Source organism: Podarcis tiliguerta, assembly GCF_965153285.1.
Source record: "Podarcis tiliguerta genome assembly, chromosome: 5".
Taxonomy (NCBI): Eukaryota; Metazoa; Chordata; class Lepidosauria; order Squamata; family Lacertidae; genus Podarcis; species Podarcis tiliguerta.
This window is the reverse complement of record NC_139538.1, coordinates 82,053,875-82,197,535: the sequence shown is the minus strand read 5'-3', so window position 1 is coordinate 82,197,535 and position 143,661 is coordinate 82,053,875. Positions and strand designations below refer to the sequence as shown.

General features: G+C 43.8%; 2 protein-coding genes and 3 long non-coding RNA genes across 9 annotated transcripts; 3 read left to right on the top strand and 2 right to left on the bottom strand.

Moving 5' to 3' along the window:
- Positions 1-42,705: 42,705 nt before the first annotated feature.
- On the top strand, positions 42,706-58,836 carry VDAC2 (voltage dependent anion channel 2). Of its 2 annotated transcripts, XM_083440569.1 has the most exons (10): positions 42,706-43,184; positions 44,430-44,488; positions 46,894-46,965; positions 49,093-49,142; positions 50,543-50,695; positions 50,784-50,836; positions 51,878-52,105; positions 54,677-54,827; positions 56,845-56,902; positions 58,270-58,836. In XM_083440569.1, exons 2-10 carry the CDS (start codon positions 44,455-44,457, stop codon positions 58,359-58,361), a joined length of 891 nt encoding a protein of 296 aa, XP_083296695.1. In that variant the 5' UTR covers positions 42,706-43,184; positions 44,430-44,454; the 3' UTR covers positions 58,362-58,836. The 2 variants fall into 2 exon arrangements, with proteins under 2 accessions (XP_083296695.1, XP_083296696.1); XM_083440570.1 differs by lacking the exon at positions 44,430-44,488 and having other exon boundaries at positions 42,762-43,184.
- LOC310677516 lies at positions 49,528-67,528 on the bottom strand. 4 transcript variants are annotated; one of them, XR_014511208.1, is made up of 3 exons: positions 67,380-67,528; positions 62,113-62,509; positions 49,528-50,432 (listed from the first exon to the last, which is right to left on the bottom strand). It is a non-coding gene; the product is annotated as an uncharacterized lncRNA (long non-coding RNA). The 4 variants fall into 4 exon arrangements; XR_014511209.1 differs by lacking the exon at positions 49,528-50,432 and adding an exon at positions 53,072-53,579; XR_014511210.1 differs by lacking the exon at positions 49,528-50,432 and adding an exon at positions 61,313-61,469.
- Positions 67,529-73,717: 6,189 nt separating this feature from the next.
- Positions 73,718-85,596, bottom strand: COMTD1 (catechol-O-methyltransferase domain containing 1). The gene is made up of 7 exons (XM_083440602.1): positions 85,418-85,596; positions 82,905-83,032; positions 80,729-80,834; positions 78,853-78,971; positions 75,997-76,051; positions 75,541-75,674; positions 73,718-73,984 (listed from the first exon to the last, which is right to left on the bottom strand). Exons 1-7 carry the CDS (start codon positions 85,497-85,499, stop codon positions 73,832-73,834), a joined length of 777 nt encoding a protein of 258 aa, XP_083296728.1. The 5' UTR covers positions 85,500-85,596; the 3' UTR covers positions 73,718-73,831.
- Positions 76,058-80,536, top strand: LOC310677572. The gene is made up of 2 exons (XR_014511289.1): positions 76,058-76,339; positions 79,813-80,536. It is a non-coding gene; the product is annotated as an uncharacterized lncRNA (long non-coding RNA).
- A 46,097-nt stretch (positions 85,597-131,693) lies between the features above and the next one.
- Positions 131,694-135,799, top strand: LOC310678245. The gene is made up of 3 exons (XR_014511713.1): positions 131,694-131,930; positions 134,468-134,526; positions 135,691-135,799. It is a non-coding gene; the product is annotated as an uncharacterized lncRNA (long non-coding RNA).
- The last annotated feature ends 7,862 nt before the right edge of the window (positions 135,800-143,661 follow it).

Here is a 143,661-nt window from a genome sequence, read left to right as displayed (position 1 = left end):
AAAATGCTCCCCTGAAAGCTTTGGCGGTCGAAACAGGAGGCTTTTTATCACAGGAAAAGAAATCAGCCCTCGCCAACTTAACAGGCAGAAAAATGTTTTTTTGAAAAAATCCCTAAGCCCCGGGGTCACAATTTCATCAATTATCTGACTTTCGGCAATTCAGTAAAAAAGGGATCCAAACGTTTGCAAATGCTCCCCTGAAAGGTTTGGCGGTAGAAACAGGAGGCTTTTAATCACAGGAATAGAAATCAGCCCTCGACAACCTAACCGGCAGAAAAATGTTTTTTTGAAAAAATCCTTAAGCCCCGGGGTCACAATTTCATCAAATATCTGACTTTCAGCCATTCGCTCAAAAATGGTGCCAAAAGTTTGCAATTGCTCCCCTGAAAGGTTTGGCGGTCGAAACAGAAGATTTTTTATCACAGGAAAAGAAATTATCCCTCGACAACTTAACCGGCAGAAAAAAGTTTTTTTGAAAAAAACCTTAAGCCCCGTGGTCACAATTTCATAAAAAATCTGACTTTCGGATATTCACTCAAAAATGGTGCCAAACGTTTGCAAATGCTTCCCTGAAAGATTTGGCGGTCGAAACAGGAGGCTTTTTATCACAGGAAAAGAAATAAGCCCTCAACAACTTAACAGGCAGAAAAATGTTTTTTTGAAAAAATCCCTAAGCCCCGGGGTCACAATTTCATCAAATATCTGACTTTCGGCCATTCACTCAAAAATGGTGCCAAACGTTTGCAAATGCTCCCCTGAAAGCTTTGGCGGTCGAAACAGGAGGCTTTTTTTCACAGGAAAAGAAATTAGCCCTCGACAACCTAACCGGCAGAAAAATGTTTTTTTGAAAAAATCCGTAAGCCCCGGGGTCACAATTTCATCAAATATCCGACTTTCGGTCATTCGCTCAAAAATGGTGCCAAAAGTTTGCAATTGCTCCCCTGAAAGGTTTGGCGGTCGAAACAGAAGGTTTTTTATCACAGGAAACGAAATTAGCCCTCGACAACTTAACCGGCAGAAAAAAGTTTTTTTGAAAAAATCCTTAAGCCCCGGGGTCACAATTTCATAAAAAATCTGACTTTCAGCAATTCACTCAAAAATGGTGCCAAACGTTTGCAAATGCTCCCCTGAAAGGTTTGGCGGTCGAAACAGGAGGCTTTTTATCACAGGAAAAGAAATCAGCCCTCGCCAATTTAACAGGCAGAAAAATGTTTTTTTGAAAAAATCCTCAAGCCCCGGGGTCACAATTTCATCAAATATCTGACTTTCGGCAATTCACTCAAAAATGGTGCCAAACGTTTGCAAATGCTCCCCTGAAAGGTTTGGCGGTCGAAACAGGAGGCTTTTTATCACAGGAAAAGAAATCAGCCCTCGCCAACTTAACAGGCAGAAAAAAGATTTTTGAAAAAATCCCTAAGCCCCGGGGTCACAATTTCATCAAATATCTGACATTCGGCAATTCACTCAAAAATGGTGCCAAACGTTTGCAAATGCTCCCCTGAAAGGTTTGGCGGTCAAAACAGGAGGCTTTTTATCACAGGAAAAGAAATCAGCCCTCGCCAACTTAACAGGCAGAAAAAAGATTTTTGAAAAAATCCCTAAGCCCCGGGGTCACAATTTCATCAAATATCTGACTTTCGGCAATTCACTCAAATATGCTGCCAAACGTTTGCAAATGCTCCCCTGAAAGCTTTGGCGGTCGAAACAGGAGGCTTTTTATCACAGGAAAAGAAATCAGCCCTCAACAACTTAACCGGCAGAAAAATGTTTTTTTGGAAAAATCCCTAAGCCCCGGGGTCACAATTTCATCAAATATCCGACTTTCGGTCATTCGCTCAAAAATGGTGCCAAAAGTTTGCAATTGCTCCCCTGAAAGGTTTGGCGGTCGAAACAGAAGGTTTTTTATCACAGGAAACGAAATTAGCCCTCGACAACTTAACCGGCAGAAAAAAGTTTTTTTGAAAAAATCCTTAAGCCCCGGGGTCACAATTTCATAAAAAATCTGACTTTCAGCAATTCACTCAAAAATGGTGCCAAACGTTTGCAAATGCTCCCCTGAAAGGTTTGGCGGTCGAAACAGGAGGCTTTTTATCACAGGAAAAGAAATCAGCCCTCGCCAACTTAACAGGCAGAAAAAAGATTTTTGAAAAAATACCTAAGCCCCGGGGTCACAATTTCATCAAATATCTGACATTCGGCAATTCACTCAAAAATGGTGCCAAACGTTTGCAAATGCTCCCCTGAAAGGTTTGGCGGTCGAAACAGGAGGCTTTTTATCACAGGAAAAGAAATCAGCCCTCGCCAACTTAACAGGCAGAAAAAAGATTTTTGAAAAAATCCCTAAGCCCCGGGGTCACAATTTCATCAAATATCTAACTTTTGGCATTTCACTCAAAAATGGTGCCAAATGGTTGCAAATGCTCCCCTGAAAGGTTTAGCGGTCGAAACAGGAGGCTTTTTATCAAAGGAAAAGAAATTAGCCCTCCACAACTTAACCGGCAGAAAAAAGTTTTTTTGAAAAAATCCTTAAGCCCCGGGGTCACAATTTCATCAAATATCTGACTTTCGGCAATTCACTCAAAAATGCTGCCAAACGTTTGCAAATGCTCCCCTGAAAGCTTTGGCGGTCGAAACAGGAGGCTTTTTATCACAGGAAAAGAAATCAGCCCTCAACAACTTAACCGGCAGAAAAATGTTTTTTTGAAAAAATCCCTAAGCCCCGGGGTCACAATTTCATCAAATATCTGACTTTCGGCCATTCACTCAAAAATGGTGCCAAACGTTTGCAAATGCTCCCCTGAAAGCTTTGGCGGTCGAAACAGGAGGCTTTTTTTCACAGGAAAAGAAATTAGCCCTCGACAACTTAACCGGTAGAAAAAAGTTTTTTTGAAAAAATCCTTAAGCCCTGGGGTCACAATTTCATCAAATATCTGACTTTCAGCAATTCACTCAAAAATGGTGCCAAACGGTTGCAAATGGTCCCCTGAAAGCTTTGGCGGTCGAAACAGGAGGCTTTTTTTCACAGGAAAAGAAATTAGCCCTCGACAACCTAACCGGCAGAAAAATGTTTTTTTGAAAAAATCCGTAAGCCCCGGGGTCACAATTTCATCGAATATCCGACTTTCGGCCATTCGCTCAAAAATGGTGCCAAAAGTTTGCAATTGCTCCCCGGAAAGGTTTGGCGGTCGAAACAGGAGGCTTTTTATCACAGGAAAAGAAATCAGCCCTCGCCAACTTAACCGGCAGAAAAAAGATTTTTGAAAAAATCCCTAAGCCCCGGGGTCACAATTTCATCAAATATCTGACATTCGGCAATTCACTCAAAAATGGTGCCAAACGTTTGCAAATGCTCCCCTGAAAGGTTTGGCGGTCGAAACAGGAGGCTTTTTATCACAGGAAAAGAAATCAGCCCTCCCCAACTTAACAGGCAGAAAAAAGATTTTTGAAAAAATCCCTAAGCCCCGGGGTCACAATTTCATCAAATATCTAACTTTTGGCATTTCACTCAAAAATGGTGCCAAATGGTTGCAAATGCTCCCCTGAAAGGTTTGGCGGTCGAAACAGGAGGCTTTTTATCACAGGAATAGAAATTAGCCCTCGACAACTTAACCGGCAGAAAAAAGTTTTTTTGAAAAAATCCCTAAGACCCCGGGTCACAATTTCATCAAATATCTGACTTTCGGCAATTCAGTAAAAAATGGATCCAAACGTTTGCAAATGCTCCCCTGAAAGCTTTGGCTGTCGAAACAGGAGGGTTTTTATCACAGGAATAGAAATCAGCCCTCGACAACCTAACCGGCAGAAAAAAGTTTTTTTGAAAAAATCCTTAAGCCCCGGGGTCACAATTTCATAAAAAATCTGACTTTCGGCAATTCACTCAAAAATGGTGCCAAACGTTTGCAAATGCTCCCCTGAAAGGTTTGGCGGTCGAAACAGGAGGCTATTTATCACAGGAAAAGAAATCAGCCCTCGATAACTTAACCGGCAGAAAAAAATTTTTTTGAAAAAAACCCTAAGCCCCGGGGTCACAATTTCATCAAATATCTGACTTTCAGCAATTCACTCAAAAATGCTGAGAAACGTTTGCAAATGCTCCCCTGAAAGCTTTGGCGGTCGAAACAGGAGGCTTTTTATCACAGGAAAAGAAATTAGCCCTCGACAACTTAACCGGCAGAAAAAAGTTTTTTTGAAAATATCCTTAAGCCCCGGGGTCACAATTTCATAAAAAATCTGACTTTCGGCAATTCACTCAAAAATGCTGCCAAACGTTTGCAAATGCTCCCCTGAAAGCTTTGGCGGTCGAAACAGGAGGGTTTTTATCACAGGAATAGAAATCAGCCCTCGACAACCTAACCGGCAGAAAAATGTTTTTTTGAAAAAATCCCTAAGTCCCGGGGTCACAATTTCATCAAATATCTGACTTTCGGCAATTCAGTAAAAAATGGTGCCAAACGTTTACAAATGCTCCCCTGAAAGGTTTGGAGGTCGAAACAGGAGGCTTTTTATCACAGGAAAAGAAATCAGCCCTCGATAACTTAACCGGCAGAAAAATGTTTTTTTGAAAAAATCCCTAAGCCCCGGGGTCACAATTTCATCAAATATCTGACTTTCAGCAATTCACTAAAAAATGGTGCCAATCGGTTGCAAATGCTCCCCTGAAAGCTTTGGCGGTCAAACAGGAGGCTTTTTATCACAGGAAAAGAAATCAGCCCTCGCCAACTTAACAGGCAGAAAAATGTTTTTTTGAAAAAATCCCTAAGCCCCGGGGTCACAATTTCATCAAATATATGACTTTAGGCATTTCACTCAAAAATGGTGCCAAATGGTTGCAAATGCTCCCCTGAAAGGTTTGGCCGTCGAAACAGGAGGCTTTTTATCACAGGAAAAGAAATTAGCCCTCCACAACTTAACCGACAGAAAAAAGTTTTTTTGAAAAAATCCTTAAGCCCCGGAGTCACAATTTCATCAAATATCTGACTTTCGGCAATTCACTCAAAAATGCTGCCAAACGTTTGCAAATGCTCCCCTGAAAGCTATGGCGGTCGAAACAGGAGGCTTTTTATCACAGGAAAAGAAATCAGCCCTCGATAACTTAACCGGCAGAAAAATGTTTTTTTGAAAAAATCCCTAAGCCCCGGGGTCACAATTTCATCAAATATCTGACTTCCGGCAATTCAGTAAAAAATGGATCCAAACGTTTGCAAATGCTCCCCTGAAAGGTTTGGCGGTCGAAACAGGAGGCTTTTTATCACAGGAAAAGAAATTAGCCCTCGACAACTTAACCGGCAGAAAAATGTTTTTTTGAAAAAATCCCTAAGCCCCGGGGTCACAATTTCATCAAATATCCGACTTTCGGCCATTCACTCAAAAATGGTGCCAAACGTTTGCAAATGCTCCCCTGAAAGCTTTGGCGGTCGAAACAGGAGGCTTTTTTTCACAGGAAAAGAAATTAGGCCTCGACAACTTAACCGGTAGAAAAAAGTTTTTTTGAAAAAATCCTTAAGCCCTGGGGTCACAATTTCATCAAATATATGACTTTTAGCAATTCACTCAAAAATGGTGCCAAAAGGTTGCAAATGGTCCCCTGAAAGGTTTGGCGGTCGAAACAGAAGGTTTTTTATCACAAGAAAAGAAATTAGCCCTCGACAACTTAACCGGCAGAAAAAAGTTTTTTTGAAAAAATCCTTAAGCCCCGGGGTCACAATTTCATAAAAAATCTGACTTTTGGCATTTCATTCAAAAATGGTGCCAAATGGTTGCAAATGCTCCCCTGAAATGTTTGGCGGTCGAAACAGGAGGCTTTTTATCACAGGAAAAGAAATCAGCCCTCAACAACTTAACAGGCAGAAAAATGTTTTTTTGAAAAAATCCCTAAGCCCCGGGGTCACAATTTCATCAAATATCTGACTTTCGGCCATTCACTCAAAAATGGTGCCAAACGGTTGCAAATGCTCCCCTGAAAGCTTTGGCGGTCGAAACAGGAGGCTTTTTCTCACAGGAAAAGAAATCAGCCCTCGATAACTTAACTGGCAGAAAAATGTTTTCTTGAAAAAATCCGTAAGCCCCGGGGTCACAATTTCATCAAATATCCGACTTTCGGCCATTCACTCAAAAATGGTGCCAAACGTTTGCAATTGCTCCCCTGAAAGGTTCGGCGGTCGAAACAGAAGGTTTTTTATCACAGGAAAAGAAATTAGCCCTCGACAACTTAACCGGCAGAAAAAAGTTTTTTTGAAAAAATCCTTAAGCCCTGGGATCACAATTTCATAAAAAAATCTGACTTTTGGCATTTCATTCAAAAATGGTGCCAAATGGTTGCAAATGCTCCCCTGAAAGGTTTGGCGGTCGAAACAGGAGGCTTTTTATCACAGGAAAAGAAATTAGCCCTCCACAACTTAACCGGCAGAAAAAAGTTTTTTTGAAAAAATCCTTAAGCCCCGGGGTCACAATTTCATCAAATATCTGACTTTCGGCAATTCACTCAAAAATGCTGCCAAACGTTTGCAAATGCTCCCCTGAAAGCTATGGCGGTCGAAACAGGAGGCTTTTTATCACAGGAAAAGAAATCAGCCCTCGATAACTTAACCGGCAGAAAAATGTTTTTTTGAAAAAATCCCTAAGCCCCGGGGTCACAATTTCATCAAATATCTGACTTCCGGCCATTCACCCAAAAATGGTGCCAAACGTTTGCAATTGCTCCCCGGAAAGGTTTGGCGGTCGAAACAGGAGGCTTTTTATCACAGGAAAAGAAATCAGCCCTCGCCAACTTAACAGGCAGAAAAAAGATTTTTGAAAAAATCCCTAAGCCCCGGGGTCACAATTTCATCAAATATCTGACATTCGGCAATTCACTCAAAAATGGTGCCAAACGTTTGCAAATGCTCCCCTGAAAGGTTTGGCGGTCGAAACAGGAGGCTTTTTATCACAGGAAAAGAAATCAGCCCTCCCCAACTTAACAGGCAGAAAAAAGATTTTTGAAAAAATCCCTAAGCCCCGGGGTCACAATTTCATCAAATATCTAACTTTTGGCATTTCACTCAAAAATGGTGCCAAATGGTTGCAAATGCTCCCCTGAAAGGTTTGGCGGTCGAAACAGGAGGCTTTTTATCACAGGAATAGAAATCAGCCCTCGACAACCTAACCGGCAGAAAATTGTTTTTTTGAAAAAATCCTTAAGCCCCGGGGTCACAATTTCATCAAATATCCGACCTTCGGCCATTCGCTCAAAAATGGTGCCAAAAGTTTGCAAATGCTCCCCTGAAAGCTTTGTCGGTCGAAACAGGAGGGTTTTTATCACAGAAATAGAAATCAGCCCTCGACAACCTAACCGGCAGAAAAATGTTTTTTTGAAAAAATCCGTAAGCCCCGGGGTCACAATTTCATCAAATATCCGACTTTCGGCCATTCGCTCAAAAATGGTGCCAAAAGTTTGCAATTGCTCCCCTGAAAGGTTTGGTGGTCGAAACAGAAGGTTTTTTATCACAGGAAAAGAAATTAGCCCTCGACAACTTAACCGGCAGAAAAAAGTTTTTTTGAAAAAATCCCTAAGACCCCGGGTCACAATTTCATCAAATATTTGACTTTCGGCAATTCAGTAAAAAATGGATCCAAACGTTTGCAAATGCTCCCCTGAAAGCTTTGGCTGTCGAAACAGGAGGGTTTTTATCACAGGAATAGAAATCAGCCCTCGACAACCTAACCGGCAGAAAAAAGTTTTTTTGAAAAAATCCTTAAGCCCCGGGGTCACAATTTCATAAAAAATCTGACTTTCGGCAATTCACTCAAAAATGGTGCCAAACGTTTGCAAATGCTCCCCTGAAAGGTTTGGCGGTCGAAACAGGAGGCTTTTTATCACAGGAAAAGAAATCAGCCCTCGATAACTTAACCGGCAGAAAAAAAATTTTTAGAAAAAAACCCTAAGCCCCGGGGTCACAATTTCATCAAATATCTGACTTTCAGCAATTCACTCAAAAATGCTGAGAAACGTTTGCAAATGCTCCCCTGAAAGCTTTGGCGGTCGAAACAGGAGGCTTTTTATCACAGGAAAAGAAATTAGCCCTCGACAACTTAACCGGCAGAAAAAAGTTTTTTTGAAAAAATCCTTAAGCCCCGGGGTCACAATTTCATAAAAAATCTGACTTTCGGCAATTCACTCAAAAATGCTGCCAAACGTTTGCAAATGCTCCCCTGAAAGCTTTGGCGGTCGAAACAGGAGGGTTTTTATCACAGGAATAGAAATCAGCCCTCGACAACCTAACCGGCAGAAAAATGTTTTTTTGAAAAAATCCCTAAGTCCCGGGGTCACAATTTCATCAAATATCTGACTTTCGGCAATTCAGTAAAAAATGGTGCCAAACGTTTGCAAATGCTCCCCTGAAAGGTTTGGAGGTTGAAACAGGAGGCTTTTTATCACAGGAAAAGAAATCAGCCCTCGATAACTTAACCGGCAGAAAAATGTTTTTTTGAAAAAATCCCTAAGCCCCGGGGTCACAATTTCATCAAATATCTGACTTTCAGCAATTCACTAAAAAATGGTGCCAATCGGTTGCAAATGCTCCCCTGAAAGCTTTGGCGGTCAAACAGGAGGCTTTTTATCACAGGAAAAGAAATCAGCCCTCGCCAACTTAACAGGCAGAAAAATGTTTTTTTGAAAAAATCCCTAAGCCCCGGGGTCACAATTTCATCAAATATATGACTTTAGGCATTTCACTCAAAATTGGTGCCAAATGCTTGCAAATGCTCCTCTGAAAGCTTTGGCGGTCGAAACAGGAGGGTTTTTATCACAGGAATAGAAATCAGCCCTCGACAACTTAACCGGCAGAAAAAAGTTTTTTTGAAAAAATCCTTAAGCCCCGGGGTCACAATTTCATAAAAAATCTGACTTTTGGCATTTCACTCAAAAATGGTGCCAAATGGTTGCAAATGCTCCCCTGAAAGGTTTGGCCGTCGAAACAGGAGGCTTTTTATCACAGGAAAAGAAATTAGCCCTCCACAACTTAACCGACAGAAAAAAGTTTTTTTGAAAAAATCCTTAAGCCCCGGAGTCACAATTTCATCAAATATCTGACTTTCGGCAATTCACTCAAAAATGCTGCCAAACGTTTGCAAATGCTCCCCTGAAAGCTATGGCGGTCGAAACAGGAGGCTTTTTATCACAGGAAAAGAAATCAGCCCTCGATAACTTAACCGGCAGAAAAATGTTTTTTTGAAAAAATCCCTAAGCCCCGGGGTCACAATTTCATCAAATATCTGACTTCCGGCAATTCAGTAAAAAATGGATCCAAACGTTTGCAAATGCTCCCCTGAAAGGTTTGGCGGTCGAAACAGGAGGCTTTTTATCACAGGAAAAGAAATTAGCCCTCGACAACTTAACCGGCAGAAAAATGTTTTTTTGAAAAAATCCCTAAGCCCCGGGGTCACAATTTCATCAAATATCCGACTTTCGGCCATTCACTCAAAAATGGTGCCAAACGTTTGCAAATGCTCCCCTGAAAGCTTTGGCGGTCGAAACAGGAGGCTTTTTTTCACAGGAAAAGAAATTAGGCCTCGACAACTTAACCGGTAGAAAAAAGTTTTTTTGAAAAAATCCTTAAGCCCTGGGGTCACAATTTCATCAAATATATGACTTTCAGCAATTCACTCAAAAATGGTGCCAAAAGGTTGCAAATGGTCCCCTGAAAGGTTTGGCGGTCGAAACAGAAGGTTTTTTATCACAGGAAAAGAAATTAGCCCTCGACAACTTAACCGGCAGAAAAAAGTTTTTTTGAAAAAATCCTTAAGCCCCGGGGTCACAATTTCATAAAAAATCTGACTTTTGGCATTTCATTCAAAAATGGTGCCAAATTGTTGCAAATGCTCCCCTGAAAGGTTTGGCGGTCGAAACAGGAGGCTTTTTATCACAGGAAAAGAAATTAGCCCTCGACAACTTAACCGGTAGAAAAAAGTTTTTTTGAAAAAATCCTTAAGCCATGGGGTCACAATTTCATCAAATATATGACTTTCAGCAATTCACTCAAAAATGGTGCCAAAAGGTTGCAAATGGTCCCCTGAAAGCTTTGGCGGTCGAAACAGGAGGCTTTTTTTAACAGGAAAAGAAATTAGCCCTCGACAACCTAACCGGCAGAAAAATGTTTTTTTGAAAAAATCCGTAAGCCCCGGGGTCACAATTTCATCAAATATCCGACTTTCGGCCATTCGCTCAAAAATGGTGCCAAAAGTTTGCAATTGCTCCCCTGAAAGGTTTGGCGGTCGAAACAGAAGGTTTTTTATCACAGGAAAAGAAATTAGCCCTCGACAACTTAACCGGCAGAAAAAAGTTTTTTTGAAAAAATCCTTAAGCCCCGGGGTCACAATTTCATAAAAAATCTGACTTTCAGCAATTCACTCAAAAATGGTGCCAAACGTTTGCAAATGCTCCCCTGAAAGGTTTGGCGGTCGAAACAGGAGGCTTTTTATCACAGGAAAAGAAATCAGCCCTCGATAACTTAACCGGCAGAAAAATGTTTTTTTGAAAAAATCCCTAAGCCCAGGGGTCACAATTTCATCAAATATCTGACTTTCGGCATTTCACTCAAAAATGGTGCCAAACGTTTGCAAATGCTCCCCTGAAAGGTTTGGCGGTCGAAACAGGAGGCTTTTTATCACAGGAAAAGAAATCAGCCCTCGTCAACTTAACAGGCAGAAAAAAGATTTTTGAAAAAATCCCTAAGCCCCGGGGTCACAATTTCATCAAATATCTGACATTCGGCAATTCACTCATAAATGCTGCCAAACGGTTCAAAATGCTCCCCTGAAAGCTTTGGCGGTCGAAACAGGAGGCTTTTTATCACAGGAAAAGAAATCATCCCTCGCCAACTTAACAGGCAGAAAAATGTTTTTTTGAAAAAATCCCTAAGCCCCGGGGTCACAATTTCATCAAATATCTGACTTTTGGCATTTCACTCAAAAATGGTGGCAAATGGTTGCAAATGCTCCCCTGAAAGGTTTGGCGGTCGAAACAGGCGGCTTTTTATCACAGGAAAAGAAATTTGCCCTAGACAACTTAACCGGCAGAAAAAAGTTTTTTTGAAAAAATCCTTAAGCCCCGGGGTCACAATTTCATCAAATATCTGACTTTCAGCAATTCACTCAAAAATGGTGCCAAACGGTTGCAAATGGTCCCCTGAAAGCTTTGGCGGTCGAAACAGGATGCTTTTTATCACAGGAAAAGAAATTAGCCCTCGACAACTTAACCGGCAGAAAAAAGTTTTTTTGAAAAAATCCTTAAGCCCCGGGGTCACAATTTCATAAAAAATCTGACTTTTGGCATTTCACTCAAAAATGGTGCCAAATGGTTGCAAATGCTCCCCTGAAAGGTTTGGCCGTCGAAACAGGAGGCTTTTTATCACAGGAAAAGAAATTAGCCCTCCACAACTTAACCGACAGAAAAAAGTTTTTTTGAAAAAATCCCTAAGCCCCGGGGTCACAATTTCATCAAATATCCGACTTTCGGCCATTCACTCAAAAATGGTGCCAAACGTTTGCAAATGCTCCCCTGAAAGCTTTGGCGGTCGAAACAGGAGGCTTTTTTTCACAGGAAAAGAAATTAGGCCTCGACAACTTAACCGGTAGAAAAAAGTTTTTTTGAAAAAATCCTTAAGCCCTGGGGTCACAATTTCATCAAATATATGACTTTCAGCAATTCACTCAAAAATGGTGCCAAAAGGTTGCAAATGGTCCCCTGAAAGGTTTGGCGGTCGAAACAGAAGGTTTTTTATCACAGGAAAAGAAATTAGCCCTCGACAACTTAACCGGCAGAAAAAAGTTTTTTTGAAAAGATCCTTAAGCCCCGGGGTCACAATTTCATAAAAAATCTGACTTTTGGCATTTCATTCAAAAATGGTGCCAAATGGTTGCAAATGCTCCCCTGAAAGGTTTGGCGGTCGAAACAGGAGGCTTTTTATCACAGGAAAAGAAATCAGCCCTCAACAACTTAACAGGCAGAAAAATGTTTTTTTGAAAAAATCCCTAAGCCCCGGGGTCACAATTTCATCAAATATCTGACTTTCGGCCATTCACTCAAAAATGGTGCCAAACGGTTGCAAATGCTCCCCTGAAAGCTTTTGCGGCCGAAACAGGAGGCTTTTTCTCACAGGAAAAGAAATCAGCCCTCGATAACTTAACTGGCAGAAAAATGTTTTCTTGAAAAAATCCGTAAGCCCCGGAGTCACAATTTCATCAAATATCTGACTTTCGGCCATTCACTCAAAAATGCTGCCAAACGTTTGCAAATGCTCCCCTGAAAGCTATGGCGGTCGAAACAGGAGGCTTTTTATCACAGGAAAAGAAATCAGCCCTCGATAACTTAACCGGCAGAAAAATGTTTTTTTGAAAAAATCCCTAAGCCCCGGGGTCACAATTTCATCAAATATCTGACTTCCGGCAATTCAGTAAAAAATGGATCCAAACGTTTGCAAATGCTCCCCTGAAAGGTTTGGCGGTCGAAACAGGAGGCTTTTTATCACAGGAAAAGAAATTAGCCCTCGACAACTTAACCGGCAGAAAAATGTTTTTTTGAAAAAATCCCTAAGCCCCGGGGTCACAATTTCATCAAATATCCGACTTTCGGCCATTCACTCAAAAATGGTGCCAAACGTTTGCAAATGCTCCCCTGAAAGCTTTGGCGGTCGAAACAGGAGGCTTTTTTTCACAGGAAAAGAAATTAGGCCTCGACAACTTAACCGGTAGAAAAAAGTTTTTTTGAAAAAATCCTTAAGCCCTGGGGTCACAATTTCATCAAATATATGACTTTCAGCAATTCACTCAAAAATGGTGCCAAAAGGTTGCAAATGGTCCCCTGAAAGGTTTGGCGGTCGAAACAGAAGGTTTTTTATCACAGGAAAAGAAATTAGCCCTCGACAACTTAACCGGCAGAAAAAAGTTTTTTTGAAAAAATCCTTAAGCCCCGGGGTCACAATTTCATAAAAAATCTGACTTTTGGCATTTCATTCAAAAATGGTGCCAAATGGTTGCAAATGCTCCCCTGAAAGGTTTGGCGGTCGAAACAGGAGGCTTTTTATCACAGGAAAAGAAATCAGCCCTCAACAACTTAACAGGCAGAAAAATGTTTTTTTGAAAAAATCCCTAAGCCCCGGGGTCACAATTTCATCAAATATCTGACTTTCGGCCATTCACTCAAAAATGGTTCCAAACGGTTGCAAATGCTCCCCTGAAAGCTTTGGCGGTCGAAACAGGAGGCTTTTTCTCACAGGAAAAGAAATCAGCCCTCGATAACTTAACTGGCAGAAAAATGTTTTCTTGAAAAAATCCGTAAGCCCCGGGGTCACAATTTCATCAAATATCCGACTTTCGGCCATTCACTCAAAAATGGTGCCAAACGTTTGCAATTGCTCCCCTGAAAGGTTCGGCGGTCGAAACAGAAGGTTTTTTATCACAGGAAAAGAAATTAGCCCTCGACAACTTAACCGGCAGAAAAAAGTTTTTTTGAAAAAATCCTTAAGCCCTGGGATCACAATTTCATAAAAAAATCTGACTTGTGGCATTTCATTCAAAAATGGTGCCAAATGGTTGCAAATGCTCCCCTGAAAGGTTTGGCGGTCGAAACAGGAGGCTTTTTATCACAGGAAAAGAAATTAGCCCTCCACAACTTAACCGGCAGAAAAAAGTTTTTTTGAAAAAATCCTTAAGCCCCGGGGTCACAATTTCATCAAATATCTGACTTTCGGCAATTCACTCAAAAATGCTGCCAAACGTTTGCAAATGCTCCCCTGAAAGCTATGGCGGTCGAAACAGGAGGCTTTTTATCACAGGAAAAGAAATCAGCCCTCGATAACTTAACCGGCAGAAAAATGTTTTTTTGAAAAAATCCCTAAGCCCCGGGGTCACAATTTCATCAAATATCTGACTTCCGGCCATTCACTCAAAAATGGTGCCAAACGTTTGCAAATGCTCCCCTGAAAGGTTTGGCGGTCGAAACAGGAGGCTTTTTATCACAGGAAAAGAAATTAGCCCTCGACAACTTAACCGGTAGAAAAAAGTTTTTTTGAAAAAATCCTTAAGCCCTGGGGTCACAATTTCATCAAATATATGACTTTCAGCAATTCACTCAAAAATGGTGCCAAAAGGTTGCAAATGGTCCCCTGAAAGCTTTGGCGGTCGAAACAGGAGGCTTTTTTTCACAGGAAAAGAAATTAGCCCTCGACAACCTAACCGGCAGAAAAATGTTTTTTTGAAAAAATCCGTAAGCCCCGGGGTCACAATTTCATCAAATATCCGACTTTCGGCCATTCGCTCAAAAATGGTGCCAAAAGTTTGCAATTGCTCCCCTGAAAGGTTTGGCGGTCGAAACAGAAGGTTTTTTATCACAGGAAAAGAAATTAGCCCTCGACAACTTAACCGGCAGAAAAAAGTTTTTTTGAAAAAATCCTTAAGCCCCGGGGTCACAATTTCATAAAAAATCTGACTTTCGGCAATTCACTCAAAAATGGTGCCAAACGTTTGCAAATGCTCCCCTGAAAGGTTTGGCGGTCGAAACAGGAGGCTTTTTATCACAGGAAAAGAAATCAGCCCTCGATAACTTAACAGGCAGAAAAATGTTTTTTTGAAAAAATCCCTAAGCCCAGGGGTCACAATTTCATCAAATATCTGACTTTCGGCAATTCACTCAAAAATGGTGCCAAACGTTTGCAAATGCTCCCCTGAAAGGTTTGGCGGTCGAAACAGGAGGCTTTTTATCACAGGAAAAGAAATCAGCCCTCGTCAACTTAACAGGCAGAAAAAAGATTTTTGAAAAAATCCCTAAGCCCCGGGGTCACAATTTCATCAAATATCTGACATTCGGCAATTCACTCATAAATGCTGCCAAACGGTTCAAAATGCTCCCCTGAAAGCTTTGGCGGTCGAAACAGGAGGCTTTTTATCACAGGAAAAGAAATCATCCCTCGCCAACTTAACAGGCAGAAAAATGTTTTTTTGAAAAAATCCCTAAGCCCCGGGGTCACAATTTCATCAAATATCTGACTTTTGGCATTTCACTCAAAAATGGTGGCAAATGGTTGCAAATGCTCCCCTGAAAGGTTTGGCGGTCGAAACAGGCGGCTTTTTATCACAGGAAAAGAAATTTGCCCTAGACAACTTAACCGGCAGAAAAAAGTTTTTTTGAAAAAATCCTTAAGCCCCGGGGTCACAATTTCATCAAATATCTGACTTTCAGCAATTCACTCAAAAATGGTGCCAAACGGTTGCAAATGGTCCCCTGAAAGCTTTGGCGGTCGAAACAGGATGCTTTTTATCACAGGAAAAGAAATTAGCCCTCGACAACTTAACCGGCAGAAAAAAGTTTTTTTGAAAAAATCCTTAAGCCCCGGGGTCACAATTTCATAAAAAATCTGACTTTTGGCATTTCACTCAAAAATGGTGCCAAATGGTTGCAAATGCTCCCCTGAAAGGTTTGGCGGTCGAAACAGGAGGCTTTTTATCACACGAAAAGAAATTAGCCCTCCACAACTTAACCGACAGAAAAAGTTTTTTTGAAAAAATCCTTAAGCCCCGGAGTCACAATTTCATCAAATATCTGACTTTCGGCAATTCACTCAAAAATGCTGCCAAACGTTTGCAAATCCTCCCCTGAAAGCTATGGCGTCGAAACAGGAGGCTTTTTATCACAGGAAAAGAAATCAGCCCTCGATAACTTAACCGGCAGAAAAATGTTTTTTTGAAAAAATCCCTAAGCCCCGGGGTCACAATTTCATCAAATATCTGACTTCCGGCAATTCAGTAAAAAATGGATCCAAACGTTTGCAAATGCTCCCCTGAAAGGTTTGGCGGTCGAAACAGGAGGCTTTTTATCACAGGAAAAGAAATTAGCCCTCGACAACTTAACCGGCAGAAAAATGTTTTTTTGAAAAAATCCCTAAGCCCCGGGGTCACAATTTCATCAAATATCCGACTTTCGGCCATTCACTCAAAAATGGTGCCAAACGTTTGCAAATGCTCCCCTGAAAGCTTTGGCGGTCGAAACAGGAGGCTTTTTTTCACAGGAAAAGAAATTAGGCCTCGACAACTTAACCGGTAGAAAAAAGTTTTTTTGAAAAAATCCTTAAGCCCTGGGGTCACAATTTCATCAAATATATGACTTTCAGCAATTCACTCAAAAATGGTGCCAAAAGGTTGCAAATGGTCCCCTGAAAGGTTTGGCGGTCGAAACAGAAGGTTTTTTATCACAGGAAAAGAAATTAGCCCTCGACAACTTAACCGGCAGAAAAAAGTTTTTTTGAAAAAATCCTTAAACCCCGGGGTCACAATTTCATAAAAAATCTGACTTTTGGCATTTCATTCAAAAATGGTGCCAAATGGTTGCAAATGCTCCCCTGAAAGGTTTGGCGGTCGAAACAGGAGGCTTTTTATCACAGGAAAAGAAATCAGCCCTCAACAACTTAACAGGCAGAAAAATGTTTTTTTGAAAAAATCCCTAAGCCCCGGGGTCACAATTTCATCAAATATCTGACTTTCGGCCATTCCCTCAAAAATGGTGCCAAACGGTTCCAAATGCTCCCCTGAAAGCTTTGGCGGTCGAAACAGGAGGCTTTTTCTCACAGGAAAAGAAATCAGCCCTCGATAACTTAACTGGCAGAAAAATGTTTTCTTGAAAAAATCCGTAAGCCCCGGGGTCACAATTTCATCAAATATCCGACTTTCGGCCATTCGCTCAAAAATGGTGCCAAACGTTTGCAAATGCTCCCCTGAAAGGTTTGGCGGTCGAAACAGGAGGCTTTTTATCACAGGAAAAGAAATCAGCCCTCGTCAACTTAACAGGCAGAAAAAAGATTTTTGAAAAAATCCCTAAGCCCCGGGGTCACAATTTCATCAAATATCTAACTTTTGGCATTTCACTCAAAAATGGTGCCAAATGGTTGCAAATGCTCCCCTGAAAGGTTTGGCGGTCGAAACAGGAGGCTTTTTATCACAGGAAAAGAAATTAGCCCTCCACAACTGAACCGGCAGAAAAAAGGTTTTTTGGAAAAATCCTTAAGCCCCGGGGTCACAATTTCATCAAATATCTGACTTTCGGCAATTCACTCAAAAATGCTGCCAAACGTTTGCAAATGCTCCCCTGAAAGCTTTAGCGGTCGAAACAGGAGGCTTTTTATCACAGGAAAAGAAATCAGCCCTCGATAACTTAACCGGCAGAAAAATGTTTTTTTGAAAAAATCCTTAAGCCCCGGGGTCACAATTTTATCAAATATCTGACTTCCGGCAATTCAGTAAAAAATTGATCCAAACGTTTGAAAATGCTCCCCTGAAAGGTTTCGCGGTCGAAACAGGAGGCTTTTTATCACAGGAAAAGAAATTAGCCCTCGACAACTTAACCGGCAGAAAAATGTTTTTTTGAAAAAATCCTTAAGCCCCCGGGTCACAATTTCATCAAATATCCGACTTTCGGCCATTCGCTCAAAAATGGTGCCAAAAGTTTGCAAATGCTCCCCTGAACGCTTTGGCGGTCGAAACAGGAGGGTTTTTATCACAGGAATAGAAATCAGCCCTCGACAACCTAACCGGCAGAAAAATGTTTTTTTGAAAAAATCCTTAAACCCCGGGGTCACAATTTCATCAAATATCCGACTTTCGGCCATTCGCTCAAAAATGGTGCCAAAAGTTTGCAATTGCTCCCCTGAAAGGTTTGGCGGTCGAAACAGAAGGTTTTTTATCACAGGAAAAGAAATTAGCCCTCGACAACTTAACCGGCAGAAAAAAGTTTTTTTGAAAAAATCCTTAAGCCCCGGGGTCACAATTTCATAAAAAATCTGACTTTCGGCAATTCACTCAAAAATGGTGCCAAACGTTTGCAAATGCTCCCCTGAAAGGTTTGGCGGTCGAAACAGGAGGCTTTTTATCACAGGAAAAGAACTCAGCCCTCGCCAATTTAACAGGCAGAAAAATGTTTTTTTAAAAAAATCCCTAAGCCCCGGGGTCACAATTTCATCAAATATCTGACTTTCGGCAATTCACTCAAAAATGGTGCCAAACGTTTGCAAATGCTCCCCTGAAAGCTTTGGCGGTCGAAACAGGAGGCTTTTTATCACAGGAAAAGAAATCAGCCCTCGATAACTTAACCGGCAAAAAAATGTTTTTTGAAAAAATCCCTAAGCCCCGGGGTCACAATTTCATCAAATATCTGACTTTCGGCAATTCACTCAAAAATGGTGCCAAACGTTTGCAAATGCTCCCCTGAAAGGTTTGGCGTTCGAAACAGGAGGCTTTTTATCACAGGAAAAGAAATCAGCCCTCGCCAACTTAACAGGCAGAAAAAAGATTTTTGAAAAAATCCCTAAGCCCCGGGGTCACAATTTCATCAAATATCTGACATTCGGCAATTCACTCATAAATGCTGCCAAACGGTTGAAAATGCTCCCCTGAAAGCTTTGGCGGTCGAAACAGGAGGCTTTTTATCACAGGAAAAGAAATCATCCCTCGCCAACTTAACAGGCAGAAAAATGTTTTTTTGAAAAAAATCCCTAAGCCCCGGGGTCACAATTTCATCAAATATCTGACTTTTGGCATTTCACTCAAAAATGGTGCCAAATGGTTGCAAATGCTCCCCTGAAAGGTTTGGCGGTCGAAACAGGCGGCTTTTTATCACAGGAAAAGAAATTTGCCCTAGACAACTTAACCGGCAGAAAAAAGTTTTTTTGAAAAAATCCTTAAGCCCCGGGGTCACAATTTCATCAAATATCTGACTTTCGGCCATTCGCTCAAAAATGGTGCCAAAAGTTTGCAATTGCTCCCCTGAAAGGTTTGGCGGTCGAAACAGAAGATTTTTTATCACAGGAAAAGAAATTAGCCCTCGACAACTTAACCGGCAGAAAAAATTTTTTTTGAAAAAATCCTTAAGCCCCGGGGTCACAATTTCATAAAAAATCTGACTTTCGGCAATTCACTCAAAAATGGTGCCAAACGTTTGCAAATGCTCCCCTGAAAGGTTTGGCGGTCGAAACATGAGGCTTTTTATCACAGGAAAAGAAATCAGCCCTCGCCAACTTAACAGGCAGAAAAAAGTTTTTTGAAAAAATCCCTAAGCCCCGGGGTCACAATTTCATCAAATATCTGACTTTCGGCAATTCACTCAAAAATGGTGCCAAACGTTAGCAAATGCTCCCCTGAAAGGTTTGGCGGTCGAAACAGGAGGCTTTTTATCACAGGAAAAGAAATCAGCCCTCGCCAACTTAACAGGCAGAAAAATGTTTTTTTGAAAAAATCCCTAAGCCCCGGGGTCACAATTTCATCAAATATCTGACTTTCGGCAATTCACTCAAAAATGGTGCCAAACGTTTGCAAATGCTCCCCTGAAAGGTTTGGCGGTCGAAACAGGAGGCTTTTTATCACAGGAAAAGAAATCAGCCCTCGACAACTTAACTGGCAGAAAAAGATATTTTTAGAAAAAATCCTAAGCCCCTGGGTCACAATTTCATCAAATATCTGATTTCCGGCAATTCAGTAAAAAAATGGTGCGAAACGTTTGCAATGCTCCCCTGAAAGGTTTAGCGGTCGAAACAGGAGGCTTTTTATCACAGGAAAAGAAATCAGCCCTCGCCAACTTAACAGGCAGAAAAAAGATTTTTGAAAAAATCCCTAAGCCCCGGGGTCACAATTTCATCAAATATCTGACATTCGGCAATTCACTCATAAATGCTGCCAAACGGTTGAAAATGCTCCCCTGAAAGCTTTGGCGGTCGAAACAGGAGGCTTTTTATCACAGGAAAAGAAATCATCCCTCGCCAACTTAACAGGCAGAAAAATGTTTTTTTGAAAAAATCCCTAAGCCCCGGGGTCACAATTTCATCAAATATCTGACTTTTGGCATTTCACTCAAAAATGGTGCCAAATGGTTGCAAATGCTCCCCTGAAAGGTTTGGCGGTCGAAACAGGCGGCTTTTTATCACAGGAAAAGAAATTTGCCCTAGACAACTTAACCGGCAGAAAAAAGTTTTTTTGAAAAAATCCTTAAGCCCCGGGGTCACAATTTCATCAAATATCTGACTTTCGGCCATTCGCTCAAAAATGGTGCCAAAAGTTTGCAATTGCTCCCCTGAAAGGTTTGGCGGTCGAAACAGAAGATTTTTTATCACAAGAAAAGAAATTAGCCCTCGACAACTTAACCGGCAGAAAAAAATTTTTTTGAAAAAATCCTTAAGCCCCGGGGTCACAATTTCATAAAAAATCTGACTTTCGGCAATTCACTCAAAAATGGTGCCAAACGTTTGCAAATGCTCCCCTGAAAGGTTTGGCGGTCGAAACAGGAGGCTTTTTATCACAGGAAAAGAAATCAGCCCTCGCCAACTTAACAGGCAGAAAAAAGTTTTTTTGAAAAAATCCCTAAGCCCCGGGGTCACAATTTCATCAAATATCTGACTTTCGGCAATTCACTCAAAAATGGTGCCAAACGTTAGCAAATGCTCCCCTGAAAGGTTTGGCGGTCGAAACAGGAGGCTTTTTATCACAGGAAAAGAAATCAGCCCTAGACAACGTAACTGGCAGAAAAATGTTTTTTTGAAAAAATCCCTAAGCCCCGGAGTCACAATTTCATAAGAAATCTCACTTTCAGGAATTCACTCAAAAATGGTGCCAAACGTTTGCAAATGCTCCCCTGAAAGGTTTGGTGGTCGACACAGGAGGATTTTTATCACAGGAAAAGAAATCAGCCCTTGACAACTTAACCGGCAGAAAAAGATTTTTTTGGAAAAAATCCCTAAGCCCCGGGGATCACAATTTCATAAAAAATCTGACTTCAGGCAATTCAGTAAAAACATGGGGCCAAACGGTTGCAAATGCTCCCCTGAAAGGTTTGGCGGTCAAAACAGAAGGCTATTTATCATAGGACAGGAAATCAGACCTTGACAACTTAACCGGCAGAAAAAGGTTTTTTTGAAAAAATCCCTAAGCCCCGGGGTCACAATTTCATCAAAAATCTGACTTTCGGCAATTCACTCAAAAATGGTGCCAAACGTTTGCAAATGCTCCCCTGAAAGGTTTGCCGGTCGAAACAGAAGGGTTTTTATCATAGGAAAAGAAATCAGCCCTCGACAACTTAACCGGCAGAAAAAGATTATTTTGAAAAAATCCCTAAGCCCAGGGATCACAATTTCATCAAAAACCTGACTTTCGGCAATTCGCTCAAGAATGGTGCCAAATGTTTGCAAATGCTCCCCTGAAAGGTTTGCCGGTCGAAACAGGAGGCTTATTATCACAGGAAAAGAAATCAGTCCTTGACAACTTAACCAGCAGAAACAGAATTTTTTGACAAAATCCCTAAGCCCCGGGGTCACAATTTCATCAAAAATCTCACTTTCGGGAATTCACGCAAAAAGGGTGCCAAACGTTTGCAAATGCTCCCCTGAATGGTTTGGCGGTCAAAACAGAAGGCTATTTATCGCAGGAAAAGAAATCAGCCGTCGACAACTTAACCGGCAGAAAAAAGTTTTTTTGAAAAAATCCCTAATCCCCGAGGTCACAATTTCATCCAAAATCTGACTTTCAGCAATTCACTCAAAAATGGTGCCAAACGGTTGCAAATGCGCTACTGAGAGGTTTGGCAGTCGAAACAGAAGGCTTTTTACCACAGGACAAGAAATTAGCCCTCGATAACTTAACTGGCAGAAAAAGATTTTTTTTGAAAAAATACCTAAGCCCCAGGGTTACAATTTCAGGAAAAAATGTGACTTTCGGAAATTCACTCAAAAATGGTGCCAAACGGTTGCAAATGCGCTACTGAGAGGTTTGGCAGTCGAAACAGAAGGCTTTTTACCACAGGACAAGAAATCAGCCCTCGACAACTTAACCGGCAGAAAAAACTTTTTTTGAAAAAATCCCTAAGCCCCAAGGTCACAATTTCATCAAAAATCTGACTTCCGGTAATCCAGTAAAAAATGGTGCCAAACGTTTGCAAATGCTCCCCTGAAAGGTTTGGTGGTCAAAACAGAAGGCTTTTTATCACAGGACAAGAAATCTGCCCTTGACAACTTAACCGGCAGAAATATATATATATATTTTGAAAAAATCCCTAAGCCCCAAGGTCACAATTTCATCAAATATCTGACTTCCGGTAATTCAGTAAAAAATGGTGCCAAACCGTTGAAAATGCTCCCCTGAAAGGTTTGGCGGTCGAAACAGGAGGCTTTTTATCACAGGAAAAGAAATCAGCCCTCGACAACGTAACTGGCAGAAAAATGTTTTTTTGAAAAAATCCCTAAGCCCCGGGGTCACAATTTCATAAGAAATCTCACTTTCAGGATTACACTCAAAAATGGTGCCAAACGATTTCAAATGCTCCCCTGAAAGGTTTGCCAGTTGAAAAAGAAGGGTTTTTATCATAGGAAAAGAAATCAGCCCTCGACAACTTAACCGGCAGAAAAAGATTTTTTTGAAAAAATCCTTAAGCCTCGGGGTCACAATTTCATCAAATATCTGACTTTCAGCAATTCAATCAAAAATGGTGCCAATCGGTTGCACATGCTCCACTGAGAGGTTTGGCGGTCGAAACAGAAGGCTTTTTACCACAGAACAAGAAATCAGCCCTTGACAATTTAACCGGCAGAAAAAGATTTTTTTGAAAAAATCCCTAAGCCCCGGGGTCACAATTTCATCAACCATCTGACTTTCGGCAATTCACTCAAAAATGGTGCCAAATGGTTGCAAATGGTCCCCTGAAAGGTTTGGTGGTCGAAACAGGAGGCTTTTTATCACAGGAAAAGAAATCAGCCCTTGACAACTTAACCGGCATAAAAAGATTTTTTTGAAATATCCCTATGCCCCGGGGTCACAATTTCATCAAAAATCTGACTTTCAGCAATTCACTCAAAAATGGGGCCAAACGTTTGGAAATGCTCCCCTGAAAGGTTTGGCGGTCGAAAAAGAGGGGGGTTTATCATAGGAAAAGAAATCAGCCCTTGACAACTTAACCGGCAGAAAAAGATTTTTTTGAAAAAATCCCTAAGCCCCGGGGTCACAATTTCATCGAAAATCTGACTTTCAGCAATTCACTCAAAAATGGTGCCAAACGGTTGCAAATGCTCCCCTGAAAGGTTTGCCGGTCGAAACAGGAGGCTTATTATCACAGGAAAAGAAATCAGTCCTTGACAACTTAACCAGCAGAAACAGAATTTTTTGACAAAATCCCTAAGCCCCGGGGTCACAATTTCATCAAAAATCTCACTTTCGGGAATTCACGCAAAAAGGGTGCCAAACGTTTGCAAATGCTCCCCTGAATGGTTTGGCGGTCAAAACAGAAGGCTATTTATCGCAGGAAAAGAAATCAGCCGTCGACAACTTAACTGGCAGAAAAATGTTTTTTTTGAAAAAATCCCTAATCCCCGAGGTCACAATTTCATCAAAAATCTGACTTTCAGCAATTCACTAAAAAATGGTGCCAAACGGTTGCAAATGCGCTACTGAGAGGTTTGGCAGTCGAAACAGAAGGCTTTTTACCACAGGACAAGAAATTAGCCCTCGATAACTTAACTGGCAGAAAAAGATTTTTTTTGAAAAAATACCTAAGCCCCAGGGTTACAATTTCAGGAATAAATGTGACTTTCGGAAATTCACTCAAAAATGGTGCCAAACGTTTGCAAATGCTCCCCTGAAAGGTTTGCAGGTCGAAACATAAGGGTTTTTATCATAGGAGAAGAAATCAGCCCTCGACAACTTAACCGGCAGAAAAAGATTTTTTTGAAAAAATCCCTAAGCCCCGGGGTCACAATTTCATCAAAAATCAGACTTTCAGCAATTCACTCAAAAATGGTGCCAAACGGTTGCAAATGCGCTACTGAGAGGTTTGGCAGTCGAAACAGAAGGCTTTTTACCACAGGACAAGAAATCAGCCCTCGACAACTTAACCGGCAGAAAAAACTTTTTTTGAAAAAATCCCTAAGCCCCAAGGTCACAATTTCATCAAAAATCTGACTTCCGGTAATCCAGTAAAAAATGGTGCCAAACGTTTGCAAATGCTCCCCTGAAAGGTTTGGTGGTCAAAACAGAAGGCTTTTTATCACAGGACAAGAAATCTGCCCTTGACAACTTAACCGGCAGAAATATATATATATATTTTGAAAAAATCCCTAAGCCCCAAGGTCACAATTTCATCAAATATCTGACTTCCGGTAATTCAGTAAAAAATGGTGCCAAACCGTTGAAAATGCTCCCCTGAAAGGTTTGGCGGTCGAAACAGGAGGCTTTTTATCACAGGAAAAGAAATCAGCCCTCGACAACGTAACTGGCAGAAAAATGTTTTTTTGAAAAAATCCCTAAGCCCCGGGGTCACAATTTCATAAGAAATCTCACTTTCAGGATTACACTCAAAAATGGTGCCAAACGATTTCAAATGCTCCCCTGAAAGGTTTGCCAGTTGAAAAAGAAGGGTTTTTATCATAGGAAAAGAAATCAGCCCTCGACAACTTAACCGGCAGAAAAAGATTTTTTTGAAAAAATCCTTAAGCCTCGGGGTCACAATTTCATCAAATATCTGACTTTCAGCAATTCAATCAAAAATGGTGCCAATCGGTTGCACATGCTCCACTGAGAGGTTTGGCGGTCGAAACAGAAGGCTTTTTACCACAGAACAAGAAATCAGCCCTTGACAATTTAACCGGCAGAAAAAGATTTTTTTGAAAAAATCCCTAAGCCCCGGGGTCACAATTTCATCAACCATCTGACTTTCGGCAATTCACTCAAAAATGGTGCCAAATGGTTGCAAATGGTCCCCTGAAAGGTTTGGTGGTCGAAACAGGAGGCTTTTTATCACAGGAAAAGAAATCAGCCCTTGACAACTTAACCGGCATAAAAAGATTTTTTTGAAATATCCCTATGCCCCGGGGTCACAATTTCATCAAAAATCTGACTTTCAGCAATTCACTCAAAAATGGGGCCAAACGTTTGGAAATGCTCCCCTGAAAGGTTTGGCGGTCGAAAAAGAGGGGGGTTTATCATAGGAAAAGAAATCAGCCCTTGACAACTTAACCGGCAGAAAAAGATTTTTTTGAAAAAATCCCTAAGCCCCGGGGTCACAATTTCATCGAAAATCTGACTTTCAGCAATTCACTCAAAAATGGGGCCAAACGGTTGCAAATGCTCCCCTGAAAGGTTTGCCGGTCGAATGAAATTCACTGCATGCACTACAATAAAAGAAAACGTAATGAAAATGCTGCATAGATGGTATGTAACACCAGTGATACTTGGTGAGATGTATAAAATTTGTAACAAATGTTGGAAATGCAAAGAAAAAGGGGGAACATTTTACCATATGTGGTGGGAATGTAAAAAAGTGAAATGCTTCTGGGAAATGATTTATAATGAGATGAAGAAAATGTTGAAATATACATTTATTAAGAAACCAGAATCTTTTCTACTTGGGATAGTAGGGAATGAAATTAGCAGGAATGATGTGAAATTGTTTAGATATGCAGTGACAGCAGCAAGAATTTTGATGGCCCAGGAATGGAAGCAGGAAGAAATGCCGACCAAGGAAGAATCGAGAATGAAATTGATGGAGTATGCAGAGATGGACAAATTGACTGGAAAAATAAGGAACCAACGCGATGAGAGATTTTCCGAGGACTGGAGTAAATTTACAGAATATATCAAAAATGAATGTGAGGAGCAACTAACTCTTGTTGGCTTTCAAGAAGCTTTGTGAAAAAGATTGATAGAAATGTTGTTTAAAAGAAAGGTTAAGACTAAGAGAGATAAAGTGCAATATAAATGTAAGAAATGTGAGATGTAGTGAGATTATGGAGAATTGTCAGATAGGCTGATGGAAGTCCAAAAGATGTTTATGTTAAAGCAAATGTTAAATTTGGATAAAACACTAATTGGAAATTGAATAAAAATTATTTATATAAAAAAGAAAGGTTTGCCGGTCGAAACAGAAGGGTTTTTAGCATAGGAAAAGAAATCAGCCCTCGACAACTTAACCGGCAGAAGAAGATTTTTTTGAAAAAATCACTAAGCCCCGGGGTCACAATTTCATCAAAAATCTGACTTCCGGCATTTCAGTAAAAAATGGTGCCAAACGGTTGCAAATGCTCCCCTGAAAGGTTTGCAGGTCGAAACATAAGGGTTTTTATCATAGGAAAAGAAATCAGCCCTCGACAACTTAACCGGCAGAAAAAGATTTTTTTGAAAAAATCCCTAAGCCCCGGGGTCACAATTTCATCAAAAATCATCCTTTTTGCAATTCACTCAAAAATGGTGCCAAGTGGTTGCAAATGCTCCCCTGATAGGTTTGGCGGTCAATAGAGAAGGCTATTTATCACAGGACAAGAAATCAGCCCTTGACAACTTAATTGGCAGAATTTATTTTTTTTTAAAAAAATCCCTAAGCCCTGGGGTCACAATTTCATCAAAAATCATCCTTTTTGCAATTCACTCAAAAATGGTGCCTAACGGTTGCAAATGCTCCCCTGATATGTTTGGCGGTCGAAACAGAAGGCTTTTTATCACAGGAAAAGAAATCAGCCCTTGACAATTTAATCGGCAATTTTTTATTTATTTTTTTTGAAAAAATCTCTAAGCCACAATTTCATCAAAAGTCTGACTTTCGGCAATTCACTCAAAAATGGTGCCAAACGATTGCAAATGCTTCCCTGAAAGGTTTGCCGGTCGAAACAGAAGCGTTTTTATCATAGGAAAAGAAATCAGCCCTCGACAACTTAACCGGCAGGAAAAGATTTTTTTTGAAAAAATCCCTAAGCCCCGGGGTCACAATTTCATCAAAAACCTGACTTCCAGCAATTCTCTCAAAAATGGTGCTAAACGGTTTCTAATGCTGCCCTGAAAGGTTTGCAGGTCGAAACATAAGGGTATTTATCATAGGAAAAGAAATCAGCCCTCGACAACTTAACCGGCAGAAAAAGATTTTTTTGAAAAAATCCCTACGCCCTGGGGTCACAATTTCATCAAAAATCTGACTTTCGGCAATTCACTCAAAAATAGTGCCTAATGGTTGGAAATGCTCCCCTGAGAAGTTTGGCGGTCGAAACAGGAGGCTTTTAATCATAGAAAAAGAAATCAGCCCTTGACAACTTAACCGGCAGAAAAATGTTTTTTTGAAAAAATCTCTAAGCCCCGGGGTCACAATTTCATAAAAAATCTGACTTCTGGCAATTCAGTAAAAAATGGTGCCAAATGGTTGCAAATGCTCCACTGAGAGGTTCGGCGGTTGAAACAGAAGGCTTTTTACCACAGGACAAGAAATCAGCCCTCGACAACTTAACCGGCAGAAAAAGATTTTTTTGAAAAAATCCCTAAGCCCCGGGGTCACAATTTCATAAAAAATCTCACTTTCGGCAATTCACTCAAACATGGTGCCAAATGTTTGCAAATGCTGCCCTGAAAGTTTTGCCGGTCGAAACAGTAGGGTTTTTATCATAGGAAAAGAAATCAGCCCTCGAAAACTTAACCGGCAGAGAAGATTTTATTTAAAAAATCCCCAAGCCCCGGGGTCACAATTTCATCAAATATCTGACTTCCGGCAATTCACTCAAAAATGGTGCCAAATGGTTGAAATGCTCCACTGATTGGTTTGAAGGTAGAAACAGAAGGCTTTTTATCACAGGACAAGAAATCAGCCGTTTACAAATTAACCGGCAGAATTTTTTTTTGGGGGGGGGGGGAAATCCCTAAGCCCCGGGGTCACAATTTCATCAAATATCTGACTTTCGGCAATTCACTCAAAAATGGTGCCAAACGGTTGCAAATGCTCCCCTGAAAGGTTTGGCGGTCGAAACAAGGCTTTTTATCACAGGACAAGAAATCCGCCCTCAACAACTTAACCGGCGGAGATAGATTTTTTTGAAAAAAGTCCCTAAGCCGCGCGGTCACATTTTCAGCAAAATTCTGACGTTCTGTAATTCACTCAAAAATGGTGCCAAACTGTTGCAAACGCTCCTCTGAAAGGTTTCTCGGTGGAAACAGATGGGTTTTTATCAGTGTAAACCGAATTAGCCCTCGGTGTCTGAACTTACGGGAAATTTTTTTAAAAAAAAAAATCCCTAAGACGCGCAGTCACAATTTCACAAAAATCTGACGTTCCGCAATTCACTCAAAAATGCTGCCAAACTGTTGCAAATGCTCCCCTAAAAGTTTTTGGTTTTTCCATGCCGTTTGGAACCAGACGAAGCTGATTGCAATAGGTCGAAGCCGGTTGGAACCGCTTTAGGCCAGTTTCAACCGGTCAAAGCAGGTTGGAGCATATCCAAACTGGATGGAACCGGTTTAGGCCACCTGGAACCGGTTTAGGCTAGTTTGAACCGCTCAAAGCTGCTTGGGACCAGTCCAGATCAGTTGGAACTGGTCCAGACCAGTTTGCATTGGTTCAAGCCGGTTGGACCTGGTCCAGCCCAGTTGGAACTGGTTTAGGCCAGTTTGAACCGGTGTAAGCCAGTTGGAACCGTTTCAAATTGGTTGGAACCGGTTTAGGCCAGTTTGAACTGGTCCAAACCGGTTTGAACAACTTTAGGCCAGTTTGAACTGGTTTAGGCTAGTTTGAACTGGTCAAAGCCTATTGGAACAGGTTTAGGCCAGTTTGAAATGGCAAAAGCCTGTTGGAACCGGTTTAGGCCAGTTTAAACCTTCAAAGCTTGTTGGGATCGGTTTAGGCCCGTTTGAATCGTTCCAAGCCAGTTGGAACTGGTTCATACCAGTTGCAACCAGTTTAAGCCAGTTTGAACTGGTCCCAGCCGGTTGGAACCGGTCCAAACCGGTTTGAACCAGTTTACACAAGTTTGAACTGGTGAAAGCCAGTTTGAACCAGTTGAAGCCGATTTGAACCGGTTTTGGCTAGTTTGAACCGGTCAAACTGGTTGGGACCGGTCTTGATCAGTTGGAACTGGTCCAGACCAGATTGCACTGGTCCAAGCCGGTTGGAACAGGTTTAGGCCAGTTTGAACTCTTCCAAGCCGGATGGAACCACTTCAGGCCAGTTTGAACCAGTTTAGGCCAGTTTGAAACAGTCAAAGCCGGTTGGAACCGGTCCAGACCGGTTTGAACCGGTTTAGGCCAGTTTTTACCGGTCCAAGCCAGATGGAACTGGTTTAGTCCAAGTTGAACCTCTATAGGCCAGTTTGAACCGTTTTAGGCTAGTTTGAACCAGTCAAAGCCAGTTTGAACCGGTTGAGGCTTGTTTGAACCAGTTTAGGCTAGTTTGAAGCGGTCAAAGCTGCTTGGGAAGGGTCTAGACCGGTTTGAAATGCTTTAGGCCTGTTTGAACACGTCCAAGCCGGTTGGAACTGGTTCAGACCATTTTTGAACCGGTTTAGGGCAGTTTGAACTGGTTTAGGCTAGTTTGAACCGGTCCAAGCTGGTTTGAAATGCTTTAGGCCAGTTTGAACCGGTCGAAGCCGGTTGGAACAGGTTTAGGGCAGTTTGAACTGGTCCAAGCCGGTTGGAACCGGTTCAGACCGGTTGGAACCAGTTCAGACCGGACTTCCGGGTTGGCGCCTCTGGCAATGGCGGGTTTCCTCTGATTGGGAGGAATCCGCTCCTTGGAAATTAGGGTCTTACTGCCACGGCGAGGCGGAGACCCGTTAGAAACCATGGGCGGCAGGTACCTTTTTCGCCTCCCCTACTAGCGGGGAGACCCGGTTTCGGGGCTCCGGAGCGACGTGAGGTGAGCGGCGCGGTACATCGAATCAACCGCTTCTTTCAAGGAGTGAAGCCGCATTGCTGTTGCCAGAAAGCGTCGACTTTTCCTGTGGACATTTGGACTCTAAGTAACTACTTGTAAGTAAAACAGAAAATTGGATTTTTTAAACATCGTAATTTGGCATTGAAACGGGAAGGTCTAAACAGGAAGTCCGCCTTCCGTTTTGTAAACAGATCAAAGCAAAGACGTCGCAAGCTAAAGCCTGGGGAAAGTATTTTGTAAAACATTAAACTTTCACCATTTAAGATATCGAACCCCCCCCCCCTTGGAAGCAGGAGAAGAGGGGGGAATTCTTTGTGGACTGTTTAAACCTGCAGGAGAGTGAGCGAGACGAGATAATTTACCACTGTTTCGAGCCTCGGATCAGGCTGTCAAAAAGATAGACGATCTGAGAAAATCAATAACTGGGAATGGAATACATCCTGATGGACAGTCGAATAAGAGATATATATCCTTTTTATTGTTCTCTTGGCATTTAAAAAGGAGAAAAGTTGAATAGTAACTTTGTTATTGGATTTGGACTTGGAATAATAAGGACAGATACAAATAGAAATTGTTTCCTATAGAGGGAGCCTTTGAAACTGTTGCAACAGCGAAGTGGAACTTTCCACTAAGAACTAAGGACTGTGAAATAAGTGACCCTGGATAAGAATGGCAAAACAAGAAGCTCTAGTGAATGCATTTTACAAAATAAATGCTCTGTTGGAACAACTACATGAGAAGACGGACTTGACGGCAAAGAAAATTGACAATTTGGGACAAAATGTAACTGATTTGGAACAAAAAGTGAACATTTTTACAGGAACTACTCGGGATGTGACTCAGGAACCCATTTTGAAATGGCAAGCTCTGGAGAAGATGATGGAACTAACTGCTTCTGTATCTCAAGAAACTCAAGTGGAGGTTTTGGCCCCACAGAAACAAATTGATGGGCATAAACTGAACTCAGAGGTGATGGAGCTTGAGAGTCAGAATTGGAGAGACGGTGCCCTGCTTGGTCTGAAGAAGGGAAGATGGGCAGATTTCCCTATGGAGGGAGGCACTGAGGGAGAGATTGGAAATGCGGAGCTCTTTAGCCTCAAAGGGTCTTTGGAGTATGTCCTGGAACATCTTTTGGATTACAGCTTCGAATATGGAGTATGGGCAAACTTGGCGAGATGGAATCAAGGAGCTGCTAAGATGGAAACCCTTTGGGACTTAATCTTCGGCATCAAAAGAAATCTGCAGACAGGACAGGGAGAAGTGTTAAGAGCCTCGGATAGAAGAGCACCAGGTTGATGGACTATATGGAACTGATAGGAAGGACTGACAAAATCCGAGACCAGGGAGAAGAGACGGTGGAAGAAGATTGGAAATTTTAAAAAAATTATTTAGAGTAATATAGCATAATTAAGGAATGTTGGGAAATGGTGGAATGAAATTATATGACTTTAGTAGAAATATGATAAGGATTTAAGTATAGATAAATTTTAAGATTTTGATGGTAAGATAAGGTTAAAATGAATTAAGACAACTAAACGACAGAAAGCAGTGAAAGATGGAAAGGATTTGCTGATTTAACTATTAACTGGAATACAAAAATGGGAGGTGGGAGGAGGTCGAGGAAATAAGTCATTGAAAGATAAAGATATGGAAAATGGATGTGTTTTTAAATGTTTTTGCTTTTTCTTGTGGTGTTGATGTATTGTTTTTTTCTTTTATTTTTTATGTATTATCTCTTAATTTTTTTTATACCGTCTTTTTCTTTTCTTTTCTTCTGTAACTATAAAATCTTTAATAAATATTTTTTTTTTTTTTAAAAAAAGGAACCTAACCGGTTTAGGTTAATTTGAACCGGTCAAAGCTGGTTGGGACCGGTCCAGATCAGTTGGAACTGGTCCATGCCATTTGGAACCGTATGAAGCTGGTTGGAATGGGTCGAAGCCTCTTGGAACCGGTTTAGGCCAGTTTGCACTGGTCCAAGCCGGTTGGAAGAAGTCCAGACCAGTTTGAACCGGTTTAGAACAGTTTCAACTGGTCCAAGCCTGTTGGAACCGGTTCAGACCGGTTGGAACCGGTTTAGGCCAGTTTGAACTGGTTTAGACCAGTTTGAACCGGTCCAAGCTCGTTGGGACTGGTCCAGATCATTTGGAACTGGTCCAGACCAATTTTCAATGGTTCAAGCCGGTTGGACCCGATCCAGACTAGTTGGAACCGATTTAGGCTAGTTTGAACCAGTCCAAGCCGGTTGGAACCGGTTCAGACCGCTTTGAACCAGTTTAGGTCAGTTTGAACTGGTTTAGGCTAGTTTGAACCGGCCAAAGCTGGTTGGAACCTGTCCAGAACGGTTGGAACAGGTCCATGCTGTTTGGAACCGGACGAAGCCTGTTGGAATGGGTTGAAGCTGGTTGGAACCGGTTTAGGCCACTTTGAACCAGTCTAAGCCGGTTGTAACCGGTCCAGACCAGTTTGAACAGTTCCAGACCAGTTTGCACTGGTCCAAGCCGGTTGGAACAGGTCCAGACCAATTTGAACCGCTTTAGGCCAGTTTGAACTGTTTTAGGCTAGTTTGAACCGGTCGGAACCGGTTTAGGCCAGTTTGAAATGGTCTAAGCCAGTTGGAACCAGTTCAGAATGGTTGGACCCGGTTTGGGCCAGTTTGCACTGGTCCAAGCCGGTTGGAACAGGTCCAGACCAATTTGAACCGCTTTAGGCCAGTTTGAACTGTTTTAGGCTAGTTTCAACCGGTCAAAGCCGGTTGGAACCGGTTTAGGGCAGTTTGAAATGGTCTAAGCCGGTTGGAACCAGTTCAGAATGGTTGGACCCGGTTTAGGCCAGTTTGAAACGGTCGAAGCCGGTTGGAACTGGTTCAGACCAGTTTGCACTGGACCAAGCCGGTTGGAACCGGTCCAGACCGGTTGGAACCTGTCGAAGCTCGTTGGAACTGGTTTAGGCCAGTTTGAACCGGTCCAAGCCGGTTGGAACTGGTTCAGACTGGTTGGAACTGGTTTAGGCCAGTTTGAAATGGTCCAAGCCAGTTGGAACCAGTTCAGACCGGTTTGAACCGGTTTAGGCTAGTTTAAACTGGTTAAATCTGGTTGGAATGGGTTCAGACCGGTTTGAACCGGTTTAGGCCACTTTGAACCAGTCCAAGGCGGTTGGAAGTGGTTCAGACTGGTTTGAACCGATCCAAGCTGGTTGGAAATGGTTCAGACCGGTTTGAACCGGTTGAAGCCGATTTGAACCAGTTTAGGCCAGTTTGAACAGGTACAATCCAATTTGAACCGCTTTAGGCCAGTTTAAACCAGTCAAAGCCGGTTGGAACCGGTTCAGACCGGTTTGCACCCATTTAGGCCAGTTTGAACCGGTCCAAGCTGGTTGGAACCAGTTTAGGCCAATTTGAACCGCTTTAGGCTAGTTTGAACCGGTCCAAGCCGGTTGGAACCAGTTTAGGGCCCTTTGAACTGGTCCAAGCTGGTTGGAACCGGTTCAGACCTGTTGGAACCGGTTTAGACAAGTTTGAACCAGTTCAAGCCGGTTGGAACAAGTTCAGACCAGTTGGAAGTGGTTTAGGCCAGTTTGATCCGGTTGAAGCCGGTTGAAACTGGTTCAGACCGGTTCCAACTGATTTAGGCCAGTTTGAACCGATTCAAGCTGGTTTGAACCGGTTCAGACCGGTTTGAACCAGTTTCGGCTAGTTTGAACCGGTTGAAGCCGGTTTGAACCAGTTAGGGCTAGTTTGAACTGGTGAAAGCCGGTTGGAACCGGTCAAAGCCGGTTGGATCCGATTTAGGCCAGTTTGGAACTGGTTCAGACTGGTTTGAACCGGTTTAGGCCAGTTTTAACCGGTCCAAGATGGTTGGAACTGGTTCAGACTGGTTGGAACCGGTCGAAGCCAGTTGGAACCAGTCTAGACCGGTTGGAACCAGTCCAAGCTGATTGGAACAAGTCTTGACTGGTAGGAACCGGTCTAAGTTGGTTGGAACCGGTCTAGATTGGTTTGAACTGGTTCAAGTTGGTTGGAACTGGTCCAGACCGGTTTGAACCAGTTGAAGCCAGTTAGAACCGGTTGAAGCTGGTTTGAACCGCTCCGACTTAGTTGGAACCTGTCCAAGCCGGTTTGAACCAGTCCAGGCTGGTTGGAACCAGTCTAGACTATTTGGAACCGGTTCAGACGGTCTGAACCGGTCCAAGCTGTTTGGAACCTGTCCAAGCCGTTTTCAACCGGTCTAAACAGGTTGAATCTGGTCTAGACTAGTTGGAACTGGTCTAGACTGGTTTGAACCGGTTGAACCCGGATTCAACTGGTCGAAGCCGCTTTGAACTGGTCCAAGCTGGTTGGAGCCGGTCTACACCGGTTGGAATCAGTCTAGACCGGTTTGAACCGGTTGAAGCCGTTTTGAACCAGTTTGAACCAGTTGAAGTCGGTTTGAACCGGTTTAGTCTGGTCCAAGCTGTTTGGAAGCCGTCTAGACTGGTTGGAACTGGTTCAAGCTGGTTGGAACTAGTCCAGACCAGTTTGAACCAGTTGAAGCCACTTTGAACCGGTCCAAGCTGGTTTGAACCGGTCTAGACCAGTTGGAACTGTTTGAAGCCGGTTTGAACCGGTCCGAGCTGGTTGGAACGGTCTAGACCTATTGGAAGGGGTTCAGACGCGATTTTTAGCCTTGGGGCTTCCCCGACCCCAGCCCCCAGAATGGGTCCTGCTGCCCGAACCCCGCCGGGCTCGCAAGGCTTGCGGACATCTGCCCGAACCCCGGGGTGTGCTCCGGAGCGCCTGTGCTTCAGGCTGCAGGCTGCTGCAGGTATAAAACAGCAGGTATAAAACAGCATGCCCTGGCCTGCGCTCAGGCCGCCCAATTTCTCTCTCTCTTTTCCCTCTTGATTTGGCTTTTCTTCTTCTCTCTCCCCCCCCCCACCTATTCTCATGTTTTTTGTTTTCTTTAATTCCTTTACCACTCTTTCCTTCTTTCACTCTCTTCCAGATTGTGCAAAGTTTCCTCTTTCCTTCCAGCTCCTTTTGTCTCATGCTTTTACACTGGTCAGCCCAAAATGAGGAGGAGGATTTCTATATGGTAAATGCTTCAAAGTAGGGACTTCATCTGTGGTATGTCACAAATGGGACCTGCAACCAAATGTTGCAGTGCGTTCTGCTGCTTCTGTTTAGAGTTCCAGCCAGCTCTTCCCTCCAAGTGCATTACACACACACGCGCGCGCACACACACACACACGAAACACAAGTTCCTCCAAGTATAGTAATATTTCTCAGTACCCTCCTTTGGCTGCAATTGAGGTGCCCCCATCATCTTGAGTTCACGGTTAGGAGGAACAATAACATTGATGGGGTAGATGAGATTGGGCTTGTGGCCCAAGGTCACCCAGACGTCCAGATCTCCTCTGGATTGTTGTGTAATGTGGATAGCAAGCTCTTCTTGCCCTTCTCCTCCAAATCAGTTCAGTGCGTTCCCACACGTTACCTTCTCCCAATCCAGAGCTTTTCATACCCTTTCCTTTTTGAAATATACCAAGCATGCCGCCCAATATTTCTCTGATGAAAAGAGGGACGCCCCATTCCATAATGATAATTTTATTCTTTATACCCCGCACAACTGACTGGGTTGCCCCAGCCACTCTGGGCGGCATCCAACATGTATAAAAACATAATAAAACACTAGACTTTTTTTAAAAAAACCTTTGTACAGGATTGCCTTCAGACGGCTCGGGAGTCAGAGAACTCCATACCCCCCAACATTTCTCCATTGAAAACAGGGACACCCTAAGGAAAAGAGATTAACAGTAATCCTTCAAGTGGGTTGATTGGTTTGGCTATGCGTTGGTTAATTGGTTAATTGGTGAGCTATGAGTGAAGGGGAGGGTCAGATGCCTTGTCAATCAAAGAATGCCTTGTCAACCAATCAGAGGCAGCTTTGTCAATCCCAGCAGCCTCGGTACTATTTCTGGGTTAGTGGAGTCTGTAACCTGAAGCGTCTGTAACCCGAGGTACCACTGTACAATTCTAAAGCATAATTCACACCTAGCAGCAACAGCTTAAACAAGTGTGTGCATGCAGAAAATTGGCAGCAGGGCATCTAAAATACAAAAACAGGGCAACTGTACAACAGTCTTCCCTTTATGCAAAAGCAGCTCTTAACTCCAGCCTGAACAGAAAATGGAGCTTTCATTTCCTCTCTCAGTCTCCCACTCTGGGGGATTTTCACTTTCCTGCTTTTGGGGGGGATGCCATGACTATTAACATGGTATAAGACTGCTTTAAATGTATGATATGCATGTGATCTAAGTTTTCTGGAAGCACTATTTATTTGGCGAGCATCTTTTGGCTGACGATGACCAGAATGAATGGTCTGCATTTTGTTTTGATTCAGAGTCGTGTGTTTTTTTCTACAACATTCTAGGCCCTTTACTAGCTAGACTGATCAATAGAGATACAGATATGTAAGTGTTGTGATTATCGGTTGCTATTTGTTGCCCACCCCAAGGACAGGATCAGCTAAATCGTGTAAACAGTTATGTTTTCTATTTTATTTTGCCTGGTGCTTCCTTCGTTTCTGTAGGAATTCCATGAGAATGACTCAACATCCTTTAGCCTGAAGCGGCATGGAAATTCAGGACAGATGGAAATTCCTGACGACTGGAAGGAAGTTGTTAACTCGGCCTCCAACTTGGGTTTGCTGAATTGAAGTAGGCAAAAGAGTAAATCTAGACTGAAGGAAAAGTCTTGAGCGAAAGATGATCTTGATTTTAAATAAAAAAACAACTTCAACACATATTGGGGATGACAGTAAGCCAGGAGACCCTGCTGCTGGTCTCTTCCCACCCTGGTTCCTGAAGAAGATCTTTATTCCCCCTTGTTACTGAGGTAGATCGTCATTCACCACTTCTTCCCTGGTAGGGCATGGGGGGGACGCCATTTTTGTGATTTGCCTCAGGTGCCCAAATCTATTGAGCTAGCTCTGTCTGGAAGGCCCCTGCAGACCAAGTGGATGAACTAGAAGGGGCAACCTGTCTCCTCCCGTCTCTACAGGCTCTGATGGTGATGCCGATTTCACCGCCATTGCTGACCGAGTAATTAAAATGAAGCAGTACAATGCTTGGGGAATGGAAAGAGGCAAGGAAAAGGGGTTGATTTTTCTGGTCCTTAGAATGACTAAGAAAAGGGTCCAAGTTCCTGAGTAGGTTGGCTAAGATTTATAAAATAATCAGATGCGTGTTGGAAGTGTAAAGAAGCAGAGGGAACATTCATCCACATGTGGTGGACATGTAAAAAGGTAAAAGGGTATTGGGAAATGACTTGTAATGAATAAAAAAAAAATGTTTTAAACTACTTTCCCCCAAAAACCAGAGTCCTTTTTCTTGGGGATAACCCAGACTGAAATTCCTAGGTGTCAGAAAAGGTTATTTATGTATGCAACAACTGTGGTCCGTGTTTTGTTAGCCCTAAAATGGTAAGTGAGTGAGGACCCAGCTAAAGAGGATTGACAACTTAAATTGACAGAATAGGCAGAACTTGCAGATTTAACAAATAGAATAAGAGAGCAAGAAGAACACACATTTGAAGAAGACTGGAAAACATTTGTTGAATATATGGAAAATAACTGTATACAGCTGAAAACGGTGGCATAAAATTGATAAATTCAACAGAGTAAATAATAGTTGATGGATGTAAAAGTGGAAAACAGATTTGAATGGTTATAGTAAAATATGCAGGGATGTACGATATGTAAAATGAACCATGGAAAGAGAAGCAGGGAAGTCATTGGATATTTTAAAGTTTGTAAAAAGTTTATTTGGAAATGTTAAATGTAAAATGGAATAAAAAATATTATATATAAAAAAGAAAATGGTTCAAGTTCTTTCTGATTCATCTTGGAAACAACTCTGATAATTCCTGAGTCAGTCTGGGGCAGGTGGCAGACACTCCCATCTCTAGTCCATAATGCGGCGTCCATAATATGGAGCAAGTTTGGCTCTTTCACAGACATCTGAGGAAAATCCAGCATGAAATGAGAGCAAGCCAGAGTGTATCCCCATGTCGGGGATTGCTATATAAATAGAAGTGGGGGCATGACTCTCTGCATCTAAATCAAACTCAGCATGCCACATTGGTGGCAGGTTGTTGTTTAGTCATTTAGTCGTGTCTGACTCTTCGTGACCCCATGGACCAGAGCACCCCAGGCACTCCTGTCTTCCACTGCCTCCCACAGTTTGTTCATAGCTTCGAGAACACTGTCCAACCATCTTGTCCTCTGTCGTCCCCTTCTCCTTGTGCCCTCCATCTTTCCCAACATCAGGGTCTTTTCCAGGGAGTCTTCTCTTCTCATGAGGTGGCCAAAGTATTGGAGCCTCAGCTTCAGGATCTGTCCTTCCAGTGAGCACTCACGGCTGATTTCCTTCAGAATGGATAGGTTTGATCTTCTTGCAGTCCGTGGGACTCTCAAGAGTCTCCTCCAGCACCATAATTCAAAAGCATAAATTCTTTGACGATCAGCCTTCTTTATGGTCCAGCTCTCGCTTCCATACATCACTACTGGGAAAACCATAGCTTTAACTATACGGACCTTTGTTGGCAAGGTGATGTCTCTGCTTTTTAAGATGCTGTCTAGGTTTGTCATCGCTTTTCTCCCAAGAAGTAGGCATCTTTTAATTTCGTGACTGCTATCACTCGGTGGCGGGTAGATTTGACTAAACAGTTCTCAAGTCAAAATGAATGTGGCTCTTAATTTCAAATGACAGATTTCAAACAGCAACTTTGAGGTGCATTTGCTGGAAGGTTGAGACAAACACAGAATAAGAAAATTCTTAATAGCCGGTGCATGTCTGCTAGCAAGAAACACAATGGCCTAACATTTAAGGGTGAAAGGATTACCTTCCAGGGGAAAAAAATTAGTTTGTTTAGCATTCTGCATTTTCATACTCCAGCCCAGTGCTCCCCCCCCCAAAAAAAATGTTTAGGGGTACTCTCATTTTGACTCAAGAAAATCACCATTTTATAGTTCAGATTGAGAAAAGTAAATACAATAAATGGACAAAAGTACAAAGATTCACAAAATGTTTAGGGGTGTACAGACCCCTGCGTCTCCCCAGAAAAAAAAAGCTCTGCTCCAGCCACATTTCTTAAAGGAAGAAAGAAACAAAACCGCAGCCCTTCACAATGTGTGACTGCAACAAACAGGTGTTTGCTAACTCTACAGGTAGAGTGATCAGGGAGCTGCAATAGCTGTAGCCCCTTTTGAGTGTATGTTCAGTGGCGTCCCGGGCTGGCAGCACATCATAGGGTCTTGGCAAAGGCGAAAGTAGCTTCGCTGTGAGTCAGCTAGGGGAGTTTTTTGCCACGTGGGGGCAGTATTGTGAAGCTGCTCAGACTCAGAAAATAAAATATTACAGTCGGATGTGAGAAATAAGGACGTGAATTTCACAGCATGCTTGCATTTTACTACGGACAGGTCTTTCTGTAGGAGATTAATTTCTTTATACCATTTTACAGTGCCCATTAACACACAAAAAAGAGAGAGACACTCATGCAATCTGGAACAGTTAAAACAGCATTAGCATAAAAGCAGTCGCAGAAAACAACCACCGTTCAAACCACTTAAAGGCACTGAAATGAAAAAGTTTGTGAGACAACAGAAATGTGTGTTTTTTTAAAAAAATTATTTGGTTTTTCAAATTACAGTTTTACAATCACATATCCATCATACAATATGAAAACAAGATTCAAATGAATCTCCTGGACTTCCCTCCTCCCCTTTCCTCCTGCATCGTTTATACTAATTGAGAGCTTTTACATCTCCATTATATCCAAAATTCACCATTAAACTACAAGTGTTATTCCAATCTTACTAAGAATTATAACGGTTTACAATGGTTTTTAAGATAAATTATAAATTTTCCTCATTTTTGCCATTTTGGAATAATCCATCAACTTAATCTGCTACTCTTCTCTGGTCGGGACTTTATCTTCTTTCCATCTCTGGGCCAATAACATCCGTGCAACTGTGGTCACCTACATAAATAGTCTTTTCTGCTCCGTTGGGATTAGAATTCCTAAAAGAAAGGCTTCATGGGTGTGTTTTTTTAGAAAAAAGTTATTTTAGACATTTTTTTCAGTTCGTTATATATCATTTCCCAAAATTCTTTTAATGCCTTACATGTCCACCAGATATGATAGAAGGTGTCATCGAGACAACAGAAATGTTTTCACCTGGTGCTAAAGAGGCCACAATGAAGGTGCCAGGCAAATCTTTGTAGGAAAGGCATTGCACCAACTAGGGTGCCACCACAGGAAAGACCTTCCACCTAGACAATAAAGTGGAACCAAACTATATCACATGTTTTGTGCATGTTTGCTCTGAAGGAAGTCTTACTAGGTTCAATAGGTAAGTGGGTTGGGATTGCAGCTTTGAAAATACACCCCTCCCACTGATATATAAGTGGCAGGAAGTGATTATTTAGTCTTCCTTCATTTACAAGAGGTCCCTACAGCCCCTTTAAAGACAGAGATCCTTCTCCCTAGAAAGAGGCAATGACAAAAGTAGTTTCGCCCCAGTGCTAAAGTCCACATCTTCTGCAAACAGAGTCTTGGATCGAGTCAGACTGCCTTGAAGGAAGCAAAACGCTGAGACGGTTTTCAGTTATGGTTGAAGAACCGCCTTTCTCTGTGCTGCAGGGGGAAATGGGGGAAATGAAGAAAGAGGAAAAGGTTGACAAGAAAGAGAAGAAAAAGAAAGGACATAAACGGTCACATAAAGAGAAGCACAAATGTGAGTACAATCGTGGCCATCCTCCTCCTCATGGTTCAGGATTGATTCAGGGTGAAGATGTAGCAATCAGGCGTTTTGGGGGCCCTAAGACTGGGAGGGGCTGGCCTCCCCACCGCTCTGTGGGGAGCAGAAAGCCAGGTGGAAATTCTTGTTTAGCACACACTATTGACTCTTCCAGTTTAAAGGAGAGTCTTCCTAGGAATCTCCATGATCCTCAAAACGGTAGTGCAGCTATAAACCTCCTTGTATCTCTTGTAGATCAGAAATGAACTAATTAGGGTTGTATGAAGATTACCTGTATACAATGTGCAAGCAGCCTGCAGGGGAAGGTGTACGAAGGTTAGTCTGTAATTAGGGTGTATTTTGGCTATAAGATTCTAAGGCCTGCTCTTGGATATATTCAATATTCAGTTGCAAACAATCCCCCCATGTAGTCTTAGAATACTGATTGTGATTTGTCTCGTTGTGTATCTCATAATAACCAGAGGGAATAGCATCAGCAAAAGGATTTGGCATGTGTGCCTGTTACTAGGGCTGTTGTAACTGGCCGGCTGGATCTTACCTGGATTCTATCCATGTTACTTTTTATTTTATTTTTTGTCTGGATCTGGACCATTTTCAAGCAATCTAGAACCAAAGATAGGAGACAAAAATGTCTTTCTGATCATGCCTGCTCCTACCTTTCATTGTTCTAGGTCCATGTTAGATGCCGTCCCTAAAGATAAAAAAAGTTTGAGTGACACACCCATTGACTGAAGAAAGGGCTTTCTGGTTATTTTGAATCCAGTTGTTTGTCTTCCTTTACAACACTATCCATAGGGGATAGAGGGGAAATACCTAATTTTATTGTAGCTGTAAGAATGTAGTATTGCATGCACTCCTAAACAAAAGGCAGTTTCCATTTGCTTTCATACTTTATAATGTACTTTTACTGTATGCAAATATTAAAGATTGATCGGAGGGGGGTGGGCTAAGAAACACATATTTTGCACATCTTAGCTGTTTGCCCCAGAACACAGGCAAACGGTGCTTTCTTCCCCAGTATGAACATTGCTGTAACCCACCCTGGGACCAAACAAACAAAGAATGAGAAATTTGGGATAGTTCTGTTCTTACTAGAACTAAATCCATTTTCAAATTCTCCTCTGCTGTGCACTGATTAGGTGATCTTAGGCAAACAATTTCCTAATTCCTGAATTCAGCATGGATTCAATTGTTGGACTAACCAGGACAGCCTGGGAACAGCCCGCTAAGGCGGAACCTACATACGTATAAAAAAGAACGCTGTGAAAATGCTATTTTAAAAAATGTTTTGAAAAATACTCGCCCCAAAATGGAAAGAAGCAGAAGTCCCAGCAAAGGAAGAATGGATACAAAAACTTATGGAATATGCAGAAATGGCAAAACTTAACAGAAGAATAAGAAAGCAAGGCAATAAACCTTTTTTTATAAAAGAATGGAAATGATTTATTGAATATTTACAGATAAATTGTAAACAGATAAGAACATTGGCAGGATCATTGCAATAACCTGCAGTTTTATAAGAGTATATATTTAAAGCAGATGAATAAATGAGCAAATTAATTTGGATATGCAGAAGACATTAAAAATAAATTTAAGTAACCGCAGAAAGAGGGGGATGGAAGTCAAGTTTTGAAATGTTAAAATGATTGCAAAATCAGGGAAATGTATACATCTGAAAAGCATAAATTATATATATAGAGAGAGAGAGGAAAAACCAAATACTGTAATCTATATGTTGCATTATATGCAATTGCATTTACCATATATCCCCTCAGCCAGCAGACCATGAGGTGTTTCATCTCACAGCCCCTTTCAACATTGCTGTGATTTTATATCTATAAAATATATCGTAAAAAAAATACTTTGTGTGTTTGTTTATAGATCTCTCCTTATCTATATCTAAACATATGTATATATTATAAACCGGGAATACTTTTTTTCCACTGCAACAAATGCTATATTCAGACACACAACCCACTAGCAAACGGATTTGCTAGTAGGCTGTGTGTCTGGATACTGCATCTGTTGCAGTGAAAAAAACGGAATTGCTAGTAGAATAAACTTAAGCGCTTCTACTCTTGTTCGGAAGGCGCGGTTCAGGCTCCAGTACCGCGCATGCTCAGCTCAAAAGCAACTCCGCCCTGAGCTCCCCGCGGCTTCTTGCCCGGCAAAGCGCAGGCGCGGCCTCCCAGCACCATCGAAACCCGCGATTCTCGTTCGCTCGCACTGCGCATGTCTGCTCGGCTGCCCCGTAGCAGCCCGCCCTTCTTCTCCTCCCTCCGGAGCCCCGCCCCATCCTCCTCGAGCCGAGGACCCCGCCGGCCCGCGGAATCTCCTCGGTAGGGCTGTCTACTCCAGCGCCTGCGTGGGCCGCGAGACTCCCCGCGCCAGTCCCCGCTCTCTCTGCATCCCTCCCTCTGCATTTTGCCGCAAAGGGTCTCCTCGGCGCTCGCTCGCTCGCCGCCGGCCCGTCTCCGTAAGCGTCCCCGGGGCCGCTCCAACTTAGGCGCCCGGCTCGGGCAGCCCGTCTGTCGTTGCGCGCCCGAGTCGCGGAGGGGGTCCTTGCGCGCAGGCGGGCGGCGAGCGCGAGGTGTCTCCTTCACTTCGCCCTCCAGCGCGGCCTTCACGCGGGTAGAAGAGGGAGGGGCGGAGGCGCGCGCGTGTCTCGCTGGGTCTCGGAAAGAAGCACGTCCCTTTCCCCCCCGACTGGGCAGGTAAGGGCCGTGGCGGAGTTACCATGACAACGCGGGGTGGGGTGGGGGGCTCCTTTTGCCCGGGGGTGATGGCGCGGGAGAGGAAAGGAGTTGAAAAGGAAGCATCTCTCCCCGCTCTCGTTTCCCCGCAACAACAGCCCGGCGAGGTTGGCTCGGCCTGAAATCCCTCCTGCGGGGCTTAATAGGGAATTTATTCTATTCGGGGTGTTTCTCCACGCGCTCTTTTCGTCAAGGTTTTCCGTGGGTGGGTGGGGGGGATCCCGAGTGGGGTATTTCCCCCTCGCTCCCCCTTTTCCTTACTCCTCCCTTTCCCCTTTGTGAGGTATCTGGCGCAGGGCCTCCTCTCCCCAGTTTCCTGTTGGGGCTTTCCTCTTGGCTTGCTTTTTCAATCAATCAGTCAGTCAGTCAATCAATCAATCAATCATTTTGTTTGTATGCCGCCTTTCCGTATTAAAACTATGCTGAAGGCGGCTTACAATGTATGTAAGAAAATCACATAACTACAAACATAAAAGCAATTATAAATAATAAACAAAACTTCAGAAAGTACACAAGCAAATCGGACAATTTCCACATAATTCCAAAATAAAGGTTCGAACATGTCACTTGCTTTATTGTTTGGGGGTCAAGTACCCTTGGCGTCTAGTTAAGTTGAGCATCAAGGTGGCTCCCTCTCCCTTTCCTCTGCAGTTTCTGGATGGTTCACCCTTGCAAGTTTTTGGCTTGGCTCCCGTTTGCAAACTCTCCCTTTTGCAAAAAAGGAGCTGGCATTCTCCTATAATCCCCTTTTCGATCCTAGTTTTCGGGTTCAGATCTGCTTCTTCCTTTATTTGTAGCTTTGTGACGTTTGCAAAGAGGAGAGGAGGATGTGCTTTTCTGGTGGGCTGTACTTAGGCTGGCGACGCAGGGAAGGGGTCAGGACTTGCTCCCTAAGATGGCCGCAAGGAAGAATTCACATTGCAGTAGCAGGGGAAAAGTTATTTTATCTTCTCTCTCACCACCACCACCCCTCCTTTATCCCCAATAGCTGCCACACCCAAAGTCGTCTCCTTTATGTGGGACAGAGGCAGCCTCCATGAGTAAAGGGACACTTCCGTTCAGAAGGGAAACTGCAGAAATTTTCTGTTATCTTTGTGTGCAGCATCCCTCCCGAAAGTCATGAGATGAGAGTTATCTGAATACCACGAGAGTTCTTAATTCTAAAATCTGTGTAATTTATTTTTAATGTAATTTTCCATTTTATAGATTCTCTAAATTGGACTAGATAGCTATGTCTTTTAATCCAGCATGTCAGCGTCCAAGACGTAAGTAGGGAGATGAAGTAAGGATGTTGAAGTAACCTAACTAACAGATTTATAAGTTACAGTAAGAGTGAGCTTTGACGATGAGACTAATACCTAACCCACCATATAATCCACAGTCAGAAAAAGTCAAAATAAGTATTTGAAATCTAGGGGGCTAAGCTGCTTAAATATGTGTTTAAATGAAATATTTCTTCTGTCTGTTACGGGTGTGTCTGCCTGGACTGCTTAATATGTTAATATGTTGGGAGTTGCAGATATTTGCAAAGCCTTGGGGATGTGCTTTGTGATAAGGGTGTGGAGGTGTTTGAAATAATAACTTGAAGGAAAGGTGCAGCATAATTATGTAATCTTCATAACTTGTGGTTTAATCATCATACATTGGGCTGCTCTTAGCAAGGGTTTTGCAAATATTTTCTCTCCTTGAACGTCTGTCCCTAGGGCTCAGTACATAACTGGAATTAGGAAGTGCAATTACTTGCTGAAATTCATTATTAAGAAGTTGTTACATGGCTAGCACCTTATTTTTAATGGTATTGACTTGGAATCCCCCCCCCATTGGTTTCAATGGGGCTTAAACACTTAACTGTTCAAATTGGCAGGCCTTGTGCTGTTTCTTTGCAAATGTATGTTCTGATAAAATTGTCAACATTTTTTGAAATTGGGAGAAAGTGATATTTAAAATGCCTATTAAAACTTTGCTTCGTGCTCTACCGATTGAGCTACCCAGAAGTGCCCCATTGAGAGTGCAGGGTAGTGGACCTTGCCTATCCCCCAAAGTGAGTTGCTTCAGCTACCACCAGCTGAATTGGCAGCTGAGGAGAGGTGAAGAAATGGGTGGTCTGGGGTGGGGGTTCAATTTGCTGATCCTATTGGATAGGAAAGGAGAAGCTGGCTTTCATTGAGCCCACGCTATCCCAGTTGACAAAACTAGATAGTACAAACCCACACAACTGCATTTCTCTAATATGCAAGTGAAACATAATTACTATTGCATTCTTGTCATATTTTTATACTCAGTACAGCAGAGAGATGGAAACACAGGCCTTTGTTGTAGGATAAACATTTTTTTATACATTAGTACATGCGGAAATGTACTAATGTTATCCTTCATGCCTCAAATGTGCACTAATACATTTTGACTTGGAAATATTACATATTGATGTTTGGTTCAAACCACTCATTGAATTCTAACTCTCCCAAAATGAAAGATCCATCATCTAAGCAGGAGTTCATCAGATTGTGACTAGGATTGCCAAGTGACCAAAAATAATGGGTTTGGCCTGCTTTTGTGCTTTAACATCAGCATAGTGTGCAGAAATTTGAAACCGAAGCTCTTCACAACATTATATCTGCCTGTCAATATTTTGAACATATTAATAACAAATACTGTTAACCAAGTTTTAACAAGTATTTTGTTCAGTGATATGCAAGTTAAATGTGGTGTCTGATTCATGGTACACGTTTTGCCGATTGGAAAGTTGGTGGTTCGAATCCATGCATTGTGGCAAGCTCCTGTTGCTCTGTCCCAGCTTCTGCCAACCTAGCAGTTCTAAAGCACACCAGTGTGAGTAAATAGGTACCACTGTGGCGGGAAGGTAAACGGTGTTTCCGTGTGCTCTCGCTTCCATCACAGTCCTCCATGCGCCAGTAGCAGTTTAGTCATGCTGGCCACATGACCCGGAAAGCTGTCTGTGGACAAACGCCAGCTCCCTTGGCCTGAAGGGAGATGAGCACTGCAACCCCAGAGTCGCCTTTGGCTGGACTTAACCGTCCAGGGGTCCTTTACCTTTTTTACATGTTTCATGCAGTTTGTGTTATATGGGGTGTGCGTGTGTCTGTCCTCAGTTGCCACAGGATTCTCCATATTCTGCATGAGCAAAGCTGTATTACAGATTAAAACAGATTTGTGGCGAAACAGTTTAATAAGTAAAGAGGATATTGGGTTTTACTTCCACTATGTGAATAGATTTGCAGCTGTTACTGAGTGGCTCCTGGCATTATTGGATGTGAACATCTGCTTTGTAGGACTTTCATGCATGGAATGGGGGAGGAGGCATTTTGTAAAATGCACCAACAATTGTTTGCATGTTATAATGTATTTTAAATATTGGTATATATTTGAAATATTTGCCCTTGCTGTTGTAAAAGTGCACCCGGATCCCCCCTAAAAACATTTAGAGGTATGTTAGTCTGTCATCTTAACTTTGCAATTCCTTTTAGTACAGTACTGTATTGCCAGACTAAATATATAACCTTTTGTCAAATTACTTAAAAAAAAAATTACGTAGCAGTACTGACTAACCACCTCATTATGAATTGTTATTTGACTTCACAGCAGACAGGACTAATTACTTCTTACGTTTTGTTCTTGCAGTACTAACACTCCCATTATTTTGTCTTCCTAGCTCCAATGGCTATCCCGCCACCATATGCGGACCTTGGCAAGTCTGCCAGAGACGTCTTCAACAAAGGATTTGGTATGAAAACATTTGTAAAGAATATAGTATTGTTTGGAGGCGGACACAACATTTACTGCTGCTCTCAGCAAACCCAAACCATGCTACATAGTTGCTGTCTTCCACCTTTCCCCCACTTTATTGAGCAAATTATTGCTAGAAGTGGAATGTTTATCACCAGAATGTTTGGTGTGTCATTAGACATAACTGTAACTTGCTGCTGAATATTTTCACTGTTTAGTTTCTCTTTGGACATATAAGGATTGGCACTGCCAAGTACAGTGGAGCCTACTGTATCGGGAGACTAATAAAAGTATTAAATATACTGCTTAGGGAACACTTGGAAGGTAGCTCAGATCAAAAGTTTCTTACGATAGGCCTTAGCACTTCGATTTTCAAACAGGCGTAGATGTCGCAAAGGGAATTTACTATGGTTATAGCAAAGTGAGAACTCACCCGTCTACCCTGGGTGCTGTTTTGTTTTTTTCTGACAGGAGCAAGAGGTGGGAGTTGAATTAACAATATTCCCCCCTACTAGTGCTGGTAGCTGATTTCCAGCGAGGCAAACCTTAGTTTTCAAACTGTGGGATGGTTCTTTCTTGGGGGTTTCAGGGCACCAGGAGCAGGGTGGGAGTTTATGAGGTTATTAGGAGGGATAAGGTCCTGAGGCAGTTAAAAATTTCACTCACCAGCAGCTGAGAACCTGATGGGTTGAATGCCCCTGAACAGAAAGCACTGATTGATGCATTTTTGCGTTTGTGGAAATAAACAATGTACTGGGAAAAGGGGGATTCTGAAAGAGCTGCTGCTTTTTTCCTTGTGTTAATTTGTGTACCGTTTTATAACGGTGTCAAAGATTCTGCTCTGTTTCTCTTCTAATGTCAGCGCAGAATTGCATGTTCACTGACATTAGAAGAAACACTTAAAACCACTTTGAGGTTGCTGGTTTTACTTTGTTTTGTTATAATCAAGCTGTACAGTAAGTTTTATTAACCAAATGAATGAATGAACCATTTGAAACAGTTAGGGATTCCCCAAAGAATCCTGGGTACAGTCGGATAATCCCAGTCTTCTCAAGGAGCTACAGTTCCCAGCGGGGCTTAACTATCGTCCCCTTCCCATAGAACTCTGTGTATACTTCCTCAGAAGAGGAATGGGGACTCCTATCAGCTCTTAGCACACTTAACTATTTAAAGTGCTGTGATACTGCTTTAAATGTATAATGCAAATGGGGCATACACCCCCCCCCCAGGGCAAAACAGCTTGCTAGGAGAGAGCCTTGCTGGGGGAATGCAAGGAGAATTGATTTATTGTTTCTGGGTTCTAAACTGAGCAATGACTGCTTTCATGAAACCATTTACATATTCATATTCCATACTAACTACTGTGGGGTGCATCTAAGTAAATATCTCCCAGGTAAATATTGGGTTCTGCTCTGCTGAGCTTTGGCAAAGAACAAAATGATTTCATTCCGCATTTCCAAAACTTCAAGGGGATCATGGAAGCCATAAATGGATTTTTAGATTGCTTTTGGTCTAGCAAAGGTCTGTTGAGTTTTCTTTGGTCCAACAGTGAATCTTTCAGAAGGGTGTGGGGTGAGATAGATACAGTCCCTGGCTCCCTAAGGTAGGCAAAGACGCTTTAGAGTTGGTTAGGAACCCATCGGAAAGTAGCATGTCCTGGGCCTCCTCTGTAAAATGCTTTTGCTCCCACTAAAAGCTTGGTGTGAATTCTTTTGGGGGTGGGTCCTTGTTCTAATATTTCCGTTTTTAAAAGCCTTTCCCCCATCTGTTCTGGGAACTAGCATGTGCAGTATATGCAAGAAATGAACTTTTTCCTTGATGTTGCTAGAGAAATTGATTAGATCCATGTAGATGGTCATTTCAGTTGTAGAATGCTTTACTATCACTGTAGTTAAATAAAAGCAATGCTTTAGTGAAAGAGCCCTTGCTCATTCATCAGAGATGTAGATGTCCTAAGATCAGAATTTTGTTACAGTTACAGCGATGCAACCAGGAAGAGAGCAGCGTAATGTTTTTTTTATGACTCTGCCTGGAATTGTATTCAAGCTTGGCTATAGTGTTAACTTCTTGAAAAACTGGCATGTTGTATAAAAGGGCAGTAGTAATTCCAGTTTTGTCTGTCAAGGTTTTGGTCTGGTGAAATTGGATGTGAAAACGAAATCTGCAAGTGGCGTGGTAAGTGCATTTTGGTGTAATATTAAACAGTAGCTCATAACCTCTGAAATGTGGTGGTGAGGGCTCCAGACCCTTCTCAGCCTTCTCACACTCCCTTTCTCCCCTCCCCAGGTAGTAGTAGTAGTAGTAATCTGCCCTTCATCACATGGTGCCAAGGTGACAAGAATATTAAAATCATTGAAAACATCTTAACAAGCAAAAGGCCATGGGTTAAACTTGTCTCCATGAGGCATTATTATTATTTACCCTCCCTTCATCTTAAGGTCCCAGGGAAGGTCTCAGCAATTTAAAATGCAACATTAAAAACAGTTCAAAACAAATTCAATTCCAAATTGTTATGTTGCAAGCTCCCCCCCCCCCCCGTAAGATTTCAAGCACATAGAAATGAAGGAGAAAGTGATTTTATTTCCTTTCCTCTTTCTCTTTTCTTTTAAGGGAATCTTTCTAGTCTAATTGCAAACTAAGTTGACTTTGTTTAACATGCAGTGTTCTGATGTGACAGATGAATGGGGAATCTGCCATGGACTCATTTCTCTTCCTTCCCTTGCAAGCTCCTTGCCTCTCCCTTTTCTCATCTGTAATAATCATAGTTTGTTCTGAAGTCCAAGCTGGGCAAACTAATGCTAATCTCAAAGCTATAGTTTCAGATGGGTTTCCAAGCCACAATTTCAGTATTAACAGTATTAGCATAGGTGCTCAATTTGGATCCCTGTAATGAAGGAGGGAGCATTTTTTCTGATCTTCCAAATCATGGTTTGTACGATTGCCTGAACTGAGAAATTACATTTCTTTTTGGTCATTGTGTGATTCCTTTTAAAGTACAGGTTAATAATACCTCAGGCCCCATAATTAAGTAGCTTGATCACCAGGGTCTTTCAGGCATAACGTGTTAAACAAGAATGACCAGGTTTGTGTACTTTGTTCTCGCCCTTCCTCTTCTCTGTATTCATAGTAAAATTTGGAACTTGTGGTGCTTTCTTCAAATTTTGCCCAAAGAAGTAACATATAGTTTGCTACAGACCAGTTTGTCAGAAATGGACCAGGAGTTTCTGGTTGCTCTGAGTGTTGTTTGAGGTTTTTATAACACAAGTTGCAGTGACACTTTGAGCATAATCGCAGTTGTAGCAGAGATAATACAGATTGTCCGATTCTTCAGAATTTCAGTAAGTCATTGTCAATGGCATTGAAACTCAAAGGTCCGTCCAATTAGTTACGTCAGAAACTTACAGAAAGCTGCAGGGTTTTTTGGTAAATCAAGTTCTTATTTTTATCTGTAAGCTGCCTTGAGTCCTGTCAAGAAAAAAGAAGGGATATTATAATAGTCGTAGTAGTAATTACTCCTCTCTGTATTCCCCTTCGGTTTGTTAAACCTTTTCTTCACACCTGCATTGTCCTGCTAGGAGTTTGCAACAGCTGGTTCATCAAACACAGACACAGGAAAAGTGAATGGGAGCTTGGAGACAAAATACAAGTGGTCTGAGTATGGTGTCACTTTCACAGAAAAATGGAACACGGATAACACTCTGGGAACAGAAATGGCAATTGAAGATCAGGTAATTGAATTTCGATTTGCTGAAAAGTTAAGTGGAAGTCACTTTTTACATCTGCTAATTCATAACTTTCCCCCCCTCTCTAAACTAGCTTGCCAAAGGTTTGAAGTTGACATTTGACACAACTTTCTCACCAAACACCGGGTAAGTTCTTTCCCTCTTAAGTCTTGGCGCGTTCCACGTTGATTACACTGAAAGTGAGAGATGGGTTAATGAATGCTACTGAAGAAGACTTCAGTGGCTGGACACATACTGCAGTCTTTAAAAACAAAAAAACACAAATGTACAAAATGAATTCACACCACACATAATACTTTAATTTGTCTTAATTTTATAATACATCTCAGGCAGATACATGGTGCCTCGTGCCCATGGTTCAAGGAATAATTCTATAAAATCTCAGTGAATTCAAGCAGATGATCCCAAAAACATGTGACAGAGGAAAAGCAGCCAAACGTACAGTAATGGCTATTCATCTGACCTGGCAAAAGACACTTTACTGTCTCCAAATGGCAGTTATAACCAGAGCAGACAGTATGAAGCTGTTTTTTAGTTGGTGTCACAGAATCCAGACTTCTCTTCATAAAATGTAGTAGCAGATAGTAGTAAGTGGGGAAAGCCTCCATTAACTTGTGTTTGAACTGCCTCAGTTCCTAAATTCTGAATAAAACAACTTAAACTGCTGAATCAGTTTATCTGCTCTGCAAGGGCAAGAGTGACTGATTGTCTTAGGCTTGGCTTCTGCCTGACTCATGGGGAAGAATGATAGGCAAATATTTCTATACATGAGTGGCATATAATAAACTTACTGATTTCCTTTTACCCCATGATATGCTTCTAGTTAACCACTTAACACCAAGTGAGGCCATAGGTCCGATTCCCAGCAGCTCCCCATGATTTTCCTGCCCTACCTAGAGGTGCCAGGAATTTGATGCTGAACAAGTTTCCTACTGTAGAGTTGAATTACTAATTTCAAGTAAAGTCATTCTACAAACTCTGTTGCCCCTTAAACATACAGATCTCCTTCTTGTAACCACAGGTCAGCTCTGTGGCTCTAGATCTAGTGAATACTCCCATTTTGGACTACGTGGACATCTTTAATTTATCTGCTTAAGATGAGAATCAGTATAACTTGTGCATTCCAGGGGAAGAGCGGGGTTTTTTCTTACATATTTCTTTTTCCAGAAAGAAAAGTGGAAAAATCAAATCTGCTTATAAGCGTGAATGTATAAACCTCGGTTGTGATGTTGACTTTGATTTTGCTGGACCTGCCATCCATGGTACAGTTGTCTTGGGTTATGAGGGCTGGCTTGCCGGCTACCAAATGACCTTTGATAGTGCCAAATCCAAGTTGACAAGGAATAACTTCTCTGTGGGATACAAGACTGGAGACTTCCAGTTGCACACCAATGTGTAAGTATCAGAAGCTAACACGATTGCAGTTAATGAAGGTATCCAGAAATCTTGAAAACTAGGTGAAATAATTTCATTGTTGGAGCTGTAGTAGCACTGAATATGCCTACATTCTGAATAGTTTTTTTGCTGGGTGATTAATTATCAAAATAAATTTTGAAGGTCTAGAATAGCAGAAGTACTTTTTAAGTAATGTTCTAAAGTATATTAGTTGTTTTAAAAAAGTATTTTTAAAAAGTTCATGCATGCATTTTTTTTTTAAAAAAATGGGCTACCTTCCCAACTTAGGTTTCATGCTCCAGTGAGTAGTTTCATTTCACACAACTTCAACTGGATACGATCTAGTACAAATTGGTATGACAACTTGCAGTTTCTCATTGATAAATACTGCATTAGAGTGTGTTGGAGTTTTCAACTTCCGATTTCAAAAAATGAGGGGTGCTAAAAAAAATTGTAACATGCCTTGTAAATTCAAAATATATTTTGGTTAAATTAATATAATTTAGTTTTGTTAGGTAAGTAAAATGTGTAAAATTGCATAGGAATCATTAAAAATCATTGTCAAGTACTTGCAGTTATGTTATATATTAATAGTGTTTAGTTAATTGAATATTATTATTATTATTATTATTATTATTATTATTATTATTAAATTAAGTTTCGCCCCTAAAACTGCATGGAACATCTTGATTAGTTGGAAGACTACAGTACCTTTTTAACTAGGCAAGTTGAATTAACAGAGACAAGGCAACCTGAGTTGCATTGAAAGCCCAACAGAAAATTGAGGTTTCAGTTACTGAAAGAAATGGTGGTTTGCAATTGTAGTGTGATATGGAAGGCTTTCTGAGAGGCTGTATTCTAAACTGTTAGCTTTAACAAGAAGCTATAATCTAAACTAAAGAACTGTAAAATAAGCAAGGAAGTACAGGCGTTTGAGAAAAATGTATTTCATACCTTTTAGTACTGTGTGTGCGTTCTGAAGTTTCCAACTACATGGCATCAGTTTGTATGACTCTTTTTGAGGGCCAGAAAACAAGTGTTTGCAGAGCTATATCCCTTTTTCCAGCCCCTGAGAAACCTTGGGCTGGATTGGACAATACTTCTCCCTTATGATGTCTGCCCTGCCCCCATTCCTGGATGCCTGTTTGAATACTGCCTCTAAGCGCACGCCTGTTTTGTGCAGTTAAATTTTCCAGCCCTAATCCAGCAAGTGTACTTTGTTCAATCTGGGCCTCCAAATGACAATCTTACATGTGCATTCTCCCATTTTTGAATATTGTGCTGCCATTGTGCCCCCATCCCATCGTGGACATCCTGGGGACATTGGAGATGGGGCAAGCGAAGAACAGGTGTACTCTTGCACCCCTCCATATAACTAGAGAGATATGGTTGTGCTTTTGTTGGAGGCAGATGTTGGGTCTTCTCTGCCATTCTTGGGAACCTGGGAAGCTACCTTATGCTGAGGCAAGATAGCCTGCAAAAGAGAACCATAAAACAAACATAAAACAGATCAAAAACACCAGAAACAAAAGCAATCATCCTAGCAACTGTAAAAATACAAGAAAGCAGTAGATATCAAATCAGTTCTGCATTTCCTGAGCTCCAGCTTCTTCTCTTAAGTGGCAGCAGGAGGGAGTGCCTTGCGGGAATCTTCCTACTTGAGAAGTTACTGGTGGGCCTGCTGCTGTAGTTCAGCTGGGATGCGGGTGGCGCTGTGGCCTAAACCACTGAACCTCTTGGGCTTGCCAATCAGAAGGTCGGCGGTTTGAATCCCTGCAACAGGGTGAGCTCCTGTTGCTCTGTCCCAGCTCCTGCCAACCTAGCAGTTTGAAAGCACGTCAGAGTGCAAGTAGATAAATAGGTACCGCTCTGGCGGGAAGGTAAACTGCATTTCTACGCGCTCTAGCACTCGTTGCAGTGTCCCATTGCGCCAGAAGCGGTTTAGTCATGCTGGCCACATGACCCGGAAAGCTGTCTGTGGACAAATGCCGGCTCCCTTGGCCTGAAAGCGAGATGAGCGCCGCAACCCCATAGTCGCCTGTGAGTGGACTTAACCATCGAGGGGTCCTTTACCTTTTTTACCTTTTAGTTCAGTTGGCAATTAGTGCATAGATCAATCGGGCCTGGAACCCTAATGTACTACAGGGTATTTGGTGAGGTGGAGGAGAACTGAATATTCATGAACAGAGCAAAAGAATCTGTTGTGGCTTACCATCGTTGTAGCCTTTTGCTTACCAGCAGTGTCTTAAGCCACTTCTCACAGCACTTTCATAAACATAACGACTGCAAAGGAAAAACCTGATGAAATCATCTATTATTCTTGCCAGTGTGACTTCAGGATCAAAAGTTACTATAATGCCTTTCAAAGGGAAATGGAAGACTGCCTAAATGTTTGCATTTTGTATTATGTTTGCACTTTCTGTAGGGTGAGCCAGGGTTTTTATCTCCCACCACCACCCTCAAATGCAGTCACTTCCTATGTCATGGGGAACCCTCAATGCTCTTCTTCATTTGAATCTTTTCTTTATTTTATCACTTGAATAAAAAAACCATTTCAAAAATATTTTTCAGCAACGATGGGTCGGAGTTCGGTGGCTCAATTTACCAAAAAGTCAGCGACAACCTTGAGACTGCTGTAAACCTTAACTGGGCAGCGGGCAGCAATAGCACTCGTTTTGGAATTGCAGCAAAGTACCTGTTGGATCCTACCGCTTCTATTTCCGTAAGTCGAACTATAGAAAAAAATGCCATAGCTATCTTGCTCCACAAAACTATACATAGAAAACTTCTATATCCCTTACATGAGAAGCCCCGCTCCCCATCATAGCTTGAATGAGCACCTCCCAATTGGCCTTTGTCCGTGCCTGAGTTTACCTTTGTGAGCTGCCTAACTCCAACTTTGGCATGGACAACTTTTCTTAATGGCTTCATAGTCTGAATGAAACAGCGTGGGCTCTCAGTAGCACCATTTTCTCCAAGTGAGAACTAGCCCGGCAAAATGATTAAGAACATAACAGAAGCCGCCTTGTGCAAGGACAGATAATTTGTATACCTCAGTATCATCCACATTGATGGGCAGCATCTATTTGGAGTTTCTGAGGGGCAGGGTCATTCCCACCCCTGTTTCGTAAGTTTACACAGATGAATTGCTTTGTGTGTAGCAGAAAATGCTGTGTACAGTCGTACCTCAGCTCCTGAACGCCTTGGGAGTCGAATGTTCTGGCTCCCGAACGATCGAAACCCAGAAATGAATGTTATCGTTTTCGAATGTTCTTTTGGACGCCAAGTCCAATGGAGCTTCCGTAGCTTCCGACTGGCTGCAGGAGCTTCCTGCAGCCAATCAGAAGCTGCGCTTTGGAAGTTGAATGTTTCAGAAGTCAAACAGACTTGCAGAACGGATTCTGTTTGACTTCCAAGGTATGACTGCATGTTCTAAGAATTCTGGTAAGGTTCACTCATGAATGGAAATGAGGTCTAATTACATAGCAGGGACTTGATTGCATTGGGGCAAGGTTTCCCACAGCTGTGCTTTGACCTGTAAATTTAACTGTAGGTGTGCCATTATCTTTTATCCCCATCAGTAAAATTAGGAATAAACGACCTGAAGGGAACAGTTGTAAAGTTAAGATAAAATAGTATAAAGCATCCTACTGCATGTTTAAAGTGCTTTACAGATATTTGATGGAGATTATAGCAGTCCAATATTGTAGTGAATAGCACTGCTTCTGAGGCTTTTGCCTGGTATGGCGGTAATGGGTTCTTTGACCTGTGGCCTCATTCTTTGCTAAGACTCACGTACACAGATGGCAGTATAGAAATACTAACCCATCTCTTATTTCCATTGCGCATGACAAGATAGGAAGCTGTGTCATAGCAGAAACAGGCTTTAAAGCAAAAGAAAAGGGAAGAAAACCCAAGTTGCATAGATCTCCTGATTGGAACAGTCCTGAGGACTAGTGATTATCTTCTACCTACAAATTCTGGGAGCCCTTGGTAGCCAACAAAAAATGTTTGGTTGTCAGGACATACTCCTGCTCCCGTGGGTCATGTCCCTGGTCTCATGATAACATCACTGAAAAGCAGAAGAAGGTCAGGGACAAGCAGAAGTGTGAATCTGTCACCCAGTTCTGAGCTAGAGAAGGCTGCAGAAGCACACTGCCTCTCTTCCTTTGTACCTGCGGGACAGCGGACGTTTTAACCACTTGGCAGAAACAGAGACGATGCAACACGACTTCTTCATTCTCCTCTGGAGAGGGGCAGCAGGGGTGTGTCTCTGCCGCGACTGGGCTGTTACAACTCCAGCAGCCCAGCTGTGTACAAAGACAAGGCTCTGTGCTCTTGTGCTCTCCCTCCAGCTTGAGGGAGAGTGGGGAAGCGGAGTTCCATTCATCATTACTTGCACACGGGAACTTCATTGCTAAAGCCAATTTGTGAGCTTCTGGGGCTGGTACTCATCCTCCCTAACCTAGCTCATCCTTTAGGCGGAAGCCCCGGGTTTGGTGTTGCCATGGCGAGGGGATGAGAGAGAGATTATTTGAAGCCTGGTCATCATAAGTTGAAAAAGCAGTTTGAAGAAAGCTTATCCTAGATTACACTCCGGTTGCGAGTGCTGCCTTCTTGCTCTAGGTGGGCGCTATATTCTTTGGAGCAGGGCAAAGGGATGTTAAAATTAGGGCACAACATATTGTGACACACAAAGGATTGATAAAAATGTCATCTTGCTTCTCGTTGTTTTGCAGGCAAAAGTGAACAACTCTAGTCTAGTTGGAGTTGGGTACACCCAGACCCTGAGGCCAGGTAAATAATTTTGATAAGAATGTAAGAGATATTGAAGCTTTTGATTAATATGTAGGTTAATGGTGGCTGGAGTCTGTTGTTAACATGTTCTCAGAAGTTGGTAGTTCTCCATTCAAGGTTCGAAAGAGACTTAATATATAACGATGAGAAAACACTGTCCAAAATGTATAAAATCTTATTAGAATGGTCAGTGAAGGACAAGGAGGTAAAATCAGCCATGGTAAAATGGGCAGGAGATCTAGGTCATAACATACAACTCTCAGAATGGCAAAAATTCACAGCATGTGTTATTCTATTAAGGAAAATTACATGAAGGCTATCTATCGTTGGTATATAACACCAAGGAAATTAGCGATAATGTACAAAAATAATTCAGACCGATGTTGGAAATGTAAGGAGGCGGTGGGATCAATGTACCATGTGTGTTGGACTTGTAAAAGAATGAGGGAATTTTGGGATTCAGTCTATAACGAGTTGAAAAAGATGTTCAAAATTTCATTTCCCCAAAACCCTGAGGCATTTCTTTTAGGGATTATCGGGAGGGAGATTCCTAGAAATTTAAAGAAATTATGTATGCCACCACGGCAGCGAGAGTTTTGATTGCACAGAATTGGAAAAGTGAGATGATACCATCAAAAAAAGATTGGCTGATTAAACTAATGGAATGCACCAAGATGGATAAACTGACAGGACAGATAAGGGATCAAGTGAAACAAAAATTTAATAAAGACTGGAATATATTTAAACAATACCTGAAAGACCACTGTGGAGAATTAAATTTTTTGACTGGTTTAGATTAACTCTTGTAATGAGAATTATCAAAAAGTAGTGAAAAAATTGTTACCAATAAACTAGATTTATTATGATACGCATTCAACCAAGAACTCTAAAGGACCCAAGTAAGAAGGGGAGGGAAGTCAGAAGTAATTAGAATATTAATGTGTTGCATGAGTAAGAATATATCTTTGTTTTTCTTTATTATGATTTAGAAACACATGCACATTAACAGGAAACTGAAACTTTATACAGTACTGTGATTTTACGTTAAGAAAGCATTTCTGTTAAAAACAATAAAGATGAATTGCAAAAAAAAAAAAAAGTTGACAGTTCTCAGAGTAGCAGAACTTGCCTCTTCAAAAAGGATTTACTTTGAAAGTTTGAAACATTCCTTTTTAAGTGTCTCTGCAACTTAACTGGTACGTAGGCACCTTTGTGTGAAGCATGATGCTTCTAATCCCACTGGCGTCGGCATCCATGTGTGTTTCAATATAATTTACTACCTTTGAGCACTGAAAAATGTTAGCAGCAATTGATATGTTCAGTGGACCTTACTTTCTCTAAAACCCTTTGGTTCTATTGATCTGCAGGTGTGAAGCTCACTCTGTCTGCCCTAATCGATGGGAAGAACATCAATGCTGGTGGACACAAACTTGGTCTTGGCCTAGAATTGGAGGCTTAAGAAGTGTGAAGAAAGCTGCCGCAGGAAATGGGATATCAGAAGAATATGGCCTTAAAAATGTATTTCCAGTGTGACCCGGGGGGCTTTTTTTCCTACTCAGACGGATGGCCTAGAACAAGAGCTGTATTCAGAGTATTTAGGCAGTTACTTGTTAGCTGGTTTTTAGTTAAATTGGTTACCTATCTAGTTCTCAATTCTGCATTAGTGCAGTCACTACATAATACATTATTTAAATGTATTTAACTGTTGAATGCGCTACCCACAAATAATGAAATAGACTTTATGAAAACCTGTACACATGTGTGCATGTTATGTTTCTTTTAACACGTGATAATAGCCATTGAAATAACAGAATGGATCAGTGGATGTTCTGAAAAGTAAGGTCAACGGTTTTGTTAAAATCACCTTAACTAGAAATACTTTTGGTATCCCAAGGCAATTCGAAAATTATGAATAAAACAAATACACACACATACTTGTGCCTCCAGATATGTTGAAGTTATTGATAGGGAGGGCTGAGGTCCGCCTTAATTTTGCTTTAAAAAAAGCTGCCTGTTGTTCCAGGTGCCCTTTCTCTTCGGCGTTCTGGAGCATTTGCTATGACTCCAGTTTGCCCAAGCAGTTAAATGTCCAATCTGGGGATTTCTTGAGTTTGGCCATGGCTTAGCGAGATCTTTTGAGTGGAGTACTACTCTTGGGGCAGTCATTTAGTGCTGCCACAGAGCCTAGGACTTGCCGATCAGAAGGTCGGTGGTTTGAATCCGCTCAATGGGGTGAGCTCCCGTTGCTTGGTCCCTGCTCCTGCCAACCTAGCAGTTCGAAAGCACGTCAGAGTGCAAGTAGATAAATAGGTACCACTCCGGTGGGAAGGTAAACGGCGTTTCCGTGCGCTGCTCTGGTTCGCCAGAAGCGGCTTAGTCATGCTGGTCACATGACCTGGAAGCTGTACGCAGGCTCCCTTGGCCAATAAAGCGAGATGATTGCCGCAACCCCAGAGTCGGCCACGACTGGACCTAATGGTCAGGGGTCCCTTTTCCTTTAAGGGATCATAGAATTGTAGTTGGAAGGGACCTCGAAGGTCTTCCAAGCCGCTGAAATGCAGGAATCATGCCCTCAGCTGTCCATGGGTGGGCTCGAACCACCAACCTTCTGGTTAGCAGCCATGTGCATGGACCTGTTGAACCACCCAAGGGCTGCTTCTCTTCTTGCCTATTAACAAAATATGCCAGCAATATGAAATGGAAGCGGCTTTGGGAGGAAGAGGTACAGAGATTGCCCCCTCGCTTGCCCTCCTTAGGTGCTGTGCCCCTCAACATGGAGATTGGAAGAGTGGAGATGTATTAGCTCTGTCCCTGCCCCCCTCTACATGTTGGAGGGCAAACGTTTGTCGTGGGGAGTCTGCTCTACTTGCATAGGCTCCCCACAAAATTTAGAAACCCCGAGACAATGAAAGTAGCAGAGCTAGCGTGCTTGCTTGCACCCTGCCTCATACAGTCCTAATTACATGAGGGAAAGACATTCCTGAATAGTGTTTCATAGCTGCATTGGGTACATACATTTATTTTGACACATTGTAGAATGCGCCCATGCTTGGTTCATGCGTGAAACTGTTCTCGGTGCCTGCTGGCTTCGGGAGCTATCGGTTGCAGTGTCTGGGGTTTTTTAAAGCTTTCTCCCAGATGTTGAGAATAGCTTGCTACACATCCTAGCCCTGTATTACCCCTAAATGGTGGATCTACAAGAGATAGTAAAAGGTCTGTTCCTCTGCGTTTTTTAAAAAAATATGGTTATTTATTAAATTTGTGTACTGCTCTTCATCCATAGATCTCAGGGCGGTTCACAACATAAAAATAAGAGGTAAAAAAAAATACAACAAGAAAAACAAACCAATAGCCCCCCTACCTCCCACAAACACATTTAAAAGGATATTGGATGTTAACCAGGCAAAGGCCTGGTTGAAGAGAAACCTTTTTGCCTAGTGCCTAAAGGTGTATAATGAAGGCACCAGCCAAACCTCCCTGGGGAAAGCATTCCACAGATGGAGCCACTGCAGAACAGGCCCATTCTCATATTGCTACTCTCCAGACCTGGAGGGGCAATGGATGCCCCCGTCCTGATTTAGATCATTGGGATTATTGAAAAGGGGCAAATAGGGCTTGTCAACCTGGGAAGGCAGCCCATCTGGGAGAAGGAGCATTCTGATCCTAAAGCTCCACTGCCTTGCAGATATCTTCAGGAGAAGAAAAGGATAAGGAGTTAAGCCCTACACAGATCTGGAGTGGAGTCCCTAAGGTGGTTGGATGCTTCCTTGTCCGCCTCCTGGCAACTCCTGCAACCCAGCTGGTGCCAAACTTAGAATCATAGAATCATAGAGCTGGAAGAGACCACAAGGGCCATCGAGTCCAACCCCCTGCCAAGCAGGAAACACCATCAGAGCACCACTCCTGACATATGGTTGTCAAGCCTCTGCTTAAAGACCTCCAAAGAAGGAGACTCCACCACACTCCTTGGCAGCAAATTCCACTGTCGAACGGCTCTTACTGTCAGGAAGTTCCTCCTAATGTTTAGGTAGAATCTTCTTTCTTGTAGTTTGGATCCATTGCTCCGTGTCCGCTTCTCTGGAGCAGCAGTAAACAACCTTTCTCCCTCCTCTATGTGACATCCTTTTCTATATTTGAACATGGCTATCATATCACCCCTTAACCTCCTCTTCTCCAGGCTAAACATGCCCAGCTCCCTTGTCGTTCCTCATAAGGCATCGTTTCCAGGCCTTTGACCATTTTGGTTGCCCTCCTCTGGACACGTTCCAGTTTGTCAGTGTCCTTCTTGAACTGTGGTGCCCAGAACTGGACACGGTACTCCAGGTGAGGTCTGACCAGAGCAGAATACAGTGGCACTATTACTTCCCTTGATCTAGATGCTATACTCCTATTGATGCAGCCCAGAACTTACTGCTCTGCTTTCCTTTGGACCATGTCAGCGAGGCCGAGGGGGTGGGTCTTGTGGTCTGGGCAGCCCAGGACCTCCATAGACACTGCCCACACTTGTGCCCAGGGGAGGTCACTTCATTGATTTGACTTCACCCCCAGAGGTTCACTGTATTGTTTCCTGAGACAGATGGATGCAATGCATCATTTAAAAAGCCCCAATCTTGCTCAACAGGACATTGGAGACTTATATTGAAATATGTGGGATCTAGAAAAGGTTTTCTACAGGACTGGACTCGCCTAGCCTTCAAGATTACAGGGACTGTTCTTTCCATCCAGGAAGCATTTACTGTCTCCTTTACCCAGCAGTTGGCGGGTGGCGCTGTGGGTTAAACCACAGACCCTAGGACTTGCCAATCAGAAGGTTGCCGGTTCAAATCCCCGCGACGGGGTGAGCTCCCGTTGCTCAGTCCCTGCTCCTGCTAACCTAGCAGTTCGAAAGCACGTCAAAGTACAAGTAGAGAAATAGGTACCGCTCCGGCAGGAAGGTAAACGGTGTTTCCGTGCACTGCTCTGGTTCGCCAGAAGCGGCTTCGTCATGCTGGCCACACGACCTGGAAGCTGTACGTCGGCTCCCTCGGCCAATAAAGCGAGATGAGTACCGCAACCCCAGAGTCATCCATGACTGGACCTAATGGTCAGGGGTCCCTTTACCTTTACCCAGCAGTTGAGCCCCCTTTGTTCTGGTGGCTCTATTTAGCTCAGCAAGGCAAAGCTCGAGTGTGCAAATGATATGCAGACTTCGGGTCTTCCAAGTAACTTACCAATGTCCTTGGGCTGCCAAAACCCCAAGCAAATGTGGCAATGAGGAGACTGCAAGGACGTTCATAGCACAGCAAGTAATGTGACACCTAAGTTAAAGCTGAGATACGAGCGAGATTATCTGTAAAGTGATTCGCAAGCGGGTCACAAAGGTTTACCAAGTGTTCCTCATGTGTAAATTAAAGTCTGTAGAGATGGAGAGAGAAATTGATTTAGAACATTCTGGAGTCAGTGCTTGGGAAGTTCATTTTAGGAAGGAATTAGTTGCAGTTCACATTCACCCCCTCCAGAAGAGAACTAACTCTTTTTCCAGTTCGTTCGCAGCTCATTATGTAATTGATTCACGTGATCCTTGGCTTCTGCTCCCCTCCAGCCTTCAGAATTTTACAAGCTGCTCTGCTGGAGTATAAAATAGACATAAGAAACCATCAAAACACACAGTGAACAACTGTTTCATTTATTTCCCCCAACAATTAGGACCTTCAAACTTAACACAGCAGCATTACTTTTTAGTGGCCACAAACCCAGAATTAAGTGTGACGAAGCTCCTATACATATACAAATGATTGAAATGCAATTAAATTGAATTAAAATTGCCCCACTGCAAAAGAAACTTCATTTGCTTTTCAGTTCCCCCCAAAATTATAAGGAATGGCTTTCAGGTGCCATTCAGTGATTTTTGAATCTGTTTATAGTGAATTAATTTGTCTGATTTAGTTCATGCCAAGCACTGATCAGAGCTAGAACCGAGTGGCTGAAAAAACAAGCAAAATAAGGTTGAGCTAATAACTTGGGAGAAAGGTTTAAGCAACTTTCCGTCTCCAGAGTTTCATGCAAATAGCCTTGAATGGGAGACAGGGCATGTGAACTTTGACCTCTCTGGAGTGAGGAACTGTGTGCACATTGGATGCAACTTGCATATTGCCAAAATAAGGGGAAACAGCCACCAAAAAAAGAGGATTCAGATTCACGTATAGTCTTCATATGTTACCATACATATATGTGTGCAAATATATAGACTCAATTGCTATAATTTAAACAGAAATACAATAAGGAAAAGCTGCTCTGGTAATCTGTGTCTGCCTCCTCAGTTCTGCTGCCCAGATACAAACTATGGATGGGCAGCTTCAAACCACCAGCAACACTCCTCTTTTGGGGGGGTTTCTTAATCTTTAAATTGGACTTGGACAGGGCAACCCTTCAGATTAGGTCTGGCCCATCCATGAGGCAGACGCCTCGGGTGGCTGAATCCCTGGGATGGCTTTCCATCCCTCCTGCTAGAAAAGAGAGGCAAAGTGCTGGCGGCTTCCAGCGAGATCTCTCAAACGGGATCTCGCTGGAACTTGGGAATTGCTGCCACACTGCCCTGATCCGCAAGGCTTCAGGGAGGCAAGGCACCTTCACCTCCAATGGCCAAACGTAACATGCCGTCCCTGCTTTGAATAGAAGACTGTCTTCTGTCAAGTATGGTAAAAGATAAAGGTAAAGTCCAGTCAAAGGCGAATATGGGGTACAGCGCTCATCTCGCATTCGGGCAGAGGGAACCGGAGTTTGTCTACAGACAGCTTTCTGTGTCATGTGGCCAGCATGACTAAACCACTTCTGGTGCAACGGGACACTGTGATGGAAACCAGAGCGCACGAAAACGCTGTTTACCTTCCCACCGCAGCAGTATCTATTTATCTACTTGCACTGGCATGCTTTCAAACTGCTAGGTTGGCAGGAGCTGGGACAGAGCAACAGGAGCTCACCCCGTTGCGGGGGGTCGAACCGCTGACCTAAATTGGCAAGCCCAAGAGGCTCAGTGGTTTAGACCACAGTGCCACCCACGTCCCAAGCTGTCACGTAGGAGGCATAGCCAGCAGATGAGAGAGACACCTACAAGATGTTTCTCTCTCTGTGTGAGAGAGAGTCAGAGCCTTCTCCCGTTTCTAAACTCTACCATCTCAGCCCCGCAAACTACTGGCGACTCTTCTTCAGCAGGCAAAAAGTTCCCTGCACATAGGGTTGCCATATTTCAAAAAAGTAAAATTCCTGACACCCACATAATTGTTGAACTTTCTTTTTGGGGAACAAACCCAAACCGTTGAGCATTTTGGGGGAAAACGCCACACCCCAAATAGTTGTTTTAAGCTTTTTGAGCTGTTTCCACTGCTTTTTCCATCGTGTTGCCTGCTGAAGAAGAGTCGCCAGTAGCTTGCGGGGCTGAGATGGTAGAGTTTAGAAATGGGAGAAGGCCCGTCTGATGTGGAGCAATTGCACCATCTGCTGGCAATCCAGAGCAAAACCAAACAAAACCAAACTACGGAGGAGAGAGTTATGGAATGCTACTTAATGAATAAAAAGGTAAAGGTACCCCTGCCCGTACGGGCCAGTCTTGACAGACTCTAGGGTTGTGCGCCCATCTCACTCAAGAGGCCGGGGGCCAGCGCTGTCCGGAGACACTTCCGGGTCACGTGGCCAGCGTGACATCGCTGCTCTGGCGAGCCAGAGCCGCACACGGAAACGCCGTTTACCTTCCCGCTAGTAAGCGGTCCCTATTTATCTACTTGCACCCGGGAGTGCTTTCGAACTGCTAGGTTGGCAGGCGCTGGGACCAAACAGCGGGAGCGCACCCCGCCGTAGGGATTCGAACCGCCGAGCTTTCGATCGGCAAGCCCTAGGCACTGAGGCTTTAACCCACAGCGCCACCTGCGTCCCAATTACTTAATGAATAGCTGGAGCCTAAACCCTAACCGCTGGTGGTCTGGCTAAATCTATAACTAAATCTATAACTATATAAATATATAGTTGCAGAGTCTCCAAGTGTCCCTATTTTCCAAGGACGTTCCTGATTTAGAGAAGCGGTTCCGGTTTCTGATTTGATCCAGGAATGTCCTGCTTTTCCTTAGGACGTCCCAATTTTCATGGGAGAAATTTTGGAGGTTATGGTAAGATGTCCCACTTTTCATCAGAGAAATGTTGGAGGGTTTGAAGTTGCAGTTTCACATGGTAAGCTTTCCTTTGACTTAATACTGTGTGTGTGTGTGAGAGAGAGAGAGAGAGAGGAAGAAGAAGAAGAAGAAGAAGAAGAAGAAGAAGAAGAAGAAGAAGAAGAAGAAGAGGAGGAGTTTGGATTTGATATCCCACTTTATCACTACCCTAAGGAGTCTCAAAGCGGCTAACATTCTCCTTTCCCTTCCTCCTCCAACAAACACTCTGGGAGGTGAGTGGGGCTGAGAGACTTCAGAGAAGTGTGACCAGCCCAAGGTCACCCAGCAGCTGCATTTGGAGGAGCGGAGACGCGAACCTGGTTCCCCAGATTACAAGACTACCGCTCTTAACCACTACACCACATTGGAGAGAGAGATGGGGGGGGGGGTTGTATGTGAATGCTTGGTACAGGCTTCCTCATCAACCTTGGCCCTCCAGATGTTTTTGGCCTACAACTCCCATGATCCCTAGCTAGCAGGACCAGTGGTCAGGGATGATGGGAATTGTGGTCTCAAAACATCTGGAGGGCCGAGGTTGAGGAAGCCTGGCTTAGTACTTCCTCACCCCACAATCCTTGCATGTAGAAAACCAGCATGTCAGAAGGAAAGTTCACCCTTCTCCATGATGTGCTAGCTTTCCAAGTAAAGGAATACGTGGGGTTGGTTTTTTTAAATGGTGCATTCAACACATAACCCTCTCACATTTCATTTCATCTTGTTTAATATATTTCCATGCTTCTTTTCACTCACATGTATCACAAAGCGGCTCGCAAGCGATAAATAACAATAACAGAACAGCACATCACAGTTACAACTTAAATCATATAGAAAAACTAACGAATTGCCAGTAGCAATTGCAAATCATCGGTAAAACAACCACCTTCGGTAAAACACCTGAAGGAGTGTCTCCACCCCCATCATTCTGCCCAGACACTGAGGTCCAGCGCTGAGGGCCTTCTGGTGGTTCCCTTGCTGTTACAGGGAACCAGGCAGAGGGCCTTCTCGGTAGTGGCACCTGCCCTGTGGAACGCCCTACCACCAGATGTCAATGAGATAAGTAATTCTATAACCTTTAGAATATATCCGAAGGCAGCCCTGCATAGGTTTTAAGGTTTAAGGTTTTGTGATTTTTTTATATATGTTGGAAGTCACCCAGAGTTGCTGGGGCAACCCAACCAGATAGGCAGTGTACAAATAAAAATAGTGAATATATTATTTATATATATCCCGCCCATCCGGCTGGATTTCCCCAGCCACTCTGGGCAGCTTCCAACAAAAGATTAAAAATACATTAAAACATCAGTCATTAAAAACTTCCCTAAACAGGGCTGCCTTCAGATGTCTTCTAAAAGTCAGGTAGTTGTTTATCTCCTTGACATCTGATGGGAGGGCGTTCCACAGAGTGGGCGCCACCACCGAGAAGGCCCTCTGCCTGGTTCTCTGTAACCTTGCTTCTTGCAGTGAGGGAACTGCCAGAAGGCCCTCGGCGCTAGACCTCAATGTCCGTGTTGAATGATGGGGAGGGAGACGCTCCTTCAGGTATACTGGGCTGAGGCTGTTTAGGGCTTTAAAGGTCAGCACCAACACTTTGAATTGTGCTCGGAAATGTACTGGGAGCCAATGTAGGTCTTTCAAGACTGGTGTTATATGGTCTCGGTGGCCGCTCCTAGTCACCAGTCTAGCTGCTGCATTCTGGATTAGCTGTAGTTTCCGGATCACCTTCAAAGGTAGCCCCACGTAGAACGCATTGCAGTAGTCCAAGCGGGAGATAACTAGAGCATGCACCACTCTGGTGAGACACTCCGCAGGCAGGTAGGGTCTTAGCCTGCGTACCAGATGGGGCTGGTAGACAGCTGCCCTGGATACAGAATTGACCTGCACCTCCATGGACAGCTGTGAGTCCAGAATGACTCCCAGGCTGCGCACCTGGTCCTTCAGGGGCACAGGTGCCCCATTCAGGACCAGGGAATCCTCCAATCAGCCCGCCCCTGTCCCCCAAGAACAGTACTTCTGTCTTGTCAGGATTCAACCCCAATCCATTAGCCGCCATCCATCCTCCAACCACCTCCAGGCACTCACACAGGACATTCACCTCCTATTATCTATTATCACCACCTATTATCTGCCTGATGTAGGAGAGTCCAGGTCAAGTTCTGCTGGGCAATTTTGCTGCCCATGCAACAAGCCCAGAGCCCCATGAGGACTCAAAAACAGTTGACATAGTTGGGTATGTTTAGTTAGGAGGATATAAAGTATGGGGTGGGAGGGGACGTGTTGGGGTGTGTGTCTTCAAATACCTGAAGGGTTGTCACCCATTAGATGGAGCAGACAGTTGTTGAGAGTGGTTAGGAGGCTCCTATTCCCCTCACAGAGCTACATTTCTCTGAGTTCCCCAGGGAGAGGGATTGGCTGTTAAACCTCTCTGGGCATTCTAGCTATGCAACGGGAACAAAGGTCTCCTAGCAACTCTCAGCACCCTTAACAAACTATACTTCGCAGGATTCTCGTTGGTGGGGGGAGCAGTAATTATTTAAAGTGGCTCCATACTGCTTTTAGGGCACAGTGCTGATGGGACCCAAGAGAGGAGCTGAAGCGAATTAGCCCCTGACACCTCTGTGGTGATGCGTGAATGGGTCTAAAACCCCAGCTGAAATGGGTTTAGCCCCTGAGTTGCGGTAATAATAATAATAATAATAATAATAATAATAATAATATTTAGATATATCCCACCCACCTGGCTGCATTTTCCCAGCCACTCTGGGCGGCTTCCAACAAAAGATAAAAAATACATAAAAACGTCAGTCATTAAGAACTTCCCTAAACAGGGCTGCCTTTAGATGTCTTCTAAAAGTCAGGTAGTTGTTTATCTCCTTGACATCTGATGGGAGGGCTTTCCACAGTGTGGGCACCACCACCGAGAAGGCCCTCTGCCTGGTTCTCTGTAACTTTGCTTCTCGCAGTGAGGGAACTGCCAGAAGGCCCTCGGAGCTGGACCTCAATGTCCATGTTGAATGATGGGGAGGGAGACGCTCCTTCAGGTATACTGGGCCGAGGCTGTTGAGGGCTTTAATGGTCAGCGCCAACACTTTGAATTGTGCTCAGAACGTACTGGTTGTCACGAGGTTTTCTCTGCACTTGGATGGGCTGCCTGTTTCCCAGCACTGCACCAGAAAAGTTGTTTCTCTCTCCCTGCCCTGCCCCACCCCAATGGGTAGCTATCAGACTGCATTTCACGTGCTTGGTTTAGAATTGACAGCTGGACTTGTGAACTTGCAGTTCTGCATAGGCAGCTTATGCAGTTCATTTTCCTGGGATTTGCACCCCGCCCCCAAATTATTTTCTTCTTTGAAAGGAGGACGAGCACTGCAGCGTGACTCTTCCCACTTCTGACACCACGTGGCGTCCACAGAGAGCCAGGACGCCCGCGAGGGCTGAAACCCCAAGCCAGTTTTAGTTTCCTGGCCTCTTTTCTCCTTGCGCTGGCGTTTATGTGGCTCAGCCTCCCTTCCCCTTCCAGGGAAATTGATTTAAAATTAGAGTGTCAGAATAAAGATATGTACAGATCCATGAAAGACTGAATGCAGAAATACCTGCACACGTGCTCAGAATGCGGAAAGGCAGGTGAGGGACATAAGAATATTAAAAAAACAAACCACACCTTAGGTACATTTATGGGTGTGGATGGCAAGCAACGGAACAACAGGGAATACTGTGAGAAAACGGGAACGTGTGGAAATCGATACAGAAGTGAGAAATGGCACTGCCAATTTTACCCCTCCCCTATGAAGCAAACCTCGTTCCATTCAACGTTTTTTGTATTAAAAGAGTCAAAGCGAACCCGTTTTGTGGTAAGAGACTACTCTACTCCATTTCAGTAGGAACACATAGCTCAGTTGGTAGATTGTGAGACTTTTAATCTCGGTTGTGGGTTCGAGTCCCACGCCGCACAGAATATGGGGTTGGACTAGAAGATTCTTGGGGACCCTTCCAATTCTTTGACTCTTAAATTTTTACAGTCTGGCCCCTGCTCCCCGCTCATGTCATTTCATTCATTTTAAAAAAAAATGTTTCTATTAAATATTTTATCGGGTTACCAAAGTACAAAAATACAGAAAGCTTCACAAATTTTCTTTCATTCGTTTCTTCCTTGCTGTATTATTTTATGGGTCAAAAACCCCACTACAGTATAAATGTTTGCAGCTGTTTGGCGTTTATTTCCAAAACTGGCAGCCAGGCCCAAACATGAATTATTTTTAGTAACTCTGGTGTGGCGCTACCAGTAAATGTTGTGAATATTCAGCTTCCCCCAGGAGCCTTAGCAGTGTAGGAGGTTGCTGTGTTTAGCGTGTCAATGAAAGGAAACTTAGAAGCCTTTAAAGAATGATTCATCGCCACCTCAGCCCCTTTGCAGTAAAGCGCTAGTCAATCAATAGTCTTGCCGCTAACTCTGGGGAGGGTTTTTATTTTATTTTTTTAGTTGCCTTCATAAAATATTTTAATTATCTCAAAATCATAAAATATAAGTAGGCACAATTTGCTTGGAACTCAGGAGGGTAATATGAACGAGAGGAAGAGATAAATGTTTGCCTTTCCACAAACTTAAATCAACCTCTTTAATATGAAACCTAACGCAGAGCGAAACCAGTGAGTTATTGGCAATATTTAACTACCCAATAATAGGAATAAATATTGCAGCAGCCAGTTTATGTACTCGCTGTTATGGAAAAGAGAGCGAAATAAATACATTGTTCAGAACTGCGCATTAATCCCTCCCTTTGGCATGTTTCTCGCCACCACAATTGTTCATTTATTCTTTCCAACTGTTTTACAACTGTGCATTCCTTGGCTGGATCTAGATGCATCAAAGAAGTGTTTCAGTCTAAAGCACTGTAAATTTAAATCTGGTAGGGAAAAACGGGACTCCACGTTGCCATCTGGTGGCACACAACGTTATATCGCACATACAATGCACATAAATTGCTTTTTCTTTAGCAGTCTAGCTGAATCCCTTCTTTCTGAAGCCCAGCTTTATAGAAGCTACTCTTATTGTATTATTATATTAATGCAATAGATGACAGAGGCTGTGAGCACCTGCAAAGGGTCACTGTGTGACAGCCATGCTTGTGTGCCGATGGGGCCTTCCGATGGGGGCAACCCTCACATCAGCAGGGTTAAACTTGGTGAGAGAGGGGGACTTGGTGCTCACCTTCTCTGCCCCGGGGCAGACAAGCGGCAACACCGTGCGCTGGAATGGCCCCCTCTTGCCCAAACTTGCCAATTCCCTCTTCTATGCAAATGTTAAAGCTGCAAGAACCCAGTCCTCTCTTTTACTGATTACCCTACAGCACTGACAGTGCTCACAGATTCAAGAAAAAAATATTATTTAAAGGGAGCGCTGAGCAGAGCCTGAATGCATCCCAGGCTCTGCTCAGCGCTCCCTTTCATGAGCCGTGTGGAGCATGTGTGCAGCACTTGCGGGCTTTTCCCCTTCTCCCTCCTCGGGGAAAAGCCCCCAAGAGCCCCCCACACACTCCGCACAGGTCTTTAAAGGGAGCGTGGCTCTTGGGGGCTTTTGTGGGAGGTGGGGGAAGTGAAAGAGCCGCGCTCTGTCCCTTCCCCCACCTCCCGCAAAAGCCAGGGATAGCCGTGTGAAGCCTCCCCAGGGCAGCGGGGTGAAGGCTCCCCACTGCCCTGCAGAGGCTTCGCGGGCTACCCCAGAGCTGCTCAGGTGCTTGTGGGGCTGGCGGGGAAGCTCGGGTTCCCCCCCCCAGCCCCAAAAAGCAGCTCGGGGAGCAGCGGAAAGGCTGCACGCAGCCTTCCTGCTGCTCCCAGAGTTTGTAGGGCTGGCAGTGGGGGATGCCCGGGTCCCCCCCCCCAGCCCCAGGGAGCACACATTTGCTCCATAAGACGCACAGACATTTCCCCTTAGATTTTAAGAGGAAAAAAGTGTGTCTTATGGAGCGAAAAATACAGTAATTTGGCCCACAGGGCATTGCTGCTGAGGCAACCAGGAAATGTACCTTTGTATCGGGATATTCATTTAAGTGCAAATGGAGTTCCTGGGCCCCACATAGCATCTGGTAGCAGACACTGCCCAAATGAAGAGCAGGGCATTGAGGCAATTCTCTTAAAAAATAATTATTATACAAATTTTAAATTATAATAAAGATTTCAACTCTAATTCTCACATTTTAAACTTGGACTTCCCTCCCTCTCTTTCTGTGGTTCCTTAGATTTATTTACATCTTTCCCCACATATCCCAACCATCTCTACTTATTCCTTTATTCGTCTGTTTTCATAGATGTTTTTGAAACTGCAGGTTTCTACACTAATCCTGCCAATGTCCTAATCTGTTTGCAGTTTGTAGATATTCAACGAACCATTTCCATTCCTTAATAAAATGCTTGCTGTCTTGATTTCTTATTCTTCTGACATGTTTTGCCATTTCTGCATGGTCCATTAATTTCTGTAGCCATTCTTCTCTCGTTGGGACTTCTTTTTGGGCATTGAAACAATTCAGCTTTTCTACCAGGGTTGAGCTCTCTTTCTCCTGCTTCCAACACAGATGGAGGGGACGGGACGGGACGGGGATGACACACCACTGTTTGCGAAGAGGCAGGGAAGAATGCACAAGAGTTTTCCATGTTTTTGCACCTCCAAAATCGGTTTTGCAGCATAGATCAAATTCCACACACACACAAAAAAAAAACCTAGAGTAGGTAGGCAGGCATAAAGCCTTCATGATGGAGAAGTGTGATTATATTACTGGTGAAGAGTCGGCAGAAAACATATCCAAACATGCCTGCCACAGCTTTCCTGAAACTCCTCAGGCTGACTCACAACCATGATATCAGGAGTGGGTTGGTATGGAGAGCAGATTAAAATGCCGTTAGCATCAAAGAAAGAATCAAGGAATATTTAGTAGTCATGAATGCAAGACAACCCGGGACAAGTTGCTCAAGGTTCACCCACGCTTTGAGGAAATGGGAGGCGGTGTAATATATTCTCGGTATTCAGTTCCACCCTGCTTCCTTCTTAACTTTTGCAGCAAGTTTACAGATGGTTCATCGATTGGTGGCCTAGCCGGGCATTGCGGGTCTTTCCTGATGGCAGCTATGGGATCAGAAAAGAGGCACTTTTCACGAACATGCTCTCTCTGCATCTTTAATGTAGAAGACAAGCAAGGATCATTGTAGGAGAGAAGTGGCCCCACACTGGTGGCGCTGTGGTCTAAACCACTGAGCCTCTTGGGCTTGCTGATCAGAAGGTCAGCAGTTTGAATCCCTGCGACGGAGTGAACTCCCGTTGCTCTGTCCCAGCTCCTGCCAACCTAGCAGTTCGAAAGCACACCAGTGCAAGTAGATAAATAGGTACAGCTGCGGCAAGAAGGTAAATAGCATTTCCATGCGCTCTGGCACTCATCACAGTGTCCTGTTGCGGCAGAAGCGGTTTAGTCATGCTGGCCACATGACCTGGAAAGCTGTCTGCAGACAAACGCTGGCTCCCTCAGCCTGAAAGCGAGATGAGTGCTGCAATGCCGTGGTTGCCTTTGACTGGACTTAACCATCCAGGGGTCCTTTACTTTTACCTTTTATCCCAATGCCATCCATGGGTAAGGGTTCGTCTGCCGTGAGGCAGCCTGCCAAGCGCATGTTGGGGATCGCTGTGGGTCCTCAGCCATGGACAGCGTTGGAGAGAAGCTAGTTTAGACACAACACTAAGGCACAAAGCCTGGTTTGTTTCCTCTTCGGCGAGCCAGGAGGAAGTGAAGGAGTGGTTTTCTTGTGAATGCAGTAAACCATGGTCAAGCCTACCTATATAAAATCCACCACACAAAGAAAATTAAAAATGAGGTGCCAAAATCCCAAAGAAAAGACTATTTATGTATGCGACCCACAGCTGCACGGATGTTACCGGCCCAGAGATGGAAAGAAGATAAAGACCCTACTAGAGAAGAATGGCAGATGAAGTTAATGGACTAGCCTGAAATGGCTAAAAAGACCGGAAGAGTCAGAAATCAGGAAGATCAAAATTTGAATAAGGAAAGGGGAAAATTTAGGAACAGTTAAAATCGTTAGTAGGATTGGAATATCACTTGTAGTTTAAGGTTGATTCTGGATATAATGGAAGAGGTAAAGGGTTTGGATTAACATAAAAGATGTGGAAGGAAATGAATAATAGGACCCACAAAGGGAAGGATGGAAGTCCAAGAGATTCCTTGGAATCTTGTTTTTATGATTTGTGTTTGATATATCTCTGTAAAATTTTAAGTTGAAGAACCAAATAAATAATTTAAACAACAACATCATCATCATCATACTGGGGAGACTAGTCTAGAACCCCTTCCCAACATGCAATTTTCTATGCTTCAGAGCTTTCAACCATATGAAGACTGAAGCAGTTCACTCACCTCCCAACATGAACTGCTCGTTTAAGCAACTGGTGTCCAATGTGTCCTGGAAACACCTTGGGTATTTTGAAGCTTATTTTCATTGTATGATTTTGCATGTGAAAATAGGAATTTTTGGTCCCCCCCCCCACTGAGAACATGCAAAATACAGTTTTCCTGCCCCCTCCATGATTTTCAGCCGTGACTGCGATAGAGAAAAGAAGGAACTTGTCTATGTCAGTTGCTGATTTCAAGTCTAGGCTATTTTATTGAGACAAGTTCAGAAATATACATCATTTCATCTTCAATGTTCCCATGATTAGAGGGCCCAGCCCATCTACAGCATCTGGGCTTCTCTTCTACAGCTTAAATGCCAACGTCACCCCATCGCCAATGGTGAGCATGCTAATATTCACTCGCGGATCACGGAAGATCTTCTCATTCAACTGATGGAGGTGCTGGCCATCTAGGTCATCTTTGGCTGGCTTAAGGACTCTCCCCGACCACAAAACCTATTAGAAAGGGTGGGGAGGGCAGGGGAGAGAAAACGTATACTTATTTTTACAAGAAAAACACAGCACAGCGCACCTTTTATATTTACATATATTTCATTCTGTTTTATCAATATTTATTTCCATATATGCCTAGGGCCTGACATTGGAGTCTGACCAATGTACCACCAGATTTGAAACAAACAGCCCATTTACCAAAATACTCCTTGAAAAGTGTAGTCTGCAGCTCTGAAAATCAGATTTAAGCCATCTAATGACGACGATATATTTATATCCCACCCATCAGATTGGGTTTCCCCAGCCACTCTGGGCGGCTCCCAACAGAATATTAAAACACGATAAAACACCAAACATTAAAAACTTCCCTGAACAGGGCTGCCATCAGATGTCTTCTAAAAGTCAGATAGTTGTTTATTTCCTTGACATCTGATGGGAGGGCATTCCACAGGGCGGGCGCCACCACTGAGAAGGCCCTCTATATTTCAATCTTCAATCATAAGTTGAGTCAAGCAGTCTTACTCCCAAACAAGGGACTGTACTTTAGTCTTTTCCCCCCAGTACAAATTGACTAATAGTAACTGAGATTTTTTAAAGATACAAGAGATAATTCCCTTTCCAACAAAGTTCCAAATGCTTTGCCCCTTCTCCTCCTTTCCTTCCTGTTAGTAAAGGCATAATATGTGCCCTCTGTCCGCCACCGCCAGTATTTTCCCCGTAAAACATACTCATGTGACTGAGGGCCTATCACTTTAAAGCTGTCACCCAAAAATAAAGGAGTGGCTTCTATGACTTCCCTTGATCTGGATGCTATGCGTCAACAAAAGTCTAGTGTCCAGATCAAGGGAAGTCATACTCCTGCTCTACTCTGCCACACCTGGAAGTCAAGGCCACACTGGAATAATGTGTCTAGTTCTGGGCACCACAATGCAAGAATATTGACAAGCTGGAACGTGTGCAGAGGAGGGTGACCAAGATGATCAAGGGTCTGGAAGCCAAGCCTTATGAGGAATGGTTGAAGGAATTGGGAATGTTCCAGCTTGGTGAAGAGGAAACTGAGAAAAGATATGACAGCCATCTCCAAATATCTAAAGGGCTGTTACATGGAAGATGGAACAAGCTAGCTTCCTTGTGCTCTGGAGGCCAGGGCCTGTAGCAATGGCTTCAAGTTACAAGAAAGGAGATTTTGACTAAACACCAGGAAGAGCTTGCTGACAGTAAGAGCTGTTTTGACAGTTGAGCGGACTTCTACGAGGTTGTGGGCTCTTCTTCCTTGGTGGTTTCTAAGCAGAGGATGGAAGGCCCTCTGTCATGGATGCTTTAGCTGAGATTCCTGCATCCTAGGGGGTTGGACTAGATGACTCTGGGTGCCCCTCTTCGAAAACTCTACAATTCAATGATTCTATAGTGTTCATATAATCAAATTATCTGTTGGAATTCTTTGAAATGATTGAGTATTTGATTGTCAAACAGGCTCCACCAATACCTATGCTCCAATGAATTTGTTAAGAACTTTTAATTTGCCACGAGACTTTCTTGAGGAAGCATGCTGTGCTTACATTATCAATTGCTATTATCCCTCCTTTTCTCACGAGCTGTAAGCATCTTTCATAGTAATCGTTGTAGCCATCTTTGTTAGCATCTATGAAAGCAAAGTCAAATGTCCCAGCTTCGCCATTTGCCAGAAGTTCATCTAGACATTAAAAAAAGGACAATTTCATTTCAAATAGGAAACATCTGTAAGACAGTTCAGTTTCAGTGAAATTAGCAGACTCCTCCCATTAGCATTGCCTAATGTACAATAGCGCTGGGCCATAATATTGTTTGATTTTGTGTAAGTTGACATTTCAGAGGTGAGGGGCCTACCAAAAAGCAAACCATCCTTTATGAAAAAACAACACTTTTTAAGCCACTCTCCTGACACACCACTAAACTGGTTATCTACTCTTCTCAACCACTATGACATGTCACAATTCAGCTGCACATTCTATAATTTCCAGGCATTATTGACATACCTAGTGTTTGGATGGCCGGCTTTATCCGGAGGTCAATTTTGTGATCCACTCTTGCCTGAAGTGAGAGAGGGGTAAAAGGTTATTTCCTAGGAAAGGCATACAGTTGTACACTGGAAGTCAAACGGAATCCGTTCCAGAAGTCAGTTTAACTTCCAAAACGTTTGAAAACCAAATCGTGGCTTCTGATTGGCTGCAGGAAGCTCTTGCAGCCAATCAGAAGCCGCGGAAGTCCCATCAGATGTTTGGGTTCCAAAAGAACATTCGCAAACTGGAACGACGACTTCCGGGTTTGAGGCATTTGGGAGCCAAAACGTCCCGAGTTCCAGGGCATTCGGGATCCAAGGTACGACTGTACTATAGGTGATTTTGAGACAGAAGGCCTGACCAAATCAATGTCTTTTCATATGTAATTTATCCATTTCATTGGATATCATTTGCTCTGCTTGAAGGCCAAGGTTAAGAGGTCTTCATCTGGTCTGTGAATTGGAGTACTGGGAAGATTACGTGGAACATTAAACCACTCTCCACAAGTGTTACTAACCCAAAGCAAGCTTCATGCGCCACCTATATACATCGTTTGTGGCCTAAAAACTCCAACTTCTGCAAAGTTTCCTTTTTGCCACAACTGACCAGGTGGGTGGTTGTTTACGGCATATACTAAATCCCTGGATTTGGGAAATCAGAGTTGAGAGGAAAAACAGAGAGGTGGTGGAAATAAAAGCTGAGTGGTTCAGCTTTGGCTTAGCTGGAGGCTACAAACCATCACCTCCTCGGTCCTTTCTCCAGCCATCTTAGGCAAACCGCCAAAGTCAAAAATTCTGAAATCACTTTGTTTCAGGGATGAACGTGAAAACACAGAGAAGGCTGCCAAATGGAAGCCAGTTGGCTGGTAGTTGATATAAGTTATATCCACATTTCCCCTTACAAAAAAAATTGTGGGGCATGACAGGGCAAGGAAATGGCGCACCCTTTTTTCTTTGCTTTTTAATTTCTACTTATTTAATTATTGGAGGAGGAGCAGGAGGAAGAAGCCACTAACTCCTCTGATGAGATAAGCAGGTTTTTTCTTTCTTTGGCTGTTACAAGATGGGAATGCTCGGCTTTCAGAACACAACAAAATCTACAAAAATAGCGCCATGTCAGAGGCAATGCCCTGTGGCAGATATTGCTGAACTACAAGTCCCAGCATCCCTGAGAATTGCCCTCATGGCTGAAGGTGCTGGAGTTTAACAGGATCTGAGTGGCGCCAGCTTGGCCACTCCTGCCCTCTTAGGCACCTATGCCATGCAACCATATGCCATGGATACACTTGGAAGTGGGTGAGAACCTGTTTCAGATAAAAAAATATTGCACTATGTACGTGCAGAAAAGGGGAGAAAGTCCTCATATTTCGAGAAAAGCATCAAGCATATGTTTCAATCTCTTCCATTGAAGGTAAGAGGGAGGATTTAAAACAGGATTTGACATCCGGCAAGATCGTGTCCAATGCCCTAAGACGGAATGCAACATTTGGACGCGGGTGGCGCTGTGGTCTAAACCACTGAGCCTCTTGGGCTAGCCGATCAGAAAGTTGGCGGTTCGAATCCCTGCAATGGAGTGAGCTCCCGTTGCTCTGTCCCAGCTCCTGCCAACCTAGCAGTTTGAAAGCATGCCAGTGCAAGTAGATAAATAGATACTGCTGCGGTGGGAAGGTAAACGGCATTTCCGTGCGCTCTGGTTTCTGTCACAGTGTCCCGTTGCACCAGAAGCAGTTTAGTCCTGCTGGCCACATGACCCGGAAAGCTGTCTGCAGACAAATGCCGGCTCCCTCAGACTGAAAGCGAGACGAGTGCCGCAACCCCATATTCGCCTTTGAGTGGACTTAACCATCCAGGGGTCCTTTATCTTTACTAGCTAGAGCAAAGATTTCAAACCAATGCGTCACAGTGGCATCACTTATGGAGCATAAAGATACTTTTGCATTTGTGAAATGGTGACTGCAGGCATTCTGTACCTTGCGGAACGCTAATGGTGCCAGCATCAGTTACTGGCAATGTAGCCATTATTGCTAGGGAGTGGCTGCAACATTATTTCGCAAGCAGTTACCTGAGTAAGTCCCAAATAACACTTCGACGGTTGTATTTCTACAGGGCCAATAGCAGCTTGCCGGGGGGGGAAGGGGGGAGGGAGGAGAAGATTTAGCTCTGTGGTTCCCAACGTGGGGCAATTTGATTTTTAAGGGGGGCAATTCGAGAATGAGTTATTAGCAGTGATTTATTTTTTTTTTTTGCATTTTTTATGGTCCTAGGGGCCTCATAGACGGTATATAAATGTATTTTGTGACATAAACATTTTTAAAATTAAAATTGGCATGTACACAGCAGTCAGCTGGTGGCAATGGAGAGGTTATCTAAACAGAAAAGGTTATCTAAACAGAAAATACACTGGGCGCATTCAGGGGGAGTAGTGCTCTGGGAGCACTCAGTCAACAGTTGTGGAATTGCCCCCTGCTCGGAGCACTGGTGATCAGCAGGAATTCAGATACCTCAGGAAATTTGTGATTTATCCATAAGAATTATATGTCACCGGGGGGGGGGGGGGCTGGAATCAGGATTTTAGAGATGCTTAGATGGGGCATGGCCAAAAAAAAGGCTAGGAACCACTGATTTAGATAGAAGGAAACAGCATCAAGGGGAGAGGTTTATATACTCTTATAAGCCCAGCTGTGCCAACCAAATCCGTACTTCCCTGCATTTGATTCAGAGTTAAAAACTAAGACACCCAATGCCTGAAATGACAGATCTCACGTGTAATATATTGCTTAGCTCCAGTTCTTAGGTCTCCCAATCCTCGGGTGTGCCGGCACAGCTCATTTACCTCTTTCCACACTGGCTTTCCGATATTGGCATAATCTTCGCTTATATCGCAGGCGACGACTCTGCCATCCTCGGGTATGACCAGAGCCATGTTTAAGGCATTGTACCCTGTAAAGACACCTGAAACACACCAGGAATTACGGGCAGTTGTCAGAGCCTGGTTCCTATTTCTGCGACACAGAGAGTTCCACGAGTTCTAGATCCCATTAACTGGTATCTTAACACAACCTCGTCCAGGCATGAGAGACTGTGGATGTCTTCAGTACTTGTTTTCAGAGAGAGAAAAATATTAAAAATAATATCCTGGCCTCTTGGGTGGGTTATTCCAATCCTACTAACGATTTTAACTGTTTACAAGGGTTTTTAAGATAAATTGTAAAATTTCCCCATTCCTTATTAAATTTTTGGTCTTCCCGATTTCTGATTCTTCTGATCATTTTGGCCATTTCGGCATAATCCATCAACTTGATCTGCCATTCTTCTCTGGTAGGGTTTTGAATATTTTCATGTTCTATTTGGAGAATGCCATTGTGTCATGAGACAGCTACAGTTGGGGGGGGGGGGAGAAGCAGGCTCCACAAATCTCTTGGTCCTTTGCCCAATGACCAATCCTGCATGGATGCTTGGGATGTCTCTGCAAACCCCACAAATTGCTCTTCTCTGCCCCACCCCGAATTATGTCACAGTCTCTAGTAACTAATGCAGAAGTGGAGATGGTGGCAGAGGCGGCCCAACTGAAACTTGCGTGCCAAGTGTTTTTTCCACCCATGCAGCCCGGGAGACTTTGCTTGTCTCTCATTTGGCCCTGCCGTGCCCTTCCTGTAAGCAGCTCAGAATGGTGCTCTTGACCGTGGATTAAGCCCTGAAATGCAATTATTCAATGCTTACTTATTTATAGTGTTTGCCCTTGCGACTTCACAACGCTCAGAGCAATCTAACCGCAGCCAATGTATATTTGCAGGAGCTGTGGCAAGTTTGGGACTACAATATGGTCTGGGACGCAGCGCAGTTCGGAAGCCACTTCCTGGGAAAATAAAACTTCTCAGAATGGTTGGCCTAAGAGGTTGCAGCCTGCTCAATGCTAGGCTTCCATTCAACATTGCCCTGGCCAGCTCAGCTCAAAGAAGCTAGGATAATTCACACAGGGTTCAGGCAGGAGACAGCATTCTTTGGAGAAACCAATGCAACGTTTTTTAGGTGGATGGCCAGGGATTGAATGCTGAGAAAGCCACAGAAATTCTAAAAGAACAAACGTTTGTTGCAGAATTGGGAGTATTTGTTCCTATGCCTCAGTCCACAGCCTGAAAAGAACACGGGGATCTTTAGAGTCAAGCCAAAGAACAGAAACTAGAAAGTGGTTGGATGCTAAGCAAAGTAACGGGCTATGTTGAATCAGCCAAGCTAACAGCTAAAATACGAGACCCTAATGATGACTGGTATTTTTTATTTTGACGAATGGAAACCTTTTTCAGATTATTTGAAGAAATACTATAGCACGAAGAACCGCCAGCAGGTTTCAAACTATCAGCAACAGAAAGAATGAAAGATTATTGCGTTATGACTATGTTAAAAAAGAGGGAAGACAGGATGCAGCACAGGGGAGATAAGAAAAACGTCATGGAAAATAGGATGGGATGTTGACACACTCCCTCTAATGCACTGGAATTTTTATGTGGATTTTTTTATTTTTATTTTGAAATTCAAGGAATGTTTTTTTCCAAAAAGAAAGTAAGTGACTGGATGCCAGACTTCCAGTGGACATAAGGTCACTTCTCTTCCAGATGTGATTAGCAGGCAACAGCCACATGACCCACAGATCCTGCAATTCAGCCTACAGATCATTCTGGAGCCATCCCTGCATAAACAGAATGACTTACCTACTTCAATGACCTTCTTTGCTTTGATCAGCCTCGCCAGGTTGGCCAAAAGCTGGGCCTCGTCAATAGACACCATCATATTTTTATTGGGAAGGTTCCAAGTAACCTAGAAAAGAACATCTGCTTGTTACAAGTTGCTAACTTACTGATCAGTAACCAGTGCTATAAGTTATTATGGGGGGTGGGGGCTATGGAGAGCCAGTGTGGTGTAGTGGTTAAGAGCGGTAGTCTCGTAATCTGGGGAACCGGGTTCACGTCTCCGCTCCTCCACATGCAGCTGCTGGGTGACCTTGGGCCAGTCACACTTCTTTGAAGTCTCTCAGCCCCACTCACCTCACAGAGTGTTTGTTGTGGGGGAGGAAGGGAAAGGAGAATGTTAGCCGCTTTGAGACTCCTTAAAGGGAGTGAAAGGCGGGATATCAAATCCAAACTCTTCTTCTTCTTCTTCTATTTGTGCATGTGAACACAATTTGACTTTGGCTGATTTCTCCATCTGCATGACCAGAGAAATGGCAATAACCTTCTGCACAGTGCTATTTTTTTTTCTAGAAAAAGAGGTGCCGGAACTCTCCATGAATGTCACCCTTGTTCTCTTAGAATGGCAATGGTGGCCACCTGAGTTTGGGCAAGTTCCGGCTGAAAAAAAGCCCTGCTTCTACATAAAGTCTTTGGCTGTAAGTCATTTGAGTTGCCTTTAGCAAAGAAAAAGCAACCGATAACTCTGACGAATAATAACAATCACAATAATAATTGTAAAGGCTATACACTGAATAGCAGGGGAGCGGGGAGACTATTGATCCACCACTGAACAGACAGGTAACACAGGGATACACATTTTCAAAACTGTTACGTGCAGTAGCGGAACTTCATGCTCCGGCACCAGGGGGCGGAGAGCAGCGGCGGCAGGGCATCCTGGGGGCGTAGCACGCCCAGCGCAGGCAGGGGGGGGCAGCCGCAATGGTGCCCCACCGGGATCACACTGCTGGGGTGGTGTGCTCCCCCCCACCCCTCTTCCTCCACCAGTGGTTACATGAATTAATATTCACTACAATGAATATCACAAGCTCCTAGAAAGTACCTATAGGTCAGCCTTGTTGCATTTTATGTTGTTTAGTCATTTAGCCGTGGACCAGGGCACGCCAGGCACTCTTGTTGCATTAAATAGGGCTATTTAGAATTGCAAGGGTATTTAGAATTGAGTTCACGGCCTACTTCTCACTGCGGCTTAGCAGTACCACTTCAGAGGAACACAGCCTGGTGTTCACATGATGCAAAGTTCCAGTGGCGTAGCGTGGGGGTGCGGGGAGGGGGGGCGGCCGCAACATCTGGGGGGGGGGGCACGCTCGCACTCGCAGCTCTCTGCCCCTACCGGGTTAGGGGGTACAAATTACTTGCCTTGCCCCGGGTGCTGACAACCCACTCTACGCCACTGCATAGTTCTCTCAGGAAAGCAAAAGCTAAATTCCTCCGCAAACAAGACTAGCAGGTTGGGGAGAAACCTAACTGAGCATCTCTCTCTCTTGTCTTGAGTCAGCATTCAGTCAGCCACCTCCACTCGCAATGGAACCCAGCATGGCCACATTTACAGGGGGAAAGGCGGGTCCTGGTCTTTACTGATACAGTGGTACCTCGCAAGACGAATGCCTCGGAAGACGGAAAACTCGCAAGACGAAAGAGTTTTCCGTTTTCTGAGTTGCTTCGCAAGACGGATTTCCCTATGGGCTTGCTCCGCAAGACGAAACGTCTTGTGCCTTTTTTTTTTTAAACCGCCAATGCATTCCTATGGGAAACCGTCAATACACAGCGGTGCTTCGCAAGACGAAAAGACTTGTAGAACGAAAAAACTCGCAGAACGAATTAATTTCGTCTTGCGAGGCACCACTGTATTCTATTGTTTTTTAGAAGGCTATATGGGAATTATCATGGGGCGGAGCTTGTGGGTTTCATTGTGGGCCCCATATACCTTTTCCTTGAGACAACACGGTTCTGATGCGAAATGAAACCATTGCAGAAAATAAACAACCATATATTTTTTCTGGGATGTCTATCCTTATCATCTCATGGAGAAGACAAAACCCAGTTCTGGGCACGAGCAAGTTCCTAAGTGGACTCTGAACGGGGCACTTATGTGAGAGCTGAAGTCGGGAAGATAGACCCAGTAGAAAGACATACTTACCAATCTTAGCTTCTTCAAAGCTGGGTGCTCCCTCAAGGAGTGATCCAGTACGTACTGCAGTAATGGGCTGTTTTTCCCTTTGAAACGGCTTTTGGGAGTTCCAAAGGGAAGGCTTGAATATCTTCTGCCTTTTGGGAAAGAAATAAGACAAGCATACAAACCCGTAAGCTTCCAAAGATTTCTGGTGGGGCTGCATGCACACATCACTCGCTTGCACCTAAGGGTTTCCCCGTTCACGTCAATGGTGGAAGCAGATCTGCCTATTTACAGGCCTATCTTCTTCATGGAAGTTAACGGTAAAGCTCATCCCAAACTCAATGTGTACATCAAAGCACAAGAGCCCTAGGACAGGGGTAGTAGAGATCAAGGCTGTGCCCCACCCTCTTTCCTATAGAAGGGCATCACAGGACTGGGAGCATGTAGATTGCCACAACATGAATTTTCCACAGCCCCCCAAACCGAACAGTGCACCATTGCACTACAGTGAAACTCTGCTATCATGTCCTTTTCCCAGCCTCCATCCAGCCTTGAACAGGAGGGCTGTTACACTATACAGTGGTACCTTGGTTCTCGAACTTAATCTGTTCCGGGAGTCCATTCGACTACAAGAAAGAAGATTCTACCTAAACATTAGGAAGAACTTCCTGACAGTAAGAGCTGTTCGACAGTGGAATTTGCTGCCAAGGAGTGTGGTGGAGTCTCCTTCATTGGAGGTCTTTAAGCAGAGGCTTGACAACCATATGTCAGGAGTGCTCTGATGGTGTTTCCTGCTTGGCAGGGGGTTGGACTCGATGGCCCTTGTGGTCTCTTCCAACTCTATGATTCTATGACTCCCAAAACCATTTGAAAACCAAGGAATGTCTTCTAATTGGCTGCAGGAGCTTCCTGCACTCAATTGGAAGCTGTGTCAGACGTTCTGCTTCAAAAAAACGTTCATTCGAGAATACAAGGAATGTGGGTGGCGCTGTGGTCTAAACCACTGAGCCTCTTGGACTTGCCAATCAGAAGATTTGGCGGTTCAAATCCCCGTGATGGGGTGAGCTCCCATTGCTCTGTCCCAGCTCCTGCTAACCTAGCAGTTTGAAAGCATGCCAGTGAACTTCAACACTGGAGAGACCTGTCAGGAGCAGTGGCGTAGCGTGGGGGGTGCAGGGGGGGCCCGGCCGCACAGGGCGCAACATCGAGGGGGGGGGGCGCTCGCACTCGCAGCTCTCTGCCCCTACCTGGCTCACTCACTCTCTCTCACTGCAGTGCTGACTGTGCGAATCCGATCCAAGCCGACGGGTCGCCGCCCACTGTGGAGGGGGGTGGTGCCAGGCGTGCAGTGTGGAGAGAGAGCGAGGGACTATCTGGGGGAGGGACAGTGCAGCGGGGGGCGCAAATTACTTGCCTTGCCCCGGGTGCTGACAACCCACGCTACGCCACTGGTCAGGAGTAAGCATGGACCAATGGTACCAAATAGTATGGGAAACAGCCTTACTAGAAAAATTAACCAATAAACTGAAACTGACACGGGGACAAATAGAAGAAGAGGCCTTCACCCCAGTATGGCTCCCCTTTATAACACACACAGCCCAACAAGACAATGACAAAAATCCACCAACAGCATACAAATCAGTATGGCTAACCTGATCCAAAACACCCACCCACCCCACTCACACATGAAAACAAAGACCAACACAGCCAACCACAAACAAACAACCGCACCCTAGGCCAACCCCAACCTCTCTCACCACAAAGGAACACAAGTGAACAGCAGAGAACCTGCACAAGCGACCCTAACACAAAACCCCACATATATTAAGTAAAATAGAAACATTGCCACCTGACCCCCACCCCCACTCACCTTTCCCCCCTCCACCTCTTTCCCCCTTTTCTTTCTAATGTCTCAACAAATGAAACTGATCTGTAAAAAAAAGTTACTTGAAAAAAGAGACATTGCACATACTTTTGTAAAGAAAATATTTAATAAAAACACATTTTTTAAAAAGAAAGCATGCCAGTGCAAGTAGATAAATAGGTACCGCTATGGCGGGAAGGTAAATGGCGTTTCCATGCGCTCTGGTTTCCGTCACGGTGTCCTGTTGCGCCAGAAGTGGTTTAGTCATGCTGGCCACAGGACCTGGAAAGCTGTCTGTGGACAAACGCTGGCTCCTTCAGCCTGAAAGCAAGATGAGCGCCATACCCCGTAGTCACCTTTGACTGGACTTAACCATCCAGGGGTCCTTTACCTTTTTCTTTTGAGCCTCACATAGTGTCAGCATCCTGAACTCCCTCAGTTCGTCCTGTTAAAGGGAGACTGGGGCTTGCCCCAACCCTAAACCCTAATGAGCTCATTAGGGTTTGGGTTGCCCCTCCTGCCACCCAGCCCACCCACGACTCCACCCTCGCCCGGGTCACGCGCGCAACAAGCCGTGGGGCCGCTGGCGAACGCGCAACAGGGCGGCGCCCACGCGGATCCTGCTTCCAAGGTGGACTCAGAGGACAAAGGGATCTTAGTCTCAGGATCTTACCTATTAGGAATCCAGCAACAGCAACCACCCCCAGCGCTGCAGTCCCGACGACTGCTTCTTTGGAGAGGTTGAAAGCGGGCATTTTTGGGTTTTTCTTGGAAAGCGTGTTAGGGAGAGAGGAGGCTTGCTGCAGCTTTGCACGCCGAAGTGTACTTTCTCCCCGCCGTGCTCACGTGACGCTTGCATGCTCTTGCTGTCGTCACGGGAAGGGAGAGGAAATTCCCGGTTTGAGCGGACGGGCGCGCGCGCGCGCAGGGGCGAAACTGGGGGAAAGCCCACCAGTCTTGTGGATAGAGCAACCGGGGCGTCGCAGGCTCGACCCCCGGCAGCTGCGAAAAGGCTGAAAGCCTGGACAATCGTAGAACGATCGAATTGTAGAGTTGGAAGAGGGGTACCCAAAGTCATCTAGTCCACCCCTCTGCGATGCAGGAATTCCGAACGCAAGCATCCAGAACAGATGGGCACCCGACCTCTGCTTCGAAACCTCCAAGGAAGGAGAGCCCGAAACCTCACGAGGGTGTTTCTTCCGCTGTCGAACAACTTTTTTAAAAAAACACACACCTTTTTTAATTTTGACAAAGTAATAATATTTTTTATTTTGACAAAGTAATAATCATAAATAAGTAACAATAAAAATGTGCGCCCCACCACCGAGACCATTCCATTGTAACTATCCGACCTTCCAAAATGTCAACTTCCTGATGTTTAGTTGGAATCTCCTTGAAACCTTGTAACTTGATACCTTGATACTCTGTTTTAATTTGTTGGAAGCCGCCCAGTGCTCCTGGGGGTAACACCAGGCATAGGCGAACTCTGCCCTCCTCCACCTGTTTTGGGACTACAACTCCCACCATCCCTAGCTAGCAGGACCAGTGGTCAGGGATGATGGGAATTGTAGTCCCAAAACATCTGGAGGGCCGAGTTTGCCTATGCCTGTTATAGGCCTATATAGAGACTTCCTCATAACGTCTGATGTAGAAGTGCAGTCTGGTTGCCCAACTTCTGGTCTAGCTATTATTATTATTATTATTATTATTATTATTATTTCTATTTATATACCACCCTTTGTCCAAAGATCACAGGACAGTGTACAATATTAAGAACATAATTTACACAGTTCGACCTCACCTCAGAAGACACACACCTCTATTGTCTTCTGACACAGACGGATGCCTATATATATGTATATCCCTTTTAGAAATGGGTGGGATGTTTTTAATGTATTCCTCCCCACCCCCAGCCTGGTTTTAATGTATCTATGGGGGTTTCAGGGGTGTAAATTGCTTTGGGTTGCCTTGGGCAGGGGTGGACTTGGTAACATGGCACCTAGAACGAGGACTAAAAATTAGTGCCCCCTGCAAATATTTCTTATTTTCACAATAATTCCTTTTGGTACAGTTGCCTTCTTATGGACCTTCTCAGTAGGTACCTGTATTATTATTATTATTATAAATATACTTGGCGTTGAGTGTGGATTTCATGCCCTTTATTCAGCTCATAGTAGTGAGGAATGAAACTTTCCCCAAAATATCTGCTTTATATACATTATTTACACAATGGGCCACACGTGATTGGCTAATTCTGGGATTCTCCTGTAGGCCAATCAGGTTGCGGATTCACTTCCACCTGGAGCTGGATTGGGTGGCTCCTGTGGACCAATCATACTGCTGCATTGTTCTAGGACCAATCAGACTGCTGCATTCTGGACCCTATTGTTCTAGAACCAATCAGATTGCTGCATTCTGAATCCTAATGTTCTAGGACCAATCAGACTGCTGCCTTTTGGATCCTATTCAACTCAGTATATAACATTATTATTATTATTATGCTCTCCTTTGGCTCGGAGCCCTGTGTAGGCTAAACCGCCCTAAATCCAGTGCTACCTTGGGCAAGATAAAGTGATCAACAAATGCAACATACAATATAAGGAGACTGAGAGGAGACAGGACAGCCACATTCAAATATCAAAAGGGCTGGGGCGCTCATCTCAGGCCGAGGGAGCCAGCATTTGTCCACAGACAGCTTTCCGGGTCATGTGGCCAGCAGGACTAAACTGCTTCTGGAGCAATGGGGCATTAAAAGCATTAAAGATAGTAAAATGTATAACCCCAATTAACATACAGTGGTGCCCCGCAAGACGAATGCCTCGCAAGACGGAAAACCCGCTAGACGAAAGGGTTTTCCGTTTTTCCATGCACTTCGCAGGACGAATTTCTCTATGGGCTTGCTTCGCAAGACGAAAATGTCTTGCGATTCTTGAGTTTTCCCCCCGCTCCCCACCCCCTTTTTCTAAGGCGCTAAGCTGCTAATAGCCTTTTAGCAGCTAATCCACTAATCCCTTAAGCCTTTAATCGCCGCTAATAGCCGCTAAACCGCTAATAGCGCTAATCCGCTAATAGGGTTGCTTCGCAAGACGAAAAAACCGCTAGATGAAGAGACTCGCGGAACGGATTAATTTCGTCTTGCGAGGCACCACTGTAAAGGACACTCTTTGAATGCATCCAATCTCATTCCCCCCATTCACAAGCTACTACAATAAATCACTGCTTCCCAGAATCCTAGAATCATACAGTTGGAAGGGACCACGAGGGTCATCTAGTCCAACCCTCTGCAATGCAGGAATCTTTTTGCCCAACATGGGGCTCAAACCCGCAACCCTGAGATTATGAGTCTCATGCTCTACGGACTGACCTATACCACCCAACCACTTCTGCTCAACAGTATTACAACCCACAAATGAAAAGATCACTGCCATTTGATTTGCGTCAGTCCGAATAACTGCAGAATGGATCCCGTTTCCGTCCAGTCGTAGGATTTTTAAAATGGATTTAAAAAAGGATTTAAAAAAAAAGTTGGAGCGCAGCTGAAGGTGCCCTCTTGAATATCATAAATCAGATTAGTAACTATCTGCCTCCATCTAGTGGTCACTCTCGGTAACCACTTCCTATTATGTGGTTCCTATTATGCTTTCTAAAGTTTAGCATCATTGCTTTTATGGATCAAGTTCAAGATAATTAAACAAGCATTGTTTTACTTCTGCTTATTTTGTTATGAAAGCTACTGCCGGGATTACCGTTTCAGCATTCGCTTCAAACTTATTTATCGCGCCCCCCCCCCCCCGCCCAAGCCTGTTAAGGGTGGTGTTCAGCTTAGTTTTACCAAGAGGAAACAAATTGAAATTAATGAGTTGCATTCATTCATTTCAACAAGTCTTGAGCAAAACACAGCTGAATGCCACCCTAAGTGTTGACATTGTTGGTTTTATGAAATTAAATTGATTTTTGAGCATCGGTTTCCTCTGTTTTCGTGTATTCTGGCTATGTTACACTTTGGCTTTATTGTTGAGAATAACAAAGGAGGGAACAAAAATTTCCTAAATAAAACAAATAAAGCCCCTGATTTGTACCACACCCCTGTTCTGTAGTCCACTCTTTCTCAGTCTTGCTTTCCCCTCCATAGGCAATGTGTAGGAGAATAATATTGCTTTACCTTAGAGCAGGGGTCCCAAGCCTTTTTTTTTTTTGAAATACATTTTAGTTTTCAGTTTGACAACAATCACACGTAAATCAGTACATACTCAGTTTGACTCCCAACCCCTTCCGTGGTTTCGTATAAAATCCTTTCCAAAATGGCATCTCCCATTTTACACCTTTTACTTAGTTACTCTCTAGTTTCCTTTTAAATAAACTTTTTAACTGCTTGGTTTTAGATTAATCCTGCTAATGTGTTTAGTTGTTTGCAATAGTTTTTAAGATAGCCCACAATTTTTGTTGAAAATTCTTTCTTCTCGATTCCTTATTCTTCCCATTATTTTTGCTGTTTCTGCCTTAACTTGGTCTGCCATTCTTCCTTGGTTGGGACACCCAAGCCCCCCACCCCCCTTTTTTTTGGACCCCAGGCACATTTGGAAATCTAAGATGCTGTCGCAAAAATGTTGCCCCAAGGCAGGGGTCTGCAACCTTTAAGACAAAAAGAGCCACTTGGACCCGTTTCCGAAGAAAAAAAACCTGGGAGCCGCAAAACTAGTCATTATAAAAATAACTTTTTTGTCACTTTTTTATTATTTCTTTGTTTGACCCCTCAGAATTACTCCTCCTCATAGAAATAAACGTTAAAGTAACAAGTTACCGTTTTGTGTGTGTGTGTTCTTCACTCCCCTTCAAAAGTGACCAGCGTACATGCCCCCTTTCAATGCAGTGACCAGCGTACATGCCCCTTACAATGTAGTGGGCGGGCGGGAAGGTGACGTCGGGACGGTGCGTGACTAACGCACGCACCGCCCCCATGCGACGTCACAGCCAGTACAGTGCCCGCCACAGTGGGGAGTGTCGGGGCGCACAATGCGCCTCCTCCCCTCGCTAGTATCCGCCCCGGAGCCGTGGCAAAAGTGTAAAAGAGCCACATGCGGCTCCGGAGCCGCGGGTTGCAGACCCCTGCCCCAAGGAAAGAAGAAAGCAATACAAAATCATGTCTCGTTGTTAAAATGTAGAAGGTATGCAGTTTTATGTTGAATTGGCCACAATCTGGAGGATGTAAATATTGGGCTGACGTAAGCACTTATCTCTAGTGTCTTTGTGAATGGGGCAATCAAGCAAGCGATGAAGGGGGTTTGCCACCACTTAAGTTCAATAGATACTCTGGAGCCTAAACTCCTCTAGTTAAGACCGTTATGTATATTCCAATCTGCCGAAAGCATCACCCGAACCTTTACATTTCTCTTGCAGCCACGCTCGCAACGCCTCCAACAGCCTGCTCTTTAAAGATGATGAGCTCACACAAACAAATTGCAGCTTGCTAAAAGGTTGGCGGCTATGCCAAGGGCAAGGCGAGACGGCAGATCGGGTTGCCCATCCAAAAACGGCATGCTATAGAGAAAAGCACAAACTGAAACGATAACTTTCAGCTAATAGGCTCGAGCCAGCAAAAAGCACCGTTGGGCTGCCCTTCCCACCTGGGTTCAGAAGGGTCGGAGAACGAAGGCCGCAGCTGCCAAAACAGCCTCATGCCCGTCCAAAAGGGCCCATTTGGTTTCTTGTCAATAGAGCAGATGTGGAAAACGGCATCTTCCTTTCAGCTGCGACCTCTTACAAGGGCAGCGAGAGCATCCAAGTCCAGTTTTGCTTGTTTTAAAAGGAGACGGTTGAAGAAGAGCCCGTCTATGTGCGGATTCTGAGGCATCCAGTATATCTGAAGTATATTGGTCCAGCATATCTGAAGGAGCGACTCCACCCTCATCGTTCTACCCGGATGCTGAGGTCCAGCACCAAGGGCTTTCTGGCAGTTCCCTCGCCGCGAGAAGCCAAGTTACAGGGAACCAGGCAGAGGGCCTTCTCGGTAGTGGCACCCACCCTGTGGAACGCCCTCCCACCAGATGTCAAAGAGAAAAACAACTACCAGACTTTTAGAAGACATCTGAAGGCAGCCCTGTTTAGGGAAGCTTTTAATGTTTGATGTATTACAGTATTTTAATATTTTTTTGGAAGCCGCCCAGAGTGGCTGGGGAAGCCCAGCCAGATGGGCAGGGTATAAATAATAAATTATTATTATTATTATTATTATTATTATTAAGTTTCATTTTTAGATGGGGGTTGGCAATCCTTTCACCAGCGGCATTATTAGGGAGTGGTGGTTATGGGAGCTCCAGATTCTTTGCAATGGGTCCCAGTTCTCCTGCACCCCCTTTAAACATTTGATTTGCTTATAGGGCAGCTGGGCACACTGCAAAGTGTAGTACCTCTGAGGCACTCAGCCACCCAGAGGCAGCTATGCATAGCCATTGCCCTTATTATTAACAGAAGAAATGGAAAAAAAATAAATCCTTGTTCACCCAGGCATTCAGTGGCTGAAATATATTGTTCCCGGCAACCCCGGCATTATTAGAAGAGTTTGGATTTGATATTCCACTTTATCACTACCCAAAGAAGTCTCAAAGCGGCTAACAATCTCCTTTCCCTTCCTCCCTCACAACAAACACTCTGTGAGGTGAGTGGGGCTGAGAGACTAGCCCAAGGTCACCCAGCAGCTGCATGTGGAGGAGCGGGGAAGCGAATCTGGTTCACCAGATTACGAGTCTACCTCTCTTAACCACTATACCACACTGGCTCTCTATTAGGTGTTTGAGATGAGCAACAATTGGCTGAGCTGCTGTCCGGGAACGAAATCAATTGCTAGGCATTGGAAAGCAGGGAGAGGGGTGCAGGGACTCCCCGAAGGATGCTGAGAAAGAAGAAGCAAAGTTCAAGGGGAAGAAGACAGGTGGGGCGAAGAAACACACAGTGGTCACAAACCAGACCTCATCCAAAATACACATTTCTGAGCCCATCCCTACCATTCGGTTGGGTGTCTCTCTGGTGGGCACCATTGCTATTACAGTGGTACCTCGGGTTACAGATGCTTCAGGTTACAGACGCTTCAGGTTACAGACTCTGCTAACCCAGAAATAGTACCTCGGGTTAAGAACTTTGCTTCAGGATGAGAACAGAAATCACGCGGCGGTGGCGTGGCGACAGCGGGAGGCCCCATTAGCTGAAGTGGTACCTCAGGTTAAGAATAGTTTCAGGTTAAGAACGGACCTCCAGAACAAATTAAGTTTTTAACGTGAGGTACCACTGTATAATAGAGGGACACCGGTGGTGCTGTGGGTTAAACCACAGAGCCTAGGACTTGCTGATCAGAAGGTCGGCGGTTCGAATCCCCACAACAGGGTGAGCTCCCATTGCTCGGTCCCTGCTCCTGCCAACCTAGCAGTTCAAAAGCACATCAAAGTGCAAGTAGATAAATAGGTACCACTCCAGCGGGAAGGTAAACAGTGTTTCCGTGTGCTGTTCTGGTTTGCCAGAAGTGGCTTAGTCATGCTAGCCACATGACCCGGAAGTTGTACACTGGCTTCCTTGGCCAATAAAGCGAGATGAGCGCCGCAACCCCAGGGTCGGCCACGACTGGACCTAATGGTCAGGGGTCCCTTTACCTTTACCACTGTATAATGGGACGTGGGTGGCGCTGTGGGTTAAACCACAGAGCCTAGGGCTTGCCGATCAGAAGGTTGGCGGGTTCGAAAGCACGTCAAAGTGCAAGTAGATAAATAGGTACCCAAAACATAACATGTTTGGAGTGGCAAACATATGCCCAGTAGTGATCAAGAAACGGAAGATCAATTTGTGAATTGGGTGGCAGCTTGGCTCAGAAGGAGGACAATGTTACTGACCCCGTTTGGTTACAGGGGAAATGGCCTCTGCCTCCATCCAAATGATGGGCCAACGAGGCAATTCGGCAGGAAGGTTATATGGGCACACAGTAAAACCTCCCGTCCTCTGAGACAGGAGACCAGCTGCATCCTTCTGTGCTTCTTGGCACCCTTCCCCTGGTCCTCTGGCTCTTGCTGCCGTTGCTCAGGTGAAAGAGAACCAAAGACAAAAAAAAGAAGAAAAGGTCTCAGCGTGAGCAACACGCTCCTCTTGCCAGCTGGGCTTTGCTGAGATGGATGCAGACATCCCAGCAGGGTGATAACATGACGGTGTGCTTTCCAAAAGCTTCCTTGCGAATGTTATGGCTTTCAACAGGCTGCTTGGCACCGCCGAAATGCGCACGAGCTAGGAAAATAGAAGATGGGGCTTGATCGATGCAGGGACGAAGGGGGCTTGATCCGTATTTGAAGCAGGAAGGACACCAAAAGACACCACCAAAAATTAGGGGAGGAGGGGAGAAAAGAGGCTGCCAATTTTTCACGTATGCTAATTGAGAGAGAGGAAGAGAATTTTAGAAATAACTACTGCAATTTAAATAGAGATACAATCACTATGAATTTCTTCTTTTTTATTTTTAAAAAAGTTTAGTTTACATCCCTTGCCATCAACAATATGTTTAAATTGATTGATTGATTGATTGATTGATTGATTGGGTTTGTATTCCGTCCTATACCCGGAGGTCCCAGGGCAGTTCACAGAAAAGATCACAACGTATATAATCAGAATAAAAACAACAACCCAATAACACCCTCCCAGAAAAGAGCCACATTTTAAAAGGGTATAGGATGTCAAACAGATCAACCAAAGGCCTGGTTAAAAAGGAATGTTTTTGCCCATTTATCCATTGACTTCCCACCTGTCTCAATGATGTTCAATGTTTATTTTCAACGCTGCATATTTTAACTTATAACTCTCCCTATATGAATCCTAATTTATTAGCCTTCGTGTCTTTCTGCTGTCGTTCATATTTCAAATCCTGCTCGTGTTTTCATGCCATGAGGATAGTTATTTAGATATTCCACAGAAGGTTTCCAGTCCACATTTGGATCTCTAATTTTCGCTGTGAGCTTTGCCAGTTCTGCCTACTCCCTTCGTTTCAATAAGCCGTTCTTCCTTCCTTAGATACATCTCACCTGCCGTCTGTTGTGCAAGCTCCATGGAAACCACAGAACCACAGAACTGTGGAGTTGGAAAGGATCCTGAGTGCAGGAATCATTTTGCCCAATGTGGGACTTGAAGCCATGATCTTGAGAGTCTCGTGCTCTACCAGCTGAGCGATCCCATGAGCGCTACCCAGGGAGAGCAAGTGGGGTGCTCTTACTTGGTTCCCATTCATTTCAGTAGGTAAAGGTAAAGGTAAAGGACCCCTGGATGGTTAAGTCCAGTCAAAGGCAACTATGGGGTTGCAGCGCTCATCTCGCTTTAAGGCGTTTGTCCACAGACAGCATTCCGGGTCATATGGCCAGCATGACTAAATCGCTTCTGGTGCAACGGGGCACTGTGACGGAAGCCAGAATACACGGAAATGCTGTTTACCTTCCCGCCAGAGCGGTACCTATTTATCTACTTGCACTGGTGTGCTTTCGAACTGCTAGGTTGGCAGGAGCTGGAACAGAGCAATGGGAGCTCATCCCGTTGCACAGATTCGAACTGATTGGCAAGCCCAAGAGGCTCAGAGGTTTAGACCACAGCACTACCTGCCAGGGGTGAAGGAAGGCGTTGTGACACCCGGGGCGGGGTCGCTACGTACAGCGCATGCGCGTGACGCTGCACATATGTTGTATAGCGGTTTGCTGGCAGCGCTGCTCCGTACGGACAGTGCCAGGATCCTCTGCTCGTGGCTGCAGCCGTGAATGAAGAATCCTCCACATGCAGCTGTGGTGGCGCAATGGCTGCTCATGCCGCCACGAGCCCCCCCAGGGTGACTTCTTGTCACCCCCGCAGACATGGAACCCGGGGCGCACCGCCCCCCTATTGCGACGCCACTGCTACCTGCACCCCTCATTTCAGTAAGGCCTGGGCAGGAGGGTTTGCCCACTGGATCATGTTTCATGGCTCTTCACACACACACACACACACACCAGTAATACACTTAGGAGTGTAAAAGTGACATATGCAGAGTTGATGGAAGGCAAACAGGCTAGTTTTACAGCCTGCAGGGAAAACAACCCATCATATATTCTCCCGGTGACAAACAACCGAGAAAGTAATTGAGAGCCTCGCAGAAACCAATGTTGTTACCTCAGCATTATTGATTTTTGTCAGGCATCTTAATCTAGCACATGACAAAACTTTGGCCATTGCAGTAAGATATAGCTTTCAAGGAAAAATGGTATTTATAAAAGAAGTTTATGGTCCAAGTTAGAGATGCCTTTGAAGCCAGACCCAGGGTATAAATGAAGAAAAGAGGCAGGACTTTTCCATCAAGCTTCTTTCTTCTATTTCGTTGCTTTAAGAAAAACTACGGCGGACAACTTGGGTGATTAAAGTGTCTGGAAGGGATACCCAAAAGAAAAGAAAAATTACCCACGTTATTAAAACCCACTGCCCCATTCAACTTAAATTTAGGTTTGACAAATGCAAATGTTCCCGTCTGTGGCTGAAACCAGACTTTGCTGAGGTGAGTCTTCCTTGCTTCTTTCCAAGGTGCAAATTCAAGTTGGAGATGCAACAGAAGCTGCAGCTTCAATGTAAGAATTAGGAGCATATTCCGATTTTCCCTTTGCAGCCAGAAGTCCATACTTTTAAAATAGGGCACGCTTTTCCTGCCACTGCGCAGGGCGATGGAATGTGGAGGGACCACTTTGGGTTCCCAACTACATCATGTTCAGTCACCCTGCCCTAGCGGGGTTACTGTAACATCATCTATTTCGACTGTCGGGAGGGGAGTCATGCGTCATCGAGATGCATGAACCCCGTCCTCTGCTTGCCAAGGACTGCAGGTCAGGGGGACATCGGGTAGAGGCCTAGGCACCTGGAGATTTATAGAACTGTTCCTGCAGTAGCAATTTGTACAATGCAAAAAGCGTGTTAAGGGAATGAGAAAACATTCTCCAGTCGGGGAAAAAAAGCACCTACGTTGCGCTGCTTTAGAAAGCAAATTGGGAGCACCTAGACATCAGTCTTACCTGTCAGCTGTGCTGCTCCTTCTAAGACAAAGAGCTTAGCATCTGTGGCGCTAAACCAGGGGTAGGCAACCTAAGGCCCGGGGGCCGGATGCGGCCCATTCACCTTCTCAATCTGGCCCATGGACAGTCTGGGAATCAGCGTGTTTTTACATGAGTAGAATGTGTCCTTTTATTTAAAATGCATCTCTGGGTTATTTGTGGGGCCTGCCTGGTGTTTTTACATGAGCAGAATGTGTGCTTTTATTTAAAATGCATCTCTGGGTTGGTTGTGGGGCATAGGAATTCGTTCATTCCCCCCCCAAAAAATATAGTCCGGCCCCCCACAAGGTCTGAGGGACAGTGGACTGGCCCACGGCTGAAAAAGGTTGCTGACCCTTGCTCTAAACAGAGAGCCAAATGCCTTAACTCTTTGAAACCAGCAGGGTTTTTTTGTTTTTTGTTTGCAGGGGGAGAGAGAGGGAAGTGGGGGTGCCTTGCTGAGAATGATTTTTCCGGTCCAAAGTCCAGCAACAGATAACTTCGCATTATAGGTTTTGGAAGAGAAGTTTTAACGTGGCCCAGTGCTGCCACCGTCTGATTGTATTTCGAATAGCAAGACTTAACATTTCTGTACTTTCGTATCAGACCTGGGATTCCTTCAACCTCAGCTCGCAACCTGGGACACCCTTGTGTTTTTGAAATGAATGCGAGATATATGCACAGGGCCGAGGCAGGAGAGTCTTCGTGGGTTGTGTCTCACAGGTTAGATTGGATTGCTTTTTGTTCTGCTACCTCACGTTATCAACAGGTAACAGTAGTACTGGCCCAAAAGGACAATACAGTGGTATCTCGGGTTACATACACTTCAGGTTACAGACGCTTCAGGTTACAGACTCCGCTAACCCAGAAATATTACCTCGGGTTAAGAACTTTGCTTCAGGATAAGAACAGAAATCGTGCTCCGGCGGCGCGGCGGCAGCAGGAGGCCCCATTAGCTAAAGTGGTCCTTCAGGTTAAGAACCGTTTCAGGTTAAGAACGGACCTCCGGAACGAATTAAGTACTTAGCCTGAGGTACCACTGTACTGTGCCTTGTTTTTTGATAGCCCCAAAATGGAAAACAAGCAATGTCTCAACCAAAGAAAAATGGCAAGTTACGTTGACAGAATATGCACAACTTGCAGGCTTAACATATAGAATAAGAGAACAAGAAGAACAAACGTTTAAAGAAGATTGGAAAACGTTTATTGAATATATGGGAAATAATTGTGTACAGCTAAAACCGCTGGCCGCATTAAGATAAATCCAACAGTGTAAATAAGCTAGTGGGGCCTCCTGCTGCCGCCGCGCCGCCGGAGCACGATTTCTGTTCTTATCCTGAAGCAAAGTTCTTAACCCGAGGTAATATTTCTGGGTTAGCGGAGTCTGTAACCTGAAGCGTCTGTAACCTGAGGTACCACTGTAGTAGCATACATAAATAATGGGAATTTCAGTCTGAATTATCCCCAACAGAAATGACTTGGGTTTTTTGGGGGGGAAAGTACTTTTTTCCAGTTCATTATGGATTATTTCCCAATACTCGTTTTTACCCCTTTACAGGTCCACCACATATGAAAAAACATTCCCTCCACCTCTTTGCATCTCCAGATGCTGGTTCTCCAGCTTCCAAGTGCTGACCTTGAGCATAGTTCATAGAATCGTAGAATTGTAGAGTTGGAAGGGACCACGAGGGTCATCTAGTCCAACCCCCCTGCAATGCAGGAAACTTTTGTCCAACATGGGGCTTGAACCCACAACCCTGAAATTAAGAGTCTCATGCTCTACTGATTGAGCTATCCATACCTGGGAAGGAGGCAATCTTGTTTTTTCATATAGATGCAACAGGTAGACTCTTCTGAAAGTGAGGAAATCCTGTTGCTACTCCATACTGGCTGTTTTGGTTGGAGAACTGCATTGCAGAATTCAGAAAAGTTCTCATTAAAAAGGACAGCCTATGTATTGGTTCTAAAAGTGTGAATTATGTCATTTCACCTTTTTTTTTTTTAAAAAAATTATGCTTTTCAGATTTATACATTTCACTAATTTTACAATCATTTTAACATTTCAAAACTTGACTTCCTTCCCCCTCTTTCTGCGGTTCCTTAAATTTATTTTTAATATCTTCTGCATATCCAAAATAACTGAATTTGCTCATTTATTCATCTACTCTAAATATGAACTCTTATAAAACTGCAGGTTATTACAACAATCCTGCCAATGTTCTTATCTGTTTACAATTTATCTGTAAATATTCAATAAACCATTTCCATTCTTTTATAAAAAGCTTGTTGTCTTGATTTCTTATTCTTCCGGTAAGTTTTGTCATTTCTGCATATTTCATTAAGTTATTGTAGCCATTCTTTCTTTGCTGGGACTTCTGTTTCTTTCCATTTTGGGGCAAGTAACATTCTTGCCGCTGTAGTCGCATACAAGAATAAGTTTCGGTAGTTCTGTCCCTATAATTCCCCAAAGAAGAAAAATACATTATTTCGGGAATTTCGGTTCACATTAAAACAAGAAGTTGGAGACTTACTGAGCCAGAGAATAAACCTGCATTTACTTTAGCTATACCACTTGTTTCCTTTAAATTTCATATGCTTTCATTTCTGAACCACTTTTGGGACAAATGCACACCTCTGTTTTTGGTGGTGTCTGAATTTTCCATTCTATAGATCGGGGTAGCCAACATGGGGTCCCCGAAGCAAGCCCCCAATCTATTGTCATCCTTCTTTGTGCCAAGAGTGCATCTCTCAAGGCGTCAGGTTGTTTTCTGCTAAAAAACATCTCCCTGGCTGCTTTCTGCCTCCAGAAGTTCTGTTTATCACAATCAGCAGTAAGTAGCAGACAGGCAGGCGATGCTTTTCAGTAGAAAACAGTCTAGATTGAGAGCACTTGACAGATCTGGGGCCCATAGCTGGTTTTTCTCCAGCAGAAAAGCGGCACAGTAGTTTTAAGCGGTTAACGGTTAACACCATGCGTCGCTTGTCTCCAAGGCTCAGTTGACGCGTTTAGCAGAACCAAACGGCAACGATTTTCCTCGATTGAACACTTTAGACTAGCAGTGTGTGTTGCATGTTTGAATGGCCTCCCGTTGGTGAGTCGGGGGGAGAATTTTAGCAGAGCAGAAAGATGTGCAAGATAATTTGCTCCATGCAAACTTGAGACATGCAAATGGTCACCTTTGATGGTGCAGTCCAGGAATAGCTTTATTTTTTGGTTTGCAGAATGTACAAACTGGACCTACACTGAAGTGTGCTTGCAATGGAAATGTTGTTGTTTAGTTGTTTAGTCGTGTTCAGCTCTTCGTGACCCCATGGACCAGAGCACGCCAGGCACTCCTGTCTTCCACTGCCTCCTGCAGTTTGGTCAAACTCATCCTGGTAGCTTCGAGAACACTATCCAACCATCTCATCCTCTGTCATCCCCTTCTCCTTGTGCCCTCCATCTTTCCCAACATCAGAGTCTTTTCCAGAGAGTCTTCTCTTCTCATGAGGCGGCCAAAGTATTGGAGCCTCAGCTTCAGGATCTGTCCTTCCAGTGAGCACTCAGGGCTGATTTCCTTAAGAATGGAGAGGTTGGAATGGAAATAGAAGGTATCAATAATGAGCACTCACACTTTACATTCTGGGTGTCCTTTGTGGAATCACACGTGATGCTACAGTTCCCATGAACTTACTGACAAACAGGGACTGGCCTGCCTCTCAGTGTTAATTTTTGGAGGTTGACGCCCAGCTTCAGTAATCAAGTTTCAATGCTGGGAGGTAGGGCCAGCCCCATATATATAAGGGGGTGGAGCTGACAGTATCCAGGCAGTCGGCTCTGGAGATTCACACTCCCTACCCTCCCTTAGTTTAATGTTTTCTTGTTTGCAGGTTAACTTTTTTCTTCCTGTTTAGTGGGCACTGCTACGGTCTAGGACTGGTTGCTGTTGAAGGACCGGGAAGGAATTTTCCTGCATTGGCAGGTTTTGTCTTCCCTGTAGCAATTTGTCACAACTTTGGCGGTTATGGCCTTAGGTGGAATCCTTTAGTCTTTTCTTCCTTTTAATGGGGGGGTGGGGTGGGCACAGGCGAAGTGTTGACTAACCCCCCAGCAGCGGCGATTCCAGGGTCCTCTCTTAAAGGGGTTATATATAATGGGTGTCACTGACCATACACCGAAAGGTCTTCAGTGAACTACCCTGCGTGTGGGGATATGGGCTTGGCTGCCCGCTACACTTATGTCTCGCAGAGCACCCCCATATCCCATTTACCCTGATGAGCCTCAGTTCCCCCCGGCTGGGAGGGATACACGCCCAAGGCCTAAGCCAAGGTCTTCCTACATTTGGAAGTTTAATAAAGTTGTGGCCTAATTTTAATTCCATATAACATTGTCAGACTTTTTATTCCTTCCTTATGATCCCTGGCGGCTGGGGCTGTCGCCGCCTGGTCAACACAATATTTACTTATGCCATCGATATTCCAGTTATTAGCTTGACAATATTTTTTAATTGTGCTGCGCCTCACCCAAATCATTTCCCTTGTTGCAGGAACATGTTTGTTACAGCTATGACGCCTGCTCCTCCCAGTCTTTCGGCCTTAACCCTTGTAGCTCTTCCTGTCCTGAGTGGGTTAACTGGCACAGACCACCAGAATTTCCCCTTGCTGCTATTTCTTCCGTCAAAGAAGGCCTCTTGTTTTAACATGCAAAAAATGGATGCAATTTAAGAAAATTAGACATTTAGCTTGCATAATGAACAGCCCTGATTTCTTTTTCTTTTTATCAATTTGCAGCTCTATTTTCTGCAATGTGACAAGTTTAAATGGCATTCAAGGAGCTTTTCATGGAAGGTGTCACTCTGTTTTCTTACTAATGCCTGAGCAAGTGCCTTGCCTATTGTCAGGTTGTTAATTCTCTGTTATTAAGTACTCAGGAGCTTCTTCCTTGAAAGGGCTGTCAGTTACCCCTGCAGAATGGGTGAGCTTTAGAAACCTGAGGATGTTGTCAGGTGTTCTGCACTTCCTTTCAACTGGCTGAAAACCCGAATCCCAAAAAGCAGTCGCTTCTTTGTAGTCTACTTTCCCTTTGTCAAGCTGTAAAATAAATAAATGTGCATGCAGTTTGGTGGGACTGGTGGGGGGAAGCAGCCAAAGGAGGAGGAGGAGGAGGAGGAGGAGGAGGAGGAGGAGGAGGAGGAGGAGGAGGAGGAAGAAGAAGAAGAAGAAGAAGAAGAAGAAGAAGAAGAAGAAGAAAGGAGTGGCCCTGATATCTCCCAATATATTTTGAGGGGCAAATTCTCAAGCTGCTCCATATTTAGGAGAGTAAAGACACCTGGTTCATCATCAGCCTTGCCAGATACAGCCTCACCTTTAACCACAGCCCTTAACATCATCCTCTAGCTGCCCATGGTTGAAGGCAGCCCTGGACGGTCAAAGTCAAAGTTGACTATGGGGTTGCAGCACTCATCTCACTTTCAGGCTGAGGGAGCCGGCGTTTGTCCATAGACAGCTTTCCTGGTCATGAGGCCAGCATGACTAAACTGCTTCTGGTGCAACAGGACATCGTGACGAGTGCCAGAGTGCACGCCGTTTACCTTCCCACTGCAGTGGTACCTATTTATCTACTCACACTGGCGTGCTTTCGAACTGCTAGGTTGGCAGGAGCTGGGACAGAGCAACAAGAGCTCCTTCTGTTGTGGGGATTCGAACCGCCGACCTTCCGATTGGCAAGCCCAAGAGGCTCAGTGGTTTAGACCCACAGCACCACCCGTGTCTGACACGTGATTGAAGAAATATAATAGGTATTAAAAACTAAAGAGCCCTGAGCATGACTAGCTACACCTGCTGAAATTCCATCTTCTGCACAACTATTAAAAATACAGGAACCCTACGCCCCCAAAGAATGAATGTATTATTCTCCATTATCTCTCTACTCTTCCTATACAAGGAACTACATCAAAACTCTTTTAGGGTGTGAGGTGTTGTGGTGTCAGTACATTTTGCAAACACCGTTCCTTCTCATGGGGCACCCCATGCAATGGAAAAGTTAAAGGGATCCCTGACCATTAGGTCCAGTTGTGACCAACTCTGGGGTTGCGCCGCTCATCTCACTTTATTGGCCGAGGAAGCCGGTGTACAGCTTCCGGGTCATGTGGCCAGCATGATGAAGCCGCTTCTGGCGAACTAGAGCAGTGCATGGAAAGGCCGTTTACCTTCCCGCTGGAGCGGTACCTATTTATCTACTTGCACTTTGACGTGCCTTTGAACTGCTAGGTTGGCAGGAGCTGGGACCAAGCAACGGAGCTCACTCTGTCGCGGGGATTCGAACCGCCGACCTTCTGATTGGCAAGTCCTAGGCTCTGTGGTTTAACCCACAGCGCCACCTGTGTCCCAGCTCCCTTATTTATCATGCCAGCCCACTTTGCATGCCACGGGAGAGTTCAATAAAAAGGAGGAGGGCATCGAGCCATCTTTTTTCTTTACCACACAACTCTGTGGCAAACATTTCTGCGATGACTTCTAATTGCATGGCAAGTGCGTGGTGCTTTAAGGGTCACTTTGGAAAAGTTAATTAACGAAAGCTGGTTAACGGACAGAGCCATCTCTCCATTACCTGCATAGGGGAAAAGACGAAGCCAGTTCTCCAAAAAATTACCACTGACCCTTATGGTAAAAGGAATCTTTTTGGTGTGCTTGATTCCCCCCACCAGCCATTTGAACGGGAGAGCAATTTCTCCATTCACATGCAGGAGAGGGCAGAGAGATTGGCTGGTTCCCTAAATAAAGAGTAGCAGTCTAGCAACCCACCAGGAACCTCTATGGTAACAGGGTCCTTGTTGATATGTGTGCGACATTTCTCCCATCCCAGTCATTCCTGGAGGATCATCATCTCCCTCTCTCCATTTCTTTCTGTTGTTTTTTTTTAACATGCCCTCCCTGCCCGTGCTCTCTCCGGGAGGAGGGAAAAGTGAAAACTGAAGTACAAAAGGAGTTTCAAATCAAACATAGCTGTGAGCACTGAGAAGTCGCCTACAAAACAAACAAACAAACAAACATGGCTGTGTAGTCACTGAGAAGAAAGGAAGGCCAAACCTTCCTTCCTGCAGATTTGAACTCACCCACCCTGAGGCAGAAGATAGGGTGGGAGAGGAAGGTGGCAGCTTAGGGTGCTGAGCTGGGTCTGCAGGACTGGAACTGTTCCCATGGAGAGGGAAATAAATAAATGATAGATAGATGATAGATACATAGGTGGATGATAGATAGATGATAGATAGATACAGTGGTGCCTCGCAAGACGAAAAGAATCCGTTCCGTGAGTCTCTTCGTCTAGCGGTTTTTTTGTCTTGCGAAGCAAGCCCATTAGCGGATTAGTGGATTAGCGCTATTAGCGGTTTAGCGGCTATTAGCGGCTATTAAAGGCTTAAGGGATTAGAGGATTAGCTGCTAAAAGGCTATTAGCAGCTTAGTGCCTTAGAAAAAGGGGGTGGGGAGCAGAAAAAACCCCCAGGAATCGCAAGACATTTTCGTCTTGCGAAGCAAGCCCATAGAGAAATTCGTCCTGCGAAGCACCTCCAAAACGGAAAACCCTTTCGTCTAGCGGGTTTTCCATCTTGCGAGGCATTCGTCGTGTGGGGCACCACTGTAGATGATAGATATATAGATATATAGATGATAGATAGATAGATAGAGAGCGAGAGAGAGAGAGAGATAGCAAGCAATCTGGCTGAACTAGCATTCATTTTCCGCTTTCCTAGTCCTCTGGATCTGTGAAAAAAATGCTGCTCACTAACGAAGTTAAGTCAAGATAATTTATTGCTAATTGGATGAACAAATTTATTTTTTGTGCGCAGAAGAAAGCTTGTTGCTGGACATAGAAGATTCCAGTAGAGCTGTTTGTAAATGCAAATTGCAAGTGACAGCCCAGTGTGGTCTTTAATGTTTAACCACAACAGCAAACGACTTTCCTTGCCCTCCGCGAGATCTATTTTGTGATAAGTCTCTGTTCAAAAGTGTGCAGGGGAGTGGGGAGATGTCCGGCACGATGGGAAATTGTAAGGGAGGCAACATGATAGCTTTTAGCTGGTCTTCATCCAGGATGAACGTGCAAAGAATCCTGGCTTCAATTGCCCGATTGCACAGATCAAATCTATTTAGTGGCTTTGTCAGCCCAGCTTGGTTGGGAAGACTACCTTCTTTCGGTCCTGCCACCCTCTCTCTCTCTCTTTGGCAATCACCTGTGGCCGAATAAGATTGTCTTCGATAAACACGGTTTTAACAGTGTGTCCATTGGTGACTGTGGAGGCCAATTCTGGATTCACATGTCCTTCCACAGTGGGGACATGTTTCTGGGTGGGAATTGATCACAGTGAGGGTTTGCCAAGCGTACCTTCCTCTTAGCGTGTTTCTCCCTTTCATCCTGAGTTCGAGTGTCTTCAAAGTCTATAACACCTTTGATAAAGGCTGTTCTCCCATTGGAGCGCTCACAGGCCAGTGTTTCCCAGTTGTCGGTGTTTATACCACATTTTAAAAGATTTGCCTTGAAACAGTCTTTGAACCATGTTTGTTGACCACCAGCATTACGGTTGCCATTTTTAAGTTTGGAATAGAGTAGTTGCTTTGGAAGATGATAATCAGGCATCCGAACAACATGACTAGTCCAACAAAGTTGATGTTGAAGAATCATTGCTTCGACAAAACCTTCTCAGTAGCTGCTCCAGACTCTAGAATTCCATCCCTAGAGAAGTTAGACAGGCTTCCTTCTTCTGCCAGCAGATGAAGACCTTCTTTTGCATACCCTCCAACATTTCTCCAAAGGAAATTATTAAATAAGACGTCAATAATAATAATAATAATAAAATAAACATTATTATTAATATTATTATTGGGTTGCCCCAGCCACTCTGGGCGGCTTACAACATATATAAAAACATAATAAAGCAAGAAGCATTAAAAAAAACTTCCCTACAGAGGTTGTAGTTATTTCTCTCTTTGGCTCAGGGGTTGCATAAATCCATACCTGTCAATATTTCTCTGATGAAAACAGGGACATCCTACCATGCCCTCCAACATATATCCGATGAACATACGGACATCCAAAGGAAAAGTGTGACATTCTGGGATCAAATCAGAAACTGGGAGGGCTTCTGTAAATCCAGGACTGTTCTTGGAAAATAGGGACACTTGGAGGGTCTGCAACCATACCCCAAACCCAACCCATGCAATTTTGAATCTAAATGGACCCTTTACAGTTCTCAGAAGCAGACACCGAGAGCAGTGTTTATTACAGAATCCATTTTGTTGTTGTTGTTTAGTCGTGTCTGACTCTTCGTGACCCCATGGACCAGAGCACGCCAGGCACTCCTGTCTTCCACTGCCTCCCGCAGTTTGGTCAAACTCATGTTTGTAACTTTGAGAACACTCTCCAACCATCTCGTCCTCTATCGTCCCCTTCTCCTTGTGCCCTCAATCTTTCCCAACATCAGCGTCTTTTCCAGGGAGTCTTCTCATGAGTATTGGAGCTTCAGCTTCAGGATCTGTCCTTCCAGTGAGCACTCAGGGCTGATTTCCTTCAGAATGGAGAGGTTTGATCTTCTTGCAGTCCATGGGACTCTCAAGAGTCTCCTTCAGCACCATAATTCAAAAGCATCAATTCTTCGGCGATCAGCCTTTTTTTATGGTCCAGCTCTTACTTCCATACATCACTACTGGGAAAACCATAGCTTTAACTACACGGACCTTTGTTGGTAAGGTGATTAGGGTAACAAATCTAAAATTAAGGAATTCTGTTTGCTCTCCAGTCCATACATTAAGAAATACTCTGCTTCCAGAACTTCCTGAAAGCAAAGGCTCTATCAGTTACAGGGCAGACCAGTGTTCCTCCAGCTCTTGGGAAATAAATGTTTACAATGTTCTGTTGACGAACTATGTATTCATAAACTACACAGTAATAAATGCAACACATGATCTATTGTGTCATCTTTATAATGTTTGTACTCACGCTCATATGTTTTTGCCTCTAGTTTGCTCTTTTATGTAGGGAACCAGGCCAAACCCCGTTGATTTAAATGGAAGAGAAAAGCATGTGTTTATGTCTCCACAGTTTAAATCAATGGGATTTACAAGCATTTAGCTTTGACTAGTTCATGCCCAGTTTCGATAGTGGACCACAGGCAAAGTTTTAAGAGATTATGAGCAAAGGCTTTAATGTTTTTATGTTCTGATATCTTTTAAAACTAGTTATTCCTAAAGGATACAGAATATAAGTGATGTGTGTGCATGTTTGTGAGTCTGTGTCTACTGTAAATGATTTATATAAAATCATATATATATATATATATATATATATATATATATATATATATATATTTCAGGTTGCCAAAAATATTTTTTAGACTACAACTAATGTAGTAAACTGGAGGAAAAAGATAAGTCTCAATGTTCTTAAAAAATCTCTAACATTACAATTTTATCTTAGGGAAGATTAAAGCATGTTCCTGTAATTCTTAGTGAGTTGTAGGTGAATACCGTATTTTTTGCTCTGTAAGACACACTTTTTCCCTCCTAAAAAGTAAGGGGAAATGTGTGTGCATCTTATGGAGCAAAAGCAGGCTGCGCAGCTATCACAGAAGCCAGAACAGCAAGAGGGATCGCTGCTTTCGCTGTGCAGCGATCCCTCTTGCTGTTCTGGCTTCTGAGATTCAGAATATTTTTTTTCTTGTTTTCTTCCTCCAAAAACTAGGTGCGTCGTCGTCTGGTGCATCTTATAGAGCGAAAAATACGGTAACTGCAGTGAATGAGCAAGGAAGGCTCTCGAATCATTTGCAACTTGTGCTCGTTTGGAGTCTGGCATGAGAAATTGAGACATTTTTTTTGACTGTATGCATTGATTTTCACATTCAGCAGATTCAGTTTTGCTGGCCACCAACTCCCCGGTTTTTCCGGTCTCTTTAATTGGCCAGCTGACCTCTTTTACTGACTAAAGCAATTTACTGACAGGCTTCCTGGCCAGGCTCCCCCCTCCACTTCTCCCCATCTTAGGATCATAAACCCGATATTGTCCGATTCACTCGAAACCGCCAAACATTGCAGTGGGATTTGTGCTGGCCTTTGGTACTGCTTTGGGAGTGTATTGGATGACATTGGTTTTGGGCTAAAGGTTCACCACATGGGCTAGGGCGCCAGGGGGTCATTTTGTGGAGTGCCGGGAAATGTGGGATTTTTGACGCCAAATATCAAAGAGAGGCTTGCCCTGACGTTTGGCGCTGCCTTGGAGTGAATCGTACAATGTCGAGTTTTTGGCTAACTCTTGACCCCGCAGATTAGGGCCCTGAGGAGACATTTTGCGGGGCGCTGTGAAATGTGCAGTTTTGACCAACAAACCTGGGAGGGGGCTTATGCCGATATTTGGATACGCTTGTGTATGAATCGGACGTCAGGTTTTTGGTTAAATCTCGGGTTGCGAGGGGATCATTTTGTGGGCCACCGTGAAACGTGTTGTTATAATAATAATAATAATAATAATAATAATAATAATAATAATAATTTATTATTTATACCCCACCCATCTGGCTGGGCTTCCCCAGCAACTCTGGGCGGCTTCCAAAAAAAAAAATTAAAATACTGTAATAAATCAAACGCTGCAGTGGGACTCATGCTGACGTTTGCAGCCGCTATGGAGTGAATCGGATGACGTCAGAGTTACATGAAAACTCATCAGAGACATTTGCAGTTGCAAATGGCAACAAAATATCTGTGCAAGGAAAAGGAGCAGGTTCGCTCAAGTGTGTTGCAAGTGGAAAAACTGTTTGTAATGAAGTGAGAGATCTAGTTTACTTGCACAAATTAAGAGTTTGCTGAGTGTGACAACCCTGACCAAGCGTGGTTTTAATGTAAATTTGAATCACAGCAAATGTCCAGTTGCCAAAGATGTTTACATGGACAAAATCTTGAAAATCATGGATTTGTTGGGGGGGGGTGGCTTGTGTGCTTTGCTCCAGAATCAGGATTATAGCAGACTTGCCAAAAAACAGATTGTTGAGAGGAATGGAATTAAACCTTGTAAAGTTGACCTGAATAGTGAAACAGCCCAGGTGGGGCTTGGTAGCTTGGGAAGTTGGCTCACGTGAGGGTCAGATGCCACTAAAACTCGTAAAGCCCAGAGTATATAACAGGCCTTTGTCCTGGCCAGGCCCCCTAGATTTAGAGGCCCGAGTTGCCCTGCCCTCACATGAAGTCTTGGGTTGCAATTTTGGGAGAGGGGATACTGCCTGCTGGGGAGCGGGCGGGCTGGTGAGGCACCCTAAATTTAGAGGCCCTAGGCTTCAGCCTACCAAGCCTATACAGTGGTACCTCGGGTTAAGAACTTAATTCGTTCCGGAGGTCCAGAAACTGTTCTTAACGTGAAGCACCACTTTAGCTAATGGGGCCTCCTGCTGCCGCCATGCCGCCGGAGCACGATTTCTGTTCTCATCCTGAAGCAAAGTTCTTAACCCGAGGTAATATTTCTGGGTTAGCGGAGTCTGTAGCCTGAAGTGCATGTAACCTGAAGCGTATGTAACCTGAGGTACCACTGTACCTGGCACTGGCCCTATTGAAATGTATTTTGTTAGTTTGGGCCCAGTCCTCCAATCTGTTGAGGTCAACTTGAATCCCAATTCTCTCTTCAATGGCATTGGCTATTTCTCCCAGTTTGGTGTCATCTGCAGATTGGATGAGCATTTCCTCAATACCTCCGTGATTTCTCCTTTCTTCCATTTCTTATACATTCCCTTCCTCACCTGGCAAGCTCCTTATGTTGCCCTGCTGCTTTCGTTAGGTGCCTCCCGTTTTTCTTTCTTGTTGAAATTGTCCACCTTTGTGCTGATGTTTCTGAGGAAATGGGCTCCTGAGAACACAAAAACCCAAGCCAGCGATGCAAATGCAAGAGAGTAAGAGTGCAGTATTAATGCCATGTCGTTTTCCCAGAGAGTCATTCTCCCTTTCAGTGGCTGCATCTGAATATTTCATGAAACCAAGCCAGTTGAGGAACATCAACCAAGCTTTTTATTATAATGGTTTTCTAAATCAGGCAGAACGCTTGCGGTCCAGGACCAGCTAGGAAGCTGTCAAGCTTCTTCCTCTCTTTCCTCTGCTTTAATTGGCTGAGACACCTTGCTCTTGTGCTTCAAGGCATCCCAAGAAGCCCAAGATCTCATGCATCCAAACTGGGATCAGGGCTGTAAAGATTAATCTGGCAACTTTTTTAATGAGCATGTCCAGAAAAAGACCTTTTTTTATCCGTGAACTAAAATACAAATTGTCTAAAACTGTTTAGAAATGACTGTAAATTAGTGATGTCATGGAGACTTGCTTTACATGCTCAAATCTAAAATATAATAACATAATAATATTAATAAATTATGAGGGCTTCCTCTTTTTTGCACCCTCTTACCACCATAGAAAAGGGACGCGGGTGGTGCTGTGGGTCAAACCACAGAGCCTAGGACTTGCTGATCAGAAGGTCGGCGGTTCGAATCCCCACAACGGGGTGAGCTCCCATTGCTCGGTCCCTGCTCCTGCCAACCTAGTAGTTCAAAAGTACGTCAAAGTGCAAGTAGATAAATAGGTATCCGCTCTGGCGGGAAGGTAAACAGCGTTTCCGTGCGCTGCTCTGGTTCGCCAGAAGCGGCTTAGTCATGCTGGCCACATGACCCAGAAGCTGTACACCGGTTCCCCCCGCCAATAAAACGAGATTAGCGCCACAACCCCGGAGTTGCTCACGACTGGACCTAATGGTCAGGGGTCCCTTTACCTTTACCTTACCACCATAGAAAAGCCCTTACTTTAGAGTAAAGATTTTTTGTGCGCAGCTTGTCCTTAATGTTTTGGGTTTTTAAAATCACTATCTTAAATGAATATATTTGACTGCGTTGTGAACCATGTTAGAGCTATTGGGCTCCAGTTAGCAGAGCACACCCTTGATATTGTAAACTGCCCTGTGACCTTTGGATGAAGGGCGGTATAGGAATTCAATAAATAATAACAGCAATAAAAAACAATACATTTGCAAGGGGCTGGACTAGAAGACCCCTTGGGTCCCCATTCCAACTCCACAATTCTATGATTGCAGGCAAATAGCATTAACCTAACCAAGGCAGGAGTATCCAAATATGAAAATGATAAGGTAAAGCTAAAGGTACCCCTGCCCGTACGGGCCAGTCTTGACAGACTCTAGGGTTGTGCACCCATCTCACTCAAAGAGGCCAAGGGCCAGCGCTGTCCGAAGACACTTCCGGGTCACGTGGCCAGCGTGACGTCGCTGCTCTGGCGAGCCAGAGCCGCACACGGAAATGCCGTTTACCTTCCCGCTAGTAAGCGGTCCCTATTTATCTACTTGCACCCAGGGGTGCTTTCGAACTGCTAGGTTGGCAGGCGCTGGGACCGAACAGCGGGAGTGCACCCCGCCGCGGGGATTCAAACCGCCGACCTTTCGATCGGCAAGCCCTAGGCACTGAGGCTTTAACCCACAGCACCACCCGCGTCCCTATGAAAATTATAATGGTCATTAAAAAAAAAAAAAATCTGCTAAAGGCAGTTATATCATTCTTAGGTATCCAGACCATCAAAACTACGTCAAGGGGGAATGTTGGGATATAAAGTTTCTGTTCAGATTGTTCCCCAAGTGCTGTATCTTCATGACCTTTCAGCAATTGTCCCTCAATTTACCTAAGAATGCTTGGACTGAATGGTTGATCTCCACAAAGCTGCTGCTGCTGCTGCTGCTTCTTCTTCTTCTTCTTCCTCTTCTTCTTCTTCTTCTTCTTCTTCTTCTTCTTCTTCTTCTTCTTCTTCTGCGATCACTCGTAGCCGAGTAAGATTGTCTCCCATGAACACGGTCTTAACAGTGAGTCTGTAAGTGTCCGTGGAGGCCAATTCCAGATCCACACGTCCTTCCACAGAGGGGACATAGGTTTCCAGGCGGGAGTTGATCACGGTGAGGGTTTGTCAAGCATGCCTTCCTCTTAGCATGTTTCTCCTTTTCGTCCTGAGTTTGAGCGTCTTCAAAGCCCATGACAAAGGCTGTTCTCCCATTGGAGTGCTCGCAGCCCAGTGTTTCCCAGTTGTCGGTGTTTACACTACATTTTTAAAGATATGCCTTGAGAGAGTCTTTAAACCCCTTTTGTTGACCACCAGCATTACGCTTTCCATTTTTAAGTGTCGCAGCAATGATTCTTCAACATCAACTTCGTTGGACTGGCCATGTTGTGCAGATGCCTGATTATCAACTTCCCTACAAATCACTGTTTCCTCAACTAACCCAGTCAGATGGGATTATTATTATTATTATTATTAAGCTGTAGTAACCAAAGACTAGTTTTCTACAAAAGGTTGCAAAATGTTCTTTAGTTCAACCTTGTATTAAACACCAGGTGAGCTTATGAGACTTCCAGCATCAACACTGGCCCTGCCATCTGTGGAGTCACTATGGGGGGGTGTAGTGACCCAGAGGATTGGGTGCATTTAAAATGGCAACAGAACCCCACCATTGTGCCTTAGTTTAAAAGGCTCTGCTGACCCCAGATGAGCAGCCCAAACAGACCAGTGATAAGCAGTCAATGAACTAGATCACTAGGGGGACTAGGCTAGTCCCCTAAATGTTCCCCGGGTGCCTCCTTCCCAAAGCCCAGGAAACTTCTGTCCAGCTTAGGGAGGGAGGCACGATGCTCATACTCATGATGTCATCACGTTTGCGACATCATGTTTGTGATGTCACATGTGTGATGTCACAGTCATAAAAAAACCCCACTGCTTGCCACTGAAAGAGAGCCTGTAAATTTGTTGGAATAGACTGAAGTGTGTGCCTCGTTTTAGTTTTCTGTAGATGGAGATGTTGTTTTCTAATTCATAAGATACAATTTCTCATCTTTATCGTGTGTGTTTTTTAAACAACAACAACCCCTCCAACTTTTTTTTTCTATATAAAAAAATTGCCAAGAGGTTTTTCTTGCCTCCACTTGGAGAATTTAATGTAAATATGTTTAATGTAAATCACATGCCTTGCAAATAACAATTTAGTTAACAGGATTCATGAATGATTCATGGTACCTCTATACATAATGCATAATTAAATCATGGGCTGATGGAGTGGAATTTATTAATTGTGAATACACATGTGTTACCATGATACTAATTTATTTCTTTCCATTTTATTGGCATATTGCTCACTCATCTGTGACTGCCTGCTTTGTCGCATTATGCCGCAACCGTAACATGTTGTTCAAATTATCTGGACGTTTGGATAAGCTGTTTGTTCGCTGATGGGAACAATATGTATTTAGCAGGAAGACTTAATGTAAATTATTATACAGCGAACATGAGCGTGGTGCTGTGTACCATCTCATTAGAGTTTTTGCTGATGAACTGCGTTGACTTCTCAGAAAGGCAGGAAGTTTACTGAAAACACTGAAATGAGACTCTCTCATTAAAGAGACAAGACGCATTGGAAAGTGTGCAAACAACAATCTGAGTGAGTGAGAGTCATAGGACAGCATCTGAGAACTCAGTACCACGACTCTAGTTAGAAGAGGCTTTGATCCATGACAAAGCGTGTTCTCCTTCATGGAGAGCACGTGTTGCGGCGGGGGCCGACAGGACACTCCAAAGTTGTGGGGCGGGCTAATTGATCATTGGCCACTGTTGTGATTGGGCTTCCCTTGTTGTTGGGAGGAAGTTAATGTTGCCATTTGATGACTGACAGCCAGAAATGTTAAAACTCCCTGCACGAGGTGCAGAGCTTCCTCTTTTCGCTCAGTGCATCGGATTGCCTGTCCCCCTCTCCCTATATTTAGGGGTTGTTCGCTTTGACCTTGCTATGCCTGTCATGGGGTCGTCTGCTCTTGGGGCAGGGGCCTGGTAGGAATTTTGTCCATTTGGCTGATTGGCTGGGGCCATTTGGTTTTTGCCTACTGCGTAGCAAATCGTCACAACTTGTAAGGTTGCGGCTCGTCATTGGTTTATGGTTTGGTTGGCTGAGGGGAAGTGGTTGAGTGCCTGCCCTTGGTAGGTTGAGTGCCTGCCCCTCTAATGCTGGTGCTGCAAGGGATTCCATTAAAGGAATACAGGGGCTCGCTATTGCTTTTGTCCAAACCCTGTCAAGGGGCTAGGGCCACACAAGAGCCCCTGGTTGCATTTGGGGAAGGCTGAGGGCAGGTCCATATAGTTAAAGCCATGGTTTTCCCAGTAGTGATGTATGGAAGTGAGAGCTGGACCGTAAAGAAGGCTGATCGCCGAAGAATGGATGCTTGTGAATTATGGTGCTGGAGGAGACTCTTGAGAGTCCCATGGACTGCAAGAAGATCAAACCTCTCCATTCTTAAGGAAATTAGCCCTGAGTGGTCACTGGAAGGACAGGTCGTGAAGCTGAGGCTCCAATACTTTGGCCACCTCATGAGAAGACTCCCTGGAAAAGACCCTGATGTTGGGAAAGATGGAGGGCACAAGGAGAAGGGGACGGCAGAGGACGAGATGGTTGGACAGTGTTCTCGAAGCTACAAACATGAGTCTGACCAAACTGCGGGAGACAGTGGAGGACAGAAGTGCCTGGCGTGCTCTGGTCCATGGGGTCACGAAGAGTCGGACACGACTAAACAACAACAACGAGGGCAGGTTCCCTCCTCCGTCGCTACCCCCAAATGTATTCCCCTTTTCTGACTTTCGCAGGCTTGCAAAATGTCAGCCTGTCCCCCACTGGGGGGCAGATAATCGCAACCAATGCCTAAGCAACCACTCACATTTTTGTATTTTAATAAAGTTGTGGCCAAAATTATGCCAAAAACCTTAAACAAAAAATTATGTGTGATGTGTGAGTTATTTAGGGTGGCCTGGGGACCTTGACACGCAATAGGAAAGGCTTCTCTACTGTGTCAGCGACTGACTAGATGAGGAAGGCACAGGGAAAGCACAGAGGGAGAAGATGTGGATCCGGGTTCCTGGTGGTGGGGAACTGGCCACACCCCAGAGGAGGGGAAGAGCTGGGAAGTACTGGAGGCTGGGAGCTAGAAGGATGATGGAGAGGAGGGGAGAGGCAGGTGCCCCAGCACAAGGAAGGGACAGGAGTCAGACTTGGCTGTTCTACCACAAAGCCACTCTGATGGCTTCTCTGCTGACAGCTTGCAAGCTCCAACCACTCCCAGAACGAAGTACCGGTATTTATTGCACGTTGCTGAGCAGAGAGCCAGGCAGACACAGAAAGGGTCCCTTGGATCTTGCTGTAGACAGAGCGAGGGGCCTGACACAGAGGGTTTGGGAGTGAAGGGGGAGCTACAAGCCAGTCCATACAACTGCTTTATCAAGACAGGAGCAGCCTCTAGAAGTCACCGTTCGTTCTTTGGCCTGCTTTCCTTAATAAAGAGATTAACTCTAAGTTAAGGGACACGGGTGGCGCTGTGGGATAACCACAGAGCCTAGGACTTGCCGATCAGAAGGTCACTGGTTTGAATCCCTGCAACGGGGTGACCCGGAAGCTATACGCTGGCTCCCTCGGCCAATAAAGCAAGATGAGCGCTGCAACCCCAGAGTCGGTCATGACTGGACCTAATGGTCAGGGGTCCCTTTACCTTTACCTTAACTCTAAGTTAGTCAATTGTTTCACCCTCTTTCTCTGATCTGTGAATGACCTGTTCTTCTCATCATACTGTAAGGCACTCAGGTCCAAATACCTGGAATTAGTGGGGAAGAGGGAACCAGGAAACTGCCAGGAGGTTCTGAGCCTGGGAACACCTATTCCTGCTGGGAGATTTCAGCGCCAGAGTTGGGGATGATAACCTTACATGGGACAACTGCATAGGCCCCTTTGGTATTGGCAGCATGAACGAGAATGGACAAAGGTTGCCTGATCTGCGTTCGTACCACAATCCAGCGGGGCTTACTCCCAGGGAAGTGGGATAATGATTATAGGTGAGTGGGGTTAATTGTGGGGAGTTTAATCAATGCAAATCAAGGCACGGCTGTATCTGCTAGGCTGAGGTCTGGGGTGTTAGCGCAGCAAGCAGTGAAAAAGTAAATGTTAAAAATGGCTTTTACTTCCATCGGTGATTAAATTATTGCAGGTTCTTGTGCCCCAATCTTTAAAAGACATGCATCTGAGGATCTGATTATAGGCAACCAATTAATGACTTCGTTAAAAGTCAGGTGATCAATTAAAATTCTTTATTTGGTCAAAGCCTCTATTAATGGAGATAATGCAGCAGGAGATTAGCTTGAGCAAACCCCATTGAAACGACTAGGAGCTGCACAGCAGTGCTCCCATTTAATCTGATGGAGCTTCCTGGAGAATTGTGATCAAAATATTTTGCAGGGACAAGGTAATAAACTAAATGCACACTCGCTGACTCCGGACTCTTTTCTTTCTGAGGTCATTTAGTGTTCTCTCTCCTGCCCCCCCCCATTGCCGTTGCTTGGCACATTTGTCTTAGGTACACTTTTAATTAAGGGGTAAATTCTTGTTCTGAATACTCATGATCAAGATGGTATTGCCCGAGGCAAAGCCATTGGCTACAAGTACTTCAACAGACCAAATACAGTTGCAGCGCTCCCTGGAAACCATGGTAGAGAGCAGATTTCTGCCTTTGAACTAACATCTGAATGCTGTGTGTCCCACTTGACAGAGGGCTTAGAATCCTGGGAGCCAGGCAACCCAGATTTGTCATAAAATAAATAGATTTTAGGACAACACAGAATGGCAGGGATTTCAGCAGACTGAACAGAACGGTGGAGGTACACTGACTTACAATTCAGAGAGCCTTTTGGGCTAAAGGGTGGGGGTACAAATGCTACTAATAAATTAAATTAAATACAACATCCTGGTATAATCTTAGAAGGAAAACAGTGGATTCTTTTATAAATTGCTTCCACCCATTGCCTCCCCTGTTATTCTTTCTAACTGACTGGGCTTTGACCTTAGGTTTCTTAATGTTGTTTAGCCTGCATGGATATACCTATAAAAAAAGAGATAACGCACTTTATTATGAAATACACACATGACCCCTGCTTGTAATAACAGAATGCAATTAATGTCAGCCTTGCTTTGGTGATAAATTAGGGGCTGGGAATGGCTTTTATTTTCTGAAACATAACCAGGAAAAGAAAAAGTTTTAAATCATTTGCTAAGATTTCAGAAGACAACACCACCTCCAGTCTGAGAACGAAGCTCTAAAATCCAGTCTGCTTTAACACTTGTTTCTGTGGCCTGAAGGTTTCACATCCAAATAAAATAAAATGAATGACAATGCAAAGGAATACGATTACTGGACATGATTAGGATTGCACTCCAGAATAACAATAGCAGCTTTAAATTACGAAAAGATGTTAAAAAGCCTGGGCTAAATGGAAAAGCTTGTGCCTTGTGGCAAAAAGATGAAACTGTAGATACTAGGCAGGCCTCTCCAGGGAGAGCATTCCACTGAAAGGGGAGCCACCACTGAAAAGACCCTCTGTACTATATGGTTCATAATTCTCTGCAGCATACATGGATACTGTGGCAAATGAAATAACAAGGAAAGTGTTTGAAAACCACCAATCTAGACCAAGATATCCTGAGTTTATGGTATGTTTCCAGGTCAGAATGCTTCCTCAATGGTTTGTTGAATATTTGCAGATAAATTGTAAACAGATAAAAACATTGGCAGGATTGTTGTAATAACCTGTGGTTTCATAAGAGTATATATTTAAAGAAGATGAATAAATGAGCAAATTAAGTTAATTCGGCTATACAGAAGATACTAAAAATACTTCTACTTCTCATCTGTGCTTCGGTTATATTAATAAATATTTCTGCGATGATGGGTCACAATTGGTTTCACTGAGGAAAGCTTCCAGCACTCCTTGGCTTGTTCCCCCGGGGACCGGGATTTGTCTTTCGTTAAACAGCACTCGGTGCAAGTGAAATAACAGCGGGCCTGACCTCATGGCACAGGGCAAGATAATCCAAATAAACTCGGGTCGGCCTGCCAGGCATCAATATTTTGATTCGTGAAGCTGGCCTAACGAGAACGCCGATCTCAGTGAAAATCAGCGCTCGGGCACGACTTCCCCGAATCAATCCCAACCCCAGTATTTGTGTTGGACAGCTGTGACAAAGAAAGCAGTCATGGAGATGGATGAGATTCAGGAACAGGGCCCAAGAGCAACATTCTGTTTGGTAGCTTGCCACGTCACAACTAGGAGGTCCAACCCAGTCAGTTTGACGGGGCGGGGGGCATAGCTAAAAAGAAACTATTTTGCCACTATCTGAGATCGAGGAAACATTCTTTTTTTCTTTTTCTTTTTTTGGAAGGAGCAAATCAGTGGCCAGGAGACCTGATCGTTTATTTGTTGCAACAAATGTTTCTTTTCTTTTCTTTTAATTTTTATTTATATTTTTCAAGTTTCACTCATTTTATACATTTCACTCATTTTATTTTTAAATAGTTTTTATTGGGGTTTTTAAGATATATACATCCTTTATGAAATATCTCTCTAACAATTTTCCATTTTTTCCTGCCCCCCTCCCCTGCACTTCCCTCATACTTCCACTTTGTTTTACTTTCAATTTATTCATCCTGAGTATTATTTCCCCAATTAATTCCTAATACATTTACATCATATATATCCATATATATATATATATATATATATATATATATATTTGCTTTCGTAGATTTTCACGGGTACAGGAATGCAGGTTTTGGTGTCCTCGGGTGTCTTCCCGTGTAAAAGTTGGGGTGTCTAGGCGACGTTTCGACGAGGTCTCACTCGTCATCTTCAGGCTGGTGCTTTCGGCTTCTTGTTACTGGAACAGAGCAGGATCTCAGTGTTTGAGTTCCTATAAATACTGTTGAGGAGGTGTGGTGTATAGCCTCCAATGTTCTGGGCAGAGAGGAGGTTCCCAGGCTAGTGTGCCTTTTCTTCTTTTGTTCCTTAATTACTTGAGGGATATCTTGAGTGATATCCCCTGCAATCCCTACACAGATCTGGCTGGCACAGGCCACAAAACCACAGCTCGCCCCTATACACGAAGCCAAGCCAGAGCACAACCAAGTGCAGTACAGCCATCTTCTCAGAAAAACTCTTCACAAAGTTCAAGAGTTCAAGACACGAAGGCTTTAGCAACTAATCCACACCTAATGACCCACCTAAGTGGGATTCAGGAAATCACTCAAGAAATCACTCAAGATATCCCTCAAGTAATTAAGGAACAAAAGAAGAAAAGGCACACTAGCCTGGGAACCTCCTCTCTGCCCAGAACATTGGAGGCTATACACCACACCTCCTCAACAGTATTTATAGGAACTCAAACACTGAGATCCTGCTCTGTTCCAGTAACAAGAAGCCGAAAGCACCAGCCTGAAGATGACGAGTGAGACCTCGTCGAAACGTCGCCTAGACACCCCAACTTTTACACGGGAAGACACCCGAGGACACCAAAACCTGCATATATATATATATATATACAGTGGTGCCCCGCAAGACGAATGCCTCGCAAGACGGAAAACCCGCTAGACGAAAGGGTTTTCCGTTTTGGAGGTGCTTCGCAGGACGAATTTCTCTATGGGCATGCTTCGCAAGACGAAAATGTCTTGCGATTCCTGGGGTTTTTTTTTCCGTTCCCCACCCCCTTTTTCTAAGGCACTAAGCTGCTAATAGCCTTTTAGCAGCTAATCCGCTAATCCCTTAAGCCTTTAATAGCCGCTAATAGCCGCTAAACCGCTAATAGCGCTAATCCGCTAATGAGCTTGCTTTGCAAGACGAAAAAACCGCTAGGCGAAGAGAAGAGACTCTTTTCATCTTGCGAGGCACCACTGTGTGTATATATATATATATATATATATATATATATATGGATGCAGGTGGCGCTGTGGGTTAAACCACAGAGCCTAGGACTTACCGATCAGAAGGTCAGTGGTTCGAATCCCTGTGGCGGGGTGAGCTCCCGTTGCTCGGTCCCTGCTCCTGTCAACCTAGCAGTTCGAAAGCACGTCAAAGTGCAAGTAGATAAATAGGTACGGGAAGGTAGACTGCGTTTCCATGTGCTGCTCTTGTTCGCCAGAAGCAGCTTAGTCATGCTGGCCACATGACCCGGAAGCTGTACACTGGCTCCCTTGGCCAATAGAGCAAGATGAGTGCCGTAACCCCAGAGTCGGTCACGACTGGACCTAATGGTCGGGATCCCTTTACCTTTACCTTTTAGCTGAGTCCTTCCTTAGTAAAAACAAGCTGAACTCAAAGGCAATAAAACGGGGACAAAGGGTGGTGAAGAATTGTTGTCCACAAATCTAGCACACTTGTTTCTGTTTATGGGGAATGTTAAAGGCTGTCTTCAGATGTCTTCTAAAGGTTGCATAGTTAGTTATTTCCTTGGCTCATGGGTTGCATAACTCTATACCCTCCAACATTTCTCTGATGAAAATAGGGACTTCCTAAGGAAAAGCGGGACATTCTGGGATCAATTCATAAACTGGGATGGCTTCTGTAAATTCGGGACTGTCCCTGGAAAACAGGGACATTAGGAGAATCCATAGTCCATTTTTTGTCAATCCATTTGGGGCACAATCCAGCTTGTTCTTATTCAGAAAGCAAATTACAATGAAGAGGAGCTCTTCAGAATTTCCAGACCGTGCTGTGGAAGAATATTGAACGATTCTCACTTTAATGATACAGCTGTTCTTGTAGCTCCAAAATAAAGTGAACAGTTGACAAATATTGCAGCTTTTAAATTTCATTAGTCTGTCCCATTACTCAGACTGTAATAATAACTGTTGCTTATTCAGACTGTCTCGTGGCTCTCTCTTCTTGCCAGTACTCTGTCACTATCTTATTATGGATGTGTGAAGCTGCCTTCTCATTCGTCCATTTAGATGGAAAACAGTACAAGACAAAATTTGGCTCAGATTGCAAGAGGGACATTTTTTTTCACCGTCGTACTAGCTCTATAAATGTGCCCATGTGGAGGCGAAGAGGTCCAATAATTAGAAAGCAGTTAAAAAAATAAGGGGACAGATCTACCTGTCGATGCCTCTCCAGGATCTTAATCATGCTGCTTGAGATTTTTTAAAACTGAAAATGGGTTGAAACTGCCATCTTGTAATGAGGCATCACAACAGGTGCTTAAGTCATTTTTAGGACACTGCTATGTTATTTATGAAGGGCCGCGGGTGGCGCTGTGGGTTAAACCACAGAGCCTAGGACTTGCCGATAAGAAGGTCGGCGGTTCGAATCCCCGTGACGGGGTGAGCTCCCATTGCTCAGTCCCTGCTCCTGCCAACCTAGCAGTTTGAAAGCATGTCAAAGTGCAAGTAGATAAATAGGTACCGCTCTGGCAGGAAGGTAAACGGCGTTTCTGTGCGCTGCTCTGGTTCACCAGAAGCGGCTTATTCATGCTGGCCACATGACCCGGAAGCTGTACGCCGGCTCCCTCAGCCAATAAAGTGAGATGAGCGCTGCAACCCCAGAGTCGGCCACGACTGGACCTAATGGTCAGGGGTCCCCTTACCTTTACTATGTTATTTATGAGAATACTTTTTGATGCTTTAACTGATGCATTTTGTTTTCTATTACCTTTTTGAAAACTGCCCTGGGATCATTTTGGCGAAGGAAGGAATAGAAATCTATAAATAAATAAATCATGCACTAAGTACAATTGGTGAAATTTTGCCGTGTGGAATTGCAGAAGATCTAGCAAAGCTATATTGGGCTTGTTCACACTTCTGATTGTCCCGCGCCCACAAAGCACAGGTCCGAGTGGTTTCCCACTTGTTCCGTGTTTTCCCAGGGAAGACCCACCCTTTTACCACTTAATCAGAGCAAACTTCAATCTGCAGAGAACCCGCTTGACGTTTGCTCCGATTCAGCAGTAAAGAGCAGGTTTTCCGAGGGACATGTGGAAGTGGACCATCTTGGATGGGCAGAGATGCTGGGTGCCACCCAACTTTGGGGGAGCCCAGTACATGCGTGACATCGCCCGCACCACGTGCACATGTGATGTCACGCGGCGGAAGGAGGCCACAAGGCCTGTCGCAGCTGCAGGGAGGCCTGTCGGGGTCTGCTGAAGACCATGGAATATTGAGGGGATCTGCCCCCTTCTTGAAATTTGTTGGGAGCCCTCGAGCCCTCACCCCACCCCGATGGCACCCCTGTGGGTGGAAGCCCTGGAAGCCCTGCCTGGCCTGAAGGGGCTCTGATTGACTCCAACTACAAAATCTGAGGCTGCTGAGGAGGCCAGAGACCATCTCTTAGTGCAGACCCAGGTGATCAAGCCTGAGCTTCCACAGTCGGCCGCCATGAACTGCCATTGGCAGGATTAACAGCAGCAGATATGTTGCATGCTTATGATATTATTTTCTTCTCTCGCTGTTTTAAACGTGGCTTCCTTTAGTCATGTTTATTTTGAAATCTTGAAGATAATATTTTAGTTTCCTGTAAATTCTGTTGCTTTGAACGTCTGCTTGACTTTTGTTTTACTCTGGATTGTTTTGTTTGATGGTTTAATGTAGGTTGTAAACCATTTTAAGAGTCCCCCCTTAAACATCTAAAGCTGGATAGCAATAACTATCATCATCATCATCATCAGTGCGATTTTTTATTTTTTTGAAATGCATTTTATTATTTTTATTATTTAATAAATTTTATTATTTATTTTTGACAAAGTAATAATCATAAATAAATAAGAATAAAAATGTGCACCCCACCACCGAGACCATTCCATTGTAACCAATCTCCCAAAATTTCAACACCTCTTGCGATGGTTTGACCCCTTTCCGTTTTAACAGTACAAATTCTGCAAACACCCTCCATATCTCCTCAAATCATTTCTCCTGCATATTCCCCATTTTACCTTAATGGCACATGTTAATTTATCATTAATAGCTATATCCCATACCTCTTTGTTCCATTCTTCCATTTTATATTCTGCTTGCCCCTTCTACTTCCTAGCTATAGTAATTCGTGCAGCTGTCAATAAATTTGTGAGCAAGTCCTTCACAGCCTGTGAACCTTCCACTCCATCGTAAGTTGATAGTAATGCTACCCCTGGACTTTCGGTCAGTGATTTCTGTTATCCCCTTAAAAACCCTTTGCCAAAAATATTGGACATATTTTTACAATAATAGTGCAATTTTTCTAGAAAGAAAGGTGCCGAAACTCACCGTGAATTATGGCAATGGCACCCACCTGAGAGGTGCCGGAACTGAGTTCTGGAGAGTTCTGTCTGAAAAAAAGCCCTGATAATGATGATGACGACGACATGTAGACGACCCCTCATGTGGTACATGAGGGGGGGAAATAACATATTCATGTAATGGTGCTTTGAAGCATCTTCTGTGACAATTCACACTTCTGTGGGAAAGCTTGGTTTGAACTAAGAAGTGAACAGCCAATTCAGCCACGCATCAAAAACATCATCTATTGACATGGCTCACATTTACATACTCACATGTCTCTATAAGATTTTTGCCCAAAATCCCCACTCACGCCCCCAAATCTATTAACATTTCTGCTGCTCAAGCAGACCATGTTTTGAACAAATAACTTGTATTTTACAACTTACTCACAAACGCAACATACAAATCTTTCGAATCCAGTGTATCTAAATACACACGAGTATTCCCCATGTTACTTTCTTTCTTGCATTAAAAAAAAATCATAATGAGGAAATTTCATGACTCACGGAAATTCTTTTCTCTCTGAAATTCTCAAATATACACATTTTCAAAAGCTCAAATACTGTGTCAGCTTGAGCAATCACTTCTAGCTTTTTTTTTATAGCCCTGCAGCTCATCTTGTAACTGAGCTCATAACTTCTGATCTTCTGAAATGAATATAAGTTTACTGTCAAAGTGTAGCTACATTTATAACTTACTTCCCCTTAACAGCATCATCACCAAAAGACCTTTTATTTAGAATTAAGTGAGGCCTTGTCTCATGTTTCCTGGAAGAGATTCTGGATGTTATAAATCGTGCTGCTTGGGGAAGTTCTGTCAGAATAGTTCGGCTACCGCAAAAGAAAGTATAAATGAAAAAATCTTGTGCAGAAATACTGCTTTTCCCGACAGGAAAAAATTAATTTGCTGGCAGTGGGAAATATTTCCTTCTATATATCTTTCACTACAGGCTCACTGCATTCTCTTATATCAGAATCTGAGCTATGAGCCAACATGATTTGGGGACTTTTCTGACAAATTCCAAACTGGTGTTTTCATTGAAGCTGTCAGGGGCTCTGGGGCTTGAATTGGGAACATCTTTGCCAGAGGCTCTGATCCTGTGCAGCAGGGGTTTCCAATGTGGTGCCCTACAAATCATAGCTGTCAACTTACAGATTTGAAAATAAGGGACCAGCAGCCAAAATAAGGGACCTGCAGCCTCACCTGTTCCAGGCACTCCAGTCTTACTGTCCTCCTGCAATCTGGTCAAACTCATGCTGGTAGCTTCGAGAACACTGTCCAACCAACTTTGTAACCAGAGGTTCAACTGACTAGAATCTGAATCACATGCACCACAAGGCCTATGCAGCCTCAACTTAAGATGGCTCCCCGGCCTGGCTTTGCACTGCAAAGTTTGGAGCAGCACATGCAACAAAATGGCATCCAGCATTCAAAAACCTCCTCAGCTTGCATTAACTAGCCACACGCAAGGCATGCAAGCTCCACCCCCCAGTCGTTCTTAGACTTCTTATTGGGTGAGCAACACAGCCAAGCAACACAGTTGGAGCCTCCCTCCTCCCTGGCCGGCAAGGAGGGAGGGAGAGGAGCTGCTTCCTTTGAAATTTAAGGGACATCATTTAAGGGACATTTAAGGGACATCCATCAATAAGGGACAGCAGCGGGACATGGCGCTGGAATAAGGGACTGTCCCTTCAAATAAGGGACACTTGACAGCTATGCTACAAATGCGGAGGACTCCAATTCCCTTAAGTCCCAGCTAGCATTCTCTTGCTTGCATTCCCCAGCAACTGGTATTCAGAAGAAAACTTCACTTTCACCAACCTATGCATTGTTTTCTACACTCCTATTACATCTCTCCCTTACCCAATTTTTTTCTAACGTAAAAAGTCCCAAACGCTGTGATTCTTCCCTGTATGGGTGTTGCTCAAGTCCCTTGATCATTTTGGTTCCTTTTTCTGCATCTTCTACAAATCTGCAATATCTTTTATGAGGTGCGATGGCCAGAACTTGACGCTCATGTGAATTTTAACTTGTAGTAGTATTTTAAGTTTTTGTATGTGTTATGTACTGAGAACAATAAGATCCAAAATGCAGCAGTCTGATTGGTCCTAGAACAATAGGATTCAGAATGCAGCAGTCTGATTGCTCCTAGAAGAATGCAGCAGTATGATTGGTCCGCAGGAGCCACCCAATCCAGCTCCAGGTGGAAGTGAATCAGCGACCTGACTGGCCTACAGGAGAATCCTGGAATTAGCCAATCATGTGCAGCCCATTGTGTATATAATGTATATAAAGCAGACATTCTGGGGGAACTTCCATTCCTCCTCACCACTATGAGCTGAACAAAGAGCATGAAATCCACTCTCGACTCCGAGTATATTTCAGTATGTTTTAAATTACTGTCGTACTTTTAAAATTATTGTTCTAATTGTTGTAAATCTTGCTTTGTCTTTTTGTGAACTGCTTTGAGGTTGGTTTTTTGTTTACAATCAAGCAGTGTATAAATTTTATGAAGCAAACAAACAAATAAGCAAACAAACTGTACACAGTATTGTGGGTTGCACCGTAGATTTGTATAAAGGCGCCGGGATTTTGGCAGTTTTAGTTTTGATCTCTTTTCTAACAATTTCTAGCATGGAGCTCACCCTTTTCACAATGATGTACCCCAGTACAATGTGCAAACTTGGGATTGTGGGGCCATGACTGAACCATGGGCTTTTGCTTTGCGCTTAGATGTCAGATAAGTGAGAAACCCCTGGCACCCACCCTGGTCACTTTGATACACGGTCATATGCAGCACTGGTCGAATCTATCTACTTATCAGCATAATGTTGCCAGAGTTAATGCTTGATTGCTACCACTAGCTGTAATGTGATGTTTGTCAAAGTTATTTTTAAGTGTTTAAACTGTAGGATTGTTGTTGTTGTTTAGTCGTGTCCGACTCTTCGTGACCCCATGGACCAGAGTATTGCAAATCACTGTCTGTACCTGTGGAAGAAAAAAACGATTTAATAAATGTTAAAAAATAAGAGGATAATAAAAACATATTCAAGGTCTCATAGCATACCCTGGTGGGAGACGTAGGATGCTTTAAAGTATAGATGGGTAACATAAAACGTCTTGTGTATCCTGGGTTTTCTTTTCTTAAGGATGTATGAACTCTCAAAATGGGGTTCTATTAAGACTCAAGCTGTGTACCTCCAATCAGACCATTCAGGTTCATAAATCACTTCTGTGAAGCAAGTGCTTAAATTACTGGATGAGTTTTTCCCCTCTACTGCAACAAAATGTCAACTACCTGGGGATATATTTATCTTTATTTGTACATGGATGACACATAGATTCTCAATATCAGAAGGATGGTATATGTGTGTTACTCTGAAACACTCTCTCTATAAATCTCTTACAGCTGTTCCCTATAATTTACTAGAATTGATTATTCTCTCCACTGATTAGCCACTTTCCACCCTTCACATCCTCCGCTGTAAATTGAAGAAGGAGCCGTATTTCAGTGGGAGAAGAGATCATTACAAACCTACAGGGAGATTTATTTATTCACTATAAGTTAGCAGCTCTTTCTGAATTTGGGTTTTCAGTCAATCCCACATATATTTATATTACAGGGAATGTCCAGAATGTGGTCACTGTCGACATTCACATATGAATCCTGACGATCCCAGATGAATTTTTTGAATGCTTGAGAATAGAAATGTGTTTCCTCGTTTTTCAAAGATTTGCAAGTGAAAGCTGGCAATCCCATTTAGATGGCTGTCAGCATTCACTGGTACATCGTGGGTTGTTGTTGTTGTTGTTGTTGTTGTTGTTAGGACACTGAAGGCAGTATGAGAGAACGATCATTGCTTGTGGTGTGCAAACTCCCGTTTACCCCTGCCCCACACCCCTCAAGCAAGTTTTGCAGTTTTATGTTGTGATTCACAAACCTATGAAACCGGTTTGACATTGGCATTGAAATTCTACTCAATATTGATCCAGAGCAGATTCCAATGTATAGTTAGCAGAGTAAAACTTAAACATGTTAAATAGACCAGAGGCATTTCATCCAACAGAGCTTTACTGCTACTGAAGGCAAATGAGCATAATGGTCACAAATCCAAAACATTCAGGATTGGCACAGTCCATAAGAAATCCAGTTGCAGCAGACTTACGTTAAACTTACAAACTTATAATAAGACTAAACCCTAACACTAAGCATACTGTGTACAGAACACCACACCAGAACTAAAGAGAGACAGAAAGAGAAGGGGAAACCCGGGCGCCTTCTGGACACTTATTATGGTCAGCATGACTTTGACAGAAGAGATAACAGAACTAGTTTTGACCAGCTGTACTTAGCTTCTCTGAAGGAATAACCCAAACATCACGGACCTTCTGCTTGTTTCTTTCACACAGAGAAGCTTCCAGTACAGTCTTGAACTAAGTAGAATAGGAAAGATCTTTACACATCAGAACAATACTTTCTTTACTAAGAAATGCAGACTGACAGACATAAACTCCAACAGTTCTCCAATGAAAATAGGGACGTGTTATTCCATTATTATTATTATTATTATTATTATTATTATTATTATTATTATTACAGGTAGGTAGCTGTGTTGGTCTGCTGTAGTCAAAACAAAATAACAAAATTCCTTCCAGTAGCACCTTAGAGACCAACTAAGTTTGTTATTGGTATGAGCTTTTGTTTGCATGCACATGAAAGCTCATTACTGCTACTACTATTACTATTGTTCCTCACCCATCTGACTGTGTTGCCCGATAGGGTTGCCATACATCTGGATTTTCCCAGACATTACTGGGATTTCAATGGCAGAAGTGACGTCTGGGGGTCAGTTCTTTGGCAACCTAACTGAAATCTTCCAAAAAGAGAGAGAGCGCTCAACTATTTATTTGTGTCCAGATTTCCACTTCTTGAAGTATGGCAACCCAACCCTCCAACATTTCTCTGATGAAAATAGGGGTGTCCTAAGGAAAAGCGGGACATTCTGGGATCAAATCAGAAACCAGGATGCCTTCTATAAATCCATGACTTGTTCCTGGAAAAGAGGCACACTTGGAGGATCTGGTTTGACCGGAGACAACAAGAGGACAAAAGATAGAAGCATGCATGCAAGCAATAGATGCATTGTGGCCAGGAGCATCACAAGGAGGGTGTGTGGGGTGCAGTCCACCCTGGGTGTCATGCCTGGGTGTGTGACAACCCCCCCCCCGGGTGGATATGCACTCACACCCCCAGCAGGTGGATTTTCACAATTGGTGCAATTGTCATCATGAAAATCCACCCACTGATTGTGCAAATATGCCTGGCTATTAGCCTGGCACCCCCTGGTGGCCAGTGCTTCCATCCCCGGCAGGTCTTTTATGTGATAGGCGATCAGATTTTCACGGTTGGCACTGCCTGGCACCCCCGGCGAGCAGTGCTTGCGCCTCTGGCTGGTGTGCAGTGCTGCCAGCCGGGGATGCGAGCACTGCCTGCTGGGTGGCCGGGGGTGCTAGCGCCACCTGCCAATCATGAAAATCCGATCACCGATTGTGAAAATATGCCCAGTGGCATAGGGATGGCACAGGATGGCATGGCATGGGGTGCATCACGGTGTATTTAGGCACAGGGCACACTGTGGTGCCCATAGGGATGGCACGGGATCCCGAGTGCCCTGTTCTATCCCCATGGGCGCTGTGTACCGTGCCCCTATGGGCTGTTCGCCCCACCCCTGGGCACGCTGCCCCAGGTGCCCAAGAGGCTTCCTCCGCCACTGATTGTGGCTCTTCGAGAGACACCCCAAACAACTGCATATTCCTTATGCCCCTATTTGCAAAAATACCTCATTATTGCTGCTTGGGAAAAGGAGCATGCAATAAATGCATATGTGAGCTGATGTATATACATCTTGGGATAGTTCCTCTCTTTCCTGCTGCTTATATAACTTTGAAGCCAAGAGATGAATTATGTGAATTGGGGTGAGGTGGGGGAAATCAATAGCTCACATCAACAAGCTGTATTTCTAGACAGATAGCTTAAAGGCCTTTACAACAAACCCTGCCTCTCCTCTCCTCTAGTCACAGGGCATATTCATTTCTCTCTCCGACGAACCCCCAGTTCTCTATCAAACATGATATAAGGCTTGTCATGGAGGATTAAAAATAAAAGCCTTTTGAGAAGGGATTCTGTGCATTTTGGAGCCACTGTGAAGCAGTCTTAATTAGGAAGGATGACAAACAAGGAGGGCAAAAGACAGAGTTGGCTGGCTTAGCGAACTCACATGGAAAGGGCTGGGCTCCGTTAGGGCCAATAGTCGCAGTTTTAATGACGTTTTAGCACAGGATGTGATCAAAGGTGTTAAAAGGTTATTAGGACTTCCAATATACAGACCAGGACCGTACAAAATATGTTCTATATGGGTTAGTGGACATAATTTGGCGTGGCAATTCAGCCTAAGTTCTTGGAGCTGTAGCCAGCACCTCTGGTTCCCCCGAAACCACCTCTCGTGTTGAAGATCAACCAGTGGCTCGGGCTGCAAACATTTTAAGCCCTTACTATTCTCCAGCACAGGGATGTGGGTGGCGCTGTGGGTTAAACCACAGAGCCTAGGATTTGCCGATCAGAAGGTCAGCGGTTCGAATCCCTGCGATGGGGTGAGCTCCCATTGCTCAGTCCCTGCTCCTGCCAACCTAGCAGTTCGAAAGCACGGCAAAGTGCAAGTAGATAAATAGGTACTGCTCCGGCGGGAAGGTAAACGGCGTTTCCGTGCACTGCTCTGGTTCGCCAGGAGCGGCTTAGTCATGCTGGCCACATTCAATCTGGATGGCAACAGTTCGGCAGAGTCCTTTGATAAGCTGAGGTCATGAACTAGATCATTCAACTCCTTTTGGGAAAATGGATGTGGAGCATCTTCTTCAAGAACCACTTCTTCTTCATGTCCTTCAACACTGGAGGCATCTTCGTCACTAATGTCAGGAAGTTCTCCGAAGATAGGCACTGGAATTTCTTCACAATGAGCTACAGGACGACGTGCTGATTGAAGATCAGGATACTTGAGGCTGCTCCGGTTCTTTCTGTTGATCCCAGTCACATCAACAGCGCAGAAGTAGCTGTCAGTGACATGGTTTGTAGGCTCCCTCCAAACCATGGGAATTCCAAAGTTCAGACTCCTCTTGCCATTGGTCCACCCATGTAGAGTCTTGGTGCATGCCTTGCACACCATGTGTGGCACCCAAGCTTTATCCTGGTCACCAAGTTTAATACCAAAATAACTTTATGCTTTGCCGCACCAATTTATGGAAGATTTCGAGGTTTTATGACTTCAAACTGATCCCTTTATGACATAATCACCCAGAACTATCAGACCTGAATACTTCTCATTAAAATAATCATTTCCAATCAAAACAATTATTCGACATGGCATTTTACCCCCACCAACTTCATCTAAAATGCTCCACACAAGCGTACATGTGAACAAAAACGTAAAAAAATGACATGTGTCCATAGCTCAAAAACTTGACCTGATTGAGCAAAACCAATGTGATTTTTGGATTCAGCGCATCAGATTCGTCCTAAATCAATTGAAAAAACGCAGACAACAAATTTGTTGTTGACCAGTGTAGTTTTCACTCAGGTCCACATATGCAAATAAGGAATTGAAAGCGATGTTCAGTGATTGGATAGTTACAGAAAGTTGTTACTGTTGCTTTGTAGTTGAACTCTATGTAAGCAGGTTGGCTGAACCCTTCAGCCCAGTTCTGTTCTGGGCCTGTGAATAAACAAGAGCTGTTTGAAGAATCACTGTGTCGCCTGTTCACCCACAACTTAACAGTCCTCTCTTGTTTTAGGATTACAAAAACCCAGAATTAGACAAATTGGATTCATTGTAGATTGTATTGGGATTGTAAGAACAGACAGTTGTATTTAATAGGCCTGGGCGACGTATCGATACATCGTCCAGGACTGGTTTGAGAGCTACATTGCAAAGGTGTTTTCACCTGGTGGTATATCGTGGGTGGGGCTAGCTGACTGGCCGGTCCCTTACCTTCCTTCTGTGGCTGAGTGGGTGGGTTGCCTTTTTCCTCCCTGTGCCGGACACTGGTGACAGCGGAAGTGGTGTCGGTTTCACCCTGGGGGTGGGGGCCAATGCTCCTTCCTTTTCACCACCGCGATGTATTACTATATTGCGATGTTTAGCCGGTGATGCATTGTGATGTTGAAAACGTGATATCACCCAGCCCTCTTATGTAATGGTCTGAGGTTCTCAGTCACCTGGCAGGTCACAAAACGCGGTTGGTGGGTTGCAATAGTCTTCATGGGTCACAAGTTACGTAGGGCAGGATAGCATTCCAGGACAACCCCCCCCCCCCCCGCAAAAAGCAACCACTACAAACCCAATCCAGGAATTGAAAGCCAAAATAAAGAAGTCAAAACGGCCCCCGCTCAGAGGGCTGCTGCTGACAGCCATAGCAGAAATGCTGAACAACAGACAAGGCGAGGGTTTGTTCAGCTTTCGACTGAGCAGAGCCTTTCAGTCGCCGATATCCCCTCATCCAGATTCATTCTCCCTCCAGTGCTTCGAGCAAAGCCACAGAAAGCTCCATTGAGGAGATTAAGGCCAAGAGCTCATTCACTCCCTGTGCCTGGGATATTATCATTCCTGTGCAGGATGAGAAAATACTTTACCTCTGGCCTTTCTGCGCTTGCAACACTCTGGTGTGTGGGTGTCTTTTTAAAAAACAGACTGGTTATATCTCCGAGTAGCTTCTGACCAGCTTTTCACATCGAGGCTTAGCAAGTGCTTGAAGAGAGAATTTCTGCTGAATGTGTGCCCTCCAACATTTCACAGCTGAATGTAGGGACACTCGTATGGACTTAGAAGGTCCCTGTTTCCACTCCAAAAACCACTGCCTGGGTGCTCCCCCCATCATGCCACTCCACTGTGCTTTAATGAAAGCTCTTCTCCACTTCCCAGCCCCTGTTGTAATTTACTCTGGATTCCCTGGCTTTCGCTAATTTCCGAAGCTGTGTGTGTTAGAATAGACCCATTTTTTTAAAAGCAACGTGGGCTAAAATTGCTCCTGGGGTCCCTCTGTGTTTAGGGGCCCTGGAGCTTCAGCTTCATTAGTTTCATAGTACAGTGGTACCTCAGGTTACACACGCTTCAGGTTACACACTCTGCTAACCCAGAAATAGTGCTTCAGGTTAAGAACTTTGCTTCAGGATGAGAACAGAAATTGTGCTCCGGCGGCGCGGTGGCAGCAGGAGGCCCCATTAGCTAAAGTGGTGCTTCAGGTTAAGAACAGTTTCAGGTTAAGAACGGACCTCCAGAACGAATTAAGTACTTAACCCAAGGTCCTGAATCCTTTCCACCAACATTAAACTTCTATAGACTTGGAGGAGTACCCTTACAAAATAAAATAAAATAAAATAAAATAAAAATCTTCAGCTGACTCAATGCTCCATACCTAGTGAGCATGCTCAGTTCTCATTGGATTTTGGGGGGAGGTTCTCCTACCTTTAGGGTTCACCTAAGCCTGTTTATACCTCTCTCTCTTGTGGCTTTCGGCTACAGAGAGATTGACATTTGCTTCTGAGCTATGCATGCAGAGAGAATGATAACGCCAAATGGAACCTTCGGGTTCAGTGACTAGCACTGTAACAATGGGAGAGGAATGGTAACAAGGTTCTGCTTGAGGGTTTCTTGGAGGCATCTGCTTGGCCATTGTTGGCAACAAGATGCTGGACTCAGTAGACTTTTGAAGGGCTCTTCTTATGTTCTTATAACAAAATACGAAGGGATTTTTTTTTTTAAGCCTGCAATGATGACTTTACATAAATTAAACATGGACTATGCAGATAAATATAACTGAGCCTCGCACGTTTATAAATTACAATAGAAGTCAGTCCCACCCATCTCTTACAAAATGCTTTGGCAGAATCAGCATAAGAAAAAAAAGTCAACTTTTTCCAAAGCAAGTAAGCATTTGATGTCAACGAGAACATTTGGTAGTTCTCAAAGAACAACAGTTTCATTGTCCGTATTACCAGCTTTCCCCAGATCCTGAAATTTTTGTCAGTAGTGGTAGTAGTAGTAGTAGTAGTAGTAATAATAATAATAATAATAATAATATATTGCTTATATCCCACCCAACTTGTAATACTGAACTTAGGTGATATTCTTTGAAGGAGAACTACTTGAAAATGATTTACAGATGGTATTTAACTCCGAGTAGACTTGCTAAGATGTATAAGACTGAATCAGATAAGTACTGGAGATGCAAGGAGGTTGAGGGAATGTTCTTTCATATGTGGTGGACCTGTTAAAGGGTAAAAGAGTATTGGGAAATAATTCATAATGAAATTTTTAAAAAAATGTTTAAAAGTACTTTTCAAAAAAAAATGTTGGGGATAATTCAGATGGAAATTCCCAGGTGTAAACAAAGGTTATTTACGTACACCACTACTGCGGCCCGGGTTTAGTTAGCCCCAAAATGGAAAATGAGCGAGGTCCCAACTGAAGAAGAATTGCAACTTAAGCTGATGGAATATGTGCAGCTTGCAGACTTAACATATAGAGGAAGAGAACAAGAAGAACATACATTTAGAAAAGATTGGAAAATGTTTATTGAATATACGAGGGGAAATTGTGTACACTTGAAAACGCTGGCAGCTTTAAGATAAACTCAACAGTGTAAATAAGTTTTGATGGATGCAATGATGGAATACTGAATGGTTTAGTTTATGTAAAATATGCAGGGATTTATGACATGCAAAATGAACCATGGAAAGAGAAGAAGGGAAGTCATGGATATTTTAAGGATGTTTAAATGAGTATTCTAAACTGTAAAACAAAAAATTTAATAAAAGTGTACACACAGAAACACACACACACACACAAAGTTCCTAGGATGCTGTTTTGTCTGGTCTGGTCTCCTGTGGAAGGCACTGAAGCCTTTAAGGCTTTGTGCAAAATTTGAGTTTATTAGCAAGCATACAGGTTGAGCATAGGAGGAAGGCAGACAGCTTAAACAATACAACAGCCAATCTGTTGCATCACAAATGATCTGCCAGAGATGCAGCCCCACAAAAGTACATTCCAGGGCTCAACGTTATCTCTTCCTTTCTCTGTTTCCCAACTGTCTGGTACTCCAGTTGCGTTGGACTCTAACTCTCATCATCTGCAACCGGCATGTAAATAGTCATGAACGATGGGCAATGTAGTCCAACAGCATCTGAAAGACCACAGGTCGGGCCCCCCCCCCCCGCCTCCCCCGGACCAGTCACATTCCTGCTGTAAATCAAACTCACAGTAATCATTCTAACCACTGACATCTGATAGTAAACAATAGAATAGATACTAGCATCTCAGGACTGGTTGTCTGAGGCAAGCAAGAGGATGAAGAAGAAGAGTTTGGATTTGATATCCTGCTTTATCACCACCCTAAGGAGTCTCAAAGCGGCTAACATTCTCCTTTCCCTTCCTCCCCCACAACAAGCACTCTGTGATGTGAGTGGGGCTGAGAGACTTCCAAGAAGTGTGACTAGTCCAAGGTCACCCAGCAGCTGCATGTGGAGGAGCGGGGAATCGAACCCAGTTCACCGGATTACAAGTCCACCACTCTTAACCACTACACCACACTGGCTCAAGAGAAATTATGCTGGAAGAAGTAGACACAGCAACTTTGATGAGCAAGTAAAATCCTCAGTGATACATTGAGCAATAGATATTGGTCATAATATAGACATGGAAGCATGGGAACGATTGTGGAATATGGATATCAGATTTACAGCATGTTATGGTCTAAGAGGAAATAATATGAAAATGATATATCAATGGTATCTAACACTGAGTAAATTGGTGAAAATGTATAAATCTAAATCAAATAAGTGTTGGAAATGTAAAGAGAAAGAAGGTTCATTTTATCATATGTAGTGGTCTTGTAGTAAGGTTAAAGTTTATTGGGAAATGATATTTAATGAATTGAAAAGGATGTTTGAAACGTTTGTTAAAAGCCCAGAAGCTTTTCTTTTGGGAATCATAGGGACAGAACTACTGAAACTGTATAGAAACTTCTTCATGTATGCTACTACAGTGGCAAGAATGTTACTTGCCCAAAAATGGAAAGAAGAAGAAGTCCCAGCAAAGGAAGAGTGGATACAAAAACTTATGGAATATGCAGAAATGGTGAAACTTACCGGAAGAATAAGAAATCAAGATAACAAACTTTTGATAAAAGAATGGAAATGGTTTATTGAATATTTACAGATAAATTGTAAACACATAAGAACATTGGCAAGATTATTGTAATAACCTGCAGTTTTATAAGTATGTATTTAAAGTAGATGAAAAAATGAGCAAACTAAGTCATATGCAGGATATGCAGAAGATATTAAAAATAAAATTAAGGAACCGCAGAAAGAGGGGGAAGGAAGTCAACATTTTGAAATGTGAAAATGATTGTAAAATTAGTGAAATGTATAAACATGAAAAGCATTTCTTTCTTTTTTTAAAGACACAGCAACCTTGGAGATCAGAGCGAACCACTTTGACACTGTCTGGCCACCTAATGGGGTAAGTGCAGCAAGAGATCAAGCCAACAACTCTCTCTATCTCTCTCTTTTTTGCTTTTGGCAAACTCCCACAATGCAGAGATTGATGCGCTCGGGAGTGCCTGGTTTCAGAGCACCGGTGATTGATAGCCCCACGTACTGCTTATTCTTATTTGCAAACCATCTCGGTGGAATGCTAGCTAACTGGCAAGGGCGCTGCAAAATGTGGATTTCTGCTGGCATAGTCCAAGCATTCAGTTGATGGTGCAGACAGATACATTGGTGCAAATGTTAACAACTGGGATGTTACAAGGGTGGGTTTAGTGAACGGGGCGATTCCACTGCACCCATGTAAAGTGAGACAACCTCTTCCCTCGCCTGCGACCGAAGTCTGCGAAAGAACAGGCTGTCTCTTCGAAGCATTTGTGCTAGCTTGTTTGGGGAGCTGATATTTTTGCCTTTGTGCTTGGCATTTAAATCCTTTTCTTTTCTCCTCCTTCCGGTGGCAGTATCAGGGACATGAACTTTGAACATGTTGCGCCTGATTGCTGTAGGACAGGTGTACAGATAGGGTTGAATAAATGCCGAGAAAATGTTGTAGTCACCAAATGGCTATAGATGTCCTAATTCAAGACACTCAACGTTATATATTAGACAGGAGCCCTGCTTGAACAGTAAAAGAACACGTCACTATATATCCCTGTCAGATTAAAAAACTAATTTGAAAAGATTAATGTATTCCATTCCTGTTAGCCTGAATCAGATACCGCTGTGCCTACAGCACCACTGCCTCCTGATTATTGAATTTTTATGGCCTTGTAATTAATTGCAGATTCCCTGTTTTGTTCTATTTCTTTTTCTCTGACATTTTAATTTCAACAAAAAGCAGCGGTCTCCATGCAGCCTCTCTCAGGAGATCCTAATGGCCTATAAAACAAAATGACTTATAGATATGGCACCCACTTCAGCTGGCTAGCGATTGTTCGAAACCTTGCTGATCATGCGGAATTTAATTTCCCCCTGTTCCTCTACTGTACTTATTCCTTGCCTATTAAATTGCAGCTCTGCTGTCTTGACTAACAAATGGATGTAACAAAGTGCAACCCTCCGGTAATATATTACCGTTACTACGTGCAATTTTTTTTATCCCTTAAAAATCCCCCAGTTTGTTTTATCTAATTATCAGTGAATGAATGGCCGGGGCACACGCGTAGAAGGTTGGCCTTGAAACTGCACGTGAGGATCTTGGATCCTGAGGAATCATCTGAAATGGTGAGGAATTTAAAGAACCACACACACTGCTTTACATGTCCTCAATTCCCCTTTGAATACCTGAAGGAGTATACCTGTATACCTGAAGGAGAGTTTCCACCCCCATCGTTCTGCCCGGACGCTGAGATCCAGTGCCGAGGGCCTTCTGGCGGTTCCCTCATTGCGACAAGCAAAGCTACAGGGAACCAGACAGAGGGCCTTCTCGGTAGTGGCGCCCGCCCTGTGGAACGTCCTCCCACCAGATGTCAAAGAGAAAAACAACTATCTGACATTCAGAAGACATCTTAAGGCAGCCCTGTTCAGGGAGGTTTTTAATGTATGACATATTAGTGTATTTTTGGTCTTTGTGGAAGCCGCCCAGAGTGCTGGGGAAACCCAGCCAGATGGGCGGGGTACAAATAATAAATTATTATTATTATTATTAATTTGAAACTAAATGACTAAGAGACCACAGGCTTCATTGTTGGATTATTTTGAACTTCTGGGTGGTGTCCAGAATGACTCTAAGCACAAAATTCCTGAGAATTCTTTCTCTTTTTAAAAACATGTTTCTGGTTCTCATGGGTTCAGAGATAGAATAGAACGAAAGAATATCTGCAGCAAGGTCATTAAAGTTCTAAAACAGGGGAAATCTTGGGCACCGTGGGAGAGAAAATTATGTTTTGAGCTGCATGTGTTTTTTCCTTGTTGGCCACCTTACTGGTATTACCATGTAGCCATGGTTTTACGGAATTAAATGATCAGGCTTATGAGGGACGTATCTCAAAGGCACAAATCCTTTCACTTTAAAAAGTGACTGTTGTGCCTGGGTTGAAAACATTGCTATATTTGTTACAAGGTTTAAAAGGTGACCACAACAAAGAATGCTACTTGCTCAAAAATGGAAAGAAGACATTCCAGCAAAGGAAGAATGGATACAAAAACTTATGGAATATGCAGAAACGGCAAAACTCACCAGAAGAATAAGAAATCAAGACAACAAACTTTTTATAACAAAATGGAAATGGGTTATTGAATATTTACAGATAAATATTTACAGATAAAAACACTGGCAAGATTATTGTAATAACCTGCAGTTTCATATATATTTAAAGACGTATATATTTAAAGAAGTATATATTTAAAGAAGACGAATAAATGAGCAAATTAAGTTAAAATGCAGAAGATATTAAAAATAAATTTAAGGAACCGCAGAAAGAGGGGGAAGGAAGTCAAGTTTTGAAATGTCAAAACGATTGTAAAATCAGTGAAATGTATAAATCTGAAAAGTATAAATAAAGTTTTTTTTTAAGTTATCACAACAAATGTCCTTAAACGATAATACAGTATATTGGTTAAAAAAAATCCCTGAAGGAAACCAAAACCTTGAAATGGTACCTATGTTTTCATCCTTCAAGGCACCATATTCCTCCCTCTGGGCTCCATTTCAAATTTCCTATCTCCAGATCACCAACATGTCATCTGACTCCCAGCCCTCTTCATCTTCTGCGATTCCTCTGTTGCAGTCTTAGAGAGCAATCCTTTCCCCTGTTGATGGTTTAAGGTGGTACCTTGATGCCTATCTGCTGGCCTCCAGTGGCAGAAAGGAGAATGCCAGGGATGGGGACTCCCCTGCAATGAAGGCTCCAGTTGTGCTCTAGTGGATGGAAAGCTAGTGTCAGCAGTTCTCCCATCAGTGATATCAAGTGCAAAGCCCCCAAGCTGGAGTTTCAGGGACAGGGCTATGGTAGCTTTGAATCCACTGGATCTAAATCTCTGAAGGTCCTCCAAGGGGCCTGATCTCTGGGCCCCTCAGCTATGCCAGCCCAAAGGAAGAACTGCCTTTCTACTTTCTGCATGTGATGAGGTGGTGGAGCCATTGTTCTACTCCTCCCTGGCCCCCCAAGCTAGAACTGATCCATTAGACAAATAAGGAATGGGTACCTAAACTTAGCATACCAAGGAAACTGTCTTAGATAAGCAGATAGCACATTTCCTGACATTCAACAGTGCCTTTCCTGTCCAATATATCAAACTCGATTAGCATTTATCAAGCAAATTATATTTCCATGCTTTGTAAGACAAGTTGCATATTTGGCTTTTATTGGGTTCCATGTTTTAATTTATGAGTTGCAGTGAGCCATCTGGAGGGACGCCGGTGCCGCTGTGGGTTAAACCACAGAGCCTAGGACTTGCCGATCAGAAGGTCGGCAGTTCGAATCCCTGTGACGGGCTGAGCTCCCGTTGCTCGGTCCCTGCTTCTGCCAACCTAGCAGTTCGAAAGCACATCAAAGTGCAAGTAGATAAATAGGTACCACTCCGGTGGGAAGGTAAACGGTGTTTCCGTGTGCTGCTCTGGTTCACCAGAAGCAGCTTGGTCATGCTGGCCACATGACCCAGAAGCTGTCTGCGGACAAATGCCAGCTCCCTCGGCCAATAAAGTGAGATGAGCGCCGCTCATCTAGAGTCGGTCACGACTGGACCTAATGGTCAGGGGTCCCTTTACCTTTACCTTTTAAGCAATCTGGGTTGCCAGCTACTCTTTATTTTTCAAGTCTAGCCAATAAAATGGGGCTCTAGTGCTGGGATATGGAAAGCCAAAGGACTTCAGATATTCTAATGCAATTCAATGCTTTCCTACTGCAGTACTTTGCTGCCAGAGGCAGAAGAACAGTTTGAAAATTGATTGGGAGAGGAATGTAATAGGCTGTGTTTGGAAACTTGCAGCCTTTCACCTGGCACAGAGACCCATGAGCATGTTTGGGTTTTTTTTGTTTGTTTTGCTATTGACCTCCCAGCCCCATCACCTCCCAAGTGATAACTCCATCCTGGTTATCCCCAACAGATCAGTACTTCAGAAATCAAACTGCAGCAGCCCTCCAGACCAATACAATCTTCATTCCTTCCATCACAGATACACAAGATATGCAAGGACTAGGAAATCTTCCTTAACCTCAAGGCATACAAGCCAAAGTTAAGTTGGCTTAAGTCAGGGATGGGGAAATGGTGGCCCTCCAGGTAATGTTGGACTGCAACTCCCATAATCCCTGATCATTTGTGATGATGGGCTGGATGCTGGTGGAAGATGGAGTTCAACACAACTGGAGGGCAACCCTGGTCCTCCATACCTAGCCCTGGCCTAAGCCATAACAAAGTTGCCCCACGTTCTCCAAAATAACAATACCCATTATTCCTCAGCTGGGTTCCATCAGTAGAACCTGGCTGGTTGCAGCAACCATGCATTAACAATTTAAATGGCTCACAAAGGGAAAACCAGGTACTTAAAAACATGGTTAGAGGCTTACAACAGCCTGGTACATTTTCTCCCATCATTGGGTTGAGCGTTTCTTGGGAACCCTAAATCTGGCGATCTGCTGCCTTGCAGGACATCTTTGGAAGAAGAAACGGCTAAGAAGTAAACCCTACACAAATCTGGAATGGAGTCCCTAAGGTAGTCAGATGTCATCTTTATGCTTCCTTCCCACAATGCCTTCAGCTAATCTGGTGCCAAGTGCATTGCTCTGCTTTCCTTTGGACCACATCAGCAAAGCTGAGAGAGGCATCATGTCATCTGGGCAGCCCAGGACCTCAATATGCACTGCCCAGGCCTGCATCCTGGAGAGATTATTTTGGTACTGCTAACACAGCAAAAAACAACGCTGGAGGGAGCAGTTGCAAGTTATAAGCTCAACCTAATTGGCGTTAAGGTAGAAACACCACAGGTTGCCTTTGTCTTGAGGAGAGATCATCATTTCTCACTGGTTGGTGAGGTGGTCAAGGATTTTGTTGAATTGGGCTCCACCATGACCAGAAACCTCTCAATAGACGGTCTCTCCCATATTGGTCTCTACAGCCACAGCAGGCTCTGTAACTCTCCAACGGTTTGACTTAACATCTGAAGGAACACTCTTCCACTGTCTCCCGAGACAGATGGCGGCCGACCAGCTGAACTCTCTGTGAAAGAAATCCTACACTGACAGCCTTCTGGAGAGAAAGTCCCATGTCTCCTTAGCATAGATCCTCTGGCCCCAACATCCAGTGGCCAGTCTTTACCTTAAAGTGGCTAGTCTTTACCCTTCCCACTGTGCATTTGTTCTGCATGGGGTTAGGATTCACGCCGCGTGGAAATGATGTTGCGTGACTTAGGTGAGGAATGAGTGGAGAGCAAAAAAGGGCAAATTATAAAGCAAATACTTTAGTTGTTGCAGTGAATAATGCATGAGCAAGCCACAGGCAGAAATGTGTTCAGATACATCAAATAATTCCACATATCAAGCACATTTCTGAAAATCAAAGTCAGGGAGAATAGTGCCTAATTTTTTCCCCGTCAGATAAATTATTAACAAAGTATTTAGTGCAATCGTAGCAAAGCCTCGCTAATTAATGCAAGGAAGCTGCTTTCCATTTCCACCCAACGAGGCCTTTGAATTCGTGCTTGCTTGGGGTTGGGGTAGCCGAAAAAGCAAACAAAAAGAAAATCCTTAGAAATGTGGCTGCTTCTTACCCTGTCTCATGTTGAACATTTGAAACGCAGAAAGAAAGAGAGAAATAGAAGGCTTGGGAGTCACTCCTCCCGACTGAAAGCCATAACTGTTCTGGTGCTACTTAAGATGCTAAGAGCAAACACCTATACATGTCTACTTCGAAGTAAGCCTGGTTGAATTCATTGGGACTTGCCCCCAGGTGACAGAACATTTAGAAGTGTGCTATGAAAGGGATGCGGGTGGCGCTGTGGGTTAAACCACAGAGCCTAGGACTTGCTGATCAGAAGGTCGGCGGTTCGAATCCCCGTGATGGCGTGAGCTCCCGTTGCTCAGTCCCTGCTCCTGCCAACCTAGCAGTTCGAAAGCATGTCAAACTGCAAGTAGATAAATAGGTACCGCTCCGGTGGGAAGGTAAACGGCATTTCCGTGCTCTGCTCTGGTTTGCCAGAAGCATCTTAGTCATGCTGGCCACATGACCCGGAAGCTGTACGCTGGCTCCCTCAGCCAATAAAGCGAGATGAGCACCGCAACCCCAGAGTCAGTCACGACTGGACCTAATGGTCAGGGGTCCCTTTACCTTTACCTTACTTTTTACTAGGATGCAAAATAAAGTGTGATTTTATTACAGGAGAAAAGGTGTTGACATAATATCTCCATATATATATATATAGAGAGAGAGAGAGAGAGAGAGTTGTTTGAATTTTTCCAAATAATTCTCCCTCTTATTTAATTTGGATTTTTCAACACTTTACTGTTATGTTATTTTCTTCAAACACTCATGCCTGAAAAATGCATTAGAAATTATTGTATTGTTGTTATGGTATTAGAGATAGAAGATAAGGTGTAGCAAAGAGGGAGAAAAAAAACCTCAATGGGAAATGGGAAGTTGGCAAAAACAGAATAAAAACTTATTATGTACTGGGGTGTATATGTGAAATTTTTTAAAATTTAATGAAATATAACTGGAAAAAGGTACATTTGAAAACTTGCAATGTATTTATTAAGTTACAAACTCTGCTAACCTGGAAGAGCTACCTCGAGTTGAGAACTTTGCCCCAGGATGAGAATGGAAATTGTGTGCCGGCGGCGCAGCGGCAGCAAGAGGCCCCATTAGCAAAAGCACACCTCTAGTTAAGAACAGTTTCAGGTTAAGAACGGACCTCCAGAACAAATTAAGTTCATAACTAGAGGTACCACGGTATGTCTATCCACCCATCCCTCAGCTTCCATTCTAGGGAGGTTCAAACCATTTCCTGCCATACGAGAAAAAACTGCAAGGGGGTGTAGCAGGGCCACACCAGCTAGCCCGCCAAACCCCAACCCACTCCAGCCACAAGTGGCAACCAAATGCACCACCATAGCCCTATGTGCGAAAGAGCTGTACAAGTGGACCAGAACATTCACAGGGAAACCAAAATGCTTATTTACAAAGCTATTGCATTACTGATCTTACTGTAGGTTTGTGAAAAATGGACCGCTTATAAATGCCATTTCCAACTCCTCAAAAGATTGCATCAACGGTGTCTCCGAAAAAATTTACTCATCACTTGGGAAGACAGACAAACTAATGCCAGTGTACTGGAAGAAGCAAAGATCACCAGTGTCAAAGCATAGTTCTTCAACATCAACTTCGGTAGACTGGCCATTTTAGCGTCTCCCAAAGCAACGACTCTATTCCGAACTTAAAAATGGAAAGTGTAATGCTGGTTGTCAACAAAAGAGCGTTAAAGACTCTCTCAAGGCAAATCTTTAAAAATGTAGTATAAACACCGACAACTGGGAAACACTGGCCTGCGAGCACTACAATGGGAGAACAGCCTTTGTCACGGGCTTTGAAGACGCTCGAACTCAGGACGAAAGGGAGTAACGTGCTAAGAGGAAGGCATGTTTGGCAAACCCTCACCATGATCAACTCCCATCCAGAAACCTAAGCCCCCCTCCCATCTAGAAAACTATGGATGGATCCAGAATTGGCCTCCACAGTCACTTAAGAACTCACTGTTAAGACTGTGTTCACGGAAGACAATCTTACTCGGCTACGAGTGATTGCCAAAGAAGAAGAAGCCAAATCTTATCCATTTCCAGTTCTGCTGGAGCCTCCAAGGGACTTAACACCATAGCCACAAGCTCCATTGGCAAAATGATACTATCCAGGGCTCCCCCCCACCCCAAAATCAGGTGAGCACCACTGCCGTTCTAAGAGAACTGGAGAGGTGTTCATGGCAAGTTGTGGCACCTCTTTAAAAATAGCACTGCCCTTAACACAAGAAACAAAACTGAGGGCAACATGCTATGCAGATAGGAGCAAGCTCAATGCAACACTTTTTGTGGGGCAGTCCTTGCCCCCAATCAGTGGGGCCACCACAGACATGAGGCAGATTTCGTCCTGGGACAATTCTGAACCTGAAAACAACCCTTCACCTTTGTCCATATAAATGAGAGCTTACCATTCCATACAACCTTATGCCATGGTAACCAATATGGTAAACTCTATATGTTGCTGCCCTGCAACTTTCATCATTCCATGCTGCCTGGGGCTGCTGAGAATTATAGTCCAACAACCTGTGGAGGGCGCCCCCTCGACTACGCCTGCCCTGCGCGGTGAATTCTCTTCTATGAGCTTGTAGCTTGGATTATTCTCTATTCCAGTTTGTTTCATGAACTCGTGCGAGGAGATGTTAATCTATGCAGATAAATTTCGAAAGGTGAATGAGCTGCCGCACTCCAATGTAATTTATGTGCAATAATAGATGTTATTTATGTACTCCGAAGGCTCAGCGAGCCAAAACATCACCATTTTGTCTACTTTCAGAGTGACTAAGTAAGGCATTGCATTGTGGTGAAATTATGCGGGTGTGCAAAAGCTTGCCTCTCTTGTGGTAATCCATATACATAGCCTTTACCACAGGAGAAGAAAAATGGTTCCCTAGAAAAATGCAGGGATGCTACTAGATGGCTGAATTGTGCTATTTGTTATTTTACTAGTACTAATTGCTTGTCATGATGAGCAAAACATGAGGAAGGAAGGATTTATTAAATTTATGAGTTGCAGTGAGCCATCTGGAGGGACGCGGGTGCCGCTGTGGGTTAAACCACAGAGCCTAGGACTTGCCAATCAGAAGGTCGGTGGTTTGAATCCCCGTGACTGGGTGAGCTCCAGTTGCTCGGTCCCTGCTCCTGCCAACCTAGCAGTTCAAAAGCACGTCAAAGTGCAAGTAGATAAATAGGTACCACTCTGGCGGAAAGGTAAACTGCGTTTCCGTGCACTGCTCTGGTTCTCCAGAAGCGGCTTAGTCATGCTGGCCACATGACCCGGAAGCTCCCTCGGCCAGTAAAGCGAGATGAGCGCCGCAACCCCAAAGTCGGTCACGACTGGACCTAATGGCCAGGGGTCCCTTTACCTTTACCTTTAACATGCTTAT

Coding starts and splice junctions, on each gene's coding strand:
- COMTD1 (XM_083440602.1), bottom strand. CDS start 85,499: ATGCCCGCTTTCAACCTCTCCAAAGAAGCAGTCGTCGGGACTGCAGCG. Junction 83,033..85,417: donor TGTTGCTGGATTCCTAATAG/GTAAGATCCTGA, acceptor CTTTCCCAAAAG/GCAGAAGATATTCAAGCCTT. Junction 78,972..80,728: donor AAAGAAGGTCATTGAAGTAG/GTAAGTCATTCT, acceptor GGTGTGTTTCAG/GTGTCTTTACAGGGTACAAT.
- VDAC2 (XM_083440569.1), top strand. CDS start 44,455: ATGTCTTTTAATCCAGCATGTCAGCGTCCAAGAC. Junction 50,696..50,783: donor AAATGGCAATTGAAGATCAG/GTAATTGAATTT, acceptor TCTCTAAACTAG/CTTGCCAAAGGTTTGAAGTT. Junction 54,828..56,844: donor ATCCTACCGCTTCTATTTCC/GTAAGTCGAACT, acceptor GTTGTTTTGCAG/GCAAAAGTGAACAACTCTAG.